At 41.4% G+C, this 125347-nt stretch overlaps 2 protein-coding genes across 2 annotated transcripts; both read right to left on the bottom strand.

The window, feature by feature from the left end:
- Window positions 1–17232: 17232 nt before the first annotated feature.
- On the bottom strand, window positions 17233–50258 carry LOC134346343 (leukemia inhibitory factor receptor). The gene is made up of 7 exons (XM_063047690.1): window positions 50156–50258; window positions 47783–47902; window positions 47549–47692; window positions 46092–46247; window positions 29476–29572; window positions 28843–28924; window positions 17233–18413 (listed from the first exon to the last, which is right to left on the bottom strand). Exons 1-7 carry the CDS (start codon window positions 50199–50201, stop codon window positions 17925–17927), a joined length of 1134 nt encoding a protein of 377 aa, XP_062903760.1. The 5' UTR covers window positions 50202–50258; the 3' UTR covers window positions 17233–17924.
- A 3211-nt stretch (window positions 50259–53469) lies between these two features.
- Window positions 53470–102012, bottom strand: LOC134347354 (uncharacterized). The gene is made up of 8 exons (XM_063049746.1): window positions 101929–102012; window positions 101785–101838; window positions 89206–89332; window positions 77116–77270; window positions 71659–71789; window positions 65484–65616; window positions 62372–62454; window positions 53470–53745 (listed from the first exon to the last, which is right to left on the bottom strand). Exons 1-8 carry the CDS (start codon window positions 101975–101977, stop codon window positions 53470–53472), a joined length of 1008 nt encoding a protein of 335 aa, XP_062905816.1. The 5' UTR covers window positions 101978–102012.
- Between the last annotated feature and the right edge of the window lie 23335 nt (window positions 102013–125347).

Genomic DNA, 125347 nt, shown 5'->3' with positions numbered 1-125347 from the left:
TTAAAGTGACTTTATTACTTACATCCTTCATATACAAGAGTAAAAATCTTTACGTTATGTCTCCGTCTAAATGTGCAATGTGCAATTTATAATAAATAGTATGTACAACAGGACAGTAGCAAGATGGTTAAATATGAGCAGTCAATATAACATATAAATACAGTTGCATCAGCATGAATTAAGCAGTCTGATGACCTGGTGGAAGAAGCTGTCCTGGAGCCTGTTGGTCCTGGCTTTTATGCTGTGCTACCATTTCTTGGATGGTAGCAGCTGGAACAGTTTATGGTTGGGGTGACTCGGGTCCCCAATGATCCTTTGGGCCCTTTTTACACACCTGTCTTTGTAAATGTCCTGAATAGTGGGAAGTTCACATCTACAGATGCGCTGGGCTGTCTGCACCACTCTCTGCAGAGTCTTGCGAATGCGGGAAGTACAGTTCCCATACCAGGCAGTGATGCAGCCAGTCAGGATGCTCTCAGTTGTGCCCCTATAGAAAGTTCTACCTCTGCTGCTTAATAAACTTTGTCTTCTTCCTAGTTCTGAGGAAAGGTCTTTGATCTAAAACGTTAGCTCTGTTTCTTTTCTCGCAAGCCCAGCCTGACCTTCTGAGTGTTTCCAGTATATTGGGGTTTTCATTCAGATTTCCAACATCTACAGGTTTTTATTTTTCACAGAAAGTGAGACTCAGAGCTTTTCTGTATTTTACAATCAGGAGTGTAATGGAATACGAGTCTGCTAAGTTCAGCTCAGTGACACTCAAGTGAACTTCGTTACAAGGATGTTGCCTGGATTGGGGAGCATGCCTTATGAGAATAGGTTGAGTGATCTTGGCCTTTTCTCCTTGGAGCGACAGAGGATGAAAGGTGACGTGATAGAGGTGTATAAGATGATGAGAGGCATTGATCGTGTGGATAGTCAGAGGATTTTTCCCAGGGCTGAAATGGCTAACACAGGGTGTGGGGGGCATAGTTTTAAGGTGCTTGGAAGTAGGTACAAGGGGGATGTCAGAGATAAGAGTGGTGGGTGCGTGGGATGCACTGCTAGCGATGGTGGTAGAAGTGGATACAATAGGGTCTTTTAAGAGACTTTTAGGTACATGGAGCTTAGAAAAATAGAGGGCTATGCAGTGGGGAAATTCTGGGCAGTTTCTAGAGTAGGTTACATGGTCGGCACAACATTGTGGGCTGAAGGGCCTGTAATGTGCTGCAGATTTTTATGATCTATGTTCTATGGCAATGCACCCCATTTGACTAGTATCTCACTATTCATCCTAAACATTCACTCATTCTACCACAATATGCCATAGCTGTAAAGTGCACAGTTTATAAAATACCACGCAGTTATTCTCAAAGCTCCTCCAAAAACAACTCCGAAACTTGCATCATCTACCCCCAAGAAAGGAAAGGCTTCAGAAAAGGTACCTCATCCTCACATAGAGATATACAATTGGTCCTTATCTTTGCTGTGTCAAAACCCAAGAGCTCCTAACCCAACAGCATTGCGAGACAACCTTTATCACAAAGACTAGGGTTAGGCAGTATAGTCTGGCTTTGCTAGTGGAGCCCAAATCTTAAAAAGATATATGTTTAAAAAGTGATTAGCACTTCAATTTATGTGGAAGATAAAGAACACAGACAAGATAGACATGCTCCATTATGATAAGTCATTTATACTCCTATTTAACTTTTGGAAACTTTATGACATAGTTTATGCTTGAGGAAGGACTGAGGAGTGCTTAAAGGTTTGGAACTTTGTAGCATTTCATTCTTAACTTTCCCCTCTTTTCCACATCCTTTATAGAAAATATTTTCAGGAGTGAAATGAATGAATAATCCCTCATAACAATATTTTGCAGAAACCACAGTGAGATCTGAATGTTCACAGAGGATGTATGTGTGGGTGTGTGAGGCCAGCCTACACTTTGTGCTGTTTGACTTGCTTCGTCAGAAGGATGTTCTTATTCTACCACACATCTCATGGTGTATTCACAAAGCCAATCTGTTTGTTCATTTACAAACAAGGGAAAATCTGCAAATGCTGGAAATCCAAGCAACACACACAAAATGCTAGAGGAACTCAGCAGGCCGGGTAGCAGCTATGTCAAAGAGTAAACGGTCCATGTTTTGGGCCAAGACCCATCATCACAACCCTTCTCATGAAGGGTCTCAGCTTGAAACGTGGATTGTTTACTCTTTTCCATAGCTGCTGCCAGGCCAGATGAGTCCTTCCAGCATTTTGTATTTGCAGCCTGTTTATTTACACTCAATTGCCACTTTATTAGCTACACCTGCTCATTCATATAAATACCTAATCAGCCAATCGTGTGGCAGCAACTCAATGCATAAAGGCACGCAGACTTGGTCAAGAGGTTCAGTTGTTGTTCAGACCAAACATCAGAATATGGAAGAAATGTGATCTAAGAGACTTTGATCGTGGAATGATTGTTGGTGCCAGACAGGGTGGTGTGAGTATCTCAGAAACTACTGATCTCCTGAGATTTTCATGCACAACGATATCTAGAGATTACAGAAAATGGTGTAAAAAGTGAAAAACAGAACACATCTAGCGAGTGGCGTTTCTGTGCGTGAAAACGCCTCGTTAGCTGACAGGAAGGCGACAGTAACTCAAATAACCAAGCGTTACAACAGTGATGTGGAGAAGAGCTTCTCTGAATGCACAACACATTGAGCCCTCAAGTGGATGGGGTACAGCAGAAGACCACAAACTTCGCATTTTAATTTGATTCCACATATTCTTCTTGTTAATCTGCCATTGCGATTTGATAAAATGCAGAAAGCTACTTTAATACACGAGTCAAGCCAGCAGTGGCCTCTCATCTAATGAAATCTTTGCTGCAGTATAATTGTAATAAATGCAGCAACATTCAGGGAAGAAGGGTGGTATGAGTGTACACTGCACTTCAATTACCTTAAGTTTTCAGGCAGAAGATAAATTCTACCCAAATACTACACCATATAACATAGTGACAATAGTACATATACTCAAAATTGTACCTGGACTATCCTCCAGTTTGAGCCTATGCACTCCCTATTTTGAAGAAAGGAAACTCTTTGTGCCGGGTATAATGTTTTGGCACTTTGGCATGTTGAAGTGAACTGGGTTTTGTCTACACCTCTGTTTGTGTTTAAAAGTCAATAAGGCTTGCTTCAGGTAATGCCAAATTAAATATGATGCTCATTTAACCTGGCAGCTTCACAATGATAAATTACTTATGATGCCAAGCAAGCTAAAATAAAAGAAATGAATGCATTTCTCATCTATCACTATAGATACAGTGGTGCTAGAAAGTTTGTGAACTCTGTAGAATTTTCTCCATTTCTGCATAAATATGACCTAAAATGTGATCAGACCTTCACAGAAGTCCTAAAACTGGATAAAGAGAACCCAAGTAAATAAATAACACAAAAAATATTATACTTGTTCATTTATTTGTCACACCATAGGATTTTATCTTGTTAAGCAACCTCATATGGGGCACCTTATCAAATGCCTTCTGAAAATCCAAGCAAATGACATCCACTGCCTCTCCCTTATCCACCCTGCTTGTTAGTTCTTTGAACTCTAACAGATTCTTCAGGCAAAATTTCCCTTGACAGAATCCATGCTGACTTTGTCTTATTTTATCATTAGCCTAGGTAGGTAAGAAGCTTATGAGCATAGTTCCCTCTAAGCTGTGTGTGCGCACACACGTTTTTCAACCAGCGCACAAAGTAAAATAATGTGCGCACAAAAGGTTAGTTACCTAAAATAATGTAGTAATTAATAATTATACTTACTGAAAATAATCTTTTAGCTAACTGTTTCTGTTAACCAGTTGGTGGGTTTTTCAAATACCACAATGCACGTCACTAATTTACGTCACCTCACCTTTCCTGTTCCGGTTTGTACAGCTGCATCACGGCGGCAGCCATCTTTGGCGGACAGTGTTCACATTGTAAAATTTACAAGGATCTGTTTCAAATTCCGTAGATAGCTTACTAAGTTTTTATTGAAAAAAAATATTGATTCACTATGTCGAATTCAAAAGAACCGCAAATTTGTTTAAAGTTGAATGGCTTAACAAAATAGTAGAAACTGCTACACCGAAAGCTCATGAGGTCATGAACATTCAGCGACGAAAAATATTTATGTACGATTCAGAAATTGGAGTTACCTGCATTGTCATGGTGCGAAAGTTGCTGGAGGATTTGCTAGCGGAAAGGACTGGGATGATATTTGGAAACTTGACTTTTTGATGCGCCATTTGGCAAGTAAATCGCATTTGGACGGTGTACAAAAGCTCAGGCAACAGAACCTGTCATTACCCATTACAGGAGTGCTACACATGTTACGGTTGAGTGCAGATGAGCGAGAGTGAAAATGATCAAACCCAGAGGAGATTAAAATTGAGGTACAAGAATGGTCATCTTTTGATTTCTCCGCAATTGCAGATTGTGACTTCACATTTGGCGATGAACAAGTTAATGCCTTATGTCTGAAATATCATGATTTTCTAGCTAAAAATATTGTAATAGTTAAGACAGTTTAATGATTTCAAATTTTCCATGCAAGAAAAAATTAAATCCAAACTGATTTCAAACTTTGCTCAAATGGTGGCATTTGAACTTCAAAATGAACAGTTTTGCAACCTTGCAGTTGATGGACATTGGGGGAACCTTTCTTGTGTCTCGTGCGGACTGTGAGCGAGGTTTTAGCCTAATGAATCAACTCAAAAACAAGCTGAGAAGGTTTAGGTGAATGTCATTTGGATATGTTAATGAGAATCAAAAGCTATCAATTGGATGGAAGTTCTATTAGTCTAGCTGGAGTTTACAAAGAATGGGTAAATGCCAAAGACAGGAGAGAGAAAAAATAACTGAGTGACTTAAATATGTGTTATTCTGTGCAATTTTATGTCAAATATTTTGTAAACCTACATAAACTGTGCCATGTGTGCATTCATGCGCACATACTTTTGTCACAGGAAAAAGATTTGCACAACATAATATTTTTGCACACATTGACTACTAAAAATTAGAGGGAACATTGCTTATGAACCTAAGAAACAGAGCCAGATCTGCCATTCATTAAGATGAAGGTTGGCCTTCCACCAGTATAACTTCCCAGTACTGTCCCTGCAGCGCTCTGCCTCATCATGTTCAGAAATGAATCAAGCTGTGTTTTGAATGAATACAATGAGAATGAATCCAAAGCTCTCCAGAATAAATATTTCCAAAAGTTCATCACACTTTTTTTTAGGCGGCATCCATCATTAAGGACCCCCATCATCCACTTCATGCTCTCTTCTCATTGCTACCATCAGGGAGAAGGTACAGGAGGCTGAATGCACACAGTCAGTGATTCAGGAACAGCTTCTTCCTCTCTGCCATCAAATTTCTGAATGGACATTGAGCCCATGAACACTGCTTCACTACTTTCCGGCGGCCCAATCAGCGGTGGGAGCAGCGCACAACGAGGAGTTTTCTCGCAGGTCGGTGGCACGTGTTTAAAATGAGAACTTATGGGTAGTTTAAATGGCCGTTGTGTGTTCTTCACGCCGGATGTTGCAGTCTTGAGAAACCCAGAGTGTCCCAGGGAATTACATCTGTGTGAAGTGCATCCAGCTGCAGCTCCTTGAAGACTGTGTTAGGGATCTGGAGTAGCAGCTGGATGAACTTTGGCTTGTCCCGGAGAGTGAGGAGATCACTAGAGTTACAGGGAAGTAGTCACCCCTAAATTGCAGGAGGCGAGTCGTTGGGTGACTGTCAGGAAAAGGAATGGGATGGTGAAAAGGCAGTTAGCACCGAGCACCCCCTATGGCCATTGCTCTCAATAATAAGTATACCGTGATGAATACTGTTGGGGGGGATGAATTCCCAGGAGAATGCTACGGAGAGCAGGTTACTGGCACTGAGCATGGGTCCATGGTGCAGAAGGGAAAGAGGGAGAGGAGGGGAGCGGTAGTGATAGGGGACTTAATAGTCAGAGGAACAGACAAGAGATTCTGTGGATATGAACAGGACACCCAGATGGTATGTTGCCTCCCAGATGCCAGGGTCAAGCACGTCACAGGACATGCCCACAGCATTTTGGAGGGGGAGGGAGAGCAGCCAGATGTCTTGGTACATATTGGTACCAATGACAAAGAGGTCAATTTGGAAGAGAGAATTTAGAGAGCTAAGCAGAAAGCCAAGAAGCAGGATTTCCAGGGTAATTTCTGGATTGCTACCTGTGCCACATGCCAGTGAGGGCAGAGACGGGATGATTTCACAGATAAATGTGTGGCTGCGAAGCTGGTGCAGGGGGAGGGCTTCAGGTTCCTCAACCATTGGGATCTCTTCTGGCAGAAGTATGACCTGTATAAAAGTTGCAGCTGAACCCAAGGGAGACAAATTTTTTTGTGTGCGGGTTTGTAGGAGCTTGTGGGGAGGGTTTAAACTGATTTGAAGGGGGTGAGAATTGGAGTGAAGGGACTTGGGAAAGGACAATGGTAAAAAAGCAAATATAGTGTGCAGTCTGACTGTCAGGAAGGGCAACATTGATAAACATAATTGCAGCCAGCAGCGTGAGTATCAGTGCATTAGGGATGCAGAATCAAAAAGGGTAGCAAATACTGTGGTGAAAGTGTTATATCTCAATTCACGAAGTTTAAGAAATAAGCTGGATGATCTTATTGCACATTTACAGATTGTCAGGTATGGTATGGCCATCACTGGGTTGTGGCTGAAGGATGGTTGTAGTTTGAAGAATGTCCAAGGTTACGCATTGTATCGGAGGGATAGGAAGGTAGGCAGAGAGATGGCGTGGTTTTGCTGGTAAAGAATGGCATCAAATCATTAGAAAAATGTGACATAAGATTGGAAGGTGTTGAATCCTTATAGATTGAATAAAGGAACTGCAAGGGTAAAAGGACCCTGATGACAGTTATATACACGTCTCCAATCAGAAGCTGGGATGTGGACTACAGATTACAACAGGTAATAGAAAAGGTGAGTCAAAAGGATAATATTATGATAGTCATGGGAGATTTCAACATGCAGGTAGATCGGGAAAATCAGCTTCATTATGGATCCTAAGAGAGTGAATTTGTTGAATGCCTATGAGATGGCTTTTTCGAGCAGCTTGTCATTGAGCCTATTAATGGATCAGCTATACTGGATTGGGTGTAATGTAACGAACTGGAGGGATTAGGGAGATTAAAGCAAAGGAACCCTGAGGAGACAATGATCACACTATGATTGAGTTCAACCTGAAATTTGGCAGACAGAAATTAAATTCTGATGTCTTTAATTTCAGTGGAGGAAAGGAAATTACAGTGTATGAGATAGGAGTTGGTCAAAGTAAATTGGAAGGAAATGCTGGCAGGGATGTCAGCAGAGCAGCAATGGCTTGAGTTTCTTGTAAAAATGAAGAAGGATGCAGTGGATGCTGTATATTTGGATTTTCATAAGGCCTTTGACAAGGTACCACACATGAGGCTGCTTATCAAGTTAAGAACCCATGGTATTAAGGGAAAATTACTGGCATGATTAGAACATTGGCTGATTGGTAGAGAGCAGCGAGTGGGAATAAAAAGATCCTTATCTGGTTGGCTACCAGTGACTAATGGTGTTCTGCAGGGGTCGGGGTTGGGACCGCTTCTTTTTATGCTGTATATCAATGATTTAGATGATGGAATAGATGGCTTTGTTGCCAAGTTTGCAGATGATACAGGGGCACGAAGTGTTGGGGAAAAAGGAAGGCTGCAGAAGGATCTAGACAGATTAAGTGGGCAATAAAGTGGCAAATGAAGTACAATGTTGGAAAATGCATGGTCATGCACTTTGGTAGAAGAAATAAATGTGCAGACCATTTTCTAAATGGGGAGAAAATCCAAAAATCTGAGATGCACAGGGACTTGGACGTCCTTGTGCCGAATACCCTAAAGGTTAACTTGTAGGTTGAGTCAGTGGTGAGGAAGGCAAATGCAATGTTAGCATTCATTTCAAGAGGTCTAGAATACAAGAGCAGGGATGTGATGCTGACACTTTATAAGGCACTGGTAAGGCCTCACCTTGAGTATTGTGAGCAGTATTGGGCTCCTCGTCCAAGAAAAGATGTGTTGGCATTGGAGAGAGTTCAGAGGAGGTTCACAAGTATGAGTCTGGGAATGAAAGGGCTATCATATTAGGAACATATTTGCTGGAATTTAGGATGAGGGGATATCTCATTGTTTTAAATGATCATCTGCAAGTTTGTGGATGACACCACCCTAGTGGGCCATATCTCAAATAATGATGAGTTAGAACACAGGAACGTGATAGAGATCCCACTGCTATGGTGTCATGAGCTGGTCATTAACTTCAGGAAGGACAACGGTGCACATGCTCCTGTCTACGTCAATCTTGCTGAGTTCAAGAATGTTGAGAACTTCAAATTCTTAGGTGTGACCATCTCCAATAGCCTTTCCTGGTTCCACCATGTAGGTGTCATGGCCAAGGAAGCTCACTACTTCCTCAGGAGGCTAAAGAAGTTTTGCATGTCTCCTGACCCTCAACAAGTTTTAAACAATGCTTCGTAGAAAGTTTCCTATCCCAATACATTATGATTTTGTTTGGCAACTGCTCTGCCCGTGACTGCAAGAAACTGTAGAGTTGTGGACAAAGCTTAGCACATCACAGAAACCAGTCTCCCTTGAATGGATTCCGTCTATAAGTCTTGCTGTCTCATTAAAGCAGCCAGCATAATTAAAGATCCCATGTACCCTAGACATTCTCTCTTTTCACTCCTTCCATCAGGCAGAAGCTACCTAAGCTTGAAACTTGATAGCACATAACACCAGACCTCAGGTCAGCTTCTATCTGTTGCTATAAGACTAATAAATGTTTCCTTAATACAATAAGATGGACACCATCTCAGAATCCAACTTCTTATCATCTTGGATCTCATGTCTACCTGCACTGCACTTTCTCTCTTCTCTTTACTGCCCGTAACGCCGCAGGCATTTAGGACAGCAATAAAGATCCTCCATCTCCAGCAGCATTCAGGGCTTCCAGCATTGTGTCAGTGGCTTGGTTTTCAATACTGTCAGTCAAGCAAGTTCTGGGTGGAGCCTCAGGAATACTGTCAGTTTCAGATATAGGATTCTCCATTGCTGTTTCAGGAAAAAACTTGTTTTGCTAATCAGGGTTATTAGCCCCAAACCTGGAGGACCAGAGGACCACTCTTAGTTTGGCCTCTCTGCTTTGAGTTGTTTTGCATGGGTGACGCTACTAAGAGCCAAAGCACAAAGCCCTGAGCCCTGACTCCAGTAAACATAGCTCTCCAGGTCATTGAGGCACACAAGCCTCCAAACAACAAGGTTGTGATCCTCTTGAAGGTTTCTCTGTAACACTTTATTTTGCACTTTGTTACTGTTTTACCACAATACACTGTTGTAATGAATTAATCTGTATGTTTGGTATGCAAGAAAAGTTTTGCACTGTACCTTGGTACATGTGACACTAATGTAATTTACCAACCACAGAATACAGGAAGTGCAAGACACATTCTGAAACAGATTTGATTTGAAATGTTAAATCTGTTTTTTTCAGAGACTTTAGTGGACCTACTGAATATTGGGGCATTTTCTTTGCTTTTTTTTGTTTTCCATTTCCAGCAATGGCAGTTTTATAATTTTCATCTACAGAATACAGTCCCAGTCGAATCCGTCTTTGTTCATAACAAACCTGCTAGCTCATTTTCACTGGATTCAGTCTATGGCAATTACACCTTTTTCTTTCGGGAGGGGGGGGGGGGAGGTAAGAGAATCAAAGTGCATTTTCACCAGAGCCTAATTGCAGAGTCTTTTCCTCTAAACTTTATATGCAATAAAAGTGATATCATTTTTTCTACTCCTATACTTTCACAATTTAACAAATACTCTACTCTTCTGTCTGGTGCAAAGTAGCTAACCTCACGTTTTTCCTCATAGATTCCATATTCTGTGTTCTCACCATCACTGTAAAAATTACATTTCGTCCCCAAATCCAAATCACTGGTAGAGATGGTTGAAAGATGAAACCCAAGGATGGGTCCTTAAGCACCCTACAAGTCACAACCTGCTAAACTGGGAATGATCTGTTTATTCCCACATTTTGCATTCTGTCCCATGACCAATCCTCAGTAAGTCTGTCTGTTCCAACCTTGATAATCAAGGTTGCAGAACCTTATCAAACCCCTCCAAAAAATCCAACTAAATCAAGACAGTTGGTTCAAACTTACCTATTCTACCAGCCATGTCCTCAAAGGAACAGGCTCACATGTTTGTAAATCCCCACTTTTTTCTTCCTTCTTTCTTAAGTAGTGAGATCAGACTTGCTACCCTTTAACACATGGGAACAATTGTAAAATCTTAAATCTTTGGAAGACAATAAGCAGAGCATCCACTGTCTCTAGAGACACCTCGTCTAAAAACCTGTGTGTAAATCATCAGGTCCTTGGGACTTATCAGTCTTGAGGCTCAACAACTTCTAACATCCCCTCAATCTGCTTTGCTCTGATTTAGGACATTCATTTCACACTTAACTAAATCATTCTCAACTCCTTTATAAAACTCTATGGCATTATGATCTTTATTCCTCAGATTTCCCTATAATGCCAGATTATTCATCAACTTCATCTCACTGCACACTACTACTTCTAATAGCATCTTGCTATTTTGATCTAGCAAATCTAGAAGCTGTCTAGAATGCACTCGGTGAACACAATATTCCCTGTGATTATTTTAATCATCTTGTTCCATGCATCTTTAACTTTCTGATTTGTGCATTGTCCACAAAATAACAGTTTTAGGCATCCTTTAAAATATTCAGCCACTGTTTATGCACCTTATCTTTTCACCCAATCATGATTTCCAAACAAGAGAAAATCTGCAAATGCTGGAAATCTGAGCAACACGCACAAAATGCTGGAGGAACCCAGCAGGTTAGGCAGTACTTATGGAAAAAAGTACAGTTGACATTTTGGGTCAAAACCCTCTGGCAGGACTGGAGGAAAAAAAAAGCCTTCTTTTCTAAAGAAATCTTTTTTTTTTTGCTATATTTGTATCCTGACCATCTCTTCTCTCTTCCATTTTTCCCTAAGTTGTACACTTAAACTCAGTGATTCAGGGACAGCTTCTTCCCCTCTGCCATCTGATTCCTAAATGGACGTTGAACCCATCAGCACTACCTCACTTTTTTAATATATAGTATTTCTGTTTTTTGCATGATTTTTAATGTATTCAATATAAGTATACTGCAAATGATTATTTATTTATTATTTTATTTTTTTTTTCTATATTATGTATTACATTGAACTACTGCTGCTAAGTTAACAAATTTCACGTCACACGCTGGTGATAATAAACCTGATTCTGATTCTGAACCTGAACATTTTGATACATGGTGATTTTGCAAAATGTCATCATGATGGTTACTAGATTGAATTTGTGTATTCCTATCAATGCTATTAGTTCATCTATTTTGTACTTTCTATTCTCTCACAATATCCCTTGTGTCACTAGACACTAGAATACTACGGCACAGTACAGGCCCTTCGGCCCTCGATGTCATGCTGACCCATATATTCCTTAAAAAAGTACTAAACCCACACTACCCCGTAACCCTCTATTTTTCTTTCATCCATGTGCCTGTCCAAGAGGCTCTTAAATACCCCTAATGTTTTAGCCTCCACCACCATCCCTGGCAAGTCATTCCAGGCACCCACAACCCTCTGTGTAAAAAAACTTACCCCTGATGTCTCCCCTAAATTTCCCTCCCTTAACTTTGAACCTATGCCCTCTGGTGTTTGCTATTCGTGCCCTGGGAAACAGGTACTGGCTATCCACCCTGTCTATGCCTCTCATAATCTTGTAGACCTCTGTCAAGTCCCCTCTCATCCTTCTACACTCCAAAGATGGAAGTCCCAGCTCTGCTAACCTTGCCTCATAAGACCTGTTTTCCAATCCAGGCAACATACTGGTAAATCTCCTCTGCACCCTCTCCATAGCTTCCACATCCTTCCTATAATGAGGTGACCAGAACTGAACACAATACTCTAAGTGTGGTCTCACCGGAGACTTGTAGAGTTGCAACATGACCTCTCTACTATTGAACTCATTAATGAAGCCTAGCATCCCACAGGCCTTCTTAACTATCCTATCAACCTGTGCAGTGACCTTGAGGGATGTATGGATTGAACCCCAAGGTCCCTCTGTTCATCCACACTCTTAAGTAACCAACCATTAACCCTGTACTCAGCCTTCTTGTTTGTCCTTCCAAAATGCATCATCTCACACTTATCCGGATTGAACTCCATCTGCCACTTTTCTGCCCAACTCTGCATCCTGTCTATATCCTCTTGTAACCTTCGACAACCTACAGCTCCATCCACAACCCCTCCAATCTTCATGTCATCCGCAAACTTACTCACACATCCTTCTGCCTCTTGGTCCAGGTCATTTATAAAAATCACAAAGGGCAGGGGTCCCAGGACAGATCCTTGTGGCACTCCACTAGTCACCGACCTCCAGGCAGAATACTTTACTTCCACTACTACCCTCTGCTTTCTTCCTGTAAGCCAATTTTTTATCCAAGTAGCCAAGGTTCCACTGATCCCATGCCTCATGACTTTCTGGATGAGTCTCTCGTGGGGGACCTTGTCAAATGCCTTGCTAAAATCCATGTAGACCACATCTACCACCCTACCATCATCAATTTCTTTTGTTACCTCTTCAAAAAAACTCAATTAGGCCCGTGAGGCACGACCTTCCCTTCACAAAGCCAAATTGACTATCCTTGAGTAGACTGTACTTCTCCAAATGCTCATAGATCCTGTCCTTAAGGATCCTTTCCAATAGTTTGCAGACCACCGATGTAAGACTCACTGGTCTATAGTTCCCAGGATTCTCCCTATTATCTTTTTTAAACAAGGGAACTACATTTGCCATTCTCCAATCCTCCGGCACCTCCCCTGCAGCCAAAGAGGATTCAAAGATCATAGCTACTGCTCCAGCGATCTCTTCTCTCACTTCCCACAGCATCCTGGGGTATATCACGTCCGGCCCTGGGGACTTATCAATCTTGATGTTTTTAAGAAGAATCAACACTTCTTCCTTAATCTCCACATTGTCCAGCACGCAGGCCTGTTCTATTTCGACTTCACCCTGATCAAGGTCCTTTTTTACTTGTGAATACTGAAGCAAAGTATTCATTTAGGACCTCCCCAACCTCCTCCTCCTCCAGGCACATGTTGCCTTCTTTATCCTTCATTCTTGCCCCACCTTCATTCTTGTCATCCTTCTGTTCTTCACAAATGCATAGAATGCCTTGGTGTTCTCCTTAATTCTACATGCCAAGGCCTTCTCATGCCCCCTTCGAGCTCTCCTTTCTTAAGCTCCTTCCTGGCTACCCTATATTTCTCATGGGCCCCTCCTGCTTCCTGCTTCTTATATCTAACATATGGTCCCTTCTTCCTCTTGACGAGTTGCCTCACGTGTTTCATCAGCCACGGTCCCCTTTTCTTACCATTTTTTCCCTGTCTCAGTGGGACAAACCTATCCTGAAGCCAGCACAAGTGATCCCTAAACTTCCTCCACATTACTTCTGTGCTTTCACCCTTGAACATCTGTTTCCAATTTACTCTCGCTAGTTCCTGCCTCATCCCTTCATAGTTAGCCCTTCCCCAGTTAAGCACTTTCTCATTTCGTCTGTTTTTATCCTTTTCCATAGCTATGCTGAAGCTAAGGGAGTTGTGGTCACTCTCACTAAAATGCTCCCCCAACAAGAGGTCTGCCACCTGACCAGGTTCATTACCCAGAACTAGATCCAGTATGGCCTCTCCACTCATTGGCTGATCCACATACTGTGTCAGGAATCCTTCTTGAACACACCTGACAAGTTCAGCCCCATCTACCCCCCCTTGCAGTCAGGAAGTGCCAGTCAATATGAGGGAAGTTGAAATCACCCATAACTACAACCCTGTATTTCCTGCACCATTCTAAAATCTGCCTGCTTCTCTGCTCCTCGGTGTCCCAAGGGCTATTTGGGGGCCTATAGGCTACTCCCAGCACAGTGATTGATCCCTTCCTATTTCTGACTTCCACCCACACTGGCTCAGTGGACACTCCCTCTGCAGTGTCCTCCCTTTTGAAAGTTGTGATACTATCCCCGACCAGTAATGCTACTCCCCCCCCCACCTTTTCTACCTCCCATCCTATTCCTTATAAAACACCTAAACCCCGGTACATGCATCAGCCAATCCTGCCCTTCCTCCAGCCAAGTTTCAGTAATGGCCACAATATCGTAGTTCCATGTACTGATCCATGCTCTAAGTTCAACCCCTTTATTCCTAATACTCCTAGAGTTGAAAAAGACACAACTCAACCCCTCTAACTGGCTACATTTATGTTTTGTCCCCTGCCTCTCCTTCCTCACCAACTCAGAACACATAGCATCATGCCCTTGTCCTTCTACCCTAATCCCTGCACTCACATTCTGATTCCTACCACCCTGCCAAACTAGTTTAAAGCCTCCCCAACAGCTCCAGCAAGCCTGCCCACCAGGATATTCCTATTCCCTTTGATTAGCTTTCTGTCTCTTTCTTACCCAACTTGTTCAGTTTTATTCAAGTCATTACTTTTGGTGTTTAACTTTGTCATTTCTTTTGCTGCTTTTCACTTCACCTTTCGTGGATCCTACCCACCCACTTCATTGTTTTAAAGTCGTGCAAATCAGCAGGTCACTACTTCCAGTCTTGATCAAGCAGAGCATTTTCTTCCTTCCCTAGTTCTGGATCCTGTTCTCTGATGAATCAAAATGCATCAGTCTTTCAGTTAACTATTTACTGTAACCTTCTGTGTTTCCCCTTATGCCAATTTGCATGCAACTTCAGTAACCAACCAGACATCCTGCATTTACCTTTGTGTCCACAGCTCTTTCTGTGGAATCTCATTTCTGGTTCTATGTATGTCATTGTTCAATTGTTGTCTACAGCAACTGGATCATCCTCACCACACCTCCACATTCTTCTCCACCAAGGAGGACACCAGGCAGGATCCCCTAACACCAGGCAGGCAATCCGGCCGCTAAGACTCCCAGTCATGGCTCAGATCCGACTTCAATCACCTTATTTATTTTTTGCTATTGTTGTTTGTTTACTATTGTCACGTGTACCAAGACAGAGTGAAAAGTTCACCTTGCATACTCTTTATACAGATCAAATCATTACAGTGGATTGAGCGAGAATAAGGTAAAACAATAACAATGCAGAATAAAATGTAAACACTACCAAAACAGTGCAGTCCAGGTGAATAATAAAGCCCATAAGATATAGGAGTAGAATTAGGTAATTTGGTCCTTCATGCATGATCGTAAAGTAAATTATGAGGCCAATAGTCCATCTTTTCATAGCAGAAATCTGTTCAAGAATATGGTAACGATGGCATATAACTTGTCCTCGAGCTTCGTGGTACATGCTTTCAGGCTTTTATATCTATGCCCGATAGGAGAGGGAAGAACAGAGATTGTCCTGTGTGGGTGGGGTCTTTGATTATGCTGGCTGCTTTACTGAGGCAGAGAGAAGTATAGACAGAGTCCAGAGAGGGGGAAGGTAATTCCTGTGACGGGCTGAGCTGTGTTCACAACTCTGCAGTTTCCTGTGGTCACATACAGAGTATACATCCAGACGGAATGGTTTTTATGGTGCATCAATAATAATTGGTAAAAGTCGACAGGGACTTGCTGAAATTGTTTAGCCTCCTAAGCAAGTAGAGGTGTTAGTGAGCTTTCCTGGCCATGACATCATGTGTTTGGATCAGGACAGGCTACTGGTGGTGTTCAAACCTAGGAACTTAAACCTCTCAACCTCAGTACCCTTGATGTAGACAGAAGCATGTGCACTGTGCCCCCTGACTGAAGTCAGTGACCAGCTGTTTCATTGACATTGAGGGAAAGGTTTGTTGTCATGAGATCATGTCACTAAGCTCTCTATCTCCTTCTGTACTCTGACATCATTATTTGAGATGTGGCCCACTACAGTGGTATCATCTGCAAGCTTGTAGATTTTGGAAAAAACCTTGGCTGATAGTGTTGAATGAGCAACTGTGACAATTGGGTGCAAGGATGTTGGGAAGTCTGCAGCCTTTCCTTTGACACTTGCATATTATTAAAAAAACTCAACAGTAGTTGAGCGTCTCAATGTTGGGCATAAGGCAGAACTTAGATTGCTTAGCTTATTAGCTCTTGCATTTTTTGTTATTCTCTTTTTCACTTCCACACTGGGATGAAAATTTTAATGGAATCTATTATCCAATAGTTCAATGTTGATCCAAATTGGTAGAAACCATAGAAACTACAGCACAGAAACAGGCCTTTTGGCCCTTCTTGGCTGTGCCGAACCATTTTCTGCCTAGTCCCACTGACCTGCACACGGACCATATCCTTCATACACCTCCCATCCATGTATCTGTCCAATTTATTCTTAAATGTTAAAAAAGAACCCGCATTTACCACCTCGTCTGGCAGCTCATTCCATACTCCCACCACTCTCTGTGTGAAGAAGCCCCCCCCTAATGTTCCCTTTAAACTTTTCCCCCTTCATCCTTAACCCATGTCCTCTGGTTTTTTTCTCCCCTTGCCTCAGTGGAAAAAGCCTGCTTGCATTCACTCTATCTATACCCATCATAATTTTATATACCTCTATCAAATCTCCCCTCATTCTTCTACGCTCCAGGGAATAAAGTCCCAACCTATTCAATCTTTCTCTGTAACTGAGTTTCTCAAGTCCCGGCAACATCCTTGTAAACCTTCTCTGCACTCTTTCAACCTTATTTATATCCTTCCTGTAATTTGGTGACCAAAACTGAAGACAATACTCCAGATTCGGCCTCACCAATGCCTTATACAACCTCATCATAACATTCCAGCTCTTATACTCAATACTTCGATTAATAAAGGCCAATGTACCAAAAGCTCTCTTTACGTCCCTATCTGCCTGTGATGCCACTTTTAGGGAATTTTGTATCTGTATTCCCAGATCCCTCTGTTCTACTGCACTCCTCAGTGCCTTACCATTAACCCTGTATGTTCTACCTTGGTTTGTCCTTCCAACGTGCAATACCTCAGTGATAATATTTTGTTCAGCACAAGCAAAATATGACACATTACAACACCAGTGTTCATACTTACAGTATAATGGAGAATTTTATTACATTAATTCCTTCATGCCCTCAGTTCAGTTGCAGTTTTATATATCCATGTTCTCTGGTTCTGGATCATTGCTTGCATGCTGGATGTCCTTTGAAGTCCTTGACTTTCTCACTGTGTGGGCTCCCCAACTTCTCCCACAAACCATGGTGCAAAGCAGATGAGGTTTTGCTAATCTTCACCAACTTGTGACAGTCTGGTTGCAGAGAGGATCAGGCAAGTTGTAACTTGCTCTACCATAACGTTGTAATCACTGCCCTTTTGTCATTTGCTCTGTCTGAGTGTTGGACTGTTAAAGACAAAGGTGCCTTCACGTAAGTGGAAGGAATATAAATGACATCCCTGAAGTTTAGTGTCTACTACCAACACCACCACCTTTTTCTGGCATTCTGACTAATTCAGACAAACTCTGGCACTTCCACCACCACCATGCCTCACTTCAGACAACTATTAACAATTTTATTTGAACTTCCACCGCCAACGTTCTCCACCACATTTCTCATGCCACACGTGAGAGCCCTTGGCCCGAAAGGTACCATATCTGAAGTAGTGCATCTGCACAGTCATACAATTGGTATGTTTTATACTTTCAGTACAGTACATTTAGCAGGTTGCATAGCTTTAATTTCACCGCATTGCACTGCTTGAATGTGGCTGAAAACATGCATTTATAGGAACAGCCTTTGAATCATCTGTTTGAGCATTTTCCACCAACGGTATTCACGAATTTGTTTCTAATAACCCTTGTGACTGAAGGGCCTGTGCATCTGTAATGTTATCAGGATTTACAAGCAATGCAGAGCATTCCGTAGCAACTAATGGATTTCCTTCTGTTGTGTTTGTGCTCATATGATGGAATCCTTGCTTTGTGTAATTCAGAATTAAGTTGTCACTCTGCTGATACTCTGTTTCAGCATTATACTCTGTTTCACTTCTAGTAGGCTGTATATTATTGCTTGGAATAATCGACATTATTTGTTGGAAGTTCTCCATCGTTGTGTAGTCAGTGAACTGCACAACAGTTGGCTTTTGTGTGACCTCATTTTTGGGTTTCTGGTCTGGTACGTTTTTTGGTTCATTCTCTTGCAGCCCATAATCTATGAATGAACTGGTGATCTCTTCAATAGTGTGAAGGTTTTCAAGTTCCTCTTCTCTTTTTATGTCAAGCAAGTTTGAATTCAGTTCTGATGATTCACTGTCCAGGTGAGGCTGAAGGGAGAGAATGACATGTATTCACAATTATAAAATCTATATTGTCAGACAGTAGACTAGGTGGCATAAAATGGAGAAAGAATAGGAGAAGCCGAGACAAAGGAAATATTTAATCTTAGATTTAGAGCAGACCAGGGAGAAAATAAGCATTAATTACTGAATGACATACAAGCTCCTTAGAAGACATCTATACAAGTGTCAGTGTTAATTTACTCCACAAACTTTTAATAAAATATTTTACATTTTTTCATGCTTACAACTGATGAGAAATAGGAGCAAAAGTGCATCAAATGCTCTCTCAAGCCTGCACCACTATGAAGTAAGACTGCAACCTATTTGATCTTGGCCTCAGCTGCATTTTTTGCTTGTTTTCCATAACCCTCAAATTCCCTTCATTTCACTAAGGTCTCTATTGATGGTCCATTCTTAGACTTGAGGTGATTACTATTCATAGGAAGTTGTAAAAAGGAGTACAGTTTTGTCACGTATTGTTATAATAAATGAATTGGACAATGTGCTTTACAGTAGTTCAAGTGAGGTGGAACTCATTTTGATGCCAATGTAATCCATGGGGGCAAACTGCAAAGGACTGAGAATACAAATCGAAAAGCTGAGTCTGCATATTGTCTGAAGAAGATCCTGTGGTGTATGAGACTCTAGCTGCTGAACAACTGCATTTAGAGTTGGATGAGCAACAGAAAGCAGACACAGTCAAACCTCAAGCTCGAGTCAGATCCTGCTGCAGATACGGAGGCAGCTGCTATGCTAATGATATCTGATTGGTATAATGTAGCTGCAACAAGGCAAGACAGTGACAGAATATTCTAGCCAGAACTGACGCAATCCGAAAGGAGAAATCAGATGAGGAAGAACAGTGCAAATCAAAAGTCCAAAAAGGAAATGTGGAGGAGAGGCTCATAATGAATGGCAGAGGAGGCAGAAAGGGCCAGATGCCTACTTCTGGTCTTATTATCCTGAACATCTTAACTTGCCATGCATGTAGGTTCTTGATTCTAATCAGTTAATACAAGTTTCTATCATGAATATGATTAATATATGAATTTAAAATGACTCATTCTGAAGCGGCAGTGCACACAAGTCTCTGTGATAGAAGCTTAGCTGATTATAGAGTCTTACTGCATGGAAACAGGCTGTTCAGCCCAACTCGACCATGTCTACCATGCTTGATCCATTGCCCTGTAAACACCTCCTATCCATGGACTTGCAGTATTTAGATGGCTTTTCAAGGTTGCTAATGCATCTGTCTCAACCTGCCCCTGATTCCTCAATCTGTCACCACAGATATTCAACAAATGCCCTTTTGTTTTTAGCACCTCTTCCCTGGGAAATGACTATTGCTTTCACCCTGACAATGCCCCTCATCTTCCATATACGCTATTAGGTCATCGCTCAATCTCCTACATTTCTGGGAACAAAGTTCCAGCCTGTACAATCTCTCCTGTAATTCAGGCACTGAAGTTTAGGCAACATGTTGGTAAATCTTTTCTACACTCTTTCTAATTTAGTACCATCTTTCCCATTACAGGGTGACCACAACTATACTCAATATTCCAAGAGAATCCCCACTGACAACATACATAACTGCAAAGTAACTCCCAAACTTCTGTGCTCTGTGCCCTGACTGATGAAGCGTGCCAAATGCCTTCTTCACCTGAGACACTGCCTTCAACGAACTAAGAACTTGCATTCCTAGGTCCCTCTGTTCCATTAACATTTCCCAGGGCCATACCATTCACTCTATAAGCCCCACCCTGGTTTGATCTCCCAAATTGCAATACCTCACATTTACATGGATTGAAAGTCATTTGCTAATCCTCAGTCCACATACCTGGCTAATTAAAATCCCGCTTAATTTTTCATAACCTTCCACACTATATCAATAAGATTGAAAGAGTACAGAGAACATTTGCAAGGATATTGCCCAGACAGAAGATTGGCTGACTGGCTGGAGAAAAGGAGTGGGAATATAGGAGGCCTTTTCTGGTCGACTGCCAGTAACTAGTGATGTTCCACAGGGATCGGTTTTGGGACCACTTCCTTTCATGTTGTAAGTAAATGATTTGTATGCTGTAATTGATGGCTTTGTGGCCAAATTTGTAGATCATATGAAGCTAGGTGAGGGGGCAAGTTGGTGTTGAGGAAGCAGGGGGCCTGCAGAAGGTCTTAGATAGATTGGGAGAATGAGCAAAGAAGTGTCAGAGGGAATATAGTGTAGGGGAGTGTATGGTCATGCACTTTGGTAGAAGAAATAAAGACGTAGACTATTTTCTGAATGGGGAGAAAATTCAAAAATCAGAGGTGCAAGGGGACTTGGAAGCCTTGTGCAGGATTTCCTAAAGGTTAATTTGCAGGTTGAGTTGGTGATGAGGAAAGCAAATGCAAAATCAGTATTCATTTTGAGAAGACTAGATTGTAAGAGTAAGGATGTAATGCTGATGCTTTGTAAGGTATTGGTCAGACTGCACTTGGAGTACTGTGAGCAGTTATGGGCCACTTATCTAAGACAGGATAAGCTGACATTGGAGAGGGTTCAAGGAGGTTCACAAGAATGATTCCAGACATGAAAGGGTTATCGTGTGAGGAGCGTTTGATGGCTCTGGGCCAGTACTCGCTGGAGTTTAGAAGAAAGTGGGAATCTCACTGAGACCAATCAAACATTGAAAGGTTTAGATAGAGTGGATGTAGGAAGGATGTTTCCTTTTGTGAGTGAGTGTAGGACCAAAGAGCACGGTCTCAGATTAGAGGAACATCCAGTTAGAAAAGTGATGAGGAGGAATTTCATTAGTCAGAGGGGTAATAATCTGTAGAATTCATTGCCACAGGCAGTTGTGGTGGCCGAGGCAATGAGTATATTTAAAGTGGAGGTTGATAGGTTTTTGATTAGTCAGGGCATCAAAGGTTAAGGGGAGAAGGCAGGAGAATGGGGTTGAGAAGGATAATAAATCAGCCATGACAGAATGAAGGAGCAGACTCAATGGGCCAGATGGCCATATTTGGTCTCCTGTGTCTTATGTTCTTATGGATTTAAGGATCTGAGTTACAGGGAAAGGTTGAATAGTTAGGACTTTATTCCCTGCAGGAAAATGAGGGGAGTTTTGACAGTGGTCTATGAAATTATGAGGGGTACAGATGAAGTAAATGCAAGCAGACTTTTTCCATTGCAGTTGTGTGAGGTGACCACTAAAGGTCATGGTTGAAGGGTGAAAAGTGAAATGTCCAAGGGGAACATGAGGGGGAACTTTTTCATTCAGAGTGTGGAACGGAACAGAGTGTGGACCTCTTCTGGGGCAGGTGGGACCTGTACAAGAGAGAAGGGTTACACTTGAACCACAGGGGGACCAATATCCTTTCAGGGAGGTTTGTTAGTGCTATTGGGGAGGCTTTAAACTAGATTTGCAGGGGGATGGGAACCAGAGTGCCAGAGCTGACAGTGTGGCTGGGGTGAAAATAAATGATGTTGAAAGTTTCAGCAAATCTGCTGATAGAAAGGTTGTGAGTGGTGGTAAAAATCTTCTGAGGTGTATATATTTCAATGCTAGGAGTATTGCGGGGAAGGCGGATGAGTTGAGGGCGTGGATTGACACGTGGAATTATGATGTTGTAGCAATTAGTGAAACTTGGCTACAGGAGGGGCAGGACTGGCAGCTTAATATTCCAGGGTTCCGATGTTTCAGATGTGATCGAGGCAGAGGAATGAAAGGTGGGGGAGTAGCATTGCTTGTTAGGGAAAATATTACAGCAGTGCTCAGGCAGGACAGATTAGAGGGCTTGTCTACTGAGTCCTTAATGGGTGGAGCTGAGAAACAGGAAGGGTATGGCCACATTAGTGGGATTGTATTACAGACCACCCAATAGTCAATGAGACTTGGAAGAGCAAATCTGCAGAGTGATAGCAGGCAACTGCAGGAAACATAAAGTTGTGGTGGTAGGGGATTTTAATTTTCCATACATTGATTGGGACTCCCATACTGTTAGGGGTCTAGATGGTTTAGAGTTTGTAAAATGTGTTCAGGAAAGTTTTCTAAATCAATATATAGAGGGACCAACTAGAGGGGATGCAATATTGGATCTCCTGTTAGGAAACGATTTAGGGCAAGTGACAGAAGTCTGTGTAGGGGAGCACTTTGGTTCCAGTGATCATAACACCATTAGTTTCAATTTGATCATGGACAAGGATAGATCTGGTCCTAGGGTTGAGGTTCTGAACTGGAAGAAGGCCAAATTTGAAGAAATGAGAAAGGATCTAAAAAGCGTGGATTGGGACAGGTTGTTCTCTGGCAAAGATGTGATTGGTAGGTGGGAAGCCTTCAAAGGGGAAATTTTGAGAGTGCAGAGTTTGTATGTTCCTGTCAAGATTAAAGGCAAATTGAATAGGAATAAGGAACCTTGGTTCTCAAGGGATATTGCAACTCTGATAAAGAAGAAGAGGGAGTTGTATGAAATGTATAGGAAACAGGGGGTAAATCAGGTGCTTGAGGAGTATAAGAAGTGCAAGAAAATACTTAAGAAAGAAAACAGGAGGGCTAAAAGAAGACATGAGGTTGCCTTGGCGGTCAAAGTGAAGGATAATCCAAAGAGCTTTTACAAGTATATTAAGAGCAAAAGGATTGTAAGGGATAAAATTGGTCCTCTTGAAGATCAGAGTGGTCGGCTTTGTGCGGAACCAAAGGAAATGGGGGAGATCTTAAATAGGTTTTTTGCGTCTGTATTTACTAAGGAAGCTGGCATGAAATCTATGGAATTGAGGGAATCAAGTAGTGAGACCATGGAAACTGTACAGATTGAAAAAGAGGAGGTGCTTGCTGTCTTGAGGAAAATTAAAGTGGATAAATCCCCGGGACCTGACAGAGTGTTCCCTCGGACCTTGAAGGAGACTAGTGTTGAAATTGCGGGGGCCCTGGCAGAAATATTTAAAATGTCGCTGTCTACGGGTGAAGTGCCGGAGGATTGGAGAGTGGCTCATGTTGTTCCGTTGTTTAAAAAAGGATCGAAAAGTAATCCAGGAAATTATAGGCCGGTGAGTTTAACGTCAGTAGTAGGTAAGTTATTGGAGGGAGTACTAAGAGACAGAATCTACAAGCATTTGGATAGACAGGGGCTTATTAGGGAGAGTCAACATGGCTTTGTGCGTGGTAGGTCATGTTTGACCAATCTGTTGGAGTTTTTCGAGGAGGTTACCAGGAAAGTGGATGAAAGGAAGGCAGTGGATATTGTCTACATGGACTTCAGTAAGGCCTTTGACAAGGTCCCGCATGGGAGGTTAGTTAGGAAAATTCAGTTGCTAGGTATACATGGAGAGGTGGTAAATTGGATTAGACGTTGGCTCGATGGAAGAAGCCAGAGAGTGGTGGTAGAGAATTGCTTCTCTGAGTGGAGGCCTGTGACTACTGGTGTGCCACAGGGATCAGTGCTGGGTCCATTGTTATTTGTCATCTATATCAATGATCTGGATGATAATGTGGTAAATTGGATCAGCAAGTTTGCTGATGATACAAAGATTGGAGGTGCAGTAAACAGTGAGGAAGGTTTTCAGAGCCTGCAGAGGGACTTGGACCAGCTGGAAATATGGGCTGAAAAATGGCAGATGGAGTTTAATACTGACAAGTGTGAGGTATTGCACGTTGGAAGGACAAACCAACGTAGAACATACAGGGTTAATGGTAAGGCACTGAGGAGTGCAGTGGAACAGAGGGATCTGGGAATACAGATACAAAATTCCCTAAAAGTCTCGTCACAGGTAGATGGGTCGTAAAGAGTGCTTTTGGTACATTGGCCTTTATTAATCGAAGTATTGAGTATAAGAGCTGGAATGTTATGATGAGGTTGTATAAGGCATTGGTGAGGCCGAATCTGGAGTATTGTCTTCAGTTTTGGTCACCAAATTACAGGAAGGATATAAATAAGGTTGAAAGAGTGCAGAGAAGGTTTACAAGGATGTTGCCGGGACTTGAGAAACTCAGTTACAGAGAAGGGTTGAATAGGTTAGGACTTTATTCCCTGGAGCGTAGAAGAATGAGGGGAGATTTGATAGAGGTATATAAAATTATGATGGGTATAGATAGAGTGAATGCAAGCAGGCTTTTTCCACTGAGGCAAGGGGAGAAAAAAACCAGAGGACATGGGTTAAGGGTGAGGGGGGAAAAGTTTAAAGGGAACATTAGGGGGGGCTTCTTCACACAGAGAGTGGTGGGAGTATGGAATGAGCGGCCAGACAAGGTGGTAAATGCGGGTTCTTTTTTAACATTTAAGAATAATTTGGACAGATACATGGGTGGGAGGTGTATGGAGGGATATGGTCCGTGTGCAGGTCAGTGGGACTAGGCAGAAAATGGTTCAGCACAGCCAAGAAGGGCCAAAGGGCCTGTTTCTGTGCTGTAATTTCTATGGTTCTATGGTTCTATGGAAATGGTGGGTGCAGGTTTGATTTTAACATTTAGGTGAGGTTTGGATAGGTACATGGATGGGAGAGGAGTGGTTCAGGTGCGCATTGATGGGACTGAGCAGAATAATAGTTTAGCATGGACTAGCTGGGCCAAAGGCCTGCTTCTGAGCTGTAGTGCTCTATGAATCTATGACCATCTACACATCCACCCAATTTAGTATCATTTGCAAACTTACCATGCCTTGCTGAGTTACATTCAAATCATTTATATAAATTACAAACAATGTGTTTATAAGATTAAATTTTTCCAGCGTTGACCCCTGTGGCACTCCACTTGACACAGGCTCCCAGTCTGAGAAACAACCCTTGACTATCACCTTCAGCTTCCTACACTGAGCCAATTATGAATCCAATTTATTACATCCCCCAGATTATTCTCTGATTGAGGTAATGTCTGTTAGCTACTGTGGATAGAGAGTTGCTACACTTTAATCATCTGATCACATCTCATTGCAGTCTACAACTCAGTTCAAAACCAACAGATGGGAATAAATTTGGTGTTTGCTTGATTTTCTGTGTAATTAAATTGTTAATTAAATATGCACAGGTCTACAGACAACCTCGAAGAACCTACAATATGCTTCAATCAATAACAAGTTTATAGTAAATTGTAAAATAAAAATCCACCCTTAAGACCAAAAACAAAATAGATTTCCAGGTGTTTCATTTGCTTCATATAATTCCCAGCTAAACCAGTAAGTTATGATTGTATTTTATAGGTATTAATAACAATCTCGTCCAACTCATGGGTCAAAATCCAGAATAACCTGATGCATGAATCAGGCAAAGGGAGCAGCCCAAATCCTGCTTGACAACTCTCCAAACCTGTTGGCTTTCTGCAAGCCAGCACCACTGGTTTATCTGTCATATGACAGGAGCCCTGACTAAAAAGCCAGGTGGCAGAGGGAGGAGCTATCTGCTTCACTATCAGTGTCAGAATGTTGGTTTATACACAAAGTTCTCCAAACTGGCCAACTTCAAATGTCAGTTGTTCAAAGGAGGGATGTTTCCACAAAATTGGAAAGAGGGGCAGAGAAATGTGTTGTCAAGCCAAGGTTGCTATTGGAGATAGTTCTCCTCCTGATGCATTATTGGGTTGAAATTTGCTGGCAGTAGATGATGGCTCTGAAATAAGTCCCAGAATGAGAGGGCCCAACTACAAGTCCTACAACATCTATCTTCACACTCCATGACTAGGTGTCACTAGAGTCTGATGTTGATGACCAGTCCTGCTGGGACTATAGGTATTCTTCAAGGGGTTCGCTCTTTGATCCAATGCCAGCTCAGATTTGACAAAGGACGGGGGACCCCAGTTATTTGAATCAAACCCCTAGACCTGAGGAACAGGAAGATTAAAATGTTTTACTTTAGATTAATATTTTGGAAACCTTTGGGAATGACAAGACATATTGAGAGAGTTGTTAATAAAGCAAATGAGATGATCCTAGGATTCATAAATAGAAACATAAAAATATAACAGGAGTAAGCTTGTGTAGAATCTGAATAGACTGCTTTGGTCACAAGTAAGGGTTTATGTCCTGTCATGGAGTTTCACTTTAAGAGGGATGTTTTGGTCATGGAGTGGGCACAAAGAGATTTATGAGTATAGTCCCAGGGCGAGAACTTAAAGCTAACGAGTTTTAATGGATTATTTATGTTTGCTCCCATTTAGATCAATGAAAATTCAGAGAAGACCATGAAAGGTATAAAAAGAAAAAAATAGAAAGAAAGAAAATTAAAACATTGCAGATGCTGAAAATCTGAAATAAAAGCAGAAAATGCTAGATTCAAATGATGAACAACAGATACACGGGAGATCTAAAACTCATTTTGTACAGGGTAATTATGATCCAGAACACTCTACCTGTAAGGGTGATGCGGCAAGACTTTCAAGAAGAAATTGGATTGGAAAAAAACAATCACAGGGTTATGGGGAAATGGCAAATGAATAGGACTGCTTCACTTGCTGTACTGGAACTAACATGGAATTTAAGGGCCAAATGTCCTCCATCTGTTCCTCTATGTAACACCAAGTTTCTGATCCTAAATGGGAAGAGGATTGAGAAATTGAGCCCTAACTTAAAGGTTTATAACAATCCTCCACCCCGTGGCACTCTTATGTTAAATTTATTATTGTTGGCTACACTTTGGTGAACGAATACCCTTAGTTTTATTACCATTGGCTTTATTTGCTTTGTTTGTCACATGTGCATTAAAACATACAGTGAAATGCATCATTCTGTGTCCGAAGATTGTGCTGGGCAGCCTGCAACTGTCACCACAATTCTAATGTCAACACAGCCTGCCCACAACTCAATAACTCTAACCATGTCTTTGAAATGTGAGAGAAAACCAGAACACCCATGCGATCGGAGGGAGAACGTACAAACTCCTGACGGACAGTGGAGGGAGCTGAACACCTGCCCATGATCACTGGCATTGTAAAACATATGCACTAACTGCTATGGTCCAATGCTTACCTGCATCTAGATCAAAATCACCACACCTACTAATACAATAAAACATATGCACTAACTGCTATGGTCCAATGCTTACCTGCATCTAGATCAAAATCACCACACCTACTAATACAATAAAACATATGCACTAACTGCTATGGTCCAATGCTTACCTGCATCTAGATCAAAATCACCACACCTACTAATACAATAAAGCATATGCACTAACTGCTGTGGTACAATGCTTACTTGCATCTAGATCAAAACCACCACACCTACTAATACAATAAAATGGTATGGGGGTGTGGAGGAGCTGCACACTTCTGAACTCCTCAAGCATTTTCCTCCTTCCCCAGAGGGGGTTGTTTAATACCACCAAAATTATTAACCAAATGTAGAGATGGAAGGTTTTTCTCCAGAGGTTACCAAATAAAGAACACTGCGTTCTATTGAATACTGACATCCTTTATAAGCCTACCAATTCTCAGAGTTATCTTGACAATACCTCTTCCCACCTGTCTCCTGTAAAAATGCTATTCCCTTTTCTTAGTTCCCTCATCTCTGCTGCATCTGTTCCCAGGTTACAGGACATCGGGGATGCCCTCCTTCTTCAAAGACTGAGATTTCCCTTCCTCCACCACTGATGCTGCCCTAATGCAAATTTCTATCTCCCAGACATCACACTCACCCATCTTTCCACTGCCTTAACAGGAACAGAGTTCCTCTTGTCCGCACCTACCACCCCATGAGCCTCCACATCCAACACATCATTCTCTACAACTTCCGTCATCCCCGAAGGCATCCTATGTGCCCACCCCTCCCACCCCGCTTTCTGCAGGGTTAACTCCTTCTGTGATTCCCTTCTCCACTCGTCCCTCCCATACTTACCTCTGCAAGGGGAGAAAGTGTTACAGTTGCCCGTTCATCCCCTCCCTCATCTCCATTCAGAGCCCGAAAGAGTCCTTCCAGTTGAGGCAACACTTCACCTGTGAATCAACTGGAGTTGTCTATGGTGTCCAGTGCTCCCAATGCAGCCTCCTCTACATTGGTGAGTCCCATCGTAAATTGGGGGACCGCTTTGTCGAGCACCCCTGCTCCATCTGCCAAAAGCGGAATTTCCCTGTGGCCAACTAATTTATTTCCTATACCCTTTCCTATTCTGGTACATGTCCACGACCTCCTCTACCATGACGAGGCTACTCTCAGGGTGAAGGAGCAAATCTCATATCCTGTCCAGGTAGCCTCCAACCTGATGGCATTAACATTGCTTTCTCCTCGCGATAATTTTTTTCTCTTTTTTTCTTTTCCCCTCTCCTTCCCTCTTCTTTCATTTGCCTATCACCTTCTAACTTGTCCTCCTTCCCCTCCCCCACCTTTTAAATCTGGCATCTTCCTTTCCGGTTCTTATAAGGGAACTCTGCCTGAAACGTTGACTGTATATTCATTTTCATAGATGCTGAGTTCCTCCAGCATTTTGTATTGCGAAGAACACAGCAGTACATACCAATGATGAAACCCTTTCTATAATCTGGATGGCATTACTGTTTCCGGGATTCGGTATAGCCGGCCAGAATTGCTTCTTTATTCTGAAAGTAAAGTTTTGAATAGTTAGATTCTCACAATTATGAAAATACAGTGTTGTTTGAGTTGGCTAAATGTGAGTGTCTAATCTAATCCAGTGGGAAGACTCCTTGCTCACCAAGGGTTAGCACCTTCTGCTATTTTTATTTAGGAATAATTTACAAAGATGTTTATTTATTTTTATTTACTTAGAGATACAGCACACTAACAGGCCCTTGAGCACCAGAGCTCAATTACACCCATGTGACCAATTAACCCACTAGCTCGTATGTCTCTGGGATGTGGGAGGGAACAGGAACACCTGAAGGTACGAAGTCCCTCTAGACAGTGGCAGGAATTGAACCCAGGTTGCTGGTCTTCTAAAGCTAACCACTACATGACCATGCAACTGACTGTTGTCATAATTCACTTCTGTGGTTTGCTATTACACATGGTTCTGCAGTACACAGTTAATTAACTGAGTTGCAGAGAAATTCGCTCCACGTTGCACCTATTATTATCTTGCCACAGAACTACAAATTGTTGATACTGCCACTATCATTATAAAGCTTCTTACCTTTTAACAAGAAGCGAGCAGATCCATGTCACCAGAAACACAAAGACGATAATTGCAACACAAACTCCAACAGCAATTGCTGCCAGTGCATCATCACCTATAGCAAATATCCAAACATTTCAATTTCAGATATTTATGTTCTATGTATATGTAATTTATTTCACATGGATCTGTCTATGCTATGTCCCGATTTGGTTGACTTCAATCTTCAGAATTACTAATCTTCTTATATAAACCACTCATTTATACAACAAATATTTGAAATAATGAAAAAAATGATATATAAAATCCGTTTGTTATTTATCTAAACTATTATTGGTCAGAAGTATGTAGCTGCAACAGCCTGTAAAGTGAAAGTATTACATATTAATAATGATACTTGTGGTTTAGCCCATTGCCACCTTTCATTCATTTTGCAATCACCATTCTCTTTTGTGGGTTGCTGCTGTATTGAACACCCGACCACCACCTTGTGGTGTTTCTAAAAGAAAGATTCCATGGGATTGTTTTCAAACCACTGGAATCCCCCTTCAGAATCTCTAAGAATGAAGCACAAAAAATATCCAGTAATTTGTACAAATGACTCTCTTGAACTACTAAAACAACAGGAATTCTGCAGATGCTGGAAATTCAAGCAACACACATCAAAGTTGCTGGTGAACGCAGCAGGCCAAGCAGCATCTGTATGAGGAGGTGCAGTCGATGTTTCAGGCCGAGACCCTTTGTCAGGACTAACTGAAGGAAGAGTGAGTAAGGGATTTGAAAGTTGGAGGGGGAGGGGGAGGGGGAGATCCAAAATGATAGGAGAAGACAGGAGGGGGAGGGATAGAGCCAAGAGCTGGACAGGTGATAGGCAAAAGGGGATACGAGAGGATCATGGAACAGGAGGTCCGGGAAGAAAGACAATGCGGGGGGGTGACCCAGAGGATGGGCAAGAGGTATATTCAGAGGGACAGAGGGAGAAAAAGGAGAGTGAGAGAAAGAACGTGTGCATAAAAATAAGTAACAGATGGGGTACGAGGGGGAGGTGGGGCCTAGCGGAAGTTAGAGAAGTCGATGTTCATGCCATCAGGTTGGAGGCTACGCAGACGGAATATAAGGTGTTGTTCCTCCAACCTCCTCCAACCTGAGTGTGGCTTCATCTTTACAGTAGAGGAGGCCGTGGATAGACATGTCAGAATGGGAATGGGATGTGGAATTAAAATGTGTGGCCACTGGGAGATCCTGCTTTCTCTGGCGGACAGAGCGTAGATGTTCAGCAAAGCGGTCTCCCAGTCTGCGCCGGGTCTCGCCAATATATAAAAGGCCACATCGGGAGCACCAGACACAGTATATACACATCCCATTCCCATTCTGACATGTCTATCCACGGCCTCCTCTACTGTAAAGATGAAGCCACACTCAGGTTGGAGGAGGTTGGAGGAACAACACCTTATATTCAGTCCTGACGAAGGGTCTCGGCCTGAAACGTCGACTGCACCTGTTCCTAGGGATGCTGCTTGGCCTGCTGCGTTCACCAGCAACTTTGATGTATGTTGCTTGAATTTCCAGCATCTGCAGAATTCCTGTTGTTTACCTTATATTCCGTCTGGGTAGCCTCCAACCTGATGGCATGAACATCGACTTCTCTAACTTCCGCTAGGCCCCACCTCCCCCTCGTACCCCATCTGTTACTTATTTTTATGCACACATTCTTTCTCTCACTCTCCTTTTTCTCCCTCTGTCCCTCTGAATATACCTCTTGCCCATCCTCTGGGTCCGCCCCCCTTGTCTTTCTTCCCGGACCTCCTGTCCCATGATCCTCTCGTATCCCCTTTTGCCTATCACCTGTCCAGCTCTCGGCTCCATCCCTCCCCCTCCTGTCTTCTCCTATCATTTTGGATCTCCCCCTCCCCCTCCAACTTTCAAATCCCTTACTCACTCTTCCTTCAGTTAGTCCTGACGAAGGGTCTCGGCCTGAAACGTCGACTGCGCCTCTTCCTACAAATGCTGCTTGGCCTGCTGCGTTCACCAGCAACTTTGATGTGTGTCTCTTGAACTACTGTTCTTTTAATTATTTATTAACAATTGAAACACAAGAACACAAGTCATAAAAACAGGAAAAGAACCACTTGGTCCTTCACGCTTGCTCAATCCATATCTTGATTTCACATTGTACCTAAAAATCTCTAAATTCTACAGCTCGCTGGTCCATGAGTTCCAAAGATTCACGACTCTGATGAAATAAAGGCGAAGAAGTATCTATATATCTTGGTCCTAATGTTTTATTTTGAGGTTCTGATGCCCAGTTCTGCGTATTCAAGAAAAAACATCAACTCTGCACCTATCTTGTCCAGTCCTTTGGGAATCTTGTTCATTACAATGAGATTATCTCTCATTCAGATGAAGCCTAGACATCAGTGGCCTCACTCTGCTTAATCTTTCCTCATAAAATAAAAGAATAATCTGGGAATCCATCTGGTGAATCCTTGCACAACTTCCTTAGGAAGGAAGTCTGAATACAGGGGCACTTTTCCATATGCTCTCTCATCAGGGATTATACATCTGGAGACACAACAGCCTGCAGCTGCTGGAATCTGGAAAAAGATTTTGCTGGAAGAACTGGGCAGGAATCATCAGAGTTTCAACCAGAAGCATCAGCAATCCCTTTCCTCCCACTTGATCAGCTGAGTTCTTCCAGCAGATTGTTTGTTGCTCTATATAACTGGAGCTAGGCATCTATTATCTTGCAAAAAGATTTGATATAATTACAGGCCGTTCTGACTGTTTACTTTATTTTCACTTCACTTTGTGGATTCTTGTACAAGGACATTCAAATGCTTCTGAGTACCAACAACTTTCAATCTCTTAAAAAAAAATTCACTTTTTTTCACCAAGTTACCAGATTATGCATGACATACTCTGTCTAGGCCTTTCAACATGCAAAAAATTTCAGTAAGATCCTCCCTCATTTTTCTAAATTCCAGCGAGTAGAGGCCCAGAGCCATCAACAATTCCTCATAAGATAACCCTTTCATTCCTGGAATCATCCTTGTGAACCTCCTCTGGACCCTCTGCAATGCTAGCACATCTTTTCTTAGTTAAGAACGCCAAACTGTTCACAATACTCAAGGCGAGGTCTCACCTGTGCTTTATAAAGTTTCAGCATACATCCCTGCTTTTGTATTCTAGACCACTTAAAATGAATGCTAACATTGCATTTGCCTTCCTCACCACTGACACAGCCTGCAAGTTAACTTTCAGGGTGGTCTGCACAAGGACTCCCAAGTTGCTTTTCAACTCAGATTTTTGGATACTCCCCCCATTTAGAAAATAGTCTGCACATTTATTGTCTACCAAAGTCCTTTTATTCCCACTCACTGCCACCTACCAGTCAGCCAATGCTTTAATCATGCTAATAACTTTCCTGTAATACCATGGGCTCTTAATTTGGTAAGCAGCCTCATGTGTAGCACCTTGTCATATGCCTTCTGAAAGTCCAAATATATAACATCGACTGCATCCCCTTTATCTATCCTATTTGTAATCTCCTCAAGGAATTCCTTAAGGAAACCATGCTGACTTTGTTCTATCTTATCGTCCGCCACCAACTACACCATAACCTCATTCTTAACAATTGACTGTAACATCTTCCCAACCACTGAGGACAGGCTAACTGGTCTATAATTTCCTTTCTGTTGCTTTCCTCCTTTCTGAGTGGTAAACATTTCAAATTTTCCAGGCTTCTGGAACCATTCCAGAGTCCAATGATTCTTGAAGGAGCATTACTAATGCCTCCACAATCTCAAGTGCTATCTCTTTCAGAAACCTAGAGTGCAGTTCATCTGGTCTGGATGACTTATGTACCCTCAGGTCTTTCAACTTTTTGAGCACCTTTTTCCTTGTAATTGTAACTGCACTCACTTCTCTTCCCTCACACCCTTCAATACCTGGCACACTGTTAGTTTCTTCCACAGTGAAGACTGATGCAAAATACTCATTTAGTTCATCTGCCATCTCCTTGTCCCCGGTTATTATTTCTCCTGACTCATCTTAAGTGGTCCTGTGTCTACTCTCATTTTTTTTATATACTTAAGAAAGCATTTTCTCTCCAGCTTGACATTGTTTGCTTGCTTGCTTTCATATTTCATCTTTTCTCTGCTGATGATTCTTTTAGTTGTTTTCTTTAGATTTTTAAAAAACTACCCAATCCTCCATCTTCCTGGTAATTTTTGCTTTGTTGTACGCCCTCATTTTGCTTTTACATTAGCTTTGACTTCCCTTGTCAGCCACAGTTGTACAATTTTGCCATTTGAGTATTTCTTTGTTCATGGAATACATCTAACCTGCACCTTCCTCATTTTTCCCAGAAACTCATGCCATTGCTGCCCGGCCAGCATCGCCTTCCAATTTATTTTGGCCAATATCTCTCATACCACTGTAATTAACCTTACTGCACTGAAATACTGCTGCGTCAGACTTTACTTTCTCCATATCAAATTTCAAGTTGAACTCAATCATATTGTGATCATTGTCTCTTAAGGGTTCCTTTACCTTAAGCTCCCTAATCATCTCCGGTTCGCTACATAAACACCCAACCCAGTATAGCTAATCCGCTAGCAGGGTCAACAACAAACTGCTCTAAAAAGCCAAATACACTGTCTTGGGATCCATTACAACCTGATTTTCCCAATCTATTTGCATGTTAAAATTTCCCAAACATTGCCCTTTTGACACACCTTTTCTATTTCCATTTGTAATCTGTGGTCCACATCCCAGCTACTGTTTGGAGGCCTGTATGTAACTGCCATCAGGGTTCTTTTATCCTTGCAATTTGTTAATCAAACCACAAGGACTCAACATCTTCTGATCTTATGTCACATCTTTCTAATGATCTGATGCCATTCTTTACCAGCAGAGCCTTGCTATCCCCTCTGCCTACCTTCCTATCCTTCTGATACAATGTATAACCTTGGACATTCAACTCCTAACTACAACTATCCTTCAACCACGATTCAGTGATGGCCACAGCATCATACCTGACAATCTGTAAAAGTGCAACAAGATCATCCACCTTATTTCTTAAACTCCTTGCATTGAGATATAACAATGAGCACTGTATTTGCTACCCTTTTTGATTCTGCATCCCTAATGCACTGATACTCACCCTGCTGGCTGCAATTTTGTCCTATTATCTGCCTGCCCTTCCTGACTGCCTGCCATCATTGCTTTTTTTTTTAACCAACCATCCCTTGCTGAGTCCCTTCACTCCCATTTCCATCCCCCTGCCAAAATACTTTTCTTTGGTCTCAAAGCCAAAAGACATAAACTTCTTGATAATCTTGGGAACTTGGCTCCCCTTGTAAAATCAGAAGTAACAAGCCTGGGTGTTGTCCCTGACTCAGATATAATTTTAAATCCCACGTAATGAAAGTGACCACAGCAGCATTTCTACACCTCAGAAATATTGTAAAGGTAATTTGGTTTCCGTCACATAATGACGCCGAAGAACTAATTCACGCGTTTAAATTGAATAGACTAGATTACAGCAATGCCATTTTACAGGCATTCCAAAGCAATCTACTGACAAACTTCAACTCATTCAGAACATTGCTGCTAGATTTTTAACCAAACCCAGGATGAGGGAACATATCACTCCTGTACTAGCTACTCTGTATTGGCTTCTTGTATCTTTTAGAATTAATTTTGAAGTTCTCTTACTTCATTTAAAATCTCTCAGTGGTCTGCGGCCAGAGCACATCACTGAATCATTTTCATTTTATAATCCTGCTCGAGCTCTCAGGTCTTCTTCTGCTGGTCTCTTAAATTTAAACAATATCCCTCAGAACATAATTGGTAGGTCAGCCTTTTTGAACTAAGCTCCTAAACTGTGGAATTCAATATCTAAAACTGTAAGGGATGCAGACTCAGATGACACTTTTAACTAACATATTCTTGTCTTTTATTTTCATGTTTATTTTTATTTTCATATTTGTACCTTTATCCTATTGTAAAGCAGTTTCAAATGCATTATCTGTATGAAAAGTGGTCTATATACTATATAAAGTTATTATCATCAAGCTGGAAATTTGCAGACTCCTATTCACGAAAATAATCCAAGTAGACCAGTGGTCATGGTCCATGTAAGTACCAATGACGTGGGTAGGAAGGGTGATGAAGTTCTGCAAAGTGAGTTCAGGGAGTTAGGTGCTAAGTTAAAGGACAGGACCTCTAGGGTTGTGATCTCAGGACGGCTGAAGTAGGAAGATCATACAGTTTAACACATGGCTAAGGAGTCGGTGTAGGAGGGAGGTGTTCAAATTTTTGGACCATTGTGCTCTCCTCTAGAGAAGGTGAGACCTGTACAGAAAAGATAGTTTGCACCTGAACTAGAGGAGGGCTAATATCGTAATATGAAGGTTTGTGAATGCTGTGGGAGGTGAGGGTGGGGTTTAAACTAGAGTCACAGTGCGATGGGAACCAGAGTGCCAGAACAGATAGTGGAGAGGTTGTGGAGACAGATGTTATTAAGACCTCAGACAGTAAGGAATCGAAAGGTTAAGTATGGTGTGACTAATGTTCTGAGCTGCATACATTTCAATGCAAGAAGTTTTGTTGGGAAGGCCGATGAGCTCAGGGCATGCAGCAACACATGGAATTATGTGTAAGTCGTGTCTAAACAATTTTTTAGAATTTTTCGAGGAAGTTACCAGGAAAGTTGATAAAGGCAAGGCAGTGGATGTTGTCTACATGGAATTTAGTAATGTGTCTGACAAGGTCCCACATGGGAGGCTGGTCAAGCAGTGCAGATGATTGGCATTCAGGATGAAGTAGTAAATTAGATTAGACTTTGTGGGAGATGCCAGAGAGTGGTAATAGATGGTTGCCTCTCTCACTGAAGGCCTGTGACTAGTGGAGTGCTGCAGGGATCAGTGCTGGGCCAGTTGTTGTTTCTCATCTATATCAATGATCTGGATGATAATGTGGTTATCAGGATCAGCAAATCTGTGGACAACACCAAGACTCGGGGTGTAGTAGACAGTGAGGAAGACTATCAGAGCTTACAGTGGGGTCTGAATCAGCTGGAAAAATGAAAGATGGAATTTAATGCAGACAAGTGCAAGGTGTTGGTTGCACTGCCGTAGGACCACTAGGATACGTCTTACACAGTGAACAGCTGGGCACTGAGGAGTGTGGTAGAACAAAGAGATCTGGGAATACAGGTCCATAATTCATTGAATGTGGTAGTACTGGTAGATAGGGTCCTACTGAAGGGTCTTGGCCCAAAATGTTGACTGTACTCTTTTCCATTGATACTGCCTGGCCTGCGGAGTTCCTCCAGCATTTTGTGTGCATTGCTTGGGTCGTAAAGAAATCTTTTGGCATACTGGCCTTCATAAACTGAAGTACCAAGTAAAGGAGATGGGATTTTACACTGATGTTTTATAAGATGTTGGTGAGGCCTAATTTGGAGTATTACGTCCAGATTTGGTTACCAAACTACAAGAAAGTTGTAAGTAACATTGAAAGAATACACAGAAAATTTACAAGGATGTTGCTGTAGAATCTTAGATAGTGACAAGAGGGCATACAGGAGCGAGATATGCCAACTAGTGGAGTGGTGTCGCAGCAACAACCTGGCACTCAACGTCAGTAAGATGAAAGAGATGATTGTGGACTTCCAGAAGGGTAAGACAAAGGAACACATACCAATCCTAATAGAGGGATCAGAAGTGGAGAGAGTGAGCAGCTTCAAGTTCTTGAGTCCAACATATCAATGCAGTTATAAAGAAGGTAAGACAGTGACTATACTTCATTAGGAGTTTGAAGAGATTTGGTATGTCAACAAAAGCACTCAAAAACTTCTATAGATGTACCGTGGAGAGCATTCTGACAGGCTGCATCACTGTCTGGTATGGGGGGGGGGGGGCTGCTACTGCACAGGACCAAAAGAAGCTGCAGAAAGTTGTAAATTTAGTCAGCTCCATCTTGGGTACTAGCTTACGAAGTACCTAGGACATCTTCAAGGAGCGGTGTCTCAGAAAGGCAGCGTCCATTATTAAGGACCTCCAGCATCCAGGGCATGCCCTTTTCTCACTGTTACCATCAGGTAGGAGGTACAGAAGCCTGAAGGCACACACTCAGCCATTCAGGAATAGCTTCTTCCCCTCTGCCACCTGATTCCTAAATAGACATTGAATCCGTGAACACTACCTCACTTTTTTAATATATATTTGTTTTTTTGCACGATTTTTAATCTGTTCAATATAGGTGTACTGTAATTGAATAAATAAGTAATTCAATTGCAGTATACATTATTTTATATTTTTTCTTCTAGATTATGTATTGCATTGAACTGCTGCTGCTAAGTTAACAAATTTCACGACACATGCCGGTGATAATAAACCCAATTGTGATTCTGGGACTGGAGAACCTGAGTTATAAGGAAAGATTGAATAGGTTAGGACTTTATTCCTTGGAATGTAAAAAATTGAGGGGAGATTTGATAGAGGTATACAAAATTATTAGGGATAAATGCAAACAGGCTTTTTCCACTGAGGTTGGGTGGGACTACAACTAATGGTCATGGGTTAAGGATGAAAGGCGAACAGTTTAAAGGGAACACGAGGGGTAACCTCTCCACTCAGAGGGTTGTGAGTGTGTGGAATGAGCTGCCGGCACAAGTGGCGCGAGCTTGATTTCAATGTTTAACAGAAGTTTGGATAGGTACATGGAAGGGAGGGGTATGGAGGGCGATGGTCCAAGTGCAGGTCGATGAGAGCAGGTACTTTAAATGGTTCGGCATGGACTAGATGGGCCAAAAGGCATGTTTCCATGCTGTACATTTCTATGACTCAATAATACAGTTGGAAAAGCTGAACAAGCTAAGGCTTGCCTCTTTGGAGCAATGAAGGTGTAGAAAATAATAAAAGACATAAGAGTGGGCAGCCACTGAGTTTTTCTAAAGGACATACTTTTAAGGTGAGTGGAGGAAAATTTAGGGGAGACGTCAGAGGTAATTTACAGAGGCAGTATATAGCCCGGCACAGTGGTTGATGCTGACACATTAAAGAGACTTGTAGATAGGCACATGGAAAAAAGAAAATGGAGGGAGATGGGGTATGACCGGGGGGGGGGGGCGCGGCGGGAGGTGTTTAGATACAGGTTAGCACAACATGGTGGGCCAAAGTGCCCATACTGTGCTGTACAGTTCTAAGCTCTATAAAACCAGGGGGAAAACACACATTGCTTACCGAGACAACTCAGATTTACTTATTTAGAGTAACAGCGTAGGATAGACCTTTCCAGCCGAACCACCCAGCAACCTCTCATTTAAACCTATCCTAATCACGGGACTATTTACAATGACCAATTAACCTACTAACCAGTAAGTCTTGGACTTTGGGTGGGATCCTGCTCTCAGGATAAAGCTTTTATTTTCAGAACAACACTGTAATAGTTGTAATAGCGTCGCACTATTTGCTCTGCTATATGAAAGGATTTAATTATTCAGAAGCAGTGAAGTATCGTGAATTAACATTCTTGGAAGCCAATTATGCTAGAGTGGTGTTCAAGCTGCAGTATTGTCATAGACAGGGCTGCCAGAATGGCAGAATTATGCAGTAAAATAGGCATGCTAATTTCTAACTGAGATATAAAACATCAGATATAGGCTCCTTTCCCTATACTAGTACTTAGTCCTATCCTCTTTCCCCATCATTTCACCTCTCTCTCTCTCTCCCTCTCTCTCCAGTTGCATTCTATTCCTCCCCTCCCTCTCCTCTACCCCTTTCTCACTTACTTCCCTACCACCACTTCTATGTGCTCTGTATACTTTCCACTCCCTTATCTTCGACCTCACCCTTTATTCGTCCTTTCCTCCTACGCTTCCACACCAACCTCCACATTTTCCTCCCTCCTTCCCATCCATTTACCTCCACCTTGCCTCTCATTTGCTGTCCTCATCTCTCTTTCCTATGCTGCTCGGTCATAGAATCCACAGTCACATTCCTGTCAGCACATCTAGTCTGTGCCAAACCATTAATTTGCCTAATCAACCTACACCCAGAGCATATCCCTCTCATCCACATATCCCTCCAAACTTCTCTTAAATATTCAAATCGAACCCACACCCACCACTTGCGCTGGCAGCTCATTCCACACTCTCACCACCCTCTGAGTGAAGAAGTTTCCCTTAAACTTTTTCCCTTTCCCCCTTAACACATGTCCACCAGTTCTAGTCACACCCAACCCCCGTGGAAAAACCCTGCTTGAATTTACACTATCTATTCTGCTCACGATTTTGTACATCTCTATCAAATTTCCCCTCAATCTTCTACGTTGTGTGGAATAAAGCCCTAACCTCTTCAACCTTTCCCTATAATTCAGGTCTTCAAGTCCCTGCAACACATCCTTGTAAACTATATCTGCACTCTTTCATTGGCATCTTTCCTGTAGGTAGGTGACCAAAACTGTATACAATTCTCCGTAACTTCCGCCACCTCCAACGGGATCCCACCACTAAGCATATCTTTCCCTCCCCCCCTCTCTCTGCATTCCGCAGGGATCGCTCCCTACACAACTCCCTTGTCCATTCGTCCCCCCCATCCCTCCCCACTGATCTCCCTCCTGGCACTTATCTGTGTAAGCGGAACAAGTGCGACACGTGCCCTTACACTTCCTCCCTTACCACCATTCAGGGCCCCAAACAGTCCTTCCAGGTGAGGCATCACTTCACCTGTGAGTCGACTGGGGTGATATACTGCGTCCGGTGCTCCCGATGTGGCCTTTTATATATTGGTGAGACCCGACGCAGACTGGGAGACCGCTTTGCTGAACATCTACGCTCTGTCCGCCAGAGAAAGCAGGATCTCCCAGTGGCCACACATTTTAATTCCACATCCCATTCCCATTCTGACATGTCTATCCACGGCCTCCTCTACTGTAAAGATGAAGCCACACTCAGGTTGGAGGAACAACACCTTATATTCCGTATGGGTAGCCTCCAACCTGATGGCATGAACATTGACTTCTCTAACTTCCGCTAGGCCCCACCTCCCCCTCGTACCCCATCTGTTACTCTTTTTTATGCACACATTCTTTCTCTCACTCTCCTTTTTCTCCCTCTGTCCCTCTGAATATACCTCTTGCCCATCCTCTGGGTCACCCCCCCCCCCGTCTTTCTTCCCGGACCTCCTGTCCCATGATCCTCTCGTATCCCCTTCTGCCTATCACCTGTCCAGCTCTCGGCTCTATCCCTCCCCCTCCTGTCTTCTCCTATCATTTTGCATCTCCCCCTCCCCCTCCAGCTTTCAAATCCCTTACTCACTCTTCCTTCAGTTAGTCCTGACGAAGGGTCTCGGCCTGAAACGTCGACTGCACCTCTTCCTATAGATGCTGCCTGGCCTACTGCGTTCACCAGCAACTTTTATGTGTGTTGCTACAATACTCCAAATTAGGCCCACCATCATCTTATACAATTTCAACATAATATCCCAATTCCTGTGCCCAATACATTGATTTATGAAGGTCAATATGTCAAAAGCTTTCTTTACTACCCTTTCTAACTGTCTATCAGCCCCTGCCTATCTAAATATTTATATATCTGATCCCTTAGAATACCTTCCAGTAACTTTCCCACTACAGATGTCAGGCTCACTGGCCTATAATTTCTTGGCTTATTCTTAGAGTTTATTGTAAACAATTGAACAACATTAGCTACCCTCCAATCCTCTCACCCGTGGCAAAGGATGTTTTAATTATCTCTGCTAGGGTCCCTGCAATTTCACACCAGCTCCCCACGGGGTCCTAGGGAACACATTGTCAGGACTTGGGGATTTATCCACCCTAATCTGCCTCAAGACAGCAAACGCCTCCTCCTCCGAAATCTGTATAAGGTCCATCACCTCACTGCTGCATTGTCTCACATCTACAGACTCTGCGTCCATCTCCCAAGTAAATATAGCTGCAAAAAGTCCTTTTAAGATTTCCCCCATCACTTTCTTCTCCATGCATAGATTACCACTCTGATCTTCCAGAGGACCAATTTTGTCCCTTGCTATTGTGGTGATATCACGTGTCACGTGTTGGAACGTGATTGGAATGAGTTCTGAGCATGCGCAGAAACGAGGGAATGATCTAGATAGCATGGCTGTAAGAAACATGGTTGCCGTTTGCTGTTGTAAATAAAAGTTCTAGTTCTTATTCTTCCAGAATATGGTTTGTTCTTAGTAACCCACGGTACGTATAAAGAACACAACAGCTATCATCTTGTTTTAAATAATATACAGTAGCCATTAGGAATCTCCTTCACTTTGTCTGATGGAGCAACCTCATACCCTCTTTTAGCTCTCCTAATTTCCTTGTGTTCCTTTGTGTTTCATAAACTCAAGCACCTCATTTATTCCTGCCTGCCTATATCTGCATTGCACCTCTTTTTTCTTAACCAGGGCCTCAATATCTCTTGAAAACTAAGGTTACCTAAACTTGTTATCCTTGCCTTTTATTCTGACAGAAACATACAAATTCTGTACTCACAAAATTTCACTCTTGAAGGCCTCCCACTTACCAAGAACAGCTTTGCCAGAAAACAATTGCTCCCAATCCACACTGAGCAGATACTTCAATATACCATCAAAAGTGTCCTGTCTCCAATTTAAAGTCTCAACCTGAGGGCTAGAACTATCCTTTTTCATATTTAACTGTCCTGCCCTTCCTGCAACTAAGTCTCACTAATGGCTAAAATATCATAATTCTATGTGCTGATCCATGTCCTAAGGCCATTGCAATGAAATATAGGCAGCTCAAAACATTCGTTTCTCCATGCTCGCCCTTTTGATTCCTGATTTTATATGTAGACTTAACAACTCTCTCCAGAACCATTTCAATGTATGTCCTGTTGCTCTGGTTTCCATCCCCTGCAACTCCAGTTTAAACCCCCTCCCCCCCCATGCAGCACTAACAAGCCTTCCCGCTAGGATATTAGCCCCCCTCCAGTTCGGGTGGAAATCGTCCTTTCTGTACAAGTCTCAGTTTCCTTGGAAGAGAGCCCAATGACCCAAAAATCCGAAGCCCTCCCTCCTGAACGAATTCCTTAGCCATGTGTTAAACTGTATATTCCTCCCATTTCTGGCCTTACTAGCACGTGGCACGGGGTAGCATCTATCCACGTTATTGGTATTGACGTGGACCATGACCTCTGGCTGCTCATCCTCCGAGATCTCCCTCACCCTGGCACATGGGAACCCATCCTGGAATCTCATTCTTGTCCACAGAACCTCCTTTCTGTTTCACTAACCAATGAATCCCCTTTCACTACAGCTCACCTCTTTCTCCCGTTTCCTCCTGAGCAACAGAGCCAGACTCAGTACCAGAGACTTGACTGCTGTGGCTTTCCTCTGCTAGGTCATCCCGTAGCACCCCTCCCCCAACAGTATCCACAGTGGTACACCTGTTGTTGAGGGGAAAGGCCACAGAGGCTCTTTGCACTCGCTACCTATTCCCTTTCCCCTCCTGATGTTCACCCAGTTACCTTCGCCCTGCATCTTGATGCTAGCATTCATTTCAAGAGGACTAGAATATAAAAGCAAGGACTTAATGTTAAGACTTTATCAAGTATTGGTGAGGTCTATAGAGGTGTCACAATAATAACCTTGCACTCACATCAGTAAGACCAAGGAGTGTACTGTGCACTTCAGGAAGTTGAAGTCTTGGGAACACACACACCAGCCCTCTTTGAAGGATCAGTAGTGGAAAGAGTGAGCCATAGGTGTCAACGTCTCTGACAATCCATCCTGGGCCCAACATACTAATGAAATTACAAAGAAGGCTTGACAGCAGCTATATTTCGTTAGGAGTCTGAAGAGACTTGGTATGTCACCAAAACCTTTCAAAAAAAGGTTTGGGAGGACTACTGCACAAGATTGGAGCTTTCAGCATCGAGGACACCTTCAAAAGGCGATTCTTCATAAAGGCAGTATCCATCGTTGGGATCCCCATCACCCAGGACATGCCCTTCTCTCTTTGCCATCCTCAAGGAAGAAGTCCAGAAGCTTGAAGACACACACTCAACATTTCAGGAACACATTCTTCCCCTCTGTCATCAGATTTCTGAATGGACAATGAATCCATGAGCACTAACACAGTATTTTTTTCCCCCTCTTTTCACACTACTTAATTACATTTTTAATATATACTTCTTATTGTCATTTATATATTTAAAATTTTTAAAAAATTATTATTATGTATCGTGATGTACTGCTGCTGCAAAACAATGATAGATGCCATTGATACTAGACCCGATTCTGAGCCTCATCCTGAGAAGCTAAACCACTGAGATTTCCAAATGGTCACTAGTGAATGTCTGAAATTTTACAGCAAGGTATTAGTCCAAAACATCAATCAAACGTAATTATACACACAGAATGCTGGAGTAGAGCGGCAGGTCAGGCAGCATCTATGGAAAGGGTTAAAGAGCTAATGTTTCGGGGCGAGACCCTTCATCAGTACTTGAAAGGAAGGGGGTTAAAGTCAGAATACCAGAGTGTCAGAGAGGCAGTGTTGGCAGAATTTCAGATGGTGATGAAAGGCCATACATGAGCAAGATATACCAGTTAGTTGAGTGGTGTCACAGTAACAACCTTGCACTCAAAGACAGCAAGACCAAAGAGCTGATTGTGGACTTCAGGAAGGCTAAGATGAAGGAACACAAACTAATCCTCACTGAGGGATCAGAAATGGAGAGAGTGAGCGATTTCAAGTTTCTAGGTGTCAATATCTCAGAGGACCTAACTTGGACACAACATATTGATGCAGCTGTAAAGAAGGCAAGACAGCAGCTATATTTCATTAGTTTGATGAAGCTTGGCTTAGACGATAAGACCATGAGATATAGGGGCAGAATTAGGTCATTTGATCCATCAAGTCTGCCCGCCATTTCATCATGGCTGTTCCATTTTTCCTCTCAGCCCCAATCTCTGGGCTTCTCCCTGTATCCCTTCATGCCCTGACCAATCAAGAATCTATCAACCTCTGCCTTAAATACATAGAAAAACTTGGCCTCCACAGCTCCCTGTTGCAATGAATTCCACAGATTCACTACACTCTGGCTAAAGAAATTTTCCCTCATCTCTGTTCTAAAAGGACACCCTTCTATTCTGTGGCTATGTCTTCTAGTCTTAGACACTCCCACCATAGGAAATATCCTCTCCGCATCCACTCTATCAAGGCCTTTCACCATTCAATAGGTTTTAATCAGGTGACTCCTCATTCTTCTGAATTCCAGTGAATACAGGCCCAGAGCCATCAAATGCTCTTCATATGACAAGCTGTTAAATTCTGGAATCATTTTCATAAATTGCCTTTGAACTTTCTCCAGTTTCAGCAGTTCTTTCAAAGATAAGGGGCTCAAAGCTGCTCACATTACTCCAAGTGAGGCCTCACCAATGCTCTACAAAGTCTCAACATTACATCCTTGCTTTTATACTCTAGTCTTCTTGAAATGAATGCTAAGATCGTATTTGCCTTCCTCATCACAGACTCAACTTGCAAATTAACCTTCAGGGAATCTTGCACAAGGACTCCCAAGTCCCTTTTGCACCTCAGGTTTTTTTTGTATTTCCTCTCCATTTAGAAAATAGTCAACCCTTTCGTTTCTTCTACCAGCGCATGATGATACACTTCCCAACATTGTATTCCATCTGCCACTTCATTGCACATTCTCCTAATGTGTCTAAGTCCTTTTCATTTCCTCAAAACTACCTGCCCCTCCACCTATCTTCATATCATCTGCAGACTTTGGTACAAAGCCATCAATTCCAACTAAAATACTCGAAGGCATCTACAAATGTACCGCGGAGAGTGGATGCATCACTGTCTGGTAGGGTGGTGGAAGCTACTGCACAAGATTGAAGTAAGTTGCAGAAACTTTTTAAATTAGTCAGCTCCATTATGGGTACTAGCCTCTGAGGATCAGAGACATCTTCAAGGAGCAGTGCCTCAGGAAGCCAGCGTCCATTATTAGGGAGCCCCATCACCCAGGGCATGCCCTTGTCTCATTGAGACCATCAGGAAGGAAGTAAAGAAGACTGAAGGCACACACTCAATGATTCAAGAACAATTTCTTCCCCTCCGCCACGAACACTACCTCACTACTTTTTTTATTTCTGCTTTTTTGCACTTCTTATTTTATCTTAACTATTTAATAGACATATATATACTTAATGTAATTCAGTTTTTTTCTCTATATTTATTTATCATGTATTTCATTGTACTGCTGCCATAAAGTTAATGAATTTCATGACATATGGCGGTGTTATTAAACCTGATTCTGATTCTGGAGGGAGGGGAAGGTGTACAAGCTAGAAGGTGATAGGTAAAGCCAGATGAGGCAGTAGGTTGGTGGGTGTAGGTGGTGCAATGAAGTGAGAAGCTGGGAGGTGATAGGTGGAAAAGGTAAAGGGCTGAAGAAGAAGGAATCTGATAGGAGAGGAGAGTGGATCATGGGAGAAAGGGAGGAGGTAAGGTAAAGGATTGCAATTATAATTTTTAATAAGTATTTGAGGAATAAATTGTTTTGTCCATTGATATTTCAAACTGCTGATTTGTGTACTAATAACAAGAGATTGTAGCAACATTACCAGAGTCCTTTGTTTTGAAAAACTCCGGTTGACTTTTGGCTCCTTCTCCAGCCTTGGTAAATCCCGAGATCTCTACGGTATAGAATGTCTTTTGCAAAAGCCCTCTGAGGGTGTAGTTTGTTGTGGAGGAGTTCACTAAAACAACTTTTGAAGAGTCTGAAAAACCAACACATTGGCAGAATATAAAACGTCGAACAGCGTCACTGGCTGTGTAATACATTCGCCAGAAATCAGAGCTGTCTGAACAGCAAGTGGAAATCTCGTGCGTTTTGTCTTGGCTGCAAACACAGACAACAGGAGATTAACAGGTGGAGTAAGTTCTTTGACACTGATTTGCCATTCAATATCATTATGTCTGGTCTTTGAAATCTACAACATAATCTGCGCCCACCAACCGCTACCCTTCAATGCCTTTTGTGTCTAGAAGTTGAAATCCATCCCAGGGATCATCAATGACCTTTAGTTACACTCTCTTAATGCAAAATTGATCCCTTGTTCAGTAAGGGGACCAAAAAGGCATCGAGTACTCCAGGTGTAGTCTCACCTTACAATTGTAGTAAGATAAAGGGTACACCTTTTGTAGTGGAGGTCAAAATACCACAGGACTTCTTCCACTGATTTCTGTATGTTGCACCTTCATGTTCACTTTCAATAACAAGTAGAAAAGGATATCCAGTCACCTTTACCCCTTAGCATTTCTCACGCTATCACAATCTAAATATTTCTTTTTGTTTTTCCCTACTGATGCTGATACCTTCACATTTGTCTTCAGGAAAATCAGAGGCATTTTGAACAAGCTCACACCAGAGGAGTTCGACAAGCTATTTCTTGAGCTCCTCAATGTGGCCCTAGGCTCAAAACTAGGGATCAGTTTAATGATAGTTTACTGCACCTGTATCTTCCACCTTTTTGCCTACTCAATTGTCCCTCCTAACTTGCAACCCCACTCAGTTTTGTATCATCATATTACATTTGAGTTCCTCATCCAAATCTTTGACGTGTATTGCAAATCTTTGGGATCCTAACATGTATCCCACAGTCACTGCCCACCAGGGCAGAAGGAGTTATTTCTTTTAACTTCCTGATTCCTGTGGGTCAACTCCCATTTTCAAACCATGTCAGAACATTACCCTAAGTTTGGCTGATGCCAAACCAGGAGGCCAAAGCCAGGTGACTCTTCTGAATGCTGGTAACCTACTTAGCATTCTCAAACTTCTTGTTCCACACAGCGAGAGCAATGTGAAGTTGCTTTCTTCCAAGAAGAACAGCTGCTTTCAAACCATCTGACAAACACAACCCAATGGTTATCCAGGGCACCTCCCTATTAATACATAACTTTTACCACAGACCAATTTTGACAGCATTGCTTGAATCAAATATTTTAAATAATTTAACACCAGGTCATCCATATTAAGGACAAAATTAAAAATGAAGTATCACCTATAGTTTAACCTTACTTGTTACGTTCTTTGAATAATAAAAAATCTTGTAGCCTTGGAGAAAGCCTTGGCATTTATCTTCAGGTATGTGATCCCATTTTATTGTTGCAGAGGATTTCCGAACACTGATAACCTTAACATTGGTGGGACCAATACTTGGTGCTGGGGTAAAAAAATATATACAATTGTTTAGAATTTACCTTTTTTAAATGAAAATTATTACAAAAGTGTAAAAGATTCAGATGCACATACTTCCTTCTACTGTATACATATCAACGACCCCAACTGTAACCTCGGAAATTGCCGGTCGTTTCCATTTCGTATATCTTCTTTGTAACATTATTCGGTATCGCTGCTTGGGCTTGAATTGCCCTAAACCATAAACAAATTGAATAAACAGTAATTTCACAGAAATAAAACAACAAAAATTAAATGCAGTATGATAACATTAAAGCAAGAGGATAATCGCTTCCTTTTAATTGGCGAATAATAAGTTTCCCAGTCTTATATGGAATGTGATAAATGCAAAAGGGACACTTCCACCAGCATGGAGAAAGAATCGGACTGGAAAACTATGAATGTCAACAAATTTACACAGCAGAACTCAATATGTTTTTAAGTCTGGGCAGCATATTGTACTCTATTCTGAAATTCAGTATTTACATTAAAGGGTACAGCTAAGATATTGCATGTAATGGTACTTAATGGAAACAAATTTGTAAGCGAGAATACTCTTTTGAAGTATCAAAAGGGAAGCCTCCAGAAGCAAGTTGCCATTTTGCCTCATATTGGACAGTCTATTTTGGCTAGGTGCACTATATTTTCATTGTAAATGTATATCAGTACACACGATGCTAATAAGGTGGTCAAACTTGAAAGATTCTGACAGTTAAGCATCTTGGCTCCTGTAAGGCTCCGTGAAAGGATGAAAGTCCTTAATTCATCAACCTAACTTTAGTTTTCAAATACTGATCAATCTTTTTTGCATCAGCTTTAATGGAACAGGTTTAGTTTTTGTTTCTGATTGTCAAGGCTCGGGGAAAGAACAGGTACAAAGGGCTTGGCTGTTTATTGTACTTTACACATTTAGTTCAGGAAGCCAAAATAATCAAATGAATGGAGATGAGCACAATGACAGCTACGGGAATCAAATCTTTCTCTCTTCTTGTGTTTCTTTATCTCTATGTGTTGGTGACACTCTTCACTAGCAGACACAAAAATGAACCATCAAGTTCAGGAAGGATGAAACCAGATTAGTGTCACAACAGGCCAGTAAGTGTTACACTACTGTCATAGTCATAGAGAAGTACAGCATGAAAACACTTAAACTGCCTACTCCCATCGACCTGCACAGGGACCATAGCCATCCATACCCCTACCATCCATAACCTAAATGGTAGGGATACTTATGCACATTTGGAAAGGCAGTGACTAATTAGGAACAGTCAGTGGAAAGCCCTGTTTCACTAATTCAATTGAGTTTTCTGGCAGGGTAGCAGATTGGTGATGAAAAGGCAGTACGTGTCCATATGGACTTTGGTCAGGCATTTGACAAGGTCTCACATGGTAGACTGGTCAAGAAAGTTAAGCTACATTGATTCTAAGGTAAGATGGGTCTAAATTTGGCTTGGTGGAAGGTCATACAGTCATGAAGCACAGAAAAGGGCCTTTTGGCCCAAATGGTTCATGTCAACTGAGATTACCGTCTAATCTCATCCTGTTTGCCTGTTTGCCCCATAACCCTCAAAACCTTTCCTATCCAATAAACAACAGCATTTGTGACTAGTGCTACACCAGAAAGATTAATGCAATCACAATCTTTACTGTTTGTGAAACATAGGAATTACAATCAATAATGCAAGTGAATGTGGGAGATATGATTGGTAAGTTTGCAGGTGAAACAAGAATTTATGATGTTGGATATAGATCAGATGCAAAGATCCATAGAGCACTAACAAATGGAATTTAATCCTGACAAGTATTTTGGGAAGTAAAATAATGGTGGGAGATATACAGTAAATGGCAGGGCATTAAGAAATGTTGATGAACAGAGGGAACCAGTTCTCTTAAAGTGTTCCTAGTCAATCTTGTTGCCTGCGCTCATTATTGCAGTAGAGATGGTGTCCAACAGCAGAACAGTATCACTGAACATAGTTATCTTACTTCCTGCATCTACTCATCCACCAACCTCTAGTCTTTTCTAATGCTATAATTCTCAAAGACAGGTGGTCAGGAGTGAATGTACTTAACCCCTTCCCAAATTACAACCTGAGAACTTCTTCAATCGGAAACCCAAGTCTTGTACCAGTAGTATATCTTATGGTCTTAAACTGAAAGGGGAAAATGAATGTGACAGACAACAATATCCTGCTGAGGCAAAGTTTCATTCTCTGAGATTATATCTTGCAAACTAAAGCACTGTGCTATCTCTTATAATTAGCAAGAGATCTGCAATTTTCAATGACATTTAATGATGTTCAAGGTTTTTGCGTTAATTTATACATCTATTACAGTAAGAACAACAGAAATGAATCTGTGTAAATATTAGGAAGGATGCATAATTGTTCTGGTTCTAAAAATGATCACTGTATTAATAAAACTTCAGGAAAAAGAAGAAAAACTCACCCTTCAGAGTATAGTTCTGAAGATTACGTATTATTTTTGAGTGCATAATATGTGTTTCATTTCCAATGACTGGACCCCAATCAACAACATATTTTGTCTTTTTTGTCTTCTTTGAATTCCAACTAATAAAAATGCTGTCATTCCCAAGTAAAGTGGCATTTATCTTGTTCCTTAGCTCTGCATGAATATGATGTTACAGTTTAGGTGAAAATAATAAAGCATTTGACAATCTGAACATGAGAAGATGATCATTAATTCAAAGATCCACTTACCCATTTGGACATAAGGTGCGATATCTATTTCACTTGTAGAAGAGGCAGCTGAATTAAAAGCTGTAACTTGGACTTTAAAAGCAGCATGTGAAACATTGAGATAATACTCTCCATTGGTTGTTTCAAAACTGCAGTTTTTATTTATTGGGTCTTGAGGTAGCCTTTCGACAGTGATGTTGTATTTTGTGCTTCCATATTTTGAAGCATCGAAGGTGTCGTCTGACTTCTGAAAGAAGACTCTCTTTTTCAAAAAGGTTAACAGCAAGAAGTTGAACAAATAAATGACAAGTTAAACAAACTAAATAACAGCAGCAGCCCGTTGGAGAAAAGAACATGAAGAGCAGAAATATCTGTTGGGTCAATATAGACCGTCATTTTCATTTGCAAGTCCCATTAGCACCCAGATTCAACTGTTCCCAATGGTTCATTTAAATTTTATCCCACCTTCTAATACTTGTCAATGTATAAATTATGAATTTAAGTTATCACACAATTAGAAAACAATTTAAAAGAGATCTTTGGACATAACTATGGAACAGTTCAGCATTTGATTTTGAAATGCTTGCTTTGACGCTCCCAGTTCTAATCTTAGCAGGTCAAAGTACTCTGTGGTTTCTTCACTGCAATGGTTTAGTAATACCCATGGCATAGACTTCTGCATCCTAACATTGTTATCAATTGTTTGTTGAACAATATCCCCCTGCTGCCCAGCAACAGTGATGTTCTCAAATTGAAGGGGATGGGGATCAGAGGATAGAATCAAAAGGCAGGAGGTAGATGGCAGGAGTTCAGGGCTCGAAGAAGATTAATAATAACTTTATTTATAGAGCAGTTTTATACATTTTATACAGTTCAAAATGCTTTACAATGCCATAACAGTATACACATGAAAATAAACCTAAAAATAATCATGAAAATAAAAGACAAGGGCCGGCTGGTGGCGCAACGACATCGGTGCCAGACCCGGGAGTGGAGGTTCCCGGGTTCGAAACTAGTCAGGTCTGCTCCCGAGTACGCTTTCCATCCGTGCTGGGTTGAGTGTCGAGATCGCAACTCGACCTCATAAAAATAAAAGGAAAATTCTGCAGTAATGTGTGTGTGAGGAGTGGCGTGCAACACTGTCTCTCTCTCTCACTCTGTGCCTTGTAAAAGCATGAAAAAGACATCATCACGGACGCACGCACGGACACGCAGACGTGCACGCACGCACGCAGACACACGCAAAAAGGAAGAAAATAAAAGACAAAATAATGTGAGTTAAAAGCAAGGTTAAGTAAATAAGTTTTGAGCTGATGAATAAAATGGTCAACGAAGTCTGCGTTCCTTACAGTTTTAGGTATTGAATGCAACAGTTTAGGAGTGTACTTTTTGAGGGAGATCGTTTAAATTTAAGAGGACGGATGAAGAAGACCTGAGAGCTCAAGCAGGATTATAAAATGAAAATATTTCTGTGATGTACTCCAGTCCTAGACCACTGAGAGCTTTAAAAACACATAAGAGAACGTTAAAATTAATTCTAAAAGATACAGAAAGCCAATGCACAGTACCTAGAATGGAAGTGATATGTTTCCTCATCCGAGTTTTAGTTTAAAATCTTGCATTCTGAATGAATTTAAGTTTGTCAATAGATTACTCTGGAAGGCCAGTAAAAAGTGCACTGCAGTAATCTAGTTTATTTGATATAAAGGTGTGAATTAGTTTTTCAGCATTATTATGTGAGTGAAATGACCATAACTTTGCAATATCTCTTAAGTGTAGAAATGTTGCTCTAGTTACTTTCTTTATGTGGGTTTAAAATTCAAATCTAATTACTTCTGATTTTACAAAGGGAGTGAAGTTCCCACATTTATCAAGAGGTTTATCTCAACTGGCTTTGGAACTAACCAAAGAATGTTTATGTTATCAACACATACAAAAAATGCTGGTGAACACAGCAGGCCAGGCAGCATCTATAGGAAGAGGTACAGTCAACGTTCCGGGCCAAGACCCTTCGTCAGGACTAACTGAAAGAAGAGATAGTAAGAGATTTGAAAGTGGGAGGGGGAGTGGGAGATCCGAAATGATAGGAGAAGACAGGAGGGGGAGGGATGGAGCTAAGAGCTGGAAAGTTGATTGGCAAAAGGGATACGAGACTGGAGAAGGGAGAGGATCATGGGACAGGAGGCCTAGGGAGAAAGAAAAGGGGAAGGGAGCACCAGAGGATGGGCAAGGAGTTATAGTGAGAGGGAAAGAGGGGGAAAAAAGAGAGAGAAAAAATTTAATAATAATAATAAATAAATAAGGGATGGGGTACGAAGGGGAGGTGGGGCATTAACGGAAGTTAGAGAAGTCAATGTTCATGCCATCAGTTTGGAGGTTACCCAGACGGAATATAAGGTGTTGTTCCTCCAACCTGAGTGTGGCTTCATCTTGACAGTAGAGGAAGCCGTGGATAGACATATCAGAATGGGAATGGGACGGTCCACATATATAAATATATATATATTTAAGGCAGAGGTTGATAGATTCTTGATTGGTCGGGGCATGAAGGGATACAGGGAGAAGACCAGAGATTGGAGCTGAGAGGAAAAATGGATCAGCCATGATGAAATGGCGGGCAGACTTGATGGACGAAATGACCTAATTCTGCTCCTATATCTCATGGTGTTATTGTTTAAGCCAAGTTTCATCAAACTAATGAAATATAGCCGCTGTCTTGCTTTCTTTATAGCTGCATCAATATGTTACGTCCAAGTTAGGTCCTCTGAGATATTGACACCTAGAAATAAAATCACTCACTCTCTCCACTTCTGATCCCTCAATGATGATTAGTTTGTGTTCCCTCATCTTAGCCTTCCTGAAGTACACAATCAGCTCTTCGGTCTTGCTGTCTTTGAGTGAAAGGTTGTTACTGTGACACCACTCAACTACTGGTATATCTTGCTCAACCAAGATATACAGTTGTATGTCATCAGTATAACTGTGAAAATCATGTTTATGCTCTCTAATGATGTTTCAGAAGGGGAGCAAATATAAACAGAAGAGTAATACATATGAACAAAACTAATTAAGGGCACCATAAGATCGGCCAACCCAATTCTCAAGGCGATATAGGAGAATGTTGTGGTCAATTGTGTCAAAGGCAGCACTTGGATCTAGAAGAATTAGAACTGAGACTCTTTTGGCATTGGTGCTGAGACGAAGGTCACTGCCAATTTTGGTAAGGGCCTTCTCCGCGCTGTGGTTTGCTCTAAAACCTGACTGAGACTTTTCTAGAATACTGTTCTCATACATAAAGTTGTTGAGTTGGTTGAAAATGACTTTCTCAACAATCTTGCCCTGGAAGGGAAGATTTGTAGTTAGCTATTGCCGCTCTATCAAGGGTTGGCTTTTTAAGTAGGGTTTTGGAGGCATCTGGGAAAACTCCAGTTTTAAAGGAAGTGTTAATTTTCCTATTAGAATTGAAAATACTCTTAGAGGAGTCCTTAAAAAGTATGTGAGGCACAAGGCCAAGACAGCAAGTAAATGGTTTGCTTTTTTTAAGAATCTTTTAGCATTCAAAATTGGAAAAACTAGTAAAGTTTTGACATCGTTGCCGTCTTTCTACAAGGTAGTCTGTAGATGTTACCAGTATTTGTAGCTATAATTCTCCTTCTTTGAAGTAATTTTATTAATAAAAAATATTGCGAATTCCTCACATTTTGTGGCAGATGCTTGAGAGTTTGGAGCAGGGTTCAACAGTTGATTTACAGGTGAGAACAATATTCTTGAGTTGCCACTATTCTCTGTAATAATGTTGGGAAGATGGGCCCTTCTTGTAGAGCAGATAGCAGCTCTGAAGGAGCCTGGTTTTTCCTTGAAAATATTACGGTGGACTTCAGGTCCAGGTTTCCTCCGTTTTCTCTCGGCTACTCTGCACAACCTCTCGTTGACAGACAGAACTGTTTAACCATGGTGATGTTTAATGAAGTGAGCCTTTTTAACCCCAAGTGGGGCAACTGTGTTTAATATATTTGTCAAGTTATTGTTGTAAGAATCAACTATGTCATTTACTGAGAAGTTTAGGACACACGAGTCAGATAAACTAGCCAGCTCAGAGAATTTAAGTTGTGTTGCAGCATCAATAAATCATTTATTAACTGTAATTTCTTTTATGGTCTTGGTTCTAGACAGGATTGCATCAAAAATTTCACAAAAACGATCGGAGATAATGGTATCAGACAGGAAATATTAATAATAGCCAACTCTTTTGTCATTACTAAATCAAATGCATTTCCAAGTTGATGGGTGGTCTCCGTGACATGCTCAGTGATCTAGGCTGTCACAGAGTCTGCATTTGAGAGCTTATTAATGTGAACATTAAAATCACCAGAGATGAGAATCCAGTCATACAGTAAACAAATTCTGGGAGTTCCAAAAGAAGTTAGGCACTGGATTTAGGACTGTGATAAATGACAGTGCAGAGGACAGGATCCGTACCACAAATTTTAAACACATGTACCTCAAAACTTGAAAAATTGTTGACAGAGAAGATTGCACCTAAAATGCTCTGTGAACACAGTGGCAAACCCACCACCTCGTCCACTAGGCCTTTTTAACTGAAACTGTCGTAGTCAGGGATACGTAGTTCAGGTAACTGGTTGTATTCATTTGGTTTCAACCAGGTCTCAGTTAACATAAAATCAAAGTCTGTGGAGGTAATAAAATCATTTAAAATAAAAGTCTTATTTGAAAGTGATCTCATATTTAGAAGAGCTAGCTTAAACAAAGTAGCCTGGAGTGGAGCAACAAGGGAGGTGGATTTTAAGCATAGAAAGTTATTTCTGTTAATACCTTTAATAAAATAGTTCAAGCTGGGGGCCCTTCCAGTGACAATTGTCTGGATAGGACGGGAAACATTGACAGAAGTGTTGGATTGTGAAGAGGTTAGAGAATGATCACACACGCCATTGATTGGGGTGCGGTGGAATATGTTTGCAGACCGCATCCGTGAACCCAGAATGTTTGGGTAAAGAGCAACAGTTTGAAAAATGTGACATGTTCCCAAAATAGATGAAAGTTGTCGATGAAGCCAAAGTACAGTGCTCTACCTTGTGTCAGAAGCCAATCATGCAGATTGAGGAGCCTGCTAAAACATCCAGAGCTGCGACCCAGCGTGGGAAATGAAAATGTCCTTGCCACTGATTTTTCAAAATTCAAAGAGAACACTAAAGTCACTAAAGTCATTGTGCACGTTGGTATGAGTGACATTATTTGAGCAGATCAAATTGTTGTTGAATAATGTCACTCATGCCAACGTGGACAATGATCCTTCTTACAGAGTTAGCACATTATATCAGGGACTTTACCATCGGGAAAATTAACAGTCACACTTAGCCTTGGCTTGATGTTCCTACTGATGGAATCGCTGATTATCAGCATTGTTGGAGGTGGGGGAGCAGACAGTATAATCTACAGAGGTCTGGCAACCTGGGAGGTAGCCCAAAAGCTACCCCGCTAAAAGCACAGTGGAGGTGGGAATGTAGCTACTGGCGGTCCAGAGCAGCTGATGGTGGTGAGTGCCATACCACTCACTATTGAGTTTCTGATGCCCCTGGCGATGGAGGTTAAGACAAGCCAGCCAATGGGGAAAACTTCTGCTCTTGCAAGATCTTGAATCTATCCTGTAGCTGGATTTCTTGTCACGTGGGTGGAGGAGTGGAGTGCTTGTGCCTTCCTACAAGTGTCCAAGACCCTGCTAAGCGTGGAGTTGAGCTGGCTGATCCCATTTAAATCCAGGGTCCATTTGGCTTAGCTCGGGTGGCCTCTGAACAAAGCGTGTTGGAATTGAGCCCAATCCAGGGGACGTTGGAGTCAAGCTCTCCTCCAGTGGTGGTAGTGACTAAGGAGATGAGGAGCTGCTCATCATCCTTAATTGAATGAAGTTGGGATATTCTCCCATCTAGTTCAGTGATTTTTTTTTGGTCATGAAGACAACCCTTCACAGACAGGCGGGGTGAAAGGTGACAACCAGGAGTGTACTTGGAACTGGTGCCGGATTAAGAGAAAGGAACAAGTAGTGGAACAGGGCAATAAAGGGACAGCAATAAGCAGGGAAGAAACAGAGCATACATACATAAAAGTAGATCAAGAAAGTAGAGCAAGAGGAAGGAAAAGATGGTAAGATAAAATTAAAGGATCTTTATCTGAATGCTGACACCATTCAAAACAAGACAGATGAGTTGACTGTACATTTAGAAATAGGCAGTTACGACCTGGGAGCTTATAACCATTACAAGGCACCGAGGAACCACCCAGAGATGGGGCAGCATGGTGACCAAAACTAAGAAGCAGACGTTCAGGGATTATTTTTATTTTTTGACATTTTGGCAAGATAGGCAGAAAGGAAATAGAAGTGAGCTATATCTGTCACAAAGGACAACTTCCACCATCTCCAACAGGATCCCACCACCAGGCACATCCCCCCCACCACTTCCACTTCCTGCTTTCCACAGGGGTCGCTCCCTATACGACTCCTTTGTCCATTCGTCCCTCCCCACTGATCTCTCACCTAGCACTTATCCTTGCAAGCAGATCAAATGCTACACCTGCCCCTACACCTCCTCCCTCACTACCATTCAGCGCCCCAAGCAGTCCTTCCAGGTGAAGCGACACTTCACCTGTGTGTGTGTTTTGGTCATCTACTGTAGCTGGTGTGTCAACCTGTATTATCGGTGAGACTTGACCTAGATTGGGAGACCATTTTGCCGAGCACCTATGCTTCATCTGCCAGAAAAAGTGGGATCTCCCAGTGGCCACTCATTTTAATTCCACTTCTCCATTCCATTCCATTCCGACATGTGGGCCCATGGCCTCCTCCACTGTCGTGATGACACCCCGCTCTCCTTCACTATTCCTATTTCCCTCTCTCACCATATCTCCTTATCTGCCTATCACCTCCCTCTGGTGCTCCTCCCCCTTTTCTTTCTTCCATGCCTCTCCCATAAGATTCCCTCTTCTCCAGCCCCATATCTCTTTCACCAAGCAACTTTCCAGCACCCCTCCCTCCTCCCAGTTTCACCCACATCTTGTGTTTCTTCCTCCCCTTCCCCATACTTCTTACTCTGACTCCTCATCTTTTTTCTCCAGTCCTGACCCAAAACATCGACTGAACTCTTTTCCATAGATGCTGCCTGGCCCACTGAGTTCCTCCAGCATTTTGTGGGTTGCTTGGATTTCCTGCATCTGTAGATTTTCTCTCGTTTGTGGTTTTTAAGATGTCAGCTAGTCTTTTACATCAATTCTTTCTTTATTTATTCCATCTGAATCTAATTTCAATTTGTTTTGGCCACTGTTTTTATTTTTCTCCCCAAATTTAATATAATTGTACTTCCAAATGACCAACCAGTTGTACTCTTAACCAGGTGACTTGTACTTCTCACTTCATGCTGAATTTTGCTGTTGGAATCAAAAGATATTTCTTGTAAACCACCTCATAGTCACATGTTGATGCTTGTGCCTAATTTGTCTCATGTGATATGAGAGCCCTCAGCGAGGAGGCGTACAGGAACGTGAGATAGGTCGGCTGATTGAGTGGTGTCACAACAACAATCTCACATTCAGCAAATTGATTGTAGGGGAAGGTGGGACCACACACAAAGCTGGTCCTCATTGAGTGATCAGCTGTGGAAAGAGTGAGCAGCTTCAAGTTCCTGGAGTCAACATCAATATCTCAGAGGATCTACCCTCTGCTCAGCACGTTGATGCAATAAGAAATAACATAAGATATAGGAGCAGAATTAGGCTATTTGGCCCATCGAGACTGCTCTGCCATTTCATCATGGCTGATCCTTTATTCCTCTCAGCCCCAGTCTCTTGCCTTCTCCCGTATCCCTTCATGCCCTGACCGATCAAGAATCTCTCAAACTCTGCCTTAAATATATATAAAGATTTAGCCTCCACAGCTGCCTGTGGCAACAAATTCCACAGACTCACCATTCCCTGGCTAAAGAAATTCCGCATTTTCACTCTAAAAGTAAACCCCTCTCTTCTGAGACTGTGTCCTCTGGTCTTTGACTCTTCCACCATAGGAAACATCCTCTCCACATCCACTCTATCAAGGCCTTTCACCAGGCAATAGGTTTCAATGACATCACCACTCATTCTTCTGAATTCTAATGAGTACAGCCCCAGAGCCATCAAACACTCTTCATATGACGAGCCATTCAATCCTGGAATCATTTTCGTGACCCTCCTTTGAACCCTCTCCACTTTCAGCACATCTTTTCTGAGATAAGGGGCCCAAATCTGCTCACAATACTCCAAGTGAAGCCTCACCAGTGCTTTATGAAGTTTCAACATTACATCCTTGTTTCTATTTTCTAGTCCTCTTGAAATAAAGGGAATCCTGCACAAGGACTCCCAAGTCCTTTCGCACCACAGTTTTTTATATTTTACTCTCCATCGAGAAAATAGTCAACCCTTTCATTTCTCCTACCAAAGTGCATGACGATACATTTCCCAACACTGCATTCCACCTGCCATTTCTTTGCCCATTCTCCTAATCTTTCTAAGCCCCTCTGTAGCCGCTCCACTTCCTCAAAACTACCTGCCCCTTCACTTATCTCTATATCGTCTGTAAACTTTGCAATAAAGCCATCAATTCCATCATCCAAATCACTGACTTATAACGTAAAAGGAATCAGTCCCATCACAGACCCCTGTGGAACACCACTACTCACTGACAGCCAAGCAGAAAAGGCTCCCTTTATCCCCATCCTTTGCCTCTTGCCAATCAGCCACTGGTTTTTCCATGCTAGAATCTTTCCTGTAATAACATGGGCTCGTAATTTGTTAAGCAGTCCCATGTGCAGCACCTTGTCAAAAGCCTTCTGAAAATCCAAGTACACAATATCAACCAATTCTCCTTTGTCTATGCTGCTTGTTATTTCTTCAAAGAATTCCAACAGATTAGTAAGGCAAGTTTTTCCCATGCTGACTATGACCTATTTTATCCAGTGCCTCAAAGTACCCTGCGACCTCATCCTTACTGATCGGCTCCAACATCCTCCCAACCGCAGAGATCAGACTAACTGGTCCCTAGTCTCCATTCTTCTGCGTCTCTCCCTTCTAGAAGAGTTGAGTGACATTTGCAATTTTCCACTTCGGAGTGTTCCAGAATCTAGTGATTCTTGAAAGATCTTTACTAATGCCTCCACAATCTCTTCAGTCACCTCTTTCAGAACCCTTGGGTGTACACCATTACTTTTCATACTTCAAAGTACAGCATTTAGACAGACAAAGACGGGGAAGAAAACCTCCTGGAGTACTGGCTCAGATTTTCAGGTTGTGATGATGTCAGCATTCTCTGTCATTAAAGCATGAAATTGACCGTAACCCCAAGATATCATCATGGCCCTAATTTGATATGGCAATCCATGTGATCCAGCCCTCCTTCACTGGTTGTGCAGTTTAGTGTTCTTCTCCAACTTAGTCAAAGCAAACTAATTAAGTTGAAGTGAACTTCAACAGCAGCCTTATTTCAAAATACGTACAATATTACACCCTGATACATATTTGAATGACAGCATGGTGTAATAAGCCATCATTTAGTAGACGTCTTAGCGATAAAACCAAACTTCTATGAATTATGATCACATCAAATGCTACAAATTTTAAGATTTAAAAATAAATTAAAGGAAGCCCATCTCAAACACAAACTGCATGTTGTCTTAGACCAGTCACAAAGACAATCTAGACAAAGATTTGAAGTCACACGCTGTGCCACATGAAAAAATACTGTAATGGGTGCCTTCAGCCCGTGGAGTGGAATATGACAAAGCAGTACCCTACATGTAACCAAGCTGCACTTGACACTAAAGGGAGTGCTGTTTGCATTTTATAGAAAGAATGGAACAGCAAGCAATTTTCACACTAACCTTAAATACGCAACTGAAATTGCAAATCGCACCTATTGTGTGGAGCCTTGTGCTGTTGATAACATTACACAAGCACATTCTTAGTGAAAAGGTAGCCTGCTTTGCAAACAACTTGATAAATAAATGAAAGGAAAGTTGTTTGTAACTAAACTTTGGCTGTGAACTGGCAAGACACTGTATGAGTAAATGTTGGTGCCTCAAGGAAGCCACATCCATCAGGAAGGATACAGACAATCTGGGATAAGCATTCTTCTCATTACTACTTGAGGAGTAAGGAACAGCTTCTTCCCCTCCACTATCAGATTTCTAAATGGTCCATAAATCCATGAACACTACTTTGCCATTCCTCTTTAGCATTATTTATATATTTATTATAATCTACAGTAACTTTTCTCTCTTGCTGCCACAAAACAACAAATTTCACGACATACATAAGTCAGTGATAATAAATCTGATTCTGATTCAGTCTGAAATTTATTTTTTTCTTATTTCTTCTGATGTCATTTGTTACTTATGCTCTGTTACCCTCCTTTACCAGAGGTTTTTGCCCCACCCTGTCCTGTCCTTTATCCTAACACTGGGAAAGCAAAATGCCATTCAGCACTGCCACCTGCAGAGGAAAACTATTTGTTCTTTGCATCATTATTTTAGAAAGAACATTGAACAATAAAATATAGGAGTAAAATACAAGCTGCTGGAGGAACTCAATGAGTCAAACAGCATCTGAAGACCTGAAACCTCATCTATCCCTTTGCCTCCACAGATGTTGCCTGACCCATTGACTTCTAAAGCAGCAACACATATCAAAGTTGCTGGTGAATGCAGCAGGCCAGGCAGCATCTCTAGGAAGAGGTACAGTCAACGTTTCAGGCCGAGACCCTTCGTCAGGACCTGGCCAAAACGTTGACTGTACCTCTTCCTAGAGATGCTGCCTGGCCTGCTGCGTTCACCAGCAACTTTGATGTGTGTTGCTCGAATTTCCAGCATCCGCAGAATTCCTCTTGTTTGCACTTCTAAAGCAGCCTGCTTTTTCTTCCAGATTCCAGCAGCTCCAGTCATCACAGGATGATTTCCTTCAACCCTCCAGATCATGATGCCAATCTAACTAATTCCATTCATCTGTACATGATCTGCTTTTCTCTATTCCAAGATCCAAGATTGATGATTCAAGCTTATATATCACACGTACGCTGAAACATCGAGTGAAATGTGTCATTTGAGCTAATAACCAACAAACCCAAGAGTGTGCTGGGGTGGGAGGAGGGGAGGGCCTGCAAGAGTTGCCACACATTTCAATGCCAACTTAGCATGCCCATAATGCTCCGTAGAACACAGCAAAACAGAACATAACAACAACAGCAATACCAGCCTTATTCCTCCCTTCTACCTAGAAACGTACACAGTCCTCTATCCCCAAGGCAAGCTGCTTTATCCAGTCTCCAGCAGACTCAGATTCACTCCTGTTCAGGTATCCGCTAAATGCCTCTTCCTTGTTCCAGGCACCTATTACTCCCAGTGTAAAAAACTTGCCTCACATACCTGCTTTAAACTTTCCCTCTCTCACTTTAAATCTATATCCTCTAGTATTTAATATCTGCAGCCTTGGGAAAAAAATTCTATCTCCCCTATCTATGCCTCTCAGAGTTTTAGATACTTCTATCAGTTTGCCCCTCAGCCTGTGACACTCCAGGGAAAATGGACCAAGCTTTTACCCCATTGTAACCTCATGCTCCAAGATTTGGTGGAATACAAGACAGTGATAATAAACTTGATTCTGATTCATTTATGACTTGTGTTCTTTGTTCCTGAGATTTTAGTTCATCACCAGTTATTAAACACTGCACAAATCAAAACTCATTGGATGCTGACTGCTCTTTCTTTGTCATTCCTGTTTTGGGGTGAAGATGTTCTGTACTAAACACCTCATAAGCATTTACTCCCCCACATATACTACAGTATAACTAATTAACAGGGCAACTGAGCTTAGTAGCTCCATGAGCTAATAATTACATTGACCTGAACAGAAACATTGAAACGAATATACGTACCTTCCAACGTAAGAGAACCGAACGTATCCCTGTTTTCTGTAATGGCTTAGTGACTGGTGGATAAATCTGTGGCTTGTTTAGATCTGTGATAAAGCAAGAGAAAACTTTTTAAAAAAATGTCCCAATGAAAGAAATCCTCATTAATGATTTGTGCCACTGTGCCACTCAGGATATCTTCGAGTCTAACCCCCATTAAATGGCAGTGTTATTTGGCTATCCTCCAATGCTGAACCAAACAGGGGAAGTCCCTATGGTCCTTTTGCTACAGGTGGCAATCTCTCCCGAAGGTTCAAGGATAATCTCTGGTTAAAAACAGCTCCAAGATACCCCTTCCATGAAATATCAAAAATCACATTTGCTTAAACTTTGTGGTTGGTGATTTGATATATATAAAAATGTTTTTCATTACTTTTTTCCTCCAGATTGCTAAACTACATATATTTCACACTGGAATAGATGAAAGATACAGCCCGTGATGAAAAATAGCTTTCATTTTCTGTGTGTGCTTTGTTCTTCCGTGTGCTATTGGCCACTAGTTTTGCTCAAAGCTTTAAGAATAGTTGGAGATACAGTAAATATTTCCACTTTGAACAGAAACTGCACAGTAGTAAAAAAAAACCCTACAATTCCCTTGCAGATGAATTACATAAATAATACTAATTCAGTTAGATTTCACAAAATCTAAACAACCTTATTTGCAATTAATTATAAATGGCTGATTGTCACTACAGTTTTTCCTAGCAGTGTGAGTATAATTAATGTCAACATTAACTATTATTTCAGCATATTTTTACAGCCCACCCTATAGCTTGGCACTTCATATTTCTCATAGTTTGATTCTATGTCATTACACAGACTTACAGGTGTGAAACCATGCCAATGAAACGCATTGCTACATTTTGTCAGGTGAAATGCACATTGTGTTTGTGCTCATTTATTTGACAGAAAGTAATGTTGCCAAGATCTAGCTGCAGGTTATTCTTAACCATGCAATGACCCTCCCTCTGATTACTTTCTGTTTAGCGAATTAAAATGCATGGAAAATTCATTAATGTCTTTGTTTAAACCCCAACATCAAAGTTTTGAATATCTGTTACTGAGAAATATTCAATCTTATTAATTAGTTTGACAGTTGGCCAAACCAGGGTGTGGGCTTAGATAGAACATAGAAATTTACAGCATATTACAGGCCCTTCTGCCCACAATATTCTGCCAACCATGTAACCTACTCCAGAGACTGTCTAGAATTTCCCTAGCGCATAGTATTTTCCTAAGCTCCACCTCTAAGTTTCATGTGACTAGTGGTGTCCCACAAGGATCGGATCTGGGACCTCTGCTTTTCGTGATTTTTATTAATGACCTGGATGTGGGGGTAGAAGGTTGGGTTGGCAAGTTTGCAGACGACACAAAGGTTGGTGGTGTTGTGTATGGTGTAGGGGATTGTCGAAGATTGCAGAGAGACATTGATAGGATGCAGAAGTGGGCTGAGAAGTGGCAGATGGAGTTCAACCTGGAGAAGTGTGAGGTGGTACACTTTGGAAGGACAAACTCCAAGGCAGAGTACAAAGTAAATGGCAGGATACTTGGTAGTGTGGAGGAGCAGAGGGATCTCGGGGTACATGTCCACAGATCCCTGAAAGTTGCCTCACCCGTGGATAGGGTAGTTAAGAAAGCTTATGGGGTGTTAGCTTTCATAAGTCAAGGGATAGAGTTTAAGAGTCATGGGGTAATGATGCAGCTCTATAAAACTCTGGTTAGGCCACACTTGGAGTACTGTGTCCATTTCTGGTAGCCTCACTATAGGAAGGATGTGGAAACATTGGAAAGGGTACAGAGGAGATTTACCAGGATGCTGCCTGGTTTAGAGAGTATGCATTATGATCAGAGATTAAGGGAGCTAGGGCTTTACTCTTTGGAGAGAAGGAGGATGACAGGAGACATGATAGAGGTGTACAAGATATTAAGAGGAATAGATAGAGTGGATAGCCAGCGCCTCTTCCCCAGGGCACAACTGCTCAATACAAGAGAACATGGCTTTAAGGTAAGAGGTGGGAAGTTCAAGAGGAATATTAGAGGAAGGTTTTTTACTCAGAGAGTGGTTGGTGCGTGGAATGCACTGCTTGAGTCAGTGGTGGAAGCAGATACACTAGTGAAGTTTTAAGAGACTATTAGACAGGCATATGGAGGAATCTAAGGTGGGGGCTTATATGGGAGGCAGAGTTTGAGGGTCGGCACAACGTTGTGGGCCAAAGGTCCAGTACTGTGCTGTACTATTCTATGTTCTATGTACCTGTCTAAGCGGCTCTTAAGAGACCCTATTGTATCCAAAGCTATCAAAGCTTTTCCGTTGTACCTTGGGTGGTGGTATTCTATCCCCATTCTGCTCCCCACCCATCCCACATGATAGTACCACATAACACAAGGTCTATGTCATTCAAACTGCACAGTTAAGGGTTGAAAGCATGAACAGTGAATTAGCAAAAGACTGTGCTTCTCAGGTTCATCAGTGGGTATTTCTTCATCCATCTCTGCCATAAAACGCCCTGAAAGCACCAGCTTATATATTAAAATCAACGCAGACACACTTGACTTATTTTGGGGAAGCACGAGAATTGGTAGAGCAAAGAGACAGGAGCTTGCCCTCTCTTCTTCAATGGGTTATTATAGCCCATAGAATTAAAGTAAAGATGCAGCTTAGCGGTTAGTGCAATGCTATTACAGTGATATCTACAAGACCAGGGTTTAATTCTTGCTGCTGTCTGTAAGGATTTTATATGTCCCCTCCACAACTGTGTGTTTCCTCCAGGTGCTCCGGTTCTAAAGTAGTATGGTTAGGGTTAGAGAGATGTGAGCATTCTATGTTGGCGCTGGAAACGTGGCTACAATTGCGTGCTACTCAGCACAATCCTTGCTGAACTGATTTGACACAGACAATACATTTTTCTGTCGACAAATAAAGTTAACCTTTAAATTGCTGATTTATACTGCAAAACCATCTACCTACCTTTCACTCGTATGCCTTGATGTTGTTATCAAGTAACAGTCTATCAATCTGCACAAACAAAATGGGCTAAATATTTAAATATGCATTTCAGACGTCGTATTTACACACCTGGAGGAACGTGGTACGTTTTGCTCCACAGACTCCAAATGCTGCTGGTTGCCATGGTTTTGCAGCGTACCTGAAAATCATAGGCAGACTGTGGTTCCAATCCACGAAGTGCTTCGGAATCTGTAAAATTTAACTTTGGAAATATTGGCATAATTAATGTGTCCTTGCTCCAAAATTCATGATTATATTTTTTTGTCTTTTTAAGGATTTTAATGGCTGCATTTCATTTGTGATGATGAATTCCCTGTGCTTGGAGCCCATTCTTGCTAAGTAACATAGGATAAGGAACATAGGGATATGTTCAGCTTTACATTGCTCCATCGATGTCAAGGGGAGTTGGTTCCTAATGTTTTTTTCCCCTTTTTTTTGTTTTGTAGTTAGTGGGGGGGTTTTTTCAGTTAGTTGGGGTTCTCTTTTTTCCTTCTTTTTCTTATATAAAATATTTCTTTTTCATTAGCTTATATTTTTTTTCTTCAGCTTTATTAATTATATATATACTAATTTGTTGAACTTCTGTATTTTATAGCTGTAGATTAAAATATATATCAATAAAAAGATTTTTAAAATGAAATGAAAATACATTGCTCCATTGATGCTACAGCCTTCCTATTTATCTGCTCATATCATCTTCCCTGGCAGAGAGAAGTAGAGAAGCTGGCATGGCTGCATCTGTGGACCCAGGATGGGTCTTCTGATATGTTGACACCCACAGACTCGAAGCTGCTCACTGTTTCCACTGCAAGGATGTGTAGGGTAGGGATGAAAGCATCTACAGTGATGTGCACAATACTTGAGATAGAATAGAGTACAGGAAAATCACTGGGGGGGAATACTGAGCATTGACTTAATGGATGAAAAGGGCTCCCTCTATGTTGAATGAAATATGAAAATGGATGTTCATTAATGTCTTGGAAGTGGTTCGGAGAAGGTCCACTGGAATAATATCTGGAATGGCTTGATGTCTTACGAAGGAAGTTTGAACAGACTGCACTTGAATCTACTGGAAATTTGAAGAGTGTGAGGTAACTTTACTAAATTCAATTCAATTCAAGTTTAGTTGTCATTGCAACCATATATGAATACAGCCAAATGAAACAGTATTAAAACAGGTCAAGGTGCAAAACAAAGTACAATCACGTACAGCACAAAGCACACGTTAGATACACAAAAGTAATATGAATAAAACATTTTTAAAAACTCATGCCAGCAATCCACGGTCAACTACAATCGAGCCTTACTCCTCCAGCCAGGATGCTGTGTTCCACCCCCACCCCACCCCAGGCACTGCGGCTTGAGGCCCAGTCCACACATATACAATGCTGCAAGCCCAAATAAAAAATCAGGCAAAAAAAAATACAACCACACAAAATATGCTTGCAAGTAGTCAGATGTATGAGATCTAGAATAGTGGATGTGTCATGATGTTTTAACATAGAAAAATCTAGAACTAGGACCACTGGTTAAAATAAGATTTCATCCATTTATGACATTATTTTTTTCTCTCTTCAGTGAGTTGCAAAATTTTGGAAACACAAGAGGTTCTGCAGATGCTGGAAATCCACAGCAACACACACACAGACACACAAAATGCTGGTGTCCCTGACGACATGCCTCCAACATGGGTGTTGCGTATGGGTGGAGACTTTGGAACTCTCTCAAATTGCAGTAGAAGCACAGCCTTGAATATTTTTAGGGCAGAACTCAGCAAATTCTTGATAACTTAAGGGTAATAGATTACATGACGTAACCGCAAATGTAGAATTGATATTATAATCCAGGGGTCCCCAACCTTTTTTGCACCGCAGACCAGTTTAATATTGATAATACTCTTACGGACCGGCTGACCAGGGAGGGGTGTGTTCAAGTATAGTTAAACTCACATCAACATGTCTTTTACAGTTAGGGATGACAACTTTCTCACTCCCAAATAAGGGACAAAAGTAGCAGTCAAATCCTGGGACACTTTACCCCAGGAAAAACTACCATGACCATGAAGCCTTGCAGGGGCACCTGTGTGCGCATGTGATGTGCACATGTGTGTACGTGCCGATTTTTCCCCCCACAAATCAGTTTTGCCTTCATCTTCCCGACTACACTGTACATACATTATTTCTACTTTATATGGGCTGTGTATTTATCATATCATTCCTGCTTTTACTATATGTCAGTGTTATTTATGTTTGGTTTTATGTGTTATTTGGTATGATTTGGTAGGTTATTTTTTGGGTCTGGGAATGCTCAAAAAATTTTTCCCATATAAATTAATGGTAATTGCTTCTTCGCTTCACGCCATTTCGGCACGAACGGTTTCATAGGAATGTTCTACCTTAGCGGGGGAAATACGGGACAAACCAATTTAGCCCAATATACGGGATGTCCCGGCAAATATGGGACAGTTGGCAACCCTATGTTCAAGTTCAACAGTGCATGACAGGGAATGAGGAAAGGTACAGCTGACTTAAATCGTTTCCCCGCGGCCCAGTTGTTGGGGACCGCCGTTATAATCAATCAGCCATGACCCTATTGATGAATCAAACCCACGGGGCTGATTGGCCTACATTTCCTCCTGATTCATATCTTTATTTGTATGAAGGATCAAAACTGAAGGAGAATGAGGCCTCTGTGGACATGATATTATGAACTTTACTATTTGCATCCTGTCTTACTAACAATAAATCCCAGCATTTGATTTAACATTGTTGGGGTATTATTATGTAATTATCCCCATTCAATTGCATGCTGACACAAGAAGTCAAAACTCTGTTAGACTGAGAGTTGTCATGCACTCTGTTTGATAATATGCTTTCACTAGCTCAAATGAAGCTGAAAATCAGATGGATTGTAAAACAGGCCATCAACTTATCACCTGCCAGAAAAATGAAATGTGAAACCAAATACATGAGGATTTTTTGAGACATATCATCTTATTGTTTTTAACATGGAATCTACTCTCAGTGGCCACTTTATTAGGTACAGGAGTGAAATCGGGTGTGCTATCCTGCTGCGGTAGCCTATCCACTTCAAGGTTCGATGTTTTATGCATTCAGAGATTCTCTTCTGTACACCACTGTTGTAAAGCATGGTTCTTTGAGTTAATGTTGCCTTCCTGTCAGCTTGAACCAGTCTAGCCATATTCCTCTGACCTCTCTCATTAACAAGGCATTTTTGCCCACAGAACTGTTGCTCACTGGATGTTTTTTGTTTTTCTCACAATTCTCTGTAAACTTTAGAGAACGTTGGGCATGAAAATCCCAGCAGTTCAGCAGTTACTGAGGTACTCAAACCACCCTGTCTGGCACCAACAATCATTAGACAGTCAAAGTTACTTAGATCATATTTCTTCCCCATTCTGATGTTTGGTTTCAACAACAACTGAACCTCTTGACCATGCCTCGATGTTTTTATGCACCAAGTTGCTTCCACATGATTGGCTGATTAGATATTTGCATTAATGAACAGATGTAGAGATGTACCTTACAAAGTAACCAATGAGTGTAGAACAGTACAGCACAATACAGACCCTTCTGCCCACAATGTTATGCCAGCTCTTTAACCTACTACAAGATCAATCTAACTCTTCCCTCCCAAAGAGACCTTCAGTTTTCTTTCATCCATATGCCTCTATAAAAGTTGCTTAAGTGTCTCTAATATAGCTGCCTCTATCACCACCCCTGGCAATAAGTTCAATGCACGTACTACTCCCTTTGTAAAATACCTACTGTACCTCTGACATCCCCCATATACTTTTCTCCAAACACTTTAAAGTTATGTCTCCTCATATCAGCCATTTCTGCCCTAGGAAAAGTCTCCGGCTGTCCACTCTATCTATGCCTCTTATCATCTTGTACATCTCTATCAAGTCACCTCTCATCTTCCTTCGCTCAGAGAAAAGCCCCATCTTGCTCAACCATTGCTATGTATTTAAAATTCACATGCGCATTTGCTTTGCACATAAATATTCTAGTTTGTAGCAGTTCATTTTTTTAATGAAATGAATGTGGTTTAAAATTCCGTATTTGGAATTCTGAGCTCATAATCTCAGTTGAACAAGCATACTTGCTTGGAATCAAATACTAAATTAAGATTGGACCTACCTTTCCAGCTGAAAATTTACCTTCAATGTCTACAAAGCTCTCATCACAAAACAGGAGCATGTGCTCCTGCTGTCTGGATCATCATCTCCCTGTTAGTGTCATTCAAAGTTCAAAGCAAACTTATTATCTAAGTATGTACATTGATGTCAGCAAATACTACACTGAGATTAATTTTCTTGCAGGAATTCACGGTAGAATAAAGAAATACAATAGAATCAATGCAAAATTACACACAAAGACTGACATACACCAATGGAACAACAATAAATAACTAGATAATTACATACATACATACTAGAGACATGAATTGTAGAGCCCTCAAAATTGAGTCCATGGGTTGTATGTAATGATCAGTTCAGTGTTGTGGTGAGTGAAGATACCCACGCTGGGATCAGGATCCTGATGGCTGAAGGATAATAACTGTTCCTGGACCTGTTGGTATGGGACCTAAGGCTCCTGTACCTTCTTCCTGATAGTAGCAACCAGAAGAGTGCATGGCCTGGATGGTGGGGGTCCTTGATGATGGATGCTGCTCTTTGTGGATGTGATTAATGGTGGGGAGGGCATTTCCTGTGATGAATGGGCTGTATCCAATTGTTGTTGCCAACTACCTGGGCTCTGAAAACTTGTACTCACCCCACAATCACACTTTATTTAACGTGCACAAAGAAAACAGCATAGACCCAGCCACCACACTGTTCTGAAGTCTGAACAAAGAAGTGCCATTTTTATACAGAATTGACTAACAGTTACAGATTTTGAACAATTGGCGACCTTATGCATGTTCAAATTCCTTACTTGCAAGATAAATCACAACACAAGTGTTAAAAGTCTCCAGAAACTACAAGATTACAAGGATGTTGCCTGGATTGGGGAGCATGCCTAATGAGAATAAGGTTGAGTGAACTCGGCCTATTTTCCTTGGAGCGATGTAGGATGAGAGGTGACCTGATAGAGGTGTACAAGATGAGGAGAGGCATTGATCGTGTGGATAGTCAGAGGCTTTTTCCCAGAGCTGAAATGGCTAGCATGAGAGGGCACAGTTTCATGGTGCTTGGAAGTAGGTACAGAGGAGATATCAGGGGTAAGTTTTTTTACACAGAGAGTGGTGAGTGCGTGAAATGGGCTGCCAGTGATGGTGGTGGACGCAGATACAATAGGGTCTTTTAAAAGACTCCTGGATAGGTACATGGAGCTTAGAAAAACAGAGGGCTATGGGTAACCCTAGGCAATTTCTAAGGTAAGGACATGTTCCACACAGCTTTGTGGGCCGAAGGGCCTGTATTGTGCTGCAGGTTTTCCATGTTTCTATAACAACTGATGTGTTGGCGCGTGGCCAAGTGGTTAAGGTGTCAGTCTAGTGATCTGAAGGTCGCTAGTTCGAGCCTCAGCTGAGGCAGCATGTTGTATCCTTGAGCAAGGCACTTAACCACACATTGCTCTGTGACGACACCAGTGCCAAGCTGTATGGGTCCTAGTGTCCCTCCCTTGGACAACATCGGTGGCATGGAGAGGGGAGGCTTGTAGCATGGGCAACTGCCGGTCTTCCATACAACCTTGCCCAGGCCTCAGTCAACATCAAAATCGATGGACAGCCGAAGATAACAACTGATAATATTTTGAAGTTAGTAAAGTAATTGTCCCTTTCTTGGCTTATGTGGCTTTCATCCTGTGATTACATCCTTATTTTGCCTCTCTTTGCCAAATGGTTCCAGTACACTACTGTAGAAAGGGAAGCTCTCCTCTTCAAAAATTTTCTTAAAAGACCTTTCTTGCCTGACAGTATCCTTGTCTGGACATTATCTTAACCCTTGCCTTGATACAACTTCCACACTAGCAAAAGGCATGAAGATAGATCATCTTCAGTAGATTCTCACCTCAATATTGTTTGCAGAGTCTTTTAAATGTAACATACCACATCTATTTGCAAAGTGTTCTGAGATATTTCAAGGACTAAAATGTACCAACTGAACAGAGTCATGGTTTTATACATTTATGGTTTCCTTCTCATTCTCTTTTGAGAGACCCATAATTTACACATCTATATTTAGTATGTCATTCCAAGGATTTTCTTGACTCACCCGTTGCCAATCTGTAGTCCCACCTTTTGCGATCGCTATCTGATACAGATATCTTTGTGAAGCTTTCCTTTTCAGAAGTAGCTGTCCAGATTTCCAAGAATAGTTTAAGTTCGACGGTGCTTCTGGTCTCTCTGAAACAATCAAAGCAAAATAGGTTTTGAACAGCAAATGCAAATTTGTAACTTTGATTATTTTACACAGCCAGGGTTGCCTAATGGTTCAGACAAGGTCCTCAACTTGATGACAAAAAAAATCATTGGCTTTAATAATTAAGATTAATTTAAACAGTACATTGTACAGTATAAACTGTACATTGTACAATGTACAATCCTGTACATTGATTTCATTTCAGCGTTCAATACCATCATCCCGCAGAGACTAGTGGAGAAACTGTCGCTGCTTGGCCTTAGCACTGCCATGTGTCGCTGGATTCTGGATTTCTTGACAGAGAGACCACAGTCAGTCCGTGTTGGCAGGAACATCTCTGACTCCATCACACTGAGCACTGGATCCCCACAAGGCTGTGTGCTTAGCCCATTGCTGTTTACACTGCTAACACATGACTATGCAGCCAGATTCAAGGAGAACCTGATCATTAAATTTGCAGATGATACCACAGTGGTGGGGCTCATCAGCAAAAATGATGAAACAATATACAGGGAGGAGGTCAAACACCTAGAGAGCTGGTGCAGGGATAACAACTTGATGCTTAATGTCACCAAAACCAAGGAGATGATCGTCGATTTCAGATGGTCTCAGCCTGAGCACAAACCCCTCAGCATCAGCGGCTCCACAGTGGAGAGAGTGGAAAACATCAAGTTCCTTGGGGTGCAGATCTCGGACAATCTCATCTGGTGCAGGAACACCACTGGGATTGTGAAACGGGTCTAGCAGAGATTGCACTTTCTGAGGAAGCTTAAACAAGCATCACTCCCCACTAACATCTTAACTACATTCCACAGAGGCGTGGTTGAGAGTGTGCTGACCTTTTGCATCACAACCTGGTACTCCAGCTGCAGTGCTGTCAACAAGAAAGCCTTGCAGAGGGTGGTTAGGGGAGCAGAGAAGGTTATTGGGGTCTCCCATCCTTCTGTTCAAGACCTCTTTCAGAGTTGATGCCTCCGGAAGACACGGTACATCATTAAAGACCCCTCACACCCTCTCCATGAACTGTTTGTTCTTCTGCCATCAGGCAAATGTTACAGGAGCATCAAAACTAAAACCACAAGGCTACTAAACAGCTTCCTCCCACAGGCAGTCAGACTGCTAAATAGCTGCTCTACCTGACTCTGCTTTGGACACTTTTAACTTGCACTGGACACTTATAACTTGATTTTAACTGACATGTGGCTGTTGTGTCTTACTATTTATTGTGATGTTTATTATTTAGTGTTGCATTTGTTATGTTATGATTGCACTGCTCCTGAGAAACGCTGTCTCATTCTGCCCTGCAGAGCTGATGTACGGTTAGAATGACAATAAAGTTTTTTGAATCTTGAATCTTGAAACTAATGGTCTGTGGTAAAAAAATCAGCAAAGTTACTGCTATGAACTAAAAGGCACTCCACCAGTACCTTGAACATATGTTTAGAAACAGAAAGGTAACTACATTCTTTCAGGAAAGTGAAATAAGTTTATTTTTGCCTTAAAATCAATATATAAAAATTGTAGTCATAGGAGGTATATTCTTTTCATTTGAGAAAAATTTCTTATAACTGATGACTACATTTCTTATTGCCTTGGAAATGCATCTATTATAAACAAAGATCTCTCCAACCCCGGACAGTCTCTTTTCTTCCCCTTCCATTGAGTAGATGATATGAAAGCCTGAAAACATACATCAGCAGGTTCAAGGACACTCAAAGTTGCTGCTAAGAAAGCATACGGTGTATTGGCCTTCATTAATCATGGGATTAAGTTTAGGAGCCGAGAGGTAATGTTGCAGCTATATAGGACCCTGGTCAGACCCCACTTGGAGTACTGTGCTCAGTTCTGGTCGCCTCACTATAGGAAGGATGTGGAAACCATAGGAAGGATGTGGAAACCATAGAAAGGGTGCAGAGGAGATTTACAAGGATGTTGCCTGGATTGGGGAGCATGCCTTATGAGAATAGGTTGAGTGTACTCAGCCTTTTTTCCTTGGAGTGACGGAGGATAAGAGGTGACCTGTCAGAGGTGTGTAAGATGATGAGAGGCATTGATTGTGTGGATAGTCAGAGGCTTTCTTCCAGGGCTGAAGTGGCTAGCACGAGAGGGCACAATTTTAAGGTGCTTAAAAGTAGGTATGGAGGAGATGTCAGGGGTAAGATTTTAGGCAAAGAGTGGTGAGTGCGTGGAATGGGCTGCCGGCGACAGTGGTGGAGGTGGATACGATAGGGGTTTTTTTTCCTTTTTTTTAAAACTTTAATCGCCTGCTCCTGGGTGCGCTGGATCCGACTTCTGCAACAGGCTGACTTGAGTCTCTTCCCTGTGCTAGGTGTTGCCAGTGCTCACGATAGGGTCTTTTAAAAGACTCCTGGACAGGTACATGGAGCTCAGAAAAATAAAGGACTATGGGTAACCCTAGGTAATTTCTAAGGTAAGGACTTATTCGGCAGAGCTTTGTGGGCTGAAGGGCCTGTATTATGCTGTAGGCTTTCTATGTTTCTATGTTTCCATCCCGCTGTTCTGAGACTCTTGAAAGGACCGCTGGTATGATAAGGTGGATTCCTGACCTCACAATCTACCTCACCAAGAACTTACTGTCTACCTGCACTGCACTTTCTTTGTAAATATAATACTATATTCAGCATTCTGCTATTTCTTTTCCCTTGTGCCACCTTGACGTACTATTTTGTGAAATGACCTGTATAGTTGGCATGCAAAACAAAGTTTTCTTTCGTACATGTGATGATAATAAACCAAATCCCAATGAGAAAAATCTAAACTTTGGTATGCCTAGCTAAAGAAATGTGTAACTGTACTAGCAGTAGTAGTAATAGTAGTAGTAAAGATTTACCAGAACCATTAGTGGAATGGTGATTTTATCAATTGAGGAGACATTAAGTAAACCTGGCCCATAATCATTTGAGTTCAGAAGACTGAGACGTGATCTTATTGGATCATGCAAAACTCTGACGAGGTTTGACAGAGTTAATGCAGAGTTGAAGAGTTCTATGACTGGGATGTCTCGAACCAGAGGTCACAGTATCAAAATGACTCATCATTCAAGGCTGAAATGAGAAGAAAGATCTTCACCTAAAAGGTAGGAATTCTCTCATTCCTGAGAGTTGTGGGGGCTCAGTTGTTAGGTATATTTCAAGACAAAGATTGATTAATTTTTCAGTATTAAAGATATTAAGGAATGTAGGATTAGTGCAGGGAAGTGACTCTGAGATAACTATTGAATGATGAAGCAGGTTGAATGGCCTGCTTTGGCTTCTGTTTCTGACATGAAGTCATCGACTTCAGTTGAGCGTAGTAGTGAAGAACTGTATAAAGATAAGGACACACAGGTAAGAATGCAAAAAAAACTGAGCTGCTTAAAGGACAGAATTAAAATGGAGGTGGAGAGGATCAGTAGCTTTAAAGTTTTTTGTGTTAACGCATCAGAAGGCCTGTCCTGGGACCAGCACTTAAGTGCCATCACAAAAATGGCAGGACAGTGTCTCAACTTTCTCAGAACTTTGGTAGATTTGGCACGTCGCCAAAAACTTCAACAAACTTCTACAGATGCAGTGGGGAGTATCATAACTGGTTGCAGCCCAGCCTGGTGTGAAAGCACCAATGCCCAGCAATGGAAAGGACTAAAGAAAGAAATGGATATAGCCCAGTCCATCACAAACAAAGTACTTTCACTATTGAGTATACTTACATTGAGCACTGCCACACAAAGCAGCAAAACCTTATCAAAGACCCCCACTATCCAGGTCATGCCCTATTCTGCCTACCACCATTCGGCAGGAGGTATAGAAGCCTTAGTTCCTGCAACACCAAGTTCAGAACAATAATTACCCTACAACCATCAGGCCCCTGAACTGGCATGATAATGTCATTCACCGCTACTATGAACTGATTCTACAACCTACAAACTCACTTTCAAGGACTCCTTACAGCTCCTGTTCTCAGTATAATTTTTATCAGCCCATTTTGTCTTCTTTTGCACACTGGTTGTTTGTCATTCTTTGTCTGTGTATGTACAGTATTTCATAAAATTAAATAATGCTTCTTTTTTCCCTCAAAGTACCTGCAAGAATATAAATTTCAGGGAATTATCATATAACTGATAACATACAGTATGTGCTTGGATAATAAGTTTACTTTGAATTTTGAACACATTTTACTTTGAATTTTAACACGAGGATCTGCAGATGCTGGAAATTCAAGCAACACACACACCCAAATGTTGGTGAATGCAGCAGGCCAGGCAGCATCTATAGGAAGAAGTACAGTTGACGTTTCAGGCTGAGAAACGTCGACTGTACTTCTTCCTATAGATGCTGCCTGGCCTGCTGCATTCACCAGCATTCTGTGTGTGTTGCTTACTTTGAACTTTGACCAACTGGTCTTTGACCAACTGTTTAGTTACGTTTCTGCATGGGCTCATTAAATCATACAGCACAGAAAGTCCTGTGCTATTGAATCTGCATCGACTGTCAAACACCCAATTATGCTGTCCTCCACTCATTCCACTGCATTCCTTTTGCATGTTCATTATCTCCAATCAGATTCTACCACTCACCCTCATATTAGGGCAACTTATAGTAGCCAATTAATTTACAGACGTCTTTGTGATACAGGAGCTATCTAAAGCACTCGGAGGAAATCTGAGTAATGATAGAATAAACATGCAAGCTCCACACAGATTGCATAAAAGATGGTTCATTGAGGTGTGAGGCAGTAACTCTATTAGCTGCACCACTGTGCCGCCTCTAACTTACTCTCAGCCAAAGGACATGCATGCCCTGCTCAAAGTAACATTCTGAATGTAACTAGTATTGAGTGGAAAACATTTATTGAAATAAACCTCAGTGTCACAAGTGTATTTCGAATTTTCAAGTAATGTTAAACCATCTTCATTCATCTGGACAAGTAGGATAGAAGTCCCAATCGAAGTTTCCTGGAATACTGAAAATGTTCCAGGAGTTTTTAGCCAACGTCTTTCTAAGTAATGCTTTACTCATTCACTAGAAAGAGAAACTTCTCATTCATGCAGTGACTCACGCACCCCACAGTGATCAGAGTTCAGAGTTTATTCAACAATTGCATCGATAGCTGTGCTTAAAATATATCATGGCTTTTCAGGGAAAATAGTCATAACCTGCAACTTTTACTTATAACTACTCTGATGGTTTTTGATCTGTATGATTCATAAATTGATAAAACTTGTATCCTATAAACATTTATAAACAATTTATACTTTAAATGTATGTTCTTACAGGTAATAATCAACATGAATTAGTTTCTTGAAAGTATTACCTGACTTCTCAGGTATCAATGTTATGGACTTCGATGCTTGACACATATTCATCGTTTCCACCCATATTGTTGCATTAGATGAAATGTAAAGTTTTTTTCGTGGAATTGTGTAAAGAACACCAGTGATATCAGAAAAAATTGTAACGTTTCTCCCCCTGAAAACAAAACAGGGTAATTGCAAATTTCATTCATTGTATGCAAAAATAATGATCTTGTTAAATACCTGTGTGATAATCTAAAACATCAGTTATAGACTTAATTACCGGCCGAAGAAGAAACAAGCACTGGAACAAATACTCAACAGGAAAGTGATGAATACTTGAATTACTTGATGGCCCTTCATTGTTTTAATCATGATTAACTCATTTATTTTTATAAATAGAGCCAGAAAAATACCATTCAGTAATATTGAGCATTTTTCTTCTGAAATATTTGAGAGACATATCTAGCCAACAGTTTATAAAGTAGTCTTCCTCATGGCTCAGAATATTCCCAAACGCAGAACTGAACATGGTAGAGCTCAGATACAGATAAAAGAACTCAAGGGACAGGAGATGTAACAGGAAATATGGACTATCTTTTAATTACAAGTTCATGCAAGAGAAAAGGAACCCTTGGGAGACTGTGATCATAATATGATAGAAATCACTCAGCAGTTGAGAGGGAGAAGATAAAGTCAGATACATTAGTATTACTGAGGAGCAAAGGGAATTGCAGAGGCATGAGAGAGGAGCTGGCCAAAGCTGATTGGAAAGGAACACCAGCAGGGATGACGGCAGAACAGTAATGGCTGGAATTTCTGGGGCTATTATGGGGGTGCAGGACAGATACATCACAAAGATGGCGAAGTAGTCTAATGCGAGGATAAGGCAACTGTTGCTGATGAGGGAAGTCAAAGACAGCACAAAAGCAAAAGAGAGGGCATATGATATAGCAAACCATAGTGGGAAGTTAGAAGATTAGGAAGCTTTTAAAAACCAACAGAAGGCAACTATAAAAGCCATAACAAGAAATTTGAGAGTGTCAGAGGGCAGAAGTGAGTGTAGTTGTTGTTACTAAGGAGAAGGAGGCAGTCTCCACTTGGCAGCTCATGCAGTAAGACGTTTTTGTCGTAGCTCCATTTTTCACAAATTACTTTCCACTGCTAGATTTGTTTCAAGTTTGAAGATTTATTATTTTTGCTGAAGGATTTACGATTTAATTACGATGGCTGATATTCAATCTGGAACCGAATCGAAACTCTTCCCGAAGCTCAACAAACAACGAAATTAGAGGAAGTTTCAACTTCAGAAAGAATGCTCTCTTTAATAGAAGCTATTAATGAGAAGATCGGTATGTTGGTACCAAAATTGATAAACTGACGAATGCTAATGAAATGTTTGAAAAAACCATTCTCGCTGTTCAGGAATCTTTGAAGTATTTGGAAGATCAATATCTGATGTTTAAGCAGAGCACTCATAAAATTGAAAGAGAACAGGAATTAATGAGTCAAACTATTAAAGAGCAGGATTTGAAGATGTCCGTTATGGAAAAGAAACTTAACAAGACTACTTTGGAATTATCAAGAATTAAGAAGAAAACGATTGATCTGGAAAGCAGAAGTCGCAGGTTGAATTTACGTTTACTGGGCTTGCCTGAAAATACGGAAACCGGTGAGCCATTAAAGTTTTTCTCGAACATGTTATATTCATTCTTTACTGATATTCTCGAAGCCTGTCCGATATTGGACAAAGCCTACTGAATTCGACGTCTTAAACCTTCAGCCGAAATTAAACCACATCCTGTAATTCTGTGTTTGCAGTATTTTACAACCAAAGAAGCTATTCTTTGAGACGCAAGGAAAAGGGATAAGCTAATTTACAACGAAGTTAAGATTTGTATAGTTGAAGATTTTACTCCAGAGATTTATGCTGAAAGAATTAAATATCAGGAAGTTATGGCTGAACTTTGTAAAATTAACTGTCGCCCTTCGTTGTGTTATCCGGCTTGTCTGATGATTACTCCATCCAATGCTCATCTAAAACGGACTGACCCTCCAGAAGACGGTTGGAAATTTATAAAGGAGTTTAAGCCCGTTTCCTAAGCAATTTGAAAAGTCGATCCTTAGCGGGAAGCGGTTTGTAACAGTTTCGATGAAAGGCCACTCCACGTTTTATGAGTGCCTAGACACGGACCTGGTTGACTCACTTAGATCTGTTGTTGTTTGCTTTAATAGTTAATATAGCTTTGGATTTAATATATATAGATTTACTTATTTATTTTTCTTCGATTTGAGCTCATCTTTAGTTGGGAGTTGTTCGCTACAGCTTCAACGAAAATCCACTGCAGGCTTTATGAGTGCATATCTGTTGTTGTTTGCTTTAATAGTTGATGTAGTTTTGAATTTAAAATATATATATTTACTTACTTTTTCTTTGATTTGTAAGTCTTTAATATTAGTTGTAGCATATTAGTTGGTTGGATTTATCCTTTTTTTGAATACATGGTTGCGTATTTTAAATGGATTTAAGATGGCCATCATTAATTTGGTCTTACCTATTGTTAGACATAATATGAAAATATTTGGAATCTGTTTACTTCTTTGTTATGTCTCTGGTGGTGATAACGTTTTCTTTGAAGCAGGGGCTGCTATCTGGAGACAGGGGTTAAAGGTTATTAAAATAGCATGCCATTCACCTATTGGACGGTTTCTGAGTTTCTGGGGGAGGAGCGTGGGTCTATTAAATTAGTTTTCTTTTCCAACTGGGCAATCCTAAGGGTTTTTTTTGTCAATTATTTTGCTTTTCTTTCTGATCGAGTCATGCTTCGCCCTTTTTTCGGATTTAGCTTGCGCCTGTGCATTAGTTTGCTTTATGAAATTTTTAAATTAAACTTAAAATATGGATCTTAATAAAATTAATATAATATCTTGGAATTTAAATGGTTTGAACCAACCTATTAAGCCCAGAAAGATTTTTAAGAAATTAAAAGCACTTCATGCAGATATTACTTTTGCGCAGGAGACTCATATCCGTAGGCAGGATGAAAATCACTTTTTTAAATCTTGGAAAGGACCCTTATTTCATTCTTTATCAGTAAATAAAATAAGCAGGGTATCTATTTTTATCGATTCTAAAATCCCTTTTGTTCATCTTAACACTGTTACTGATCCAATTGGAAGATATTTAATTCTCACTGGTCTGTTATGTGGTCAAAAGGTGACTTTGGTCTGTGTATAGATAGCCCTGAATTTTTTAAGAAGTTATTTTCTGTGTGGCTGAATTTAAATGAATATAAGTTGATTATGGGTGGTGACTTTAACTGCTGTCTCAATCTGTCGATTGACAGATGTCCACCAATCCCTCGCTTCCTAATAAAGCTGCGACTTGTATTAATTCTTTTTTATTAGAATACTGTTTGGTGGATATTTGGAGATTTAAACATCCTACAGAAAAACATTTTTTTTCCCACATGCATACCATAAATATTCAAGAATTCATTATTTTTTGCTGGACACATGATTGGTGCCCTCTGTTGCTGAGTGTACGTATGATGTGATTGCGTTGTCGGATCATGCACCTATAAACTAACTTTGAAGTTTTCTGATAATATTCAGACACCTCAGTGGAGACTTAATGTTTCATTGTTACAAGATTCAACCTTTGTAAATTTTATTAAGGAGCAAATTTCTCTATTTTTTGAGGTAAATACAACTGAGGGAATGTCAAATTTGGTTATTTGGGATTCAATGAAAGCTTTTCTTAGGGGACAGATAATTTCATACTCAGTAGGTTTAAGAAGGAAAACTAAGGTGGAACTTTTACTGATTACTAATATGATTAAAGAAATAGATAAAGTTTATTCAGTAATGCCTAGTGAAGATCTCTTTAAGGAAAGGGTGGAACTCCAAACTCAGCATGATTTGCTTTTGACTTTTCCCATTGAGCAGCAACTTCTTAAATCCAAATATTGCTGGAAGACAGATCCTGAAAATACGAAGACCTGATAGAACTGAAATGGTAGATCCTTATGAAATTAATAAGATATTTATGGATTTCTACTCTAATCTTTATAAATCTGAATTTTCAGACAATATTACTTCTATGAATAGATTTTTGCAAAAATTGAATATACCTAAAATTTCTATTCAAGATATGAATACATTAGATGCACCCATTAAACAAGAGGAAATAGCAAGGGCTATATCCTCTTTCCAATCAGCTAAGGCTCCGGGACCAGTGGAATTTTATAAGACTTTCACCGATACACTCTCACCTCATTTATGTCAAATTTCACTGATTCTATTTCCTCTGGGGCTCTCCCGAAAACTTTTTATGAAGCTTCAATCTCTTTAATTCCTAAAAGAGATAAAGATTTATCTGAATGTGCTTCCTATAGACCAATTTTTTTATTGAATGTGGATTTTAGAATTCTTTCTAAGATCTTGGCTAATAGACTTGAGAGTAGTTTACCTACTGTTATTTCCAATGACCAAACTGGATTTATTAAAAATAGATATGTGAAAAGAAAAAGATTGGTTAAGACAAATGTAGGTCCCCTACAGACAGAAACAGGTGAATTGATTATGGGGAGCAAGGACATGGCAGACCAATTGAATAACTACTTTGGTTCTGTCTTCACTAAGGAGGACATAAATAATCTTCCGGAAATAGTAGCGTCCAGTGAGATGGAGGAACTGAGGGAAGTACATGTTAGTAGGGAAGTGGTGTTAGGTAAATTGAAGGGATGAAAGGCAGATAAATCCCCAGGGCCAGATGGTCTGCATCCCAGACTGCTTAAGGAAGTAGCCCAAGAAATAGTGGATGCATTAGTGATAATTTTTCAAAACTCTTTAGATTCTGGACTAGTTCCTGAGGATTGGAGGGTGGCTAATGTAACCCCACTTTTTAAAAAAGGAGCGAGAGAGAAACTGGGGAATTATAGACCGGTTAGCCTAACATCGGTGGTGGGGAAAATGCTAGAGTCAGTTATCAAAGATGTGATAACAGCACATTTGGAAAGTGGTGAAAACATCGGACAAAGTCAACATGGATTTGTGAAAGGAAAATCATGTCTGACAAACCTCATAGAATTTTTTGAGGATGTAACCAGTAGAGTGGATAGGGGAGAACCAGTGGATGTGGTATATTTGGATTTTCAAAAGGCTTTTGACAAGGTCCCACACAGGAGATTAGTGTGCAAACTTAAAGCACACGGTATTGGGGGTAAGGTATTGATGTGGATAGCGAATTGGTTGGCAGACAGGAAACAAAGAGTGGGAATAAACGGGACCTTTCAGAATGGCAGGCAGTGACTAGTGGGGTACCGCAAGGCTCAGTGCTGGGACCCCAGTTGTTTACAATATATATTAATGACTTAGATGAGGGAATTAAATGCAGCATCTCCAAGTCTGCAGATGACATGAAACTGGGCGGCAGTGTTAGCTCTGAGGAGAATGCTAAGAGGATGCAGAGTGACTTGGATAGGTTAGGTGAGTGGGCAAATTCATGGCAGATGCAAGGAGGGGGTTCTTATTGAAACATATAAAATCCTAAAGGGATTGGACAGGCTAGATGCAGGAAGATTGTTCCCGATGTTGGGGAAGTCCAGAACGAGGGGTCACAGTTTGAGGATAAAGGGGAAGCCTTCTAGGACCGAGATTAGGAACAACTTCCTCACACAGAGAGTGGTGAATCTGTGGAATTCTCTGCCACAGGAAACAGTTGAGGCCAGTTCATTGGCTATATTTAAGAGGGAGTTAGATATGGCCCTTGTGGCTACGGGGGTCAGGGCGTATGGAGGGAAGGCTGGTACAGGGTTCTGAGTTGGATGATCAGCCATGATCATACTGAATGGCGGTGCAGGCTCGAAGGGACAAATGGCCTACTCCTGCATCTATTTTCTATGTTTCTATGTTAGATATTCACTTTTTAACATTCGAAGATTATTAAACATTATTCACTCTTTTCCATCTAAAGAATCTAAATGTGTTGTTTCTCTTGATGCAGAGAAAGCTTTTGATAGGGTGGAGTGGTCTTACTTATTTGAGGCTTTGGAAAGATTTAATTTTGGCCTGGGATTTATTTCCTGGATCAAATTGATCTATCATGCCCCTATGGCTGTGGTTATAACTAATAATCAAAATTCTCCCTATTTTAGATTATATAGAGGTACTTGGCAGGGATGTCCTCTTAGCCCTTTAGTATTTACCTTGGCTTCAGAAACCCTTGCTATTGCTCTTAGAGATTCTAATACTGTTCAGGGTATTAAGAGAGGGAACAAAATACACAAGGTTTTGTTATATGCAGATGACCTGTTAGTTTATATTTCAGATCCTAGGAAATCTATTCCTTCTATGTTATCTATATTTTCTGAATTCAGGAGTTTTTCTGGGTATAAATTAAATTTACATAAAAGTGAGTTATTTCCTATTAATAATTACTCAGATCCAAATTATCAAGTAACTTTTAGTATTACTAAAAATTACTTTACTTATCTTGGTATTAAAATTACTAAAAATTTTAAGGACCTCTATAAATATAACTTTTTTCCATTAATTGAATACACCAAACAAAAGCTTTCTGAATAGTCGCCTATGACATTATCATTAATAGATTGAATTAATGCTATTAAAACGATAGTTTTACCAAAATTCTTATATATATTTCAGGCAGTTCCTTCCTTTGTTCCTAAAATGTTCTTTGACAGAATAGATTCTATAATCTTTTCTTATATTTGGAACAATAAAAATGCTACATTGAGTAAACCCTTATTGCAGAAATTAAAAAAGGATGGTGGTATGGCTTTGCCAAATTTTAGAATGTACTACTGGGTAATTAATATTCAATATATTACTTTTTGGATTCACTATTCAGATATACATGAACGTCCTTCATGGTTGGATTTGGAGGAAAATGCAGTGAAGGGGTTCTCTTTGGCCTCTTTACTGGGAGCTCCTCTTCCCTTTTTATTTTCTAAGATTAGTAGACAAGATTTTAATCCCATTATTAAACATGCATTAAGAATTTGGTTTCAGTTTTGTAGATTTTTTGAGTTAAATAATTTTATTCTTTCTAGTAATATCCATCTCAATTATTTTTTTAAACCATCAATTTTGGATAAGGCCTTTTCAATTTGGAAAACCAAGGGAATAATAACTTTTTCAGATTTGTTTTTAGGGGATTGTTTAGTGTCTTTTTCTCAGTTAGTGGATAAATATGATTTATCTAATGTACACTTTTTTAGATATTTACAAATTAGGATTTTTTTACGTGGTTTATTGCCAAATTACCCTTCTGTTTATCCACCTAATAGGACAGATGCTCTCTTTCAGCTTAAACCATTTCAAAAGGGGTTGATAGCTATAATCTTTGAATGGTTATTGAATTCACGAATAATATCTAATGATAAAACTATCGGAATTTCAAGAGTCTTTTTCATATAATGAATGGAGTAAAATTTTTCATTTGGTTAATAACTCATCTATTTGTGTCCGTCATTCCTTTATACAGTTCAAGGTAGTGCATCGGAACCATATGTCAAAGGATAAACTAGCGTGTATTTTTTCCAATATTAATCCTATTTGTGACAGATGTAATATTGGGGTGGCCACTTTAACTCATGTTTTGGTCTTGTATAAAGCTAGATAACTAGATTAATAAAGCTAGAGATGTTTTAAAAATGCTATCAAAAGTCTTGGATCTGGATTTACAATCTAATTTACTTACGGCAATTTTTGGGATTATCCCATCGGAAGCAGGAAATATTCCTGTTTCCGCTCAACAAATGAGCAGCATTTGATGGCCCTGGGCCTGTACTCGCTAGAGTTTAGAAGAATGAGGGGGCATCTCATTGAAACCTATTAAACATTGTAAGTCCTAGAAAGTGTGAATGTAGGAAGGATGTTTCCTACAGCAGGCGAGTCTAGAACCATAGGGCACAGCCTCAGAATATATGGATGTCCATTTAGAATAGAGATGTGGAGGAATTTCTTTAGCCAGAGGGGAGTGAAACTGTGGAATTCATTGCCACGAATGGCTGTGGAGGCCAAGTCACTGAGTATATTTAAAGCAGAGGTGGATAGGTTCCTGATTAGTCAGATCTTAAGACTACAAGGTAGCACAGCAGAATTAGGCCATTTGGCCCATCGAGTCTGCTCCACAGTTCTATCATGGCTGCTTTACTATCCCTCTCAACCCCATTACCCTGCTTTCTCTCTGTAAACTTTAATGCCGTGACTAACTCTATTTCTAAGCTCACTACCCCGTGGCACAGGGAGTAATACTGCGATTACTACTCTAGATGTCCTACTTCCCAATTTCTACTCCGCTCTCTAAATTCCCTGTGCCAGGCCTCATCCTCATCCCTCTCCTCGCTTACATCATATGTATCAACAATGATCACAACACAGCTGCTTATCCTCCCCTTATGGAATGCACGTGCCTGCTCACTGTCTTTGACCCTCCCTGCTGCACAACAGAGCCCATCACCATCTGGCTTCTGCTCCTTTACCCTGTAAGGCTCTCCACCCCACCCTACCCAGTATCCCAAAGGGTGCACTTGTCAAGAGGACTCCTGCATTGCCTACCTGCCCTTCATGGCTGTCACCTATCTATCTGTCCACACATGTGGTGTGACAACTTTCATTAAATTCCTACCTCCGATCTAAACTGTCAATAATAAATAGAGTAAATTGTTGAGGTTCAACACAGATTCTGTTCTCTGTTCACTTCCTTTTTGATTCTCTCTGTTCTCTTAATCTCATCACCAAATCAAATTTTGAATCAGCCCAACAATTTGCCATGGCTTTTAACTTATAGTGTCTCCAATAATGTGCCATCCAGGACCCCATATAAACTATATCCTGCATCAAATACTTCTGTAAATTTAACAAATTCAGTTGTAATTGTGTAAACTATAATCACCTTAAATTTCCCTAAACACTCAGCTTTTATCTGATTAAGTAGTTTACAGCTTGGTTCTCTCACATTCTTCTTAATAATGGATGTACATTATCAGTTTTCCAATGTAATATGATAATTCCTGATCTATGACAATTTCGGAAGATTATGGTTAAATTGTCTGGAAATTTCACACTGATTTGGACAGATAGCCACATCACAACAGGCTTTCACTAGCACACAATTACTATTCTTATTAAATAGGAAGCAAATTGCACAAATGGCAAATGTCTCACTTCCTGGACAGCACATTGAATTTTTCACTTGGGTATTTTCCCTTACAACAGCTAATATGATCATCACAACTTATTCCATTGCAGCTTACCCAGATGCTCTGTTTATAAACAGCAGTAGGCATTTGTCTTTATCAGGAGTGTCACTTGCAAAGGCACCACTTGCATTGTATTAAGTGTACTGAACTATTTCAGGGCAATCAATCAAATACCTGCAACTCATTAAAGTGTGATCAATTGTCATTAAGTTCATTGGATCACCCTACCACTGCAAAGTTCTCTCAGCTTTTTGCAGCTGCAGACCTCATTACCTTTGAAAACACTGGTGACTACTCACTCACACTATTCTTCAAACACTCCCTTGACCCGGGGAATTTGAGATGGTACAATTCATATAATCAAATACCTGACATAGAGTATAAGGGTTAATCTAGAAGTGCAGCCTAATATAGACAGATAATGACCGTAGCAGTTCGGTTATGAAGCTAACATGGCAACAAATGCACAGTAAGTAGATAGCTTTGGTAGCAATGAAGCCCACCTCTCTGCTGTCTGAAATAATTCGAGATGGGATAACTTTGTTGCAAAGGGGTCAAAGTGTTAGTTACATAGGAATTTGAAAACCTTCCTCTGCATCAGTGCCCAAAGATGTCAGTTAACTCAGCGTGGAGAGATATGGAGATATGGAATAAATGATTGCAGATCTAAGCAAGAGATCTGGATAGGTAAGCATTAACTGGATTAGAGAGCACAGATAATAGTTTCTTCAATAAATTAGAGGATATGTACTCAGGGATTTTAGGATTTTTCTGATTCCACAAATTGAAACTTCTCCCACTGATTATGAGCAACTGTAATCCTATTCCTCTAAGGATCAAGATTTTGTAGTTAGTTCCCTTCTGTGAGTATAAAAAGCAGTCCATCAACTTCCTACTCTCATTTGGTATTTAGAGAGGAGCAGCTCTGAGGGATTAAGATAAATTTTAGTTAATTTGATCTTTAATTATTAGTGTTTCAGCATACTGGTTTTAATTGCTTTGTATCTTTGATATACTTAAGTGTTAGTTTTTTTGTAATGCTAACATTAAATATTTGGAATTCTTTGATGGTCCCTGAATTATCTCAGATTATCTGACTGTCAAAGTTTCATCAGCAAAATGTGGCAAAGTTTATGCTCACAGCACCATGCCTCAGTGCAGAGCCTTATCACTGAGGATTGAGTCACCTCTGTCGTATGTTTGGTTGGGAGATCCGCATAGGCTAAGATGCTCAGCACTGGGTGGAAGTGACCAACCATTGACTGCAAACTTGGTGCCAACAACTGTACTATACTCATTAATTCTCTTAGTTATTTCATCAAAAATTTTGAATTGGTAATCAAACACAATTTGCTTTTAACAAATGCAAACTGGCTTTCATTTGTTAATCCACATTTTTCATGTGCTAATTCAGTTTATTCTACTTTATTTTATCTACAATGTCCTCCTCACCAGTGTTAAACAGACCTGTAGATGTATTAATTCCATTCCTTAGATTTCATAATTGCAATTTTTTAGTTCAAAGGTGTTTTTTTAAGATTGTTATAGCCAGGGGTTGTAGTGGGAATAAGCTCCCTCTGCCTTTTAAATGTTCCCAATGGTGTGCATCTCTAATAGCCTCTGACAACCTTCCAACTCCTGGCCTTCACATGTGGCTTAGCTACTATCCTGCAGAGCTGTTTCTATTGACAGAAGGGGCAAAGGTAGGTTACCGGCACTTTAAAACCAGATGGGGCTCATCAGCCGTGGTTGGCAGCTCACCTGGAGGAGGAAAGCTCTGATCTCAAACCTCCGGTGCATTGCAGCTATACCCACTCATGGGGAAGACTTCAGGAGTAAACCCTGAGGAAAAATCCACAGCTGGGGTCCCTAAGGCAGTACTGCACTGAGTTCAGTGCTAGCTGGCAACTCCTGTGACTCCGCTGGGGCCAAACAACGTATGTCGGCCTCTGCCGTTCCTTTGGATTGTCAGCTGCATGGAGGGGGCAGCTTTATATAAGGGCAACAGTTTGCTCTCCATATTGTACAGATGTGGCTTGCATATCACATAGAAAGCTGAGATGTCACATCCATGGTCAACCTTGACCAATGAAGGGCCTCACAGAGTTCAAAGGTAACACTTCATCACCTGTGAATGCCATCTTTACTTCTATCGGCAACTGGGTGAGTTTATCACTCAGAGCACTGCTAGCTTCTAAAGTATGTCCGTATATCCTTTTTTTAAAATCTCTATAGCTTAGTACTATAGTGAAGTATAGGCATCACCTCGTCATTGAAATGGATTACAGAGTTACTCAATAGGTACGAGCTGTCTCTTTTTTAAAAAATCTCTAATTGGCTTTGCCCTTCTGACAACGCTTTTATTATTTGCTTATGATTTTTAGTAATTTTGCCCACAAATGTGTTGTCATACATTTTCTTTGTAAGTCTTATTTCATTTTCTTCTGTGTTAAATTATAAACCTGACTTTCAGATTAGTTCATTTTCTATATAAGTGCCTTTAGGGACTTCTTTATTGGATGTCCTTCCTTCACTTGAGAATGAGTCAAGTTTCTAGATGAACAATCTCCTCATTGAAAGGCTTGTCTTGCTCATTTACCTGCTTTATCTGCCAATCACTGATAAAGTTCCACTCTTTACTCTTGGAATCAACTCACCTGGAGCTAAGTGAATTCATATTTAGGTTTCTTCAGTTTTCACATGACCATTCCAAACTTAGTGATATTGTGATCTTTTATCCCACCTCATAGCCCAGAACTCTTCCCTTTTTTTTACATTGTTTCTCAGTTTCTCAGTGTTTGTTTTAAATTCATAGAATTTGCATTATTTCATTTCATCCAGGCACCAGTACATTCACAGACAATATCTAATTCAACTCACATATACTTCCAATGTATATTTAGTTTGTAGAGGGTAGCATTTGTGTGACGAGTTCCAGCAGTCCACGAGCAGTTAAAGCCATCTATAATATCTCCTGTGAAGTAGCATACCAGATCATGAGGTCCATCTGAAATGAGAAAGAAATGGCAGGTATTTATGTAGCAACCGTTTTGGATTGTCCGTGACATGCCAAAGCTGTTTGTAGACTTTGAAATGCTTCTGAGAAGTCAATATTGTCAGAATATAGGAAACCGTTATGGTGTGAGAATGGTTGTATTCATTATGCCAATACAGCGGATCCCAGTTAATTGGGACACATCTGGACCAATACATTTTGGCCCATTTAAGTGGCTGCCCCAATTAGCTGAAGTTTCATGGAAATAGTTAAAAAGGTACAAGAAAGACAAAGTACCATTTAACTGCGTAATGAATTATGTATTTAAATAAAATACAGAACAAATTAGAACACTACTAATACTACTACAATACAGTGTATTGTTAATTGGGCCATCAATGAATCGAGGCAGCCACTATGCTTAAAAAACAAAAACTAATCAAGAAAAAATCTGGAATTCTGTTTGAGAAATAAACAGTAAGATAATTTTAAACTGCTTTGCTCACTGTGGTTTCAAGCATTCAGGCTTGGTCATGTCAGAAATGGCCAGGGGTGAAAATGAACCGATTTTACTACTTCTATTTCAGAACAAGACGGAATTTGAAGGTAACAACAATCATCTTTAATGCTACAAAGAAAATGAAGATTTGGAAGATCCAATTATCAAAAGCATTGTTTGAAGACTCTTCTATTCTAATCATAGCCTGAACTCATCTTCACCGCCTATACCTGACTTCCCTGTAAATAAATCTTCCTATTTCAGCCTTCAATACATTTAATGACTAGGCCCCTATACTTATAGGAGGTAGAGAATTCAAAAGAATCATAATCCCCTAAGACAAAAAATCCTCGGGTGCTTCAATTTAAATGTGTGATTCCTGACCTTGAAAATATTTTCCTTGAATCTGGATTGCCTCATAAAAAGCATCTGCACATCAATCTCTTTCACATTCTAGTGTACTGCAATATCATCTCTCACTTTGTTAAGTGCCCAATGTTATCGGTTCAACCACTCAATCATTCCTTGCGAAACAATCCTTCAGTCCAGAATTAATGCTCCCTGATCTACATACATTGCAAACATATCCCTCCTTAAATGAACAAAACTGTAAACAGCACAACAGCTGTCATATCGCAGCAAGACTTCTCTATTTCTACATTGCATCCTCCTTTGCAATAATGGCCACCATTTCCATCACTTTCCTAATTGCTTGATTACCTCCATGTTAGCTCTCTAGGTTTCTCCTACGACGACGTCACACCCCTCTTTTTAAAGTGCTTCTTTAAGCAATTTCTTTCTTTCCATTCCACATGGCAAATTGGTATTCTCAGTCACTAGGCAGCAATACTTCCAGGCAAATAATCACACTTAACAGAATTCAGTTTCACTCTCCATCCCAGATGTGAGGGATTCCTTCCTCCTTGCAATCAAAAACACATGAGATTCTGCAGATGCTGGACATCCAGAGTAACACACATAAAATGTTGGATGAACTCAGCAGGTCAGGCAGCAGTGGGAAATATTAATTCTCCATTCTTTTCCACAGATGCTGCCTGGCCTGCAGAGTTCTTCCAGCGTTTTGTATGTGTTACTTATTCCTTGCAATGTTTGCGCTCAAGCTGTTGCTCCTGATGTCTTTGACTTTCCTTTTATATAATTTCTTCCAAAGCAAGTTTGTTCTTCCCATCTAATCACAAACAAGAGAAAATCTGCAAATGCTGGAAATCCAAGCAACACACACAAAATGCTGGAGAAACTTAGCAGGCCAGGCAGCATCTATGGAAAAGAGTACAGTCGACATTTTGGCCTGAACCCCTTCTTCTCATCCAGTCCTGATCCTGCACAATCCTTGGTTTATTTATGGACTTAATTTTCTCTTCATACACCACCTGTTTCCTTTACACAGCCTCTGATTACTCAGTTACTTCTGAATTTTGATGTTTGCCGGTTGCATATCTGCTGCATTTTCGATACCTGTAACTCTGAGCCAAAAGCATTATTCAGTCAACAACTTGGTGGAGTTGTGATGTCCTGTACTATCAGTATCTCCTTTCCAATGTTTTAAATTTCATTTAATTTGAAATCTCCCTCAGTTAATTTAAAGTTTTAACCATAAACCCTGGTAATTTGGTTTGTCAGAACCCCGATCCAGCACCTCCCAAGTGAATCCAGACCCAACAGACTGCTTCCCTCATTTTTCACTTATATACCCATATAAAAATGCCGCTCTGTGGTTTCAACAGTCCATTCAGTATTAAAATATTAGGAATAAGACTTAAATACTAGCAAAAAAAAATGTTGGGAGGAACTCAGCAGGTTGAGCTACATCTACTTGGTGGGAGGGGGCCCGAAGGGAGGTTTGGGTGAGGAAGGAATGGCAACTGTTTGGGTCATGACCCTGCATCAGAACTTAAATACTAGCTCCGTTTAGTCTTGCACAATTACAATTTCCCATAGCAACACACACAAATTGCTGTGTCGGTTAGGCAGCATCTGAAGAAATGAATAAACAGTCATAATTTTGATGCAATATACTGTAAGAAAAATCTTACTGTAAAACATTGCATATGCACCTGCAGTTTATCCAAGAAGCTGGATATCAAAATAAAAGTTCAAAATGCAGGAAATACTCTTCTGGTCATGTAGCACCCATGCGTGGCAGTTGTAGTTTCAGTCAGTTACCTGCTTGTTGCATATTTGGTCTTATTCGGGTCTCCCTTTCACATCTCCTTTTTCCAGTTTAATAATAACCTTACTGATGTAGTTGTTACTTCCTGTCAGCTCTCAGGACTAGAAAATTTCAATATTTTTATTTCAAACTTCTCTCACATTCACTTGGTCAATCTTTGGCTCATTCCCTCCCTTTCTTGACTTCCATTTCATGAATAGAATCCCTCTAAGGTTAGCTTGCCTTTATGACTGACAGTCTTCCCATCCATAAAGAATCATTTCCTTCTTCCACTTCCTCTGCCTTCTTTCCATCTCTATCTTGCATACCACTACTCCATTACATCTTCTTTCCTACAAATTTGATGAGTCTGTCAATTGCATTGGCTTTATTCCAGTGCTCCTGCTCTGACTTCCTTTCCTCCCATTCAGATCAAGGATTCCCCTTGTCATCACTTCCACCCCAACAACCTCCATATTCAAACAGTCATCCTATGCAATGTTTGACATTAGCAACACAACAGCATCACCAGATACTCATTCTCTTGCCCTTAAAAGAATGGTTCTCTCACCAATGCCTGTTACACTCTTCGATCTCTTCAACACCCACTCTCTTCACAGCACCTTTTCAGACAACCACTGGAAATACAGCACTCATCTTCTCACTGCCTCTCCTCCTGAATTCCAGAGTCCCAGATGCAATCTCCGTGTAACAAAACTACTCGCTTCATTTTTCCAATTTCATTCATTTGATATGGACAACACAGTCTTCACTAGATTAGATAAACCCCTCACCAAGGAGGATCGAGCTACCAGATACCTTTAAATTTTAATTCTCCCTCCCACTATGACCTCTCTGTTTTTTTAACGTTCTATATTGTTCTAATGAAGTCCAGTGTAACCTTAAAGATCAACAGATCATCTTCGTATTTGGTGTATTTACTATCTCCAGGACTCAACAATGACTACAATGATTCAGGGTAATGAGTCATTCTAGGCTTATATCACCCAGTATCAATACTGATTTCTTTTCTTATTCACTTCTGGCAACTTGAGTACATTCATCGCCTCATAAACATAACCCTTTGTTATCCTGTAGCCTTTACCATGATCTTTCAGACATCACTGTCACTTCTGTCACTCAATCTCCCCTGGTTCCCATCCTATCACAGTCCTTCCCTTTCATAGTTTCTTCCCTCCTTCCCTTTAGTGCAACTTATAATCTTTATATCTAACCATTCACAGTTCTTATGGAGAGTCTTCAACCCAAAACATTAATACTGTTTCTTTCATTTCTCTGTCCACTGAAGCTGCCTGACCTAGATTTTAAATTAAAATTTAAATTAAAGTAGTTTTTTGTTTAAATCTGATGAAGGAATAACTTGCTGCCTGTAATTTCCCATCAAAAACATTAACTTTTGGAAGACTGTGGTTGTTCAGCAATCAATTTTTATTAGTGTCATAGAGTCATATAGTACACACTATATGACTCTAGCAACACACATAAAAGTTGCTGGTGAACGCAGCAGGCCAGGCAGCATCTCTAGGAAGAGGTGCAGTCGATGTTTCAGGCCGAGACCCTTCGTCAGGACTTATATGACTATATGACTCTAGTTTAGTCTACTTACAGGCAGCCACAAAGCAAAAATCCCGAATAGTCTGACAATTGTTGAGTACATATAGAAAAATGAGAAAACACATGCTACCACATTCAAGGATTGCTTCCGTTGTACTGTTATAAAACTCTCGAATGGACTTGCTTTATGTTGAAGAAGAATTCTAACCTGACAATCTACCTTATCATGGCCCTTGCACCTTATTGCCTATCTGCACAGCACTTTCTCTATAACTGTAACACAAAACAATATTCTGCAACACATGCAAAATGCTGGAGGCACTCCACAAGTCAGGTAGCATCTATGAAGGGGAATAAACAGTTGGCATTTCAGACTGTGCCTCCTCATCAAGAACTGGTAAAGAAGGGGGCAGAAGCCAGAATGAGAAGATGGGGGGAAGTGAAGAAGTAAGGAGTGGAGGGAAATAAATTACCTTCGGTTAGAGAAATCAAAGTTCATACCATCTGGTTGGAGGTTACCCGGGTGAATATGAGAGGTTGCTCCTCCGACATGAGTTTGGTCTCATCATGTCAGAATGGAAATGGGAAGTGAAATTGAAATGGATAACCACTGAAAGATCCTGCCATTTGTGACACACAGAACAAAGGAAACTCCAACCTGCATTGGGACTCACCAATTATTGAAGAGGCCACACCAGAGCCAATAGATGATCCTAAAATATTTACAGGTGAAGTGCCACCTCACCTGGAAGGACTCTCTGGGGCCCTGAATGTTAAGTTGTAGGAGCAGGTTTAGCATTTGTCATACTTGCAAGCAGGGAGATCAGTGGGCAGGGATGAGTAGACAATGGAGTCGTGTACAGAGTGATCCCTGCACAGAGAATAGAAGCGGGCTGGGAGATTTGCTTAGTGATACGATCCCACTGGAGATGGTGGTAGTTACAGATAACGATGTGCTGGATATGGAGGACCATGGGGTAATAGGTAACGACAAGGGGAACCCTATTCTTTATAACAGCTGGAGAATGGGGTGAGTGCAGATGTGCAAGAAATGGAAGAAATACTACTTTGATGTACTTGTGGTTTAAAGTTATCTGTGTGGATGGCTTGCAAAACTAAGTTTTACACTGTATCACATGTATCTCAGTACATGTGCTAATATTCCATTTTTCGTTACTGATTTCATCTACCACCAGCATATCTGTTGTCCTCTCTGCCATAGCATTAAAATGATTGTCCAAACATTTAAATGTTCTGGGAGCTCCCCTGCTTCCTCTTCAGTACTGATTCAGGCACTGCATTCTAGCTTCTATCCACAGAAGGGTTTAAAGATTTTCACATTCCCTCTAAATACTTTATCCATTACTCAAAACTGCCCTGCTAAGTGGAGAGATCTCAAGTTGTTTATGTTACTATGCTGAAAGGGATCGCCAACAGTGGAAGTTCACTACTGGGAGCACACTGACGCAAATATGACACTATTCTGTCACCCGTCAACAAATCTTAATTAAAGGAAATAAATTATGTTCAGAGCAAACAAGAGAGAATCTGCAGATGCAGGAAATCCAAGCAGCACACACAAAATGCTGGAGGAACCCAACAGGCCAGGCAGCAACTATAGAAAAAAGTACAGTCGACATTCTGGTTCCTGTCTAATTTCACACCATGCTTAATATGACATAATTCACAAATTTAAGAAAATTATTAGATTGTAAAGCGCTTGGAATGTCGGTCCAGCATTTTGTGTGTGTTGCTATGTTCAGTGCAAGTTGGGAAAGTATTTAGAATAAGAAATTAAAAGTTGACCAAACTTTTTGCAGCCCAGTTTGTAGCATTTCCAGAGCAATGTAATTAGATAAACACTATGAAACTGCTAAAAGTATTCAAACCAGGGCAGCAGAATTCCAGATTTGTGCATATATCTTGCCTTTCACCTTTGGACATCTAATTGTAAATAAGATACAACAGAGTAGTGAAATATTTTTCTAACATTGATTTAAAGATGATACAGCATCCTTTCTGTGAAGCCATTAAGCTGTTAGAATTAGATCTGCACCCACGGCCGCTAAAGCAACAATTGAGTACAACAGTGGAAAAAGATCGTCATCACCAGCGAGACCTGAATACCAGAACTACAGTATTCTATTTCAATTGTATTCAACATTGGTGAGATACCACATGCACAACAGTTGCAGCTGTGCAAAAACATAAATTGACTAGAGAAGATAGTTATGTATAGTCAAAGTCAGAAAGTAACTAATGACTGTACCCAAGGATTAAGTTGTGAACTACCTCTCAAAACCAAACTCACAGTGAATTTTGCAAATTGTGCTGTCAGATTAGAAACTATTAAAACAGCTTATTGAAAACATTATAGCATGACAATGAATATTAATTACAAATCATTAGGAAGTATATCTTCTTTCTCTTTACTAATATTTGTCACAGTTTAATGCAAATGTGCTGAGAATGTGTTAGTGTATGAACATTATTTCTCGGTCCACATATAACTGACCTTTCATTTATTTTTACTTTTAGCTTTTTAGTTTCAAGTCAAATTGCAATCCTCTCACCCTTCTTGTGGCATTAAAAATATCTGCATTTATTCTAGAAATCTGTTGAATATAAGCTAAGCAATTCTTAAGACAGCAAAAGAGCGGGCTCCTTGAAAAAAATTCATTAATATAACCCAAAGGCATTATCATTAATTAAAGATTCATTGTCTGGATGATAAAACAGAGACAACTGAAAAACCACATACTGCCACACTCAGGAAGTACAGTGTGTGTGTGTGTGTGTAAAAACTGCAAATGCTACTTTCATTCCTTGAAACCTTTTTGAACTGAAGAAGCAGTGGATTAAGTAGCAAATAGTATTTTGTCTGATTTCACAATTAACATGCTTAATATGGTATAATTCACAAATCTAAGAAAATTATTATATTGTAAAGGACTTGGAATGTCAATCCAGTGTTACAAGTACTTTTCTGCTGTACATAACAGCCTGTTGTAGCTGGTCATCAACATGAGAAATTCAGTTCATTTAGTGTGATACATTTTAATCAGAAGTTTAATACATGTAATGAAAATCCACTTAACCTTCTACAGCAAGATGAACTATACAATAATCATTAATATTACTGATTAAAATGTTAATTCACCATAAAGGCTGGCTTACTGGATTTATGTGTGAGTTAGGCTTGAAGGTTTTAGTTTCTTTTTAGATTGTATTATCATTTGGCAAAATTTTTGGCTATTGAAAAAAAATTTGCAAATGCATCAGATTTTGTTATCTAAAATCATTTGTAAGTAAGTCTCCCACAGCCACCTTCATTTCTACAGATCTGGGTTCACTTACCCAAACCTGAATACCCCATATTATCACTGATAACTGTACTCTATTCTGTGTCTGTAAGGTAAACCTGATTCATCAGCAAGTTAGTGAAATATTTACAAAATGAAAGCAAAATATATTATTGACTGTATAAAATATTATTATATGCAGTTTTATTGGTGTATGTATTTTTTAAATCAATAGGTTTTCTGAGAGTGTACGGGTGTTGCTGTCAGAATAGCCATGTTAAGCAATCTGGGGAAAACAGAAAAAGTCCGAAATATTCAATAATTCAGGCAACATCTGTAGAGATAATTATCTGCTTGCATGCTGTATAACTCTAACTATATAATTCTTGCAATTCTGTTGAAGGCTCTCTCAGTCCTGCTGGATGGTGATATAAAAAATACGAGAACATCAATTTATTTCCAAGTCATAATGGTTTGTGAATTACTGTTCTAATTCCCCTTCTGCCCTTGTTGATTTTCTCGGTGTGAGTATTCTGAGGTTGTTGATTCAAGACCTGTAGAGCAGACTGAAAATTTGTGAGCACCCCATCATTGTAACTGTAGTTAAAGATATTTATTCTCACGAGACATGGACATCATTGTGACTGTAGTTAAAGATACTTATTCACATGGGATAAGGACATCATTGTAACTGTAGTTAAAGATATTTATTCACATGGGATAAGGACATCATTGTAACTGTAGTTAAAGATATTTATTAACATGGGATATGGACATCATTGTAACTGTAGTTAAAGATATTTATTCACTTGGGATATGGACATCATTGTAACTGTAGTTAAAGGTATTTATTCTCATGGGGCATGGACATTATTGTAACTGTAGTTAAAGATATTTATTCACATGGGACATGGACATCATTGTAACTGAGGTTAAAGATATTTATTCACATGGGACATGGACATCATTGTAACTGAGGTTAAAGATATTTATTCACATGGGACACGGACATCGTTGTAACTGTGGTTAAAGATATTTATTCACATGGGACATGGACATCATTGTAACTGTAGTTAAAGATATTTATTCTCACGAGACATGGACATCACTGTAACTGTAGTTAAAGATACTTATTCACATGGGATAAGGACATCATTGTAACTGTAGTTAAAGATATTTATTCACATGGGATAAGGACATCATTGTAACTGTAGTTAAAGATATTTATTCACTTGGGATATGGACATCATTGTAACTGTAGTTAAAGGTATTTATTCTCATGGGGCATGGACATTATTGTAACTGTAGTTAAAGATATTTATTCACATGGGACATGGACATCATTGTAACTGAGGTTAAAGATATTTATTCACATGGGACATGGACATCATTGTAACTGAGGTTAAAGATATTTATTCACATGGGACATGGACATCATTGTAACTGTAGTTAAAGATATTTATTCACATGGGACATGGACATCATTGTAACTGAGGTTAAAGATATTTATTCACATGGGACATGGACATCATTGTAACTGTAGTTAAAGATATTTATTCACATGGGACATGGACATTATTAACAAATCAAACACTTATGAACTTCCCAGTGACCATCTAGTTGTCTTTAGGGAGTTGGAGAATTTTACTTTGGAACCACCACTGAAAATGTTGTTAGCTTTGTATTTTCTGAATTTTGATACAATGATGTGAAGTGAGAGGAAAACCCCAATCAGTATGCAATGTAGCATCTATGGAGAGGAATAAATAGTCAACGTTTCAAATCGAGACCCTTCATCAGGACTGGAAAGGAAGGGGGTAAAAGGCAGTAAGGTGCTGGTCTCTGGCTTTCCCCCCTCCTTTCCAGTCCTGATGAAGGGTATTGGCCCAAACTGTTGACCATTTCTTGCCCTCCATAGATGCTGCCTGGCTTACTAAGTTCCTCCAGCATTTTGTGTGTTCCTCTGGATTTCCAGCATCTGCAGATCTCCTATGTTCAGGATGCCATGTGACTTGTAGGGAACTTGTAGATGATGTTGCCCTTGTTTCTTTCTCCCAGGTTTGTGAGGAACCATTTAAAGCACTGACATGTAAATAGTAGACACTATTGCTGTTGTGTGTTTATCAGGAGGGAATTGATGTTTGAGGTGGCATATAAACTACCAATGAACATGTTGTAGGGGTGCTGCTAGACATTTTTAGTGTAATTCCAATTGCAGCCATCTTGATGTTGAAGTAGGAGGACTGTGTGGTTGTTGCAAGGAAGGAAATGGATTTGTTTTGCTGTTGTTGTTGCTTGTTAAATTCTATTTTGTTGTATTCTGTATTGTTCTGTCTGGCATTTGTGGGCATGCTATGTTGGTGCCAGAATGTGTGGCTCCATTTGTGGGCTGTCCCAAGCATATCCTTACATAGTGTTGGTTATTAACACAAATAAACTCCGTGGCGAGAGGGCTGCAGGACAGGATGCTAGCCATTGTTCCACTCCATTTCGCTCCATTGTGCGTTGATTAAAGCGACGAGACAGATTGAAGCATCAAGGCAAGTGCTGAAGGTGAGCACCAGCTGCCTGTCTTCTGATGGCTCTGCCATGGAGAGGGGAATGTTTGCTGATGGGACCAGAGAGTATTCCCCAGGTTTTCTGCGTTTTGGATGTGGACTTGGACTATAGACTTTTTTCAGTCTTATAATTTTATATATTCTATATTATTCACCTGATCTTTCTTGTTCTTTCATGTGGGGAGGGGCATTTGGGGATCAACGTGCCTATTCTATTTTGTCTGTTTTTTTGTGTGGAAGGAGGGATTTAGGGATTTCATTATTTTGTGCGGAGGGGGTGGTTTTTTGGGGTTGACGAGTGTGCTTCCTTTCTTTTCTTTCTTGCCTTCATGGCTACTTGGAGAAGAAGAATTTCAAGCTGTATGCTTAATAAAGGAACTTTTGAACCTTTGGTGCATTTCACTGTATATTTCAAAGTCCATGTGATAAATAAATCTGAATCAGATTAAAAGGAGAATATACTTTCATACTCCTCACTATATTTCACTGAGACAGTCAGCTCTCCATGGGATATGCTGCCTCTGATCACCTCTTGAAACTACTGCGGGCTGGTTCAGTTGGATTTCTAGTCAATGAAGTTTCCTCCTCCTCGTTTAGGCCAATCCTCCAACAAAATCCTGGTACTGTCACTAAGAAAATACTACTAGATCTAAAGAAAGATGACTAAACTCTCTCCATTTGAAGGTATTCATCTGACATAAGGGCAGTGTGAATGTTTCCCACACTGAATGGAATGTTGAGTGGACACCAACCAGTTCATCATCTAAATGGAAATGGACACTGTTTAATTGTTATTGACTCACCCTACTTCTGACCCAGTGATGAGGAAAAAATTGATTAAATGAAGCTGATAAAGACAACTGGCCCACGGCCACTTCCCTGCAAAAAATCTGCTAAGATGGCTTAGGACTCAATGATGGTACTGCTGTACAACAACAGTGTTTCTTTGTGCAATATGGGCAGACAATAATCTGAAACATTCACTGAATTTCTTCTTCCACAGATGCTGCCCAACCCCGTGAGTATTTCCAACATTTTGGGTTTAATTCTTTCTGTGCTTGATGACTTCAGCCAAGAGAGGTTACTATCAGATCTCTACTGACTTCAGTTTCACTAGGGCTCTTTGATGTCCTAATTAGCTGAAAGCACTGTTTTTGCTCACATCATGGAATTCAGCTCCCTGTCCATTTGGACCAGACTCGATTGAAATCTGGAGTGGTCCTGGAGGAATGCAAACAAATATTTGTTGACAAACTTTTTGATTAATGGGTCAATTAATAAAGTTACCATTGCTCGTCACGAATGCTACAAGAACAGGTCAATAACACCGCCAATAAATAGATGGGCTGAGCACCATCCTTTTAATGAATGGGTTATCCTGGAGCACGTTTCAAAATTTTTAGTTGAAGCTCAATGCCACAACAGAACTGGAACAAATTTGTAAGCATCAAACATTTTCATAAAAGTACAAAATAGCAATGTTGTTCCAATGAAAGTTGAGATTGTTTAACCTTTGAGCAGAGAAGGTGGTGTTTGGAATCACTAAAGATGCTGATGCGGGATGTATTCTATAAACATTTCCACTGAATGGAAGCTTGCAGAGCACACCAAAAGTTTAGAATCTGCAAAGGATTTATCTATGCGCTAAAAATTGTTGTAATCTCAGGAGCACGTATGCGTGTGGGACGGGGGAAGTCGACGCATCTATAACTTTCTGAAATCAGGTAGACCTGTACGAGAAAGGGAAAATAAATGTAGCGCTCTTGGGCAAGAAGCAAATCAGACAAATTGTCTTTGTCACTAGCGCGACGGAAAAACATGATCGAAAATTAGAAAATGCTATAAATGTGTGCTGAGAGAGAGAAGGAGCTCGTCTGTCGGGTTGGCGTGCTCCTACCTAGTAACTCTAGAACCACCCCGGCCCAATCGTCAGACAGGGGTCGGTTACGCAGGATTTGTTTTTAAAAATCATCTTTCACCCTTTATTTCGAACCAGTTAATTCATATTAAATGGAGCGTAGCGAACCCAGGGGGTGATTAGTTGGTGTCAGCCAACAGCGCGCGTTAGCCACACACAGGCTTTTCTCCATCCACTATTCCCGCGTGTTCCCCAGAAGGATTCCTGTAAGCAAACTTATAGGAATTCAGCAAACAACGTGAGTTACAGGTTCAACATTACACTGTCTAGCAATGAAACTTTCGCAGACCGAGTCCGACAAAAAGAGACTTCAAACATGCTTCCAAAAAGCCATGCGCTAAGTGTACACAGAAGATGCGGCGCGTGTTCAAATGCTACGGACAAGTGCCGGCGCGCTGTACGCTGGACTCCGGAATAAACAAAGATCATTCACAGAACTTACCTTTAGATCCGGGCACCGACTCGTGTTCACAATTTCTCATGCTTTGGGAATATCCTAAAAGAGAATAAAACGAGAACGAGGGTCACTGCGCTGTGAGGGGACCGGTTCGCCGTCGAAAGCGTCTTCGGCGGGTTAAAATCTCACCTGTAACGAGAAGAGATGCGAGGAGAACCAGCAGGACAACTCGGTCCATCTTGCCCCTTGAGTTTTCCACAGAGCGGCGGGCGGCTTTAAGACGGTTACCCCTCAGCTATTCAGCGGGAATCAGACAATCACCAATGCAATGCTGGCCCTGAACTCTTCGAAGAACAGGTCCATCTGACTGCAGCGCTCAGGGTCGAGACCGCCTGGTGGAGAGAGGACGCCGTTTTTCACTCGCCTTTGCCCTCGCGGCCCGGGAGGCGGGGTCTGTGTGTACGCCCCCAAACCCATTCGCCTTTTACACATGATTCACTCCGCCAGCTCTTCCCCGCTCCTAGCCACCCAGTCCTTTCCCGGCGTTTAGTCGAGTCTTCTGTCCTTGGGTTTATCCCACTGCTTGTTCACGAATCCGTCAGAAATTGTAATCCTGCGAAAAGTTTCAGGTACGAGACCCAAAACGTCTCGGCTCGACTCGCTGAGTTCCACCGGCAGATTGTTGCTTCAGAATGCAGCTTCAGAAATATATATTGTGAGCCTATCCACGTTTTTAAAAAAAATTCTTACTTATCTGACACTATCTGCCCCGCTGTGTAGTTCCAATAATTTCTTATTCAGATCTACAGCAACCCGCAAATATATATATCTCCCATTGAAGCCTCATTACATCCTTGTCCTTGCTCACAATTCCAGGTATTGAATGGTTGCCATTTTACTAGGTGTTTTTCAGTAAAAAGATTATTATTTTGAAAGTAACAGAACATTGGTCTCATAACAAGAGTCAATGATCATTCTGCAGATTCACCAGGAAAACACCTGTTAAAACAGTTAAGCTACAAGGATGAGTTGCACAGAACAGGCTTGTGTTCTTTGGGTGTGCAGGGTTCAGCCCGTTTTGAGAGAGGCAATCTAACTGTTCTTTTTACAGACCATGGTATACTGCAGGGAGATGGAGTTGAGTAAAAGATCAGCCATGATCCTGGTAAGTAGCAGATACGGCTCTGTGGGGCTGATGGCCTACTTCTAATTTTGATGTTCCTATTAGTGACTAACTGTATAACACAGCTGTGTTTGTAACAGTACACACACACACACACACACACACACACGCACGCACACAGTGTCATTAAGAACATAGACACAATCTTGAGAAGGTGCAATTAAAAAGTGAGAATAATGACAAGACATGGCTTCCATCCATCAGCAATAGCACCTCTACTCACTTTACCAGTAACAATGTAACATATTGCATTTCTGTCATCTGGTTGACTGCTGGTGACTTGTGTTCCGCAGTGGTTGGTGTTGGGTCCACTTCTGTTCACACTATACATTAATGATTTGGATGATGGAATTGATGGTTTTATGGCCAAGTCTGTGGACAATTCAAAGAAAGATGGTGCAGCAGATAGTGTTGAGGAAGCAGGGAGTCTACTGAAAGACTTAGATGGATTGGGAGGATGGGCAAGGAAGTGGCAGATGCAATATGAGGTAGGGAAGTGTGCGCTCATGCACTTTAGTAATAAGAGTATTTTCTAAACAGGAAGAGAATTCAAAAACAGAGGTGCAACGGGACTTGGGAATCCTCATGCAGGATTTCCCTGGAGGTTAACTTGCAGGTTGAGTTAGTGGTAAGGAAGGCAGTTGCAATGTTATCATTCAGTTCAAGAGACTAGAATATAAAAGCAAGGATGTAATGCTGAGGCTTTAAAAGGCATTTGCCACACTGCACTTGGAATATTGTGAGCAGTCTTGGGCCCCTTAACTAAGAAAGGATGTGCTGGCATTGGAGAGGGTCCAGAAGAGGTGCATGAGAATGATTCTGAGAATTAAAGGGTTAACATATGAGGAGGGTTTGGTGGCTCTGGGTCTGTACTCACTGGAGTTTAGAAGAATGAGGAGGATCTCAAGTCGTCAAGTCACTTTTTATTGTCATTTCGACCATAACTGCTGGTACAGTACACAGTAAAAAATGAGATGTTTTTCAGGACCATGGTGCTACATGAACAATACAAAAACTACACTGAACTACGTAAAACAACACAAGACTACACTAGACTACAGATCTACCCAGGACTGCATAAAGTGCACAAAACAGTGCAGGCATTACAATAAATAATAAACAAGACAATATGCACAGTAGAGAGCAGTAGGTTGGTGTCAGTCCAGGCTCTGGGTATTGAGGAGCCTGATGGCTTCGGGGAAGAAATTGTTACATTGTCTGGTCATAAGAGTCCGAATACTTAGGTGCCTTTTGCCAGATGGCAGAAGGGAGAAGAGTTTGTATGAGGGGTGCGTAGGGTCCTTCATAATGCTGTTTGCTTTACGGATGCAGCATGTGGTGTAAATGTCTGTAATGGTGGGAAGAGAGACCCCAGTGCTATTGTAACATGGAAGTGGATTCGCAGGTTTGGTGAGTGAGACAGAAGACACTGACTGTGAATAAGCACATTAATAATTTATTTACAAATGGTAAAAAATTCAACCAAACATTCGTCTTCCCAAGTTACACAAACTCCAAAACTAAATATTCAACAAACAGATACTTAGCTGAAAGTGCGCATAGAGCATACCTTTCCAATGGTTCTGTGAAGCATGCCCTAGGTTTCAGTAAGTACATTTAATGTCAGAGAAATGTATACAATATACATCCTGAAATTCTTTTCCTTCACAAACATCCATGAAAACAGAGGAGTGCCCCAAAGAATGAATGGCAGTTAAACCTTAGAACCTCAAAGCCTCACCAGCAAGAAAGCATCAATGCCCGCCCCTCCACCGAGCACTCAGGTGTGCAGCAAAACATCAATAAACAAACAGACTTGCAGTACCCCAAAGACAACTTGTTCACCTGGTATTCGACGTACCACAGGCTCTCTCTCTCTCCCTAATAAGGGAAAAAGAGGTGTCTCCGTTTCACAGTGAGAGGGAAGGCATAACAAACAATTTACTGATTTATGGCATTTATGACTGTAGCGTCGCTTTTTCTGAGCTCTGTGCCCAGAGATCTCAAGTCTCTGGACACACAGCCTACGGCAGCTAGCCTGCTGCTCCCTGATGTTCCGTCAGTCAGGGGTACCAGCCTTGGATCAGCCCGTCTCCAGAGCAACGAAAATCCAGCATCCTGAAGCCGGATATCGGAGATATCAAAGGAAGAAATAGAGCTGTTTACAAAGATGCAAGCAAAGGAGTGGCCATTTAGCAGCATCAGCACTTTGCTCTGCCCCTCGATAGGGACAAAGGAAAGAGAGAACGCCTCCCCAATGTGCTATTCTTTATACCAGGGGTATTTGAAACCAGACACCAGATCTGTGGTACACAAGGCAACCAATGGGAATGAGCTACATGCAGATGTCAATAGCGACTTTCTACTAGCCTCACCTCCACACAACATGCTACCCTTCAAAAGTAGCGACACTATGACAATTTGACCCTCAAACTAGAATGACTCTCGCAAATCCCCACTAAGATATATATAAAACACTAAGCTATACAAAATCCAATAATGTAAACCCAATAGTCACCCCCTCCTAGTGTACTATATTAGTCTACCAGCTTCACTGTGCCTCAAGTAGGCACCAGCCTTTCCCCTAAATGTGATAGCCAATGAGTGGCCCCCCACTTAATCTTATGCACTGATCTCAGATGTGACCAGCCAGGTGAGTGATGTTCCCCAGCTCATCAGGAATGTAGGTGTAGCATTCTTGACTAATAACAGCACAAGTGCCTCCTTTCCTTGTGAGCAGGTAATCGAAGGCCATTGATAGCGGTTCCTGGACAGTCTGGCCATACCATGTTGGGAAAGGCTATCATTCCTTCCTCTGTAATACCCTCTTGCAAACCGACCGGCAAGGGATAGATGCTCGTCCAGGGGGTGGTATACATATGGCACCACATATCAGTTGCACCACCCTGTGGGGCAACTGATAGCCCTAAAAACTGCATATCTATTAAGTGCCATTCTGCATCCAGTGGGTGCCCACTTTCACCTCGCCATTTGGCGTAGACACAGCCATCCCAGGATACTGTTCCTGCGCACACTCGCCATTTCACTGACTTGTACCTGTACTCAACATACCACCTACACCAACATTCCCTGTCAGGCGGGGAAATAACTTTATGAGTTCAGACCTTCCAGTTAAACAAATGGTATGTAGGGAAATACTAGCCCTAAAGCACTTACTCTATTGGGGGCTATTAATGCTGCCATACTGTGGGTCAAGGTTGGCTGGAATAGAATACTCCCTCCCAGATCCCCCAAAGCAGAATGCCAAAATCCGAGAAGCCAGATAATTTCTACCAGCAGTCTTTTTCCTTGTTATCAAATGGATTGATATTAGTGGCATCCCTTCCACAATGTACAAGGAGTCCTCACACAAATCCAGCAATCTGACTCATTGGTCAAGTGTACAAATTCAAACGCCATCCTCGGGAGTACATTATAGGGTCTCCCACTACAAGTCAGCACCTGCCATCTTGCCATTTTGTAATAGAGGGAGATACAAATACACTCACTCCTGATTAGTCACTGGGGTATTTAGACACAACAACAAAAACATCTTCTAGAATTGCTCCCTAAATGCCGATGTCCCTCATAAAGGTGGGCATTTCATATCGAGAACAAATATTTCCATTTTCTACCCCATTAACCCAAATTTCACATGGCCAGTATGAAATGTGGGTTTATTCCTAAAACCAATTGAACGGGAATCAAATAAATAACGGACTAAAAACACAGGCAGGACAAACAAAAAAAAAATCCAGGCTTGCACTTAACTTTTTTAAAAAGCTGCATGGAACTGCAAACTTCAAACAGTTAATTCTCCCAGGGGAATAAAAACACTTACCAAAGAACAAAAGAAAAGAAAACAACAACTTCACACAGTCTGTTAAAATCAAAACACACACACACACACACACACACACACACACACACAAAAACATACATTCAAGCATTCACACTCTACTTAACAGGGAAAAGTGATGCATGCCAAATGACCCCTTCCTTAGGGCAGTGGTCCCAAACCACCAGGCCGCAGACCAGTAACGGGCCGCAAAGCATGTGCTACCAGGCCGCGAGGAAACAATATGATTTGGCAATATGTAACAATATGAGTCAGCTGCACCTTTCCTCATTCCCTGTCACACACTGTTGAACTTGAACGCAAGCGAGGTCATCAGTGACCCAAGATGCAAATGATCCAAGACGTACAAAGGAATGGGTCCGTGCCCCATTTGTGAATGTCCCCGGTGAATCATCCATGTCAGCGCGGGAAAAAGATCAACTCCTCGAGCTTGCAAATGACGGTGGGTTGAAAAGTATGTTTGACATAACTTCTCTGCTGGCATTCTGGATCAAAGTCAAGGTTGAACATCCTGAGATAGCCACGAAAGCACTGAAAACGTTGCTTCCATTTCCAACATCATATCGTTGCGAAGCGGAGTATTCTGCAATGAATGCAACGAAAACTAAATTGCGGAATAGACTGGACATAAGGACCCCCCTCGAGTATCGCTGTCTCCCATCACCCCTCAATGGCACCGTCTTGTTGCAGGGAACAAGCATTCAGCCCAGGGCTCCCACTGATTCAGCGATATTGGTGTGTTGCAATGATTTTATATGTTTATACGGGGAAAATATGTGCTGTGTGTTTAATATCCAAACGGTACTTAAAATGTAATGATGCTATTGACTTATAAGTGACTTATCACTATTTTCATGTGCGGAAAATATGCGCTGTGTGTTTAATATTAAATTCATTAGATAAACCCTTTTAGAAATGAAATTGAGTGTATTAGCCACTTGTAAGTGACTTATAGTTGACATCACCTATATTCCGGTCGTGATTAACATCCCCCACCACCCCCGGTCGGCCGGTCCGCAAGAATATTGTCAATATTAAACCAGTCCGCAGTGCAAAAAAAGGTTGGGGACCCCTGCCCTATGGGAATGAGGCATAAAGACATGAGCCACCCCCTGTCACCCACTTCCTCGGAGGTCAGCTATGGCCCTTTGTGATGCCTCCAGTGCAGGATATAGAGAATCCTGAATGGAATGTGATGAATCCAGTAGAAGACAAAAGGAGCCCTATCAGGAGAGGGCTTGAAGAATGACCCACCCTCATTAATGGCCTCCTTCCCTCACTTCCTTTGGCAGAACTCCCTCCACATTTCCTAGAGGGTGGGAGTGGGAACCCCATTTATTTGCTCCTTCAGGACCCCAGCTTTGAGCAACGCCAAAAACATTTCCTTATGGGTCATGCTGGATCTCCCACTCCCCATCTGCTTATCCAACTTCCATACCTGGCTATGCACACTTTCTTCTACACACTGCAAACCCTGTAACAACTGAATCGCTGTACTTATAGGATGACCCACTGCTGGTCCTATTAAAGACAGCTCTACTCCTTTTAAATGGGAAGCCACTGCCATAACCAGATGTCCTGTCATGACAGAGTTAGGTCAATATCCTCTGGCAGGTTATCACTTCCACTGTATAATTATGTAATAAGAGCCCACTGACGAAGGGCTTTAGTGCCTCCCCTTTACTGTACTGTATTCTGTTTAGGGTTTTAAATCCCATTCAGGGAGAGAAGGTTCCTTAAATCTTATTGCTGCTGCCACTTGATACCATAATGATGCATTATGCTCAGAGGAAGTAAGCAGTGGTTACGTGTTGGGACAATAGGCTCCCTAATGTACCTATCTCTCTATTAGATAGGCTCACTCCGGTACCCCCCTCATCCCATATCCTAAGCAAGTTTGTGGCTAGATACTCTCTAGGCTTCTGGAAACATAGAAACTTAGAAAGCCTACAGCGCAACACAGGCCCTTCTGCCCACAATGCTGTGCTGAACATGTACTTAGTTTAGAAATTACCTAGGGGTACCCATAGCCCTCTATTTTTCTAAGCTCCATGTACCTATACAGGAGTCTCTTAAAAGACCCTATTGTATCCACCTCCACCACCGTCACTGGCAGCCCATTTCATGCACTCACCACTCTCTGCGAAAAAAACTTACCCCTGACATCTCCTCTGTACCTACTTCCAAGCACCTTAAAACTGTGCCATCTCATGCTAGCTATTTCAGCCCTGGGAAAAAGCCTCTGACTATCCATACTATCAATGCCTCTCATCATCTTATACACCTCTGTCAGGTCACCTCTCATCCTCCATTACTCCAAAGAGAAGAGGCCAAGTTCACTCAACCTATTCTCATAAGGCATGCTCCCCAATCCCAGGCAACATCCTTGTAAATCTCCTCTGCACCCGTTCTATGGTTTCCACATCCTTCCTGCAGTGAGGTGACCACAATTGAGCACAGTACTCCAAGTGGGGTCTGATCAGGGTCTTATATAGCTGTAATATTACCTCTCAGTTCTTAAACTCAATCCCATGGTTGATGAAGGCCAATGCACCATATGCCTTCTTAACCACAGAGTCAACCTGCGCAGCAGCTTTGAGTGTCCTATGGACTCGGACCCCAAGATCCCTCTGATCCTCCACACTGCCAAGAGTCTTACCATTAATACAATATTCTGCCATCATATTTGACCTACCAAAATGAACAACCTCACACTTATCTGGGTTGAACTCATCTGCCACTTCTCAGCCCAGTTTTGCATCCTATTGATGTCCCACTGTAACCTCTGACAGCCCTGCACACTATCCACAACACCCCCAACCTTTGTGTCATCAGCAAATTTACTAATCCATCCCTCCACTTCCTCATCCAGGTCATTTGTGAAAATCACAAAGAGAAGAGGTCCCAAAACAGATCCCTGAGGCAGACCACTGGTCACTGGTCTCCATGCAGAATATGATGCGTCTACAACCACTCTTAGCCTTCTGTGGGCAAGTCAATTCTGGATCCACAAAGCAAGGTCCCCTTGGATCCCATGCCTCCTTACTTTATCAATAAGGCTGGCATGGGGTACCTTATCAAATGCCTTGCTGAAATCCATATATACTACATGTACTACTCTATCTTCATCAATGTGTTTAGTCAGATCCTCAAAAAATTCAATCAGGCTCATCAGGCATGACCTGCCTTTGACAAAGCCATGCTGACTATTCCTAATCATATTATGCCTCTCCAAATGTTCATAAATCCTGCCACTCAGGATCTTCTCCATCAACTTACCTACCACTGAAGTAAGACTCACTGGTCTGTCTGTACCTATCCCCTAAGCTTGTCAATTCCTTAGCGGAGAACTCCCTGATCTCTGTTGTCTCTAAGGGGCCCATTGTACCATCCCTCACATATTTCTGATCCTCCTCTCCTCCCCATCCTGGAGGAAGAAGCTGTGGGCCGATACCCCCCACCCTCCATGGCGGGTCTGGGAGCACATGATCACTGGCCTGGCTTGTACTATTTCAGGTACATAGGGGAAAGGGCAATCACTTTGAGGAATAAACCTAGGAGTCCACTCTACCCTCTCTTCCTCATTTTCATCTAATTGCTGTGCATTCATTAGCCAAGAAGTCTTACAATGGCTGCAAACAGCCAGATAGCATCCTTCCAAATATCCTTTCTCTTGGGAAATCCCAGTGTTTTAAGTATGGACACAATGTGGTGTCTAATTTCAACCCCAATGAAATCTAACTGGTCTGACCAATCTATGGGCATCCTGTAACCCAGTAAGGCCAATGAGACTTCCAAAGCCCTCACTATTATCGATTCACCCTGGGACTCAGCTTTGCTCATATGGGAGGTGGTGAGGAGGAGGTTTTCTCTCTTAAATACCCTTCTAAAGAAATGCACTTTCATTCCTATTCAGCAAACTCTGCCAAAGTAGCGCCAAGTGTAACATGGAAGCAGGTTCGCGGGTTTGGTGAGTGAGACAGAGAACACTGACTACGAATAAGCATGTTGATCATTTAAGGACTGGAATTTGATTGTAAACAAGGTAGGACAGCAGAAATCTGATTGGATGAGGACTAATCAATCAGGAGGGATAGACGACAGGGGTATAAATACCACCAGACTAGACATGCCTAGACATCATCCCTGATGAAGATGGAAGAGTTTGTCATCAAAATGTCCATTAAAATCAATACCTGTACCCGGCTGGAAGCCCAAGAAGAGTTTATTCGTATTAATCATTTATTTACAAACAGCAAAAAAATTGACCAAACATTTAATTTCCCCCAGGTTACACAAACTACAGAACTAAATATGCAACAAGAAGATATTTAGCTAAAAGTGCTTGCGGAGCATACCTTCCCAATGGTTCTGTGAAGCATGCCCTAGGGACAAAGGAAAGAGAGAACCCTCCCCCCACAATGTGCCATTCTTTATACCTGGGGTGTTGTTTAAAACCAGTCACCAGAGATTTGGCACACAAGGCAACCAATGAGAAAGATCTTCTATAGTTTTCAAAAGGACCAATCAATGGGCAACATGGTGGAAGTGGCCTTTGACTGGCAAATAAGCCACAGCCCCACACAACGCGTATATTGAAAGGCCTAGATACAGTGGATGGGGAGTGAATGTTTCCTATATTGGGTGAGTCTAGGATCAGAGGGCACCTTTGCAAATGTGGTTTGATTTTTTTTGTACTGAATGAAATGTACTATATTTTAGATACCATAAGACAGAGAAGCTAGAATAGGGCTTTGGATGCCATGTCCACCTCACTAAGTGAATTCATGATAGTTGCCTTGTCTCAGTGTCACTTCCTTGTACTCCTCGACTCCCTCAACATCCAAAAATCTATCTTGAACACACAAAGTGACTAAGCTCCCACAGATCATTTGATCAGGGAATGATAAGGTTAAGCTACCATCAGAGTGAAGAAGCCTCTTGTATCTGTGACTTGAATTGAGGAATGGGAAAGGTGTAGTAACACTTATAGGGGTGTATTATAGACCACCTAATGGGGAGCAAGAATTGGAGAAGCAAATTTGTAAGGAGATAGCAGCTATTTGTAGTGAGCACAAGGTTGTGATTGTGGGAGATTTTAATTTTCTACACATAGACTGGGAAGCTCATTCTGTAAAAGGGCTGAATGGTTTGGAGTTTGTAAAATGTGTGCAAGATAGTTTTCTGCAGCAATACATAGAGGTACCAACTAGAGAAGGGGCAGTGTTGGATCTCCTGTTAGGGACTGAGATAGGGCAGGTGACAGAGGTATGTGTTGGGGAGCACTTCGGGTTCAGTGATCACAATGCTATTAGTTTCAATAAAACTATGGAGAAGGATAGGACTGGACCCAGGGTTGAGATTTTTGATTGGAGAAAGGCTAACATTGAGGAGATGCGAAAGGATTTAGAAGGAGTGGATTGGGACAATTTGTTTTATGGGAAGGATGTAATAGAAAAATGGAGGTCATTTATAAGTGAAATTTTGAGGGTACAGGATCTTTATGTTCCTGATAGATTGAAAGGAAAGGTTAAAAGTTTGAGAGAGCCATGGTTTTCAAGGGATATTGGAAACTTGGTTCGGAAAAAGAGAGATATCTACAATAAATACGGGCAGCTTGGAGTAAATGAGGTGCTCAAGGAATATAAAGAACGTAAAAAGAATCTTAAGAAAGAAATCAGAAAAGCTAAGAGAAGATATGAGGTTGCTTTGGCAAGTAAGGGGAAAATAAATCCAAAGGGTTTCTACAGTTACGTTAATAGCAAAAGGATAGTGAAGGATAAAATTGGTTCCTTAGAGATTCAGAGTGGACAGCTATGTGTGGAGCCAAAAGAGATGGGAGAGATTTTGAACAATTTATTTTCTTCGGTATTCACTAAGGAGAAGGATATTGAATTGTGTAAGGTAAGGGAAACAAGTAGAGTAGTTATGGGAACTATGATGATTAAAGAAGAGGAAGTACTGGCGCTTTTAAGGAATATAAAAGTGGATAGGTCTCCGGGTCCTGACAGGATATTCCTTAGGACCTTGAGGGAAGTTAGTGTAGAAACAGCAGGGGCTCTGACAGAAATATTTTAAATGTTATTAGAAATGGGGATGATGCCGGAGGACTGGCATATTGCTCATGTGGTTCCATTGTTTAAAAAGGGTTCTAAGAGTAAAGCTAGCAATTATCGGCCTGTAAGTTTAATGTCAGTGGTGGGTAAATTAATGGAAAGTATTCTTAGAGATGGTATATATAATTATCTGGATAGACAGGGAATGATTAGGAACAGTCAACATGGACCTGTACGTGGAAGATGTTTGACAAATCTTATTGAATTTTTTGAGGAGGTTACAAGGAAAATTGACGAGGCTAAGGCGGTGGATATAAACTTCAGTAAGGCCTTTGACAAGGTTCCACATGGAAGGTTAGTTAGGAAGGATCAATCGTTAGGTGTTAATATTGAGGTAGTAAAATGGATTCAACAGTGGCTGGATGGGAGATGCCAGAGAGTAGTGGTGGATAACTGTTTGTCAGGTTGGAGGCCGGTGACTAGTGGTGTGTCTCAGGGATCTGTACTGGGTCCAATGTTGTTTGTCATATACATTAATGATCTGGATGATGGGGTGGTAAATTGGATTAGTAAGTATGCAGATGATACTAAGATAGGTGGAGTTGTAGATAATGAAGTAGGTTTTCAAAGCTTGCAGAGAGATTTAGAAGAGTGGGCTGAAAGATGGCAGATGGAGTTTAATGCTGATAAGTGTGAGGTGCTACATTTTGGTAGGACTAATCAAAATAGAACATACATGATAAATGGTAGGGCAATGAAGAATGCTGTAGAACAGAGGGATCTAGGAATAATGGTGCATAGTTCCCTGAAGGTGGAATCTCATGTGGATAGGGTGGTGAAAAAAGCTTCTGGTATGCTGGCCTTTATAAATCAGAGCATTGAGTATAGGAGTTGGGATGTAATGTTAAAATTGGACAAGGCATTGGTGAGGCCAAATTTGGAGTATTGTGTACAGTTCTAGTCACCGAATTATAGGAAAGATATCAACAAAATAGAGAGAGTACAGAGGAGATTTACTAGAGTGTTACCTGGGTTTCAGCACCTAAGTTACAGAGAAAGGTTGAACAAGTTAGGTCTTTATTCTTTGGAGCGTAGAAGGTTGAGGGGGGACTTGATAAACGTGTTTAAAATTATGAGGAGGATAGATAGAGTTGACGTGGATAGGCTTTTTCCTTTGAGAGTGGGGCAGATTCAAACAAGAGGACATGAGTTGAGAGTTAAAGGGCAAAAGTTTAGGGGTAATGCGAGGGGGAATTTCTTTACTCAGAGAGTGGTAGCTGTGTGGAACGAACTTCCAGTAGAAGTGGTAGAGGCAGGTCGATTTTGTCATTTAATAAGAAATTGGATAGGTATATGGACAGGAAAGGAATGGAGGGTTATGGGCTGAGTGCAGGTAGATGGGCCTAGGTGAGAGTCAGCGTTCGGCACGGACTAGAAGGGCCGAGCTGGCCTGTTTCTGTGCTGTAATTGTTATATGGTTATATGGAATGACTGACTCGTTGCTTTCAGGTTATGACTGTTCCAGGCACTCCAGCTAGGAAAAACAGTGTTCCATAGCAGGAACAATAGAGCAGAAACTGTAAAACAAAAGTGCTTGTATATAAAATATTTTCCTACTGAAATGGATGAACTTACATTTTTCCACAGTAAATTTAATCTGATAAATTCTTGCCTATTTACTTAGCCTATTTATATCCCTTCCCCCCCCCCCGCCCCAGTTTTTCTTCACATCCACATTGTCCCATGGTTCTTCCCAGATTTATATAATCAGAAAAGTTGGATGTATTGATCTTGGTCATCTCATCCAAGTCATTGCCATGTTAGGAACTCTGACCTCAGCAGTATTTCATTTAACACCCTATTATTCACCACCTACCAAGGTGAAAGAAATATACTTACTTATACTCTTACTTTATGTCCATTAATCAATCCATACCAACATATTATGCCAGGCCCATATGTTCTGTTTCTGTGTCCTTGTTGGAGTTACCACTATTCCTTGCCAGCCCTTATCTCACCCCTTCCCTTCACTTCTTTACATAAGCTATCCCTCCCCTTTACATTCTCAATCCAAATACAGGGTCTCAGCTGAAAGTTTAGACCATCCCAGTGCCTCCACAGACATGCCTGACCTGCTGAGTTCCTCCAGCAGCTCGTTTCTGTTGCCCCAGATCCCAGCATCAGCATCCCAGCATCTCCTTATGTTATTTAATTTTCTTCCCTTCCTTGATACGAATGCTAGGTGTCGTCAGTTCTTTCATGTTGATATCGTATTTCATGTTTTCTTGCACATAGAGGGAGGCTCTTCACCCCATTAATCTATGCTAGCCTTTGGAGTATTCTGATCAGTCCCGTTCCCCACTTAATTATCTGTAACCAATTCTCTCTCACACGGTATTCAACACCCCCCCCTCCTGAATTCTCCTACCACTCACCTACATTGACAATGCATTATTTACAGTAGCCAATTAACGTTACAACTAGCACATTATGTGTGAGGCAATGAGGGTGCTGTTGTGGTTTCTCGTTTCTCACAAACGACAAGGAGACGCAGAAAATCCTTCAAGTCGTTTTAAACTTTAATTTGCAAATCAAAGCTGAGACAATCAGAAAGCTAGTCGCTGACTCCCCGTCGAACCTTGTACATAGCATTTTTATAACAGTTCTCCTATCTTAGCTACATTATCATATCCAATCAGCCTGTGATTACATACCATCAATATATCCGCTCTTGACTTTCCACTATTGTTTTTTCCCCAACTTAATTATGTCCTAGTTTACATTTTAGACCATATGTCTTCTCATCCCTAACCACAGTTATTTCTTAATTAGTCTTGTATCGACATACTGCCACATATTTCATCATCTTACCCACCACCGTTACCTTTCTACTTGATTTCATTCTAGTTCTCTTCATGAATTACTAGTGAACAGATCAAAAGTCATGGCTACATAGTGAATACCTTCTAATGAGCTAACAGTGGTTACATAGTAAATATTGTAGAAAATACAATGAGTGCATTTGCATTTTCCAATATAAACCACCCTTTGAGACCCACAGGGTCTCATACAGAGAGAGAGGACTGAGAGTCTATGCACAAAAAGCTCAAATAAAGCCCAGCATTTTACTTCCAAATTTGGGTTAAACTGTAATTTCCTGCGCTTAGGACTCGAAAGTGTTCTCTCCCTACCTCCCTAGGCCGCTGAGCCAAAAACCCGTCCCTTCGTATCTGAGACAGGGAAAAAGACTCAGCAGCCTTCACAGCCTAAGCCTCACATATTTCATCTCTCTCTTGTTCGTCTTGCGGGACTCGTAAACTGTACGAATACATCATCGGTGCTTCTTTCTCCGTAGGGCTCGACACAACAATTTCCAGGAGCATCGGAAACTGTTTCATTGCAGCACGCACTGCAAGCGACTTGAGGCATGGAAGAAAACAGCACAGAATGACCGCACAGCTTAGTAATACAATACCAATGGTTACTGCAATCTTGGTCAGCCATGCTTCCCATCCTCCCAGTTTACTATTTAACCAGTCAAAGAACTGGTGTCCAAACCCTGCATTTTGTTTAACTTCCTTACTTAGATTTTTCAGTTTATTCATTGCTCTGGTAAACGATCCCTCCGTACTAGTGTTATTCGGTATAAAAGTACAGCACTGTTCCCCAAACATTACACAAACCCCTCCTTTCTCCACCAAATGCCAGTCTAGTACCTGTCTATTTTGCAACAGCACTCTACTGGTTGCATCTAGCTGCTGCCCCAAGGCCTCTAGTGCATCATCGGTGTAGTTAATGAATCTCTGTTGATTGTAATAGAAACCATAGAAACTACAGCACAGAAACAGGCCTTTTGGCCCTTCTCAGCTGTGCCGAACCATTTTCTGCCTAGTCCCACTGACCTGCACACGGACCATATCCCTCCATACACCTCCCATCCATGTATCTGTCCAATTTATTCTTAAATGTTAAAAAAGAACCCGCATTTATCACCTCGTCTGGCAGCTCATTCCATACTCCCACCACTCTCTGTGTGAAGAAGCCCCCCCTAATGTTCCCTTTAAACCTTTCCCCCCTCACCCTTAACCCATGTCCTCTGTTTTTTTTCTCCCCTTGCCTCAGTGGTAAAAGCCTGCTTGCATTCACTCTATCTATACCCATCATAATTTTATATACCTCTATAAAATCTCCCCTCATTCTTCTACGTTCCAGGGAATAAAGTCCTAACCTATTCAACCTTTCTCTGTAACTGAGTTTCTCAAGTCCCGGCAATATTCTTGTAAACCTTCTCTGCACTCTTTCAACCTTATTTATATCCTTCCTGTAATTTGGTGACCAAAACTGAACACAATACTCCAGATTCGGCCTCACCAATGCCTTATACAACCTCATCATAACATTCCAGCTCTTATACTCAATACTTTGATTAATAAAGGCCAATGTACCAAAAGCTCTCTTTACGACCCTATCTACCTGTGACGCCACTTTTAGGATATTTTGTATCTGTATTCCCAGATCCCTCTGTTCTACTGCACTCCTCAGTGCCTTACCATTAACCCTGTATGTTCTACCTTGGTTTGTCCTTCCAACGTGCAATACCTCACACTTGTCAGTATTAAACTCCATCTGCCATTTTTCAGCCCATTTTTCCAGCTGGTCCAAGTCCCTCTGCAGGCTCTGAAAACCTTCCTCACTGTCTACTACACCTCTAATCTTTGTATCATCAGCAAACTTGCTGATCCAATTTACCACATTATCATCCAGATCATTGATATAGACGACAAATAACAATGGACCCAGCACTGATCCCTGTGGCACACCACTAGTCACAGGCCTCCACTCTGAGAAGCAATCCTGGACTACCACTCTTTGGCTTCTTCCATTGAGCCAATGTCTAATCCAATTTACCACCTCTCCATGTATACTAGCGACTGAATTTTCCTAACTAACCTCCCATGCAGGACCTTGTCAAAGGCCTTACTGAAGTCCATGTAGACAATATCCACTGCCTTCCCTTCATCCACTTTCCCGGTAACCTCCTCGAAAAAATCCAACAGATTGGTCAAACATGACCTACCACGCACAAAGCCATGTTGACTCTCCCTAATAAGTCCCTGTCTATCCGAATGCTTGTAGATTCTGTCTCTTAGTACTCCCTCCAATAACTTACCTACTACCGACGTTAAACTTACTGGCCTATAATTTCCCGGATTACTTTTTGATCCTTTTTTAAACAACGGAACAACATGAGCCACTGTCCAATCCTCCGGCACCTCACCTGTAGACAGCGACATTTTAAATATTTCAGCCAGGGCCCCTGCAATTTCAACACTAGTCTCCTTCAAGGTCCGAGGGAACATTATATATATATATAATTTATCCATTCAACATTTTTGCTAACCCCTATCACAGGTGTAAGTGCTTCCCAGCCCGCAGCAATCTCATTTCTTGCCTTAAACTCGTTAGGTATATCCCTTGGCTGTCCTATACTGTCGATCCGAATCGTCAGGTCAGGCTCATATTTTCTCTTCCTCCGTTTTAGTGTCTGTTGCTTCGAGGTGTCAAACTGTATTTCAGGGGATACTGCAACTTCTTGAATCAGCATAACACGCGTACATGTACCTGTCCAACCGAGGGGGAGCGCGGATCTCAGACCTCCCTCCTGTCCACACAGCCACCAGGTATCTGCTAACGGGATGGTCTGGGCATCCAGTGCACCATCGGGCGGAGGGGTACCTGTCTTGTATCTTCGGCCTGGGGTTATATCCCAAGTCTTGCTGCTGAAATGCCTAACCGAGAGATCACCCGTCCGCGTGAAACATTCATAACTCAAATGTTCCTGCATTTTAGGCTTTCCCAATGTGGGTGTCTGGCTTCTTTTATTTATAGCCCACGGTCTGCTGTAATTACAGTTAGAGACAAGCTTGTTTTGATCAAACTGCGAGGAAGCCTGGTATAACATACACCAATAAGGGCACATTGGTGTGTTGGCCACACACTTCTGATAACAGGGATTTACCTTAATGCAAAACCTCATGGAACAAGCCTTGGTTGCACTCGGGCACTGCCGTTCACACCGTTCCCTATGCTCCCCTCGCCATTGCGCACAAGTGGAGGAGTTGTATGGCTTGGGGACCACATGCTGCACAGGGCTTGCCCTTGAGCACAGATAACAATCCTGCCTCTTCATCATCCCTGCTGTATAGTTTGCCCACGTGTTCTGGTACCATGGTACGGAGGTAACCATTGTGCTCCTCTTACTCCTTTCTCTCAGGTTTTGTGGGATCCTAACATTCCCATGCCACATCTGCCAAATTAATGGTCTCCAAGTCTGCACAAGAGTGTCTGAGTGTATCATCCCGGGGGGGCGAGACTGGTCGCCCCCAAGTTGTCCCCATTATCTGAAAGAGTACTACCACCCATAACCCCATCCTTAGGGTCTTCGGGCCTGTCCTCAGGACCAAAAATTTCCCTTATTACTTGGTCAAGTTCCTGCGGTTCAGTATCAGCTTCTTGTTGCTCTTGTCTGTCCCCTACTGTTTGTTCCTCTTCACCACTTACCTCGGGTGGCCCACCTGACTGTACCTGCGGGATTGCTCTAGTGCAGTGATTGAGATGATACCAGGTGGAGCATCCTTCCACTTGAACTGTGGTGGGTGATGCTTTGGTTACTGTAAAGGGCCCTTCCCTTCTTGGTTCATTCCACTTTCTTCAAAACGCTCGCACATAGACCTGATCGCCTGGCTTGATTGGCCCTTCCCCTTGATCGATCTCTGGCTCTTTCTGTTTTTCCTGTGCATAAATAGACTTATGTATCATAGTTAATTGCCGCATGTATTGTTTTAATTCCAATTTCAATTGTTCCAAACTAGGCCCTTTATATGGTCCTCCCCACTGGGGCACTGGCATGGGCCTTCTGGTTAGCATTTCATGCGGCGTTAGACACATCATCCAATTAGTCTGCATGCGGTAACTCATTAACGCTAACGGTAGTGCATCAACCCAGTTGAGTTTAATATCTGCACAGATTTTGTTTAGTTTGGTTTTTAAAGTCCTGTTAATTCTTTCCGCCATACCCTGCGACTGAGGATGATACACACATCCAAATCTTTGCTTTATTCTTAGTGCTTGCAGTACTAACTTGACCACTTTCTGGATGAAAGCTGAACCATTGTCTGAGCTAATTTCTGTCAGTATCCCAAATCTTGGGACCACTTCATTTGTCAGGAATTTCACCACTGTTCCTGCCCCTTGATCTTTCGAGGGTACCGCCTCTACCCATCTGCTAAATCTGTCGATTACCACCAACATGTATCTTTTTCCTCTCACTGTTTTTATTATGTCTACATAGTCAATCACTAGATGTTTAGAAGGCCCTTCAGGTACGGGTATATGACCTATTGGGGTTGTAATTCCTTTCTGAACATTATTCTGCACGCATACCTCGCACAGTGACTATACATGGTCTACTGAAGCCTGTAAATAAGGCGACCAAAATCCATCCTTTTTTATTTTCCTTATTACTTCCCCCCTTGCACAATGATCCATCCCGTGTGCTTCTGAGATCAGGATAGTCAGTAAAGGGGTGGGAGCTACCAGTAGGCCATCTTCCGTGGTCCATAGGCCTTTTGGGTTCTGATTGGCCCCCCTTTGTCTCCACAGTGTTTGCTCTGCCAAAGTTGCCTTTCCCTGTATTTCAATTAGGTCCTCTACCATAGGTTCCAGCTCTAGACTTACCTGGGGTACGATAACAGCAGATGTACACCCAGACGCTTTCCTGGCTGCTTCATCTGCAGCTTGATTTCCCTTTGTTACTATATCGTTTCCTTTTCTATGTGCCTGGCATTTTACTATAGCCAGTGCTTTAGGTTTCATCAGTGCTTTTATTAGATCTAAAATCTGCTGACAGTGCTGTATAGGATCTCCATTGCTCTTTTTAAAACCTCTCTGTTTCCACACTGCCCCAAACAAATGACATACTTCATGAGCATATGCTGAATCTGTATAGATATCTACTTTCTCTCCTTCCATCATTTCACACGCTGCTGTCAAAGTTTTGATTTCCGCTAGCTAGGCAAAGCACGGTTGGGGGCGTGCCTCTATTCTGATGACCTTGAAGTCTGCCTGATCCTGTTGCACTACTGAGAACCCTGCGTGATTCCCATCGTGATCCCTGTAACAAGAGCCATCTACGAACAGGACCTTTTTATCTTCGTCTTCTAATGGTGCTGATCGTAACTCTGCTCTCAATTTAGCGAATGTCATTGTTTTCCCTACACAAACATGGGGTTCTCCTTCATACCCAAAAGGGACATATCAGCTATGTTACTGGTGGTGCATCTCTGTATAGTTATATCTGGAAATGCCAGTAGCATCTGATATGTTGCTATCCTGGCTGGTGTCAACACAGATTTCCCTTTTTCCAGTAATTCTGCTACCTTGTGGTGCGTGTACAGAATCACAGGATAGCCCATGGTTACGGATGATGCCTTTTCATATGCATAGTAAAGTGCTGCCAATCCCCGATAACAAGGTTGGTACCCCTGAGCCACCTCATCCAGTTTCGCACTGTAGTATGCTATCAGTTGTTTTGCTTTACCTGTGCCAGTCTGCTGCGTTAGAACTGCTGCAGGATGACCTTCCTGTCGGTTGGATACGTACAGATGAAAGGCCTTCTCATAGTCAGGCAAAGCTAATGCTGGGGCTGACTGCAATTCCTGTTTAATAGTATTGAAAGCAACTTCCGCCTCCTCATTCCACCGTAGTCTACTCCTCAAGCTTGTATGTCCCGCTTCCTTCATTATTTTCCTTAGTGGCGTTACAATTTCAGCGTATTCCCCAATCCAATCTGAACTATATCCTGTTAGTCCCAGAAATGTCATCATCTGCCCCACTGTCTGGAGCTTGGGAGCTTTAGTTATAGCCTCAATTTGATCCAGCACTATCGCCTTCACTCCCTTGGATATCACTCTACCTAGGTATTCTACCTGTTGCTTGCAAAATTGCAGCTTCTTTCTAGATACCTTATGCCCTCCATGCGCCAGTCTCTCTAAAAAGGTTATGGTATTCTGTTCACACTGTCCCTCACTTTCGGAGCAAATCAACAAATCATCCACATACTGCATCAATGTACTTTCCAACGATATGCCCTCTAGGTCCGCCTTTAACACTTCTGTTAAATCCTTGTGGCATTCTAGTGCAGGTATACTAGTTGCCTCTGTATGTAAACGCAAATAGGTACTCACACTGATCTGCCAGGGGAACGCCGAAAAAAGCCGGACACAAATCGATCACTGAAAAATAGCCTGCTTCCAGCGGAACATTAGCCAAAAGCGTGTGTGGGTTGGGAACTACCGCTGAACACTACCTCATTCACCGCTCGCAAGTCATGCACCAGTCTCCATTTAGATTTATCCGCTTTAAGGACAGGTAACAGCGGGGTATTACATGGGCTGTCTATCCTTTTAAGTACTCCTGCCTCCAGTAGCCCCTGTATATTCCTTCTTCTGCCTCTGGTCTCAGGGGATACTGTGGTCTCCTGGGTGGAACTGCTCCCTTCTTCAGCTTTATTTCCACCAGACTGGCTGTTCTTATTCTCCCTACATCCATGTCACGTTGTGACCACAAAATAGATGGTAACCTATCCAGCCTGTTATCTTTCTGCTGGCCTTCCTCCTTTCCCAATAACGTCATGTGTGGTTGAGGGGTCACTTCGACCTCCTTTGTTGTTCCTACCATATCTATATCTACCTCTACTTTAAAGTAGTTGTTGTCTCCCGATACCCACACCTTTGGCATAATTTTCCTCCGCACCGCTACGGTTGCAGCGTGCTTTACTAAGGATCCTAGGTCTTCAGACTGATGTCCCTCATTTACCAGCAGCGTTATGCGGGGCTCAGCTTCCAGTATCCTGTACCATTTTTCCAAGAAGGTATTCCACCTTGTATCCCTTGTCTCCCAATTATTATAGCTTCTCCTCTTAGGTGCTGCCGAGTACATGCCTCCTTGTGCCATCTCTCCTCTAACTCTTTGTTCTGGGTCTCGTCAGAAATCACTGTGCAATGTAACTTGGATTTGGGCACTACAGCCTGGGGCAATATAGCCTGCACGCCCTTTTTCCATTTTTCCCAGGTTTCCCAGATCTGATCTTCTATGTCTCCTATCCAAAAGACATTAACTTTCTTGATTTCCCGCACTAGTAATTGAGCATTTACTCTTCCCACACTCAACCCACTTCTGGTACATTCTAATTTTAATTCTAGTTTTAATAGGGCGTCTCTGCCTAGCAAATTAATCGGAGTTCCTTTGGACACTAATATCAGCAAAACTATTCCTTTGCTGCCCATCCTTAATCGCACTGGAGCTATACATTGTGTCAACTGTGTTTTCCCCGAGAACCCTACAGTCTTGATAAATTTTCCTGACATGGGAAGGTGAAGGGCATACTGCGGCTGTACACAAGTATACGTGGCTCCAGTGTCTATCATCATTGGTGTCAGCTGCCCTTCTAACACAACCTGAACAATGGGTTCCTCTTCTGCCTCCCTTGTTATCACTGGGTAGTGTCCCTTCCCACCTGGGTTCTCTGGACACCCCTAATGTCTTGCATAGGGGTTCACGGGTCCACTCGGCCCTGCGGGGACTGGTCCTTGGCTAGACTGTGGTTCCCATCTCATTGGTTCCCGCTGGTACGTGACAGCCCATGGCCTACGTGGGCAGTCCCTTCTCATGTGTCCTGGCTGGTTACATCCCCAGCACAATCTCTCTATCTCTCTTTCCCCTTGTTTCCTCACTGGTCCTTTCTGCCCATAACCTCTCTGTCCCCCTCCTTGGGATTTCCAGTCCTGTCTGGGCTGCTGTTTAAATTTATCCTGTCCCTGATAGGGCATTTGCAGAAGAGCTCCCCCAAAGACATTTATTATTGGCATGGGGTTTTCTGGCCTCCGTCTTACGGCACAACTGGTCCCTCCATGTAATGGCATTTCATTCATTTCAACGGCTGTGCTTAAATTGGTCATTGCTGGCAGCATCTTCTGCCTTTTTCTTTTTCCTTCTTTTTAAGTTCTTCAAGCTGCATTTGTATCAGCTTTCTTTGCACTTCTTCTTGCTGGTCAGTCAACTTTCGTATGTCTTTTCGATATTTCTTGTCTGCATGGACTGCGTGGTCCCTGTCAGTCCAACCACTTCCTCAAGTTTAGACTTAACTTGGGGAGGCATTGCATCCAAGACAGTATTTCAGAACAGTAAGGTCATAAATGGGTTGCCTTCCACTTCTTGTTCAGTTTCCAGTCTCCACCTTTTCAACTGATTTTCTACATAGGCTGCTGGATTTTCAGTGTCTCCCAGTGGATCCCCTTTCATGGCTTTGGGGTCCATTTTGGGTGGATAGAGGGCCCACCATGCCCGCTGCCTCACTGAGTCAAATCTGGCCCCGTCAATCAGTGTGCTGTCCGAGTTCTGTATACCAGCCGCTTCCATCAGCTCTTGTAGTTTGGAGGTTCCCATCAGCCTTATCAGCAGCGCCTTCAAATCTCCCATAGCCAACATTCGTCCTGCGGTTTCTTCCTCAAAGGCCCTAATCTACTTCCCTGCACCCTCATGTAGGCTGGGCAGGGTGTTTTTCAGCCCTTCCAGGTCCTGGGATCCCCAAGGAATATACTGTACTTGTCCCAATCCTTTTACTAACAACGGCATCATTCTCCCTTTCCTTTCCCACATCTCCTGACTCTCCTCCTCGCCTGACTCCCCATCTGTTTCTGAGCATATTTTTACTGGCTGCCACATGATTCTTTCCGGGGTTTCCTTTCTCCCTTGGCCTCCTCGTGGAGTTCTTCCTTTCTGCCTTGAGCTGGCATTTGCTCAGGCCCATGCGAATTCCTCAAACTCCCGTTGGAAATTCTTTCTCTGCTGTAATTTCCTAATCTCTTCCTTTGTTTCTAATATCTGCCTTTTCACTCTCTCTTTTTCCCCTTCAAGGCTCCTATCTCCTATCCTCTGCCTACGCTCTCTTGCACCCTCTCTTTCGCTACTTAACTCTTGCTCTCCGGACAAGTCACCTTCTGTTCTGGCCTGTTCAGTTCCGTGCTCATATAACAGAGATTTCTCTTCATCCCTTTTCGCTCTTAATTCCTGTAACCCTTTGATCTCTTCTTCTATTTTCCTTTTTTCTTGTTCTGTCTTTGCCCGGTCTTCTTCTATCACCTTCCATAATTCCTCCTGCTCCTTTTCATGATTCTTTCTTTCCTCCTCGGTATCCCAGACTTTAATTTCTCCATTTAGATCCACTCTTCCTGTTATCATCGGACACTGCTTAAGGGTTTCTTTCTCATAATAGGGAGGAGGTTTTTCTACGTCTTTCAGGTCTGGGTATAGAGCCGAAGCCGGCTCCCTGTTATGCTTTTTCCTTTTCTTTATCAGACTGCTCCTTTCATTTCTCAGTGTCTTTTTTACTCACTATTAATATACTTCCCGTCTTTCTTAACCTTTCTCCCTCCATCCTAAAGAGTTTTA

The sequence above is a fragment of the Mobula hypostoma genome, chromosome 5 (assembly GCF_963921235.1).
Source record: "Mobula hypostoma chromosome 5, sMobHyp1.1, whole genome shotgun sequence".
NCBI classification, from domain to species: Eukaryota; Metazoa; Chordata; class Chondrichthyes; order Myliobatiformes; family Myliobatidae; genus Mobula; species Mobula hypostoma.
Note: the sequence above shows the minus strand (reverse complement) of the source record. Positions and strands in the feature narration are given on the sequence as shown.

Coding starts and splice junctions, on each gene's coding strand:
- LOC134346343 (XM_063047690.1), bottom strand. CDS start 50,201: ATGCACTCAAAAATAATACGTAATCTTCAGAACTATACTCTGAAGG. Junction 46,248..47,548: donor TTATTCAAAGAACGTAACAA/GTAAGGTTAAAC, acceptor TTGGTTTTTCAG/ACTCTTCAAAAGTTGTTTTA. Junction 28,925..29,475: donor TGCTCGCTTCTTGTTAAAAG/GTAAGAAGCTTT, acceptor CTTTACTTTCAG/AATAAAGAAGCAATTCTGGC.
- LOC134347354 (XM_063049746.1), bottom strand. CDS start 101,977: ATGGACCGAGTTGTCCTGCTGGTTCTCCTCGCATCTCTTCTCGTTACA. Junction 65,617..71,658: donor GGACTACAGATTGGCAACGG/GTGAGTCAAGAA, acceptor ATATTTCCAAAG/TTAAATTTTACAGATTCCGA. Junction 62,455..65,483: donor AACGTACCACGTTCCTCCAG/GTGTGTAAATAC, acceptor GCTTTATCACAG/ATCTAAACAAGCCACAGATT.